The sequence below is a fragment of the Prosopis cineraria genome, unplaced genomic scaffold (genome assembly GCF_029017545.1).
Source record: "Prosopis cineraria cultivar Desert tree isolate PC_DT_omini unplaced genomic scaffold, ASM2901754v1 PC13, whole genome shotgun sequence".
Lineage (NCBI taxonomy): Eukaryota > Viridiplantae > Streptophyta > Magnoliopsida > Fabales > Fabaceae > Prosopis > Prosopis cineraria.
Genome location: NW_026555344.1, coordinates 36,380,915 through 36,525,093, shown reverse-complemented (window position 1 = coordinate 36,525,093; position 144,179 = coordinate 36,380,915). Strand labels below are relative to the sequence as shown.

Here is a 144,179-nt window from a genome sequence, read left to right as displayed (position 1 = left end):
CGATATTTTGGAATTTTGATTATCAAAGTCCCATCATCAACGGTTCCCTTGACTCTTGTGATAATTAAGTGATTATATAATTTATTCATTTACGAAAACTGTTCTTCTAAAATTATTATCGGTGACTCTCTGTTTAATTCTTGCAAGCCTTCCTTTGTGTATGATGTTAATCACACAAGCTTCCAGATGATTAATTTCAAAATGTTATTTTAAATATATTTTTCCAAATATTTTGATGTCAATGATATATATATATATATATATATATATATATGCGCGCGCGCGCGTAGCTTAAGTTAATTAAAATAGTAATAAACTATTGGTGATAATATAATTCTTTTTGTAGTGCCGTAAAAGGAATATAATACACCTTTCTCACTTCATAGACTACTATTAATTAATAATTATTAATAAGTGTGAAGAGAATATGAACTATGAAGCATTGCTTGAATATGCAGCCAACCATACCCATCAAGAGTGAGACACAAGCAGATATTTAATGAAATTCTCTATCTTATCTTATCAATATTGATTTAATATGTTGGCTTTCAAAAGCGACCATTATTAATAATATTGAATAATTAGATTAGCCATTGTATTTTTTATCACAAAAAATAGAAAAATTCGAACTTGAATAGCTAGTTGACAGTATACTAGATAGTGACTTGAAGGTGATCACGAAAGACATGAGACATTGGATATTTTATCTAAAAAAGATCATTTTCCACCATAAATTAATATAGTGTTTTTTTTTTACTGCAATCAAATTGATTATATTTATGAATTTGTAATAAAAAAGAAATAAATGGAAAACATACATGAAAATAGGGATTAAGGGCTTGTTTGGTTTTGTTTTCATCTTTTATTTCTAAAAATTATTTTGTAAATTAATTTTTAACAATTTTTTTCAAAACAAAATAAAATGAAAGTAAGTTTGATTATGCTAATTTGAAAACAATTTTAAAAATTTAAAAAAGGCCAATAATAGTGGTTACTGGCGAATGATAGTGATAAACTATGACAGTAATTGGTTATGACTAAAGATAATTTATAATAGTTAAATGTAGAGTGATTTAAAAATAAAAAAGAAAATAATTCTAAAATATTTTGAATTTTTATTTCTTAAAATAAAAATGAGAACATTAAAATATTTAAATTCAAGACACTAACGAAAACCAATTTTTTACTTTTCTATTTTAAAAGATAGAAAATAGTGTTTGAATACAGAAATCAAATATACCTTAAATTTCATAGTTTTAAATTCAATTCATATATATATATATATATATATTCTCCCTCCAGTCTCAAATATAGCTAATTAATGGAAGGTTCTTATTGTTCAAAATGTAAGTCAACTCCTAATATTTTAGATCATTAAAGGACATTTTTTCCCCCTATAATACCCTTCATTACCAAAGAAAAATTATAGTATGCATAATTAATAAATTCACCATTTATGAGAGGTTAATTAGAGAAAATTGTAGGTAATCTAGAACACATTTATTAAAATTAACCAACTTTAACAATTTTTTTTTAACATGGGCGAAATAAATACCATTGGTGAGATCTTCGAATTTGATCCAAGATGTAGCAATTTTGTTGGCCATAGCAATCACTTATTTTTGAAGTCTAATGATTGGTTGGCTACATTTGAAAGGATATACAAATACACGTGTTGAACAGCGATTTGCTATTCAAATTTGGTGAACAATCTTAGAATGACGTAAGCCCCGCACGCACGCACACATGTTTGAATAATTAATTAATGGATTAATTCTGAATTATTAATTAACAATGATAATTGAACGCGCCTAATGTTCACTTGGAGATTTGAGTGTGGAGGAACAAGCTAGCTTCTTTAACAAAATCTTTAATTTAATGTCTAGCGTTAAGTTATTCATAATTTTACTTTGTCATTCTTAAATATAAGTCCATTTTTATTGCATCACACATGCGAATAAAACTAATTAAAGATTTAAGCATTGAAGCTGTCATAAAATTTAAGAAATTTCCAGTATTGTCTTTATTAACAATATTAAACTCCAACATCATATTAATTTCAACTTCCCCTGCTATTTTTATTAATTATGGACATGCTTGGAAGACAAATGGTTAATGTTGTTTAAATATGCAAGCAAGTTACAATTAGAACCATAATCACGTTTGAGAACGCAACTTACATTTAGGATTGGAGGGAGCATTAAATTTTGATAATACTCCATCTATTACATAATATTCTTTCTCTTACCATCTTAATTTATAAAATATTTTTAAATAAAATTACACATATCAATAAAATTTATTAAATATATTTTATAATTTTTTTTAAAATAAATAAGGAAAATATATCTATCGATTCTTATATTGGTATATATTTCTATATTTTTTTTATTGTAGTTGCCTATAATTTTTTTTGCCTATAACTTTAGTATCTTTATTTTAAAATATACATAAAGAGATGATGATTTGACACTGACAGTGTTAAATGTATTGACTTATCAATAACAATGTTAATGAAATCTCTGATGAGAGAAAAATATTTTTAAAGATGATGTATTTAATATGAGTAAATTGAATTTTTTTTTAAGACAGCTTCAGTATTTTAACTAACCTTTATTGATTTTAATGTAGCTATAAATGACTTATAAAATATATTCCCTTCGTTCTTATATATAAAATATTTTTAATTAAATTATGTAAAATAATAAAAGTTAATTATCTAATTAAAAATATAGCAATATTTTAATTTTATTCTTAATTGTTGTAAATAAAAAATAATTTTTTTAAAATAAATTAATGAGACTATTTATTTTTTAATTTAATAAGAATATAATGATTCATTTATTATAAAATATACTAATAATCTTTTATATTTGTGAATAGAAACATATTTTAAAAGAGCTTTTATATATAAGGTCGGAGATATTAACGAAAAGAAAAAATAAATAATGGGTGCAGTTAGGCCCTGCTTGTGTCTGATTTTTTTAATATTTTTTATTTTATTCCTAATAAATATAATGTACTCCCTCCATCTCATTTAAAAGGCACATTATAGAAGGTTCATTTAATTTTATTTATAAATTATGGTGTAATTTTTTAAATAATATTTAAAAAATATTTTTAAAATTATCTTTTATGAGAAAAAATAACGTAATATTATTTTTTAAATTTATTATTCAGAGACATATTTAAAATTTTATACACTTTTGTTCTTGTTATTTTTTTATTAATATTGATAGAATTAATAAAAATAATTTATAAAAAAGATGATTAGAGTATACTGTATTTGGACAGTTGAGATAAGGAGAAAAAGGGATACTTGGAGGGAGAGCACACACGTTGTATTATAATTAAATTAAATATCCAGCGTCAAGACTGCAAAATTACACAAAGGACTTAATCCAGTTTTTATATATAAAATGTAATAATATAACGATGATTATGGTAAGGGTTTCAGACGAGATCATATCGTTGACCATTTCGCCGCATCCGCATCTACCAACCGCGATCGCGATTCATTTCTGCCAGCCAAGGCCACTCGCTGAGTTGGCGCGTTTCCTCTTTTGCGTCCTTTTTGGGATCTCTCTGAGTCTTTGTTGAACGTAAGTGGAAAGTGAAAGTACGGAAAAAATCAGATAAAATAAGTGGCCTTCGTTGAAATCTACCAACTTCTACTCTCTCTGTCTTTTGAATATTCAGACTCGATCAGCCCATCAACATGACGACGTTGCTTGCACAGAAAAATGGAACAAGAAAAGCCCGTCTTCAACATCATTGTAGTTATTATAATAGGAATAAAATAGTTTCGTCATGATGGAGAGAATGATTTAGCAAGCAAGTTCCTACCCACTCCATTGCCTGCATTGACTTTTGGACTTAAATTGCTAGGGTTTCATGCCCCCACTCGGTGATTTTTCTCATTTTACTCATCTCAATTCTCAAGTAAGACTTTTTGATTCAGTTTTGTACATTGGAACTATTTTTTCCACCATTCTTTGTTTCTTCGTTATGGCTCTCTGCAATTTCAAGTTTTTGATTTTCATTCCCCAGCAAGATAGAATGATTCAAACCAAAATCAACACAAGTTATTGTATAAGGCTTGTTTCAGCTTCTTTTCCATTTTGCATTCGTTAATGTCACGTAAGCAAATGACATTTCGGGTTTTTTAGTTATGTACTTTAATTTTGCTCTGATTGAAGAAATTTTAGGCCTGCGATATATCAACCTTATTGTTCTTTATGTTCAACCCTACAACATGATTGACACTGATCCTTCACATGCCTTGATATTTTATCCGTTCGATCCATGTGGTGATTCCTCTTTATTCATTTCTACCCTATTTCCAGGTTACTGGGATGCTGGGTCCGAGATTTTATGGATTTGGCCTGGCTGTTTCGTTTTGCTGTTTCATTCTCACAGCAGCAGCACAAATAACAGATCCTTCGGAAGGTGAATTTAAATATTTTATATGGATTGGCCTTCTCTGTTTCATCTTCTTATCCGTGTCTCTGGCGCTTCATTCGACTCTGTAGACAAGTACTTCAGATTGAACCATGATGCTACGTTGTGTCAAAACATCACTCAAAGTAGGAAAATGGCATGGCAGTTACCATTGAGAAAATGCTAAAATTTCAAAGTTCCTGCATTAAGTGTTCTTCATAAACTCCCTCTCTCTCCGTGAGTGTGAAGACTCTTAATGCTAATGTGAAAATAAAGAAAGTCTCCACATTTTGCCCGCCCTTCCTAGTTTACTCCAAAGAATACATAGCCCTCACTATCATATTTGGCCTTCATGGTAAGCTGAAAAAAATATTACCTTGAGGTTCCAAGCTCAAATGTTAGTACTAACAAGCGCAAGTAGAAGGATAATTAGTCCTTAGCATAATTTGATTTGGTGAGTGAGGCTTCTAAACCTGATATGTGGTCTATGTTTGTGCTGTCTGTGCCATTTGTAGTGAATGCACTGGTCCAAATCAAGAAAAGTTTGATTGATCCCAAGAACTATCTGAGGAACTGGAATAAGGGCAACCCATGTACATCAAACTGGACTGGTGTTTGGTGTTTTGATAGGGTTGGGACTGATGGATACCTCCATGTCCGTGAGCTGTATGGCCCTTTCTTCTTTCTTTTTCTCTCTCTGTTTTTTTTGGAAGTTTCAATCTGGCAATTTGTATTAGTCAGATATTAGAAAATTAGTGAGGAAAGCTATAGAACTGCAGATGTAATGACAGAGTTCTAATTATTATTCTGCAACTTTACTGAAGTTACTTAATGACTTTGAATCTCTCGGGAAGTCTAGCACCTCAGCTTGGTCAGCTATCTCAGCTTCATATAATGTGAGTTGTATCACTGGATAAACTTCTATCTAGAAATTAAACAGGAGATTGAAGTGACACTTTCAGCCATGCTAATGTCTTTATTGTTTTCCTTATGAAGGAATTTCATGTGGAATGATCTGACAGGCACCATACCAAAGGAGATAGGAAATATCAAATCATTGACACTCTTGTAAGATGGCTTAGACTTTTCTAGAGCTATTTCCTTTATACAATAATCTGAGATATTGGAATTGATCCTCAAGAGTTAAGACCTTTATATTTTTAGAAGAAATTTGCTGTCCTGCTAGATGATGATGAGATTTTAAGTAAATATGGTCTTACTTATTTATGCATCTTTTTGATCTTTGGTTCAACTCTGCTGACAGATATATTATAAATTAACGTTTAAGATTACTGAGTGACATAAATCTGAAGTCCGGATAAGGTTTCTTCTTGTCTTAGACTACAAAATAATGACTTGTAATAAATTAATTGGAGTTTTCTGTTGTTCTGCTGTCTGTATGTGAGTGTGCATGGTTGAAGAGAAGTGAACGTGCTAATGCTGCAGCACATGAAATTTTCTTATCAATCATGCAACAGAGTATTGATTTAATTCACTCTTATATGCAGTAACATAAAAATAACTATTCTTTGTGTGAACTGCCTCTGCAGGCTCCTGAATGGCAATAAGTTATCTGGTGCTTTGCCTGATGAACTTGGCAATCTCTCAAATTTGAATAGGTTCCAAGTTGACCAAAACCAATTGTCAGGTCCAATACCACGGTCATTTGCCAACTTGGTCAATGTTAGACACCTGTGAGTGAATATCCAAGCTAAATGCATCATTAACTTGGTTTGGAGCTGGATTTCTTATGTTTACTTTATCTGTTTTATTTTCATCTTTCCAGCCACTTGAACAACAACTCATTTACTGGTCAAATTCCACGTGAACTTTCAAACCTACCCATTCTACAGCACTTGTAAGTTTTCAAGGCAGAAGGCTTTTCTTCACCTACCTTGTGGTTTCAAACCTCTATTAGCGGCATGTTTCTCCATTTTCTAATTCGTGAACAAGTTCTTCAGTGTGTTTACTTGTTGAGATGACATTACAGGCTTGTAGACAATAACAACTTTTCTGGCTATCTTCCACCAGAATTTTCCGAGTTACCGGCGTTGCGCATACTGTATGCTTCTGTTCCCAGATTGTTTAGATTAAATAGCATTAATCAGTTGTGGTTGTTGACATATATCTTCTTGATTTCTCTGCTTATTCACTGTCTCTGAGGGTTTCTTTTTCACCTCTCCAATTTTTTGTGTGCTGGAGGATTAGTGAAGAGTGTAAATATTATGCTCTTATATCAAATGACAGTCTCGTCATGCTTAAAGTATGGGATTGTGATTTATTATAATTGTTTGGACAAGGCTTGTTGTTGTTGTTGTTGTTTGGATGCTCACACCTGCACTACAGAAGCATCAATAACAGGAAATATTGGCATGAGGGACATGACTAAATAGCTTAAAAGAGTTTATGTGTGGGCTCCTCTGGTTTCTGCTCAAGGATGGGCTTAGCTGATTCCAATATCTGGGAGCACAGCTTGCCCTGTTTGTTGTCACACATACATGGACTTGTAAATACATCTACCCATACAAATACAGTTACAGAGATACAGGCTACTTGTGTAACTTTCATCTCTTGGAAGGAATTTTAGCATTGACGGGAAATGATTTAAATAATTTGAGGGTATCGTAAAGAATAAAAAGGACCACTATTTCATGAGTTTATACAGGATATTTTGGAAGTATAATGTTCTATCTCTCCTTAAGAAGTTTAAGCAACTAATAATGTAACATTAACTCTCTAGAACCACCTTTCAATTCCCCAGTTGACTTGCCTTTTCATGAGCTAGCTACTTTTATTTCTACCTTCTAAATGTGAATGGTTCTGATAGAGTACTGCACTCACAAGGGATCATGGGATAGTGGATGAAGTCTTAGTGGATCAGTTTGTTAGCATATTTTTAGGAGGTGTTTACTTAGTTTCAGTTGAAGAGAGAGAGAGAGAGAGAGAGAGAGAGAGATTATCTATAAACATCTCAATTAGGATTTGTTTATTATTAAGTCAATGTTGGCTAGGATCTAGTTGATTATTTTATTATTTATTTAATTATTATTTATGTCTTTTTATATTATAAATAAGGGAAGCAGCTAGTAGGAATAGTTGTTTGATTTTAGGAGATTCTTCTTGCGCTTTATAAGTGTTCTGAGTTTAAGATTCTTGCTCATATTCTGGTAAAGATTTTCTTTCATCTTTGTCAAATTGTGAGGTTAGATTATAATTCCACATTTTAATAAAAAACTTTCCTTCCTTCTTCCTGTCTGCCTATCTTGGATCCTATGAAATTCATTGAATGGCATTGTCAATCTCGTGACTGAAGCATAGAAGCACAATGAAAATAGCATGGGTATATGTGGGACTGAGGAAAAATAACTCCCACTGGGCCACTGTGGTGGTATGCTTTGTAAATTCTTATAATTGTGGTTGACCACTGAGAAATTCTTTGATTCCTAAAATACTATAGTCAGCTGCAGGAATATTGTAGAGTGATTAACATTTTTGTGCTTTAGAAAATCAGATCTTACTCTTACTACCACTACCTGATAATTAAATAATTGTCTGGTAGCTTTAATGTTTGATGCTTTGAACATCTATGTGCATGGTCTTGTTTGTTTATACTTCTACTTTTAGGGCTGATAGATGCCGCCACATGCTAGCTTTCTGTTATGCGTGCTTATAAATCTTTATATTGGGAAGAAAAAGTAATGTAGCTATAGCCATGTCCTCATTTTTTTTTATTTTTTTTTTGTTACCTGTTGCAGGCAAGTTGATAACAACAATTTCAGTGTAGCAGAAATTCCTTCTACATTTGCAAACTTTTCCAAGCTAGTAAAACTGTAAGCATTCCTATTGATAACGCTTTTTCTTTATTTTTATTCTAGGATGTTAGAGATGTTAGATAATTTAATTTTAAGGCACCATCCTTTGACTCTCATATTATGGCCTTAACCATTAGCCAGATGATGTGAAAGAATAATTCTGGGCAATAGAGAAAATAAATAGAGATAGGAGAGATTGGAGAGAAGAACAGGGAGAGGTTGAAAGGAATTGAGAAACACAAGGATCCTGAATAATACAGTTCTTATCATTGGAGATAGGATTACAAGTTAGATGTCCCATTATTTATAGGTTTCAAACACTCACACTCCCCAACAGCTAAATCCCAATAACTGTCATTTAAATCTAAAGTACAACAAACTGATAGATAATTACAAAACTATAACACCAGAAGGTTCTTTGACATTTTTTCTAAACCTTGTTAATCATGAAGCCAGAGTTCTATCTATCCTTCTCTTTCACAAATTTAATTTTCCATTCAAGATAGAAGAGAGTTTATCTTTACATCCTTCAAGGATAAAAATCTTTTATATATGAGTGCATGTCGGACATGAAAGTATCCTTTGGGCAAGTGACTGCTCAAACTTCAAGATTGATGGGTTTTTTTGAGACAGGATATCCTTAATGAATGCGGCCAAGGAATTGGCATGCCCTTTGCCCAGCTGATACTGCATTTCCTTTAGAAACAATGACTAGAAGATTCTATTGCAACTAAAATTTAAGGGGGGTGGGGGAATACGAACAAAGGACAAGAAATTACGTGGGAGTTTTCAATTTTAACTTTGAGATTATAACCAAGACTGATTTGGTTTCCTGAGCTAACGTATCTTCTCTGACTTAACAGAAGTCTTAGAAACTGCAGCTTGCAGGAGCGGTTCCTGATCTGAGTTCAATAAAGGAGCTTACCTATTTGTATGTTCAAATAAATTCTATTTTTCTTTTACTTGTGACTGATGGCACCTCAAAGTTTTACTCCATTCTCTATAGACTACCTGTTAACCTGTGTCTGGTTCCTGTTTCAGGGATCTTAGCTGGAATCATCTTACTGGATCCATACCATCGAAGAAACTTTCAGATAATATGACAACTATGTATGTATATAGCCGATTTACTTCTTTGTATTTTGTAGCTTTAATGCCCCAAATTGCCTTATCTACTTGCAAAGCATATATTTATGTTAAGTATGACCATTTGATGATTGACATTGTAATTTTCTTTTTATGACAGTGACCTATCAAATAACAAGATCAACGGATCTATTGCTGAAAGCTTCAAATTACTTCCTTTACTTCAAAGATTGTGAGAACATACTCATAAATCTGTAATTTTCATGGTAGCCTATGATGGATTACAAAGTAATATTTTGAATATCTTAATATAAGTCTTCTAGAAAAAAGCGAGCTGCCATCAAGAATATACGTTAGCATGGGCAATACTTTCTTTTTTTTTTTTTCATATTTTCTTTTTGAATTTGTCAATGGCAGGTCACTAGCGAACAACTCTTTGTCTGGATCCATCCCTGATAGTATATGGCTGAACATGTCCTTCAGTGGGAGTGCTAAGCTCACAATGTAAATTCTGAATCCAAATCATGTTGTTTACAAATCTTGTAGGAATTCTCTGCATCCAGCTAACTCTTCTCTGAGCTAGAATACTTGGAGTATATCAAGTTTTCATCAGCCACTTAACGGTTTTAGTAGGTGGAATGGATTTTCAAATTAAATTTTAATGCTTTGTCCAATCTATGCAGTGATCTTCGCAATAATTCATTTTCAGACATTTTAGGCAATTCAAGTCTTCCAGCAAATGTCACCTTGAGGTATTCTTATTGTTCAATGTTCATATTTAGTAACAAATGGACTTCCATGCATCTGACATATTGCATGATATGCTTCTCTCTCTATTGCTCTGTTGTTTGATTCATGAACATAATGTGGCAATCATTCTTGGTTGTATTTATATGGATTTCTGATATGTATTTGAAATTGAAGAAAATGCATTCTCTTACAAGTAATTTAGGATCCTTATAAACAAGGTCCGCTGTAACAATCTACAATGGAATGCAGGAGACTAGATTATCACTAAACCTTAGGACAGTCTCAAGTAAGCTGCAATGCATGCAATGCAATGGAATCCATATGATTAATCTAATAATGATGACAAAAAAAGGTGTCCCATTCTCAAGCTTTTGGCAACTTGATAGGTTTCTGTATTGTTTGACCTCCTCATGGTATTTGCTCTTGCTTCCTTTTAAGTTACTTGCTGGACATGCAAAGTGATTTTGGGGTCTTTGGGCTAATACATATTTCTAATAGGTTTTTCTGTTGTTCAGCTAAAGCTGTGCTTGTCTCTTTTAATAATGAATTCTCCTGGGTGGGGCAAAAGAGGTGATATGAAAAGGCTTGTTGTGCATTTATGATACTATCTAACATGTTAAAAAAAGGTTCTCTAAAATTGATGGTTATTTCAAAATGATTGGCTCTTGGCGTTGCCATTTTCTTACCAATTTCTTTCTTTTTTTTCCTTGAAGGCTTGCTGGCAATCCTATCTGCAAGAATTCTAACATTCAAAATATTGGTCAGTATTGTGCCTCTGAAGGGGTTGAATCTGAGGAACCTATGAATTCAACAACTTCTTGTCTTGTTCAAGCTTGTCCAGTGGATGATTTCTATGAATATGTCCCAGCTTCTCCTGTTCCCTGCTATTGTGCAGCACCTCTGAGAATTGGATATCGTCTGAAAAGCCCAAGTTTCTCTTATTTTTCTCCTTATAAAGCTTATTTTGAGTTTTATCTGACTCAGTCTTTACATTTGGGCCAATACCAAGTATGGATAGATTCAATTGCTTGGGAAGCAGGACCTCGTCTCAGGATGTATTTGAAAATTTATCCTAATTATAATGACTCCCATGCTAATAAGTTCAATACAAGTGAGGTACGGCGTATTCAAGGCATATTTGGATCATGGAATTTTCCTCGCACTGATCTTTTTGGACCATATGAACTCCTGAACTTCACTCTCCTAGGACCTTATGAAGATTGTAAGTTTCTTAATCAGCATCATTCCTTACTTAAGTGATCATAGACAGCACATTATCAATTTATGCTAAATTCTTATTTATCTTCTTAACTTACCACCATATGTATGTAACATTTACCACAAATCTAATGATCTTTACTTCTTGCAAAAGTGATTGGCGGATTTTTATTCATGATACAAAGAAATTAACTGTTTTCTTTTGGTGTTTTGGACTATAATCATTGTCACTTTTGTCTCATGTACAAGGAGATCCCATAGCTACCTGTATATTTTTCGGTAAAAAGTTTTAATGCTCATTCATTCATTAATCCAAATCGATTCTTCTATTAAACTAGAAAAATATAGAAGACTATTTTGATCAACCAAAGATTTGAGTGTCAATGAAAAAGCAAGTACCTTTTTTGTCTACCTAGAATTAAAATTGATGTTTATGACTCAAATTGGATGCATCTAATACCTGACCTAATTTTTTTTCATATTGAATTGAATTATAGCATGTTTTCCTTATTGAGTTTCTCTAATTTACTTCGCCTGTTATTGTCGTAGTAATTGTTGAGACAAATAAGAGGAAGATCAGTACAACCGTGATAGTAGTTGCCATAATTGCAGCTATTGCTTGTGCAGCGACGATCTCTGCAATTGTCACTCTCGTGATAGCTAAAAGACATATTAAATACCGGTCCAAGCTATCCAGGAATCATATGTGTGAGTATTACTTGTATCTAAAGTGAGTGCGTGCATTTGCACTAAATCCATGATAAGTTACACTACTTATGGCTTGTAAACTGTTCAGCTCCTTACATTTTTAATATTTTATATTGCGGTGAACAATATCATTCAAAAGTTCTAAATCTTATTTCTTTTTGCAGCCTCTAATATTTCCATCAAAATTGATGGTGTGAAAGCATTCACTTTCAAAGAACTGGCTCATGCAACTGACAATTTCAGCAGTTCAACTATAGTTGGCCAAGGAGGTTATGGGAAGGTTTATAAAGGCATTCTGTCTGATAAAACAGTTGTGGCCATAAAACGAGTAGATGAAGGTTCTTTACAAGGACAAAGAGAATTTCTGACTGAGATTGAACTTTTATCAAGGTTACATCATCGAAATCTAGTTTCATTGGTCGGATTCTGTAATGAAGAAGGAGAGCAGGTAATTTTTCTAAGCTAGTTTTTCCTTATCTTGCTATTGTTTCTTTAAAAAAACATTTGAATTGTTTGTGGGTGCAGCATTTGTGTATTGTGTGTGCGACTGTATAATATTTTAACCCTCTAGCAAACTAGCCGTTGAGTAAAAACTTTTAACAAGGTAGAACCCAATTCCTATTTGTCCTTGAATTCCACATGCAGCCTATTTGTCTCCTTCAGGCTGTCAAAGTCCTTTGTTATGTCTGTTCTTTATGTTGATTTGGTTAAACATGTCTGTTCTGTGTTGAGGTTACATGTGAATTGGATTTATGACAAATAAGGCCTCTTGTTATTTAGTAAGTGAATTGCATGCTCTTACTGATTCTTCTCTTTAAAGCAGTCAATAGATATTGAAGTTACGACAATAAGGACTTTATTCTAGTTCTTCTATTTTAGTATCTAAAATATTTAATGTATTTTAGATGCCAGATCATATTAATGAGTCTCATCTACCATTCTGCTGGTTCAGATTCTGGTTTACGAATTCATGCCTAATGGTACCTTGCGGGAGTGGATTTCTGGTATGAAAATGTTGAACCTTCAAATTACATTTACAATGCTTTCAGTGTCTAATATAAAATAGGTGTCTCTTTCATTATTTGTTTAGTGCTTCTTTTAACTTCCTTTTTTATGTATGTCACTCATCTGTTCTACTCTTCATTTGCAAAAATATTGTTGATATGTTTGCAAGGAACTTTGACTTTTTTTGTAAATGACAATGTTAAAGTAATAAACCATAATAATTCCTCCATTTTTAAATATATACCTTTTTATGGGGAAATTTTTTGTTTAATTTTATGTCTTTTTAGCAGCATTTGTTATGATTTTTTCTATTATACCCTTATTTACTCCAATTATTAGGCTTTAGGGGAAATTTTGACAATGCACTCAGTATTGTTATGTATTAATTGCATTTCTTAATTGTGTGTAAATACTTTAGAAGACAAACATTTTGAAACAGAGGGAGTAGCTTTATAAATGTACACTGATGCATATGGATGTGGTGGCTACTGAGAAAAATATTTTTTTTTTTTTCCTGGGTAGGAAACAAAATTTGAATACGGTCATTTGCATTACAAATCTGGACATGGGAGAAAGAAACAATGGGGACTAATTAAATTATCTAGAAAAGGAATATGGAAACGGGAAGCAAAAAGTAACACTTATTGAAGTAGAAAGAAAAAAATACTTTTTAACATGAAGATTCAATCACGATTAATCCTTTATGCAGGTCCTCTCAAAGTCAGGCAATAACCTGGCACTCTATGATTTTGTGGTTACAATAATTCTGTTTTGACATGTAATGTAAAGTATTGTTCATGTAATATAGCTTCTAAAGGTCACCATTGTTACTTCATGTGGTTCTCAAATACCTTCACCATGAAATCTGCTAAGCCCTGGTGTTTCTCTGCTAAGTAGTATTTATGTGCATCGTTATATGATAGGTAAAAGAAAGGGAAACCTAAACTTTGGTATGAGGTTGAGGATTGCAATGGGTGCATCCAAAGGCATACTGTATCTCCATACCGAGGCTAACCCTCCGATATTCCACCGAGATATTAAAGCTAGCAACATACTTCTGGACCGATTGCTAGTTGCTAAAGTGGCTGACTTTGGACTCTCACGTCTTGCTCCAAATATGGATGATGAAGGAAACACACCTAAATACGTGTCAACAGTTGTGAGGGGAACACCGGTAAGTTTGCTGCAGAAAATTGGAGGAATGACTTAAGTTCCTATTATTGAGGACTGTACATTAGCACGCACACACGTCTCTCTCTCTCTCTCTATATATATATATACATGTATATTTGTATGTATGTCTAGGAGTTTTATGCAGTATTGGCAATTGGCAGTGTCATTGTAAGATTGTTCTGGCTGGTCATCTTCTTCCCCTATTAGTTTTTAAATGCTTCTACTCATACGTTTCCAGGGGTACGTAGATCCAGAGTACTTTTTGACTCATAAGTTAACAGACAAAAGTGATGTTTATAGCTTGGGGATTGTGTTTCTAGAGCTTTTGACAAGCATGCAACCAATATCACATGGGAAAAACATTGTTCGTGAGGTACCATGTTTAATATAAGTGTTCTCTCAATCACAGCAATGTTAGAAAAATGATGGTTATTTTAGATTTTTTTTTTCCTTTTGTAGTTTAGTTGGATTTTATGCTATTATATGGTAAGAAAATCAACTTCATGAACATATTGATTAAAATAAATATTAAGAACATCATATTACTGTTGGTCTAATTCATTCTTCAATCATCGCAAGAAAAAATTATCACTATTGGTTTGATCTGATTTAGGTAATGCTTGGATTGATGTATTTGAATTTGAGTTTTACATTTAAAATCTCATATTTAAAATTCTTTGTTTGGATAGTGTAAAAAATTTTAAAGGTAGAAGAGAGATGAGGTAAGATTTGAGGCAAAATGAAAGCTTGAGAGTGATGAGTTTGCCTCTGTTTTTCAATAAGTAAGAGACGAGGACAAGAGATGCGAGGAGAGGTAAGAGTAACAGAGGCATTAATAATGAAAATGTGAAGAAAATGAGAGAGTAGGAGTAGCTGACATTTGAAATAATTAAGGTTTAGAGAGAATTTGAAATTATAAAGAAGTTATAATAAAATATGAATTTGGATTTGAATCATATCCAAATTCATAGATTTTTATGCTTCCAAATGGGAGATTTGGTTCAAATCCAACTCTAAATCCTCATTCATCCAATGCAGTCTTAATTCTTTTCAGTTTTAGTGGATTTGATTTTTGGAAATCAGTTTGGTTTTGAACTAACGATGCTGAATGTTATGTCAGGTTAACGAGGCTCGTCAGTGCGGCGTGATATCTTCCATTATAGATAGCAAAATGGGTTCATATCCATCAGGTTGTGTGGACAAGTTTCTAAATCTTGCCCTCAGTTGTTGCCATGAGAATCCAGAGGAGAGACCGTGCATGGCAGATGTGGTGAGGGAGCTAGAGATTATCCTTTCGAAGTTGCCAGATTCTGAAACTTCTTACCCAGACATTGCATCTGATTTTTCTCTCAAAATGGCTTCACCTTCGTCATCATCAACATCCTACATGGCAAGGGAGGGCCAACACATGTCCTCTCCTATGTTGTCAGGAAGCAACCTTGTCAGCGACGTTATTCCCACCATTGTTCCTCGTTAATTAATGCCACACGCACAGTCTTAGACGAAAGATTGTAGGAGATCAAGTTGGAAGTAGACAGATTCTCTTTGTGCTAGTGTTCAAAATTTGGTTCGTGGACTTATTATAATGGTTGAGAGGAGAACACGATCCCGTAGCTATGGGTGCATTGCATATATCAATAATAAGAACAATGGACCAAATCTGAGACAGCAGAAGACAGTGAAGGTACATAGTATGTTGTGTTTTTCTGCATAAACAATAGGAAAAAGGTTGTTACTTGTTAGTTAAGGAAGCTGAGACTGGGATGGGGTTTGATTGTATTATAGAAGATGTAGTGAGGAAATTGGGTGATGTTACCACAAAGTTTGTAGATAGAAATTCTAATTGTGGCACTTAACCCATCCAGAATTTTGATGTATTTTTACATGTGTCAATTAGAAGGCGTGAAATCCCATGCTTTGAATATCGAAACACCCATATTGTTAGCGATGTTGGTCAGAGCATTGGTTGACTGCACTATGGTTGGACTGGTGGCAATTAAAGTAATATTTTTTAAATAATACATGTGAAATAATAATTATACAATATTTATCTATATGTTGTCTATGTCATGTAATACTTATTCAACCATCTAATATTTGCCAAACTAACATAATGTTATGGGTTAAATATTATTTTTTTCTCCTAAATATTTTTAGGAGGTTGGGAACCCTTCACTAAAAGGTGAGACAGTTTCTTTTTTAAATAATTTTTTAAGAGTAAAATTATTTTTTCATTAGAAACCTATCATTTTATCCATCATTTGTTAATGTGAAATAGTTGTAAGGCTCGCATAAAGTAACAAGGCATTTTAATCAATTTTTTTGTTATTTTGCCACTAAAATTAGGCTTGATTCGTGCCATTATCATTGTTACTTCCAATCTTTTAGCTCACATCAAATGTCAAAATGGGTTAGAATACCTTATTGTCAATATGCATGAGTCTCATAACTATTTCATATTAGCATATAATGCATAAAATGATGGATTTATGGCGAAAAGTTGATTTTGCTCCTCAAAAAATTATTTAAGGGGATATATCTTCATTTTTTTATTCAAGGTACCCAGTGCTTTTTAAAAAATATTTAGGGAGAAAAATATTCTTTAACCTTAATCTCATACATGGCCAACTTAAAATATGATTTATTGTCTATTACAAATCATCAAAATCAAGTATGCTTGATTAATTATCTAAGCAAACTAGTACAAGCTTCCATAAGTAATAAGAGCCACCCATAAAAACATCAAATATAATAAAAATGAAGACAAATAATCAAGACAAATAAAAATACAAAGTAACAAAGTGTTGGATTATTGAAATTAAAAAAATAAGAAAAATTGATTCTAATTAGTTTTTTACTTATTACAATCGATTTTATTGGGTTTTCACTAGTTCACTTTTTGGTGGGTTTTCAAAGGTTTTAAAATGGAGCTATGGCCCAATTTTCAATCTGGTCAGTTTGATTTGATTCAAACAACTTTGATTTTCAAGTCAATTTTACGTTAGATTTTCACCTTCTAAAACGTTAGATTTTCATCTTCTAAGCTTAATGTCATTTAACCTCCTATAAAATTTACATTTTACTTTTAATACATAAAAGTTTCATAAATTAATAAAATTAGATAATGGGAAGTCAAACCAAATAAGCCAACATGGCCAATACAATTTCCAGCTCGCTTTGACCAAGAGGAGCCAACAAAATTGGACACTCAGCCACACAGCTTGATCCTAGACAGCTAGACCCAATTTCATCAATTTATTAAATAGATTATTTATTTAAGAACATGGTGAGAGGTTCTTAACTTTATTTTTGTATTATCAATAATGCTATGCTAATTTTTTATGGTAGTTAATTTTAATAATTATCAAGTATTATATAGTATCAAATTAATTAATATCAACAAGTATCGGTGAAGTTGAAAAAGAATATCAGCCAGTGCCGTTGATTTCTGGGGGTGCCCACCAGAAGGAAGAAGGATTGTGCACAGTTCAGTTTGCCCGTTCCCTTTTTCTACATACGCTGTACCAGACGGTGGCCAATAGCTACGAAACCGCTTCTCAATTTCGTTATCTGTTTCAAACAAAACAATGGGCTCTCTTTCTCTCTTTCCTTCCCACTAATCAAACTACATTTCACATTAAAATATCTGTTTCACCTTCCGTCCCCCTTGGCGGGTTCTTTTCTTCTGTTTAGGAGCGTGCGTCTCTTCAGTCCCATCTAGGGTTCTCGCTCCTGCAATCTGCCCGATCTTTTTTGGGTGCTGATCCTTCTCTGCAATTACCCTTTTGGAACTGACTTTTTATTTCAGGGCATTTTCTTGCTATTCCTATTCATTTATAATTCTGATTTTGGGGATGCCCTCGACTTGGAATTTGATTGAGTTGAGAAAGTCGCTTCTTTTATGAATATCACATGAGGCGAGATTCTGAATATTATACGAAATTGAGTTTTTAATCTGCCCCGTTTCTTTTGCGGGGTGGTTGTTAGAGGAGGTTCATTTGTCACCCATTTTTCATTAGAAAAGGATATCTTTTTCTTGTGATCAACATACATGCTTCTATGTTTTTTGGAGTGTCAATGGGAAGGCATAGGTAACTATGTCTCGGTGCTAATCTCTCTCTCTCTCCCACAATTATTTATTTTGCAGGAAAGTTGACAAGAGGCCCAAACTTCGTTTGAATTCGGAAATCTCAACTCCTGGTTGCTTTGTCTAGACCGCCTCACGCATTTTTTCTCGTAGTTGATATCATTGACTTCCTAATTGCGATCGTAGCATCTTCTTTATGCTATGAGCTTCTGTCCTGCATCTTTGATTGATCATGGAGCAGTAGCTTCTGAACATTTTATTTGGGGCTGGTGACGTAAAGAAAGCCCTGTATCTGTTTACGTCTGAAAGAAGAATTTCATTCATATGGCTTGGAATCTAAAGCTGCCGTTATATGTCGCTGTCTTGTTTGTACTATCCCTTGTTCTCTTATCAGGTAATTCAGAAGCTGAAGTCGAACATGAAGTTGCACATAAACTTAGATCTGCTCCGGATAAGAATGTAGGAAGCAAGGTCATCGATGGCACTGGTCTAGAGAATTCCCTTGCTTTTGATGAAACCAATAGTGTGCTGAGTGATAGGAAGGGTGGAAGTAGTAAAGTTTCTGTTTCAACAGTTGCATTATTTACACTGGCAATGGCGGCTGCCACCGGTTTAGGTGCTGTACCCTTCTTCTTTGTGGAGCTTGATCCACAGTGGGCTGGATTATGCAACGGAATGGCAGCAGGTGTCATGTTGGCTGCAAGTTTTGATCTTGTACAGGAAGGGCAGGATCATGGAGCTGGAAACTGGGTTGTGATTGGGATTCTAGCTGGTGGAATTTTTATTTGGCTTTGTAAGAAGGTGATGAAGTTCTTGCCCGTTCTCAGTACCAAAATCATAATTTCTCTTGCTTTGAAAAAAGTAGTTGAATCAATATATATATATATATATATGGAAACAGTGGTTCTGTGCCGATACATGAACTTTTCTTCAGTGTTGCTGTGACTATGTGAACATTTTGAAATGCTTCTCGGCTTTCCATAAACCTTTGTATGATAATGCCATTAGGGGTGACTTTGGCTTCAAATATGTCATTTTAAGGTTCTTAACTTTGGTAGATCGTATCAGTAATGTCCTACATGTTCTTTTTAAGTGAATGTTGACTATCTAATATGTATTTTTCAAGACTTTTTAAAAAAAAGTATAACTGAAAAAACCAAGTTATTTGCTTTCAGCGTATCTTTTAAGGGCAAACCTACCTACTCCATGAATTTCGCAAATACGGTAATTTGATCATTTGATGAAAGAATTCAATTTTTGTCAATATCTTACGTGATTCTTTTCTCTTTCTTATCTCTTAAGATTCAGTTATGGATATAAATCTTGTATCCTGCCTTTATAGTTTCATTTTTTTTGTTCATTACATTCTTATTTTGTTCTACATTATCTCCTTGGTTTCAGTATCTTGAGCAATATGGGGAAGTAAGCATGTTGGATATAAAGGGTGCTGATGCAGCCAAAGTGGTCCTAGTTATTGGAATAATGACACTTCATTCTTTTGGAGAGGGTTCTGGGGTCGGGGTCTCCTTTGCTGGTTCAAAAGGTTTCTCTCAAGGTCTGTTGGTTACATTGGCTATTGCTGTACACAACATACCAGAGGGATTAGCTGTGAGCATGGTGCTAGCATCAAGGGGTGTCTCCCCACAGAATGCTATGTTATGGAGTGTAATAACATCTTTACCTCAGGTATTATTGTCGTTGTTGTTCTTGTTCTTGCTATATTAAAAGTTGAACCATCTTACCCCATAAAGGGAAAAATCTTAAGTCAGACCTATAGAGAAACTGTCATGCAGCAGAATCAAACTGTCTTATATACAGCTGTCATTTTGCATTGCCAAGATACATTGATGATCTATTAAGATAAAATAGCAACTGATAAAGATATAGATAAATGACTCTTTGGCACAACTCAAGAATCAGTATTGTTTGCACTTCAGAATTCAGATACTGTATGTTAACATTGTTGTGAGATTCTTAATGTTTGGGCATGTCTTCATTGTTATAATGATCTCGGCATGTGGTGTGCTTGAGTCCGCTGTGAGTAGTGTGCTTGAGTCTGCTGTGAGTGAGGTGTCAGTCGTTGCATGGTTTCTCCTCTCAATTCTAAGTTTTATTTTTCTTTTATTAACTTATATTTTTCCTTTCAATGGAAATCACTACAATGAAGCTGCTGAATTATTTCTAGTTGGGTTTTGCACTGAGGCAGTGCTGTCTAACTTGAAGGGATTAGTTTCTCTTCTCTACTGTTACATAGAACTATGAAAGATTTGGTAGCTTCTTCAATTTTATCATATCTAATGAAGTCATATCCTGTGTGAGTTTGCTTGTACCGTGCAGCTTAGTCCCATGGACTGTCAATTTCTGCTCAAGTTTATGAAATTATATTTAGTGTCTATCATTTGTACCATTAATATCATTAATTGTAGCAGTTAACATTGTTATCAAAATCTTACAATTTGAATCAAGGATTGAATTTGAAGTAGTCCTAAATTTGCCAATTAATTGTATGAATTAGGGCATTTTGAACCAATGTTGCAGAATCACGTGTTTCTTAAATATAGACGTGAGTGGAAACAATGAGTTGATGGCAGTATTGTGTTATTTTTTTTGTTGTGTTTTCACTGCTTGCAAGGAACGTCACTCAAGAATTAATTACTCACATATTAATGAGTGTGTTTTTTCATAGTTTCTTGACTCTTGTGTCGAATCTATTATATTGATTATTTTATGCATATTTTAAGAATATATATACATATATATTCATATTTTATAGGATAAATTGCACAAAACCCCTCCTTTTGAGAATGTTGGTTCATATACAGATAGCTCTCGAACTTACAAAAGTTGATAATGAATTTCCTTAAACTTTTAAACTTGTTCAGATATTCATTTACTGTCAGTTCAGATTTTAACTGCACATGATCTAAAGTTCTTAAGATTATTCGCACCTAAGTTTTAAGGGGATTATCTACACAAATTTGAAATTTTATGGTGACTTTTCAAGTTTGAAGTTTGAGGAGTATTTACACATTACTTCAAAGTTTGACATTATATGCAGTTTACTCTATTTTATATTTCAAGCATTTTCAATTTGTTTCTAAATTTTTTGACTTTATATTATTTATGATTGTGATTCGGGATTTGGAAATATGTTATGGATTCTTAATTTGTATGGCAATGTGACTGATGGTGATTAATAATTGTTGAATGGTTGAGTTCTGTGGAAACGTGATAATCATGGCTTCATTATAGGTTGCTTCAGTAGTGGCTTAAAGATTACCCTTAGGCATGAGCTACGCTGATAAACCACCAACAAGTGGTTGTTGAACTTGTAGTTTTTTGGCCATGGCCTCTTACCATGTTATGCATGATTTAATGCAGCCAATTGTAGCAGTTCCTTCATTTATGTGTGCTGATGCATTCAGTAAGTTCCTGCCTTTCTGTACGGGGTTTGCAGCTGGATGTATGATCTGGATGGTTGTTGCAGAAGTACTCCCTGATGCATTCAAGGTAACATACTTTACTATGCACCCTGCTTCCTCAGGGCTCTGTTCGCCTGGGATCCATACCGCATGCCTTGTGACATTTTTTGATGCTTGGATACCAGGAAGCCTCTGCCTCACAGGTTGCGTCAGCAGCAACCCTTTCTGTAGCATTTATGGAAGCTCTCAGCACATTCTTTCAAAATTTCAGCCATGACTACAAGTGAGTTTATGAGAGGGAATACATTGAATTTTTAGTTTTCCACATCACCTTTCTGCAGAAGTAACATTTTCCACTTTTTTGCACCCCCCTTTTTTTGTTCCTGAAAGTTTTATTTCTTTGTGCAGCTCTGAGGACGCTTCTGGCTTCTTTGTTTCATTACTTTTTGGCCTTGGCCCATTACTCGGTGGCATCATTCTGGTTGCATTTGCTCTTGCCTTTCATCTCCGGCATGCTCTCCTTATGGGCACGGCTTGTGGGATTGCTTTTGTTCTTGGTGCTTGGCGACCAGTGCAGCTTATTTTGTCTACAAAGCTGGGATTTTTTCCTGTTTTATTCCTCCTGGCAGTGGGGGCTGCTTTCGTCCATGTTTCTAGCTCGAGTATGTTAAAGGTTACAGCTCACAAAAAGACCTCTGCCAGTGACTTACCGACAGTCACCGGGTTCCCATTAAGCGTTCACACCCTTCAATCATTCATTTCATGTGGAACAGTTGCTTTTCATGCTTTGGCTGAAGGACTCGCATTGGGAGTGGCTGCACCAAAAGCATATGGACTTGGCCGTCACATGGTCCTCCCAGTCTCTCTACACGGACTTCCACGGGGAGCAGCGGTGGCTAGCTGCATCTTTGGTGCAACTGATAGTTGGCATGCCTCGCTTGCAGCAGCTGCCATAATTGGATTCATGGGCCCAATATCAGCAATTGGGGCTATTCTTGCCGGTATTGACTATAGCGGTCTTGACCATGTGATGGTCTTTGCCTGTGGGGGATTGATCCCAAGTTTTGTTAATATGGTTAAGAGAGCACTAAGTTTAGAAAAAAGTAAAAGCACTTGCGGCCTCATTATGGGTATGGGGTTTGCTATTTTATGTCTGACATTCACTAGGCTGGTTTGCTTGCATACACCTTACTGCAATTCTGCACCAGAAGCTGTCAGATAGGATGATTGTGGTGCATTATCATCTATTGTCGATGTTCTTATACAACAGACGTATTGATCTCTTTGGGTTGATCACCCATGTCCCTTGCTATGAAGTGTGAAGAGATCATGAATGAGGGAGAGGGTGATGCTAAGCTCAAATTGCTTCAATCCTTTGCAGATATTGTAGTTGTGTTTTAGTTTTATTGACCAACAGAGACTGCAGGGATTGGTGTGTCATTTATACTGGAGCTGGCTTTTTGGGGGCTTTAAAAGAAGCTAACGGGCTATATACACACACCTTATTGAGGCAGATTTATTGCAGGCGCTAAAGTTTGTATTCAAGAATCTGATGTTTGTCATAGTTAGCTTTTACGTTGTATATAGCTTTAGATTTTATTGATCTGAACCCAAATTTGCTACACTATGATTAACACAGTAAAATTCTTGAAAAGTCAGCAGTTTCTCGTTCTCTTTCGTCTCGCTGGTTCTGGGTGGTTTGGGTCGTGTATTGCAATACTTCGTCTAACACAGTAATCTTTGTCTTGTTTGGTTATTAGTGTTTTAATTAATTTTTTTTACCAGATGTTAATACAGGATAAAGAGCGGTTTAACTGGTTTGAATTAATATATTGTGGGTATAAATTATAACATATGACAGTATATAGTTGAGTGATATTTATAAAATATTGTAAAATTTTATCATAATATATTAAAATTATTATTAATTTAAAAAATCAAATTTCAGATTGATTATGACTAATTATTGATTATTGATTTATCGTTTTATTTGGGAAACAATTTGTTTTCCATGTTTGATACAAACTTGTATTAATTAATTGTTCTTTGGAGACAATTATTGACGTGACCATTAAAAAATTATATGATACAAATCTACTGGCAAAAGAAAATAACATTAGAATGTTTAATAGATACTCCTTTCATTTAAAAATATAAAATATTTTTAATTGAATCTTATTCCTAATAAAATAATTATCTACTTTTAAATTAATTTTATTTTTTCATATTTAGCCCCATTAAATACTTTATAATAAATATAAGGTCATTATCAATAGAGACACTTTTATAAAAAAATAATAATTACACCTTGAAAGATTAAAAATGTCTTATATTTTTGAACATTCAACTCTTCAAAAGTGCTTTATATTTTGTTAAGGGAGAAAGTAACATTTATTTATAACTGTTAGAATTAGACGGAACAGATAGGAGAAATAATCTACAATACATTAATGTATAATTTAAAACTATCGTAGATTACAAGATATTAATTTAGAATGAGCTAAACGAGGCCCCGTGTCTGGCCGAAAAACAACAAAGAAGCCCTACGGAAATGCACAAGATAAATTAATAAAATCATAACAATCGCAACCAATTCAAAAAAAAAAAATTAATTAATTTTTTAAATAATAAAAGTGGTAAAAAGTTGTTTTCGCTGCACAGACATATGTAAAATATTTTTTATTTTTACTACATGTGATGTGGTGTGAGCCCCTGTATGCTTCTTATCTTACCTGACAAATTTACATACTCTCATAAAATGATATTTAAACTTAAAATTATTTATTATCAAGAAAAATTTTTCATACCTAACTGGCCAACTACAAAATAAACTCATTCATCCATAGGTGAACTCCTCACTCTAGCAGTCTAGCTAGTTCCTCTACAAAAGATAAATGGCAAGCGCAATACTCAGAAGAAACTAAAGCCTCTCATAGCCTAACTCACTGACTAACCAAGTAATGGTCCTTGTCTTTGATTCCTTCCATTGGTTATCACTTCGCTATCGACTCATTGCTCTGCAACTTCTCTTCTCTGTTCTCCAAACGCACCTTCTCTGCAGCAACAGCAGCTAATGGCTTCTGTTGTTCTGACACACTCTGTGAACCAGTCAACCTCGCCAGTATCACAAAGGACATGCCTCCAACAACATTGTTCAAGCACCTCAGGACAAACACAGACGACTTGAATGCCAATGGAGGAAGACCCTTCTCCAACAAAAACTCAATCCCATTCAGAGTTTGGTACCTCAGATTACTGCTAACTCCCATGTGAGCTGCCCAAGTCACAGCATTCAACAGTGTAGGAGGAGGCTTGTTTGGAGTCTCAAAGTTTGGATCCATCTTCTTCCTGATCTTGATCAACCCATTTGAAATTGCAGTCCCTACAAGCCCAGCAGCGAACCCAACTGCTGCAAACACAGTTCCTTTGTACACTAGAGTTCCAAATCGATCCAGGATCCCATAAGCACCTGGTTCAAACATGTGGCTCTTAGGACAGCTTGCAAAGATTGAAGGTAAACTGGAGGAGGAAGAAGCCATGGTGGGTGCTAGTAGATACATGAGGGTGAAATTCAGAATAGAGCCAACAACAAGCGTGGAGAAAACGAAATCCAGCTCGTTCAATCCGAAATTTGGACGAGAAGCCATGTCTCCGATCACACAAGCGCTCACACCCACCAGTTCCTCCATCAGAACCTTGAAAGGAAATTGGGGATCAGCGGCGACTCGAGATCTCCATCCCGCCAAAAACATACCAAGAATCCCAAGTCCCTCACCCGACGTTGAAGATGGATCATCGGAATTCCCATCGTCGCCCCGATTGCCATTGTCACCGTCACCTCCTCCGCGCCCAACTCCGTCGCTACCATCACCGCCAGCGAATGAAATTTGCAGATTCTCCGGCAAATTGGGTTCGTAGACGTTTGGGTTGATGAGAGACAGAGATCGATTTCGAGAGTGCAAGGAAGAAGGGAAAGAAATAACGTGATGGGGATTGAATGCGCGAGCGTCCGAAACGGCATGGTAGGAGCCAGAGAGAGGAGAAAAACGAAGTTGAGCCATGGCTGCCATGGTGGTTCAGCTTAACCCTCGATCTGGAACAGAGATAACAAACAAATACCCACGAATAGCTTACATAAAGAAAAGCATACAGATTTTGAAAATTTAGCATAAGAACATCATTCCCAGATCATGAACAGAAAACAAAAACTAGACAACAATAACAGATTCATAACCAAACAAAAAAAGCGAGAAGATCGGGAAAAGCGAAAGCACCTGAATGAGAGTGAAAAGATGAAGAATGAAAGTGTGGAATACGAAGGAGAAGACGGAAGAGAGTGATGGGTTTGAGCGAATGCGAGTGGGAAATTCGGAAGCTGAAACCTCCAAACCTTTATAAAGTAACAGGTCTGATTTCTGCAACCCTACGCTGAAAGTGAAAAGGACCTTTCCTAACGAAAAAACAGAATAGTGATTCTTTTTATTCTATTCTATTCTATTTTTAAAACTAATACTACTTTATTTGAATAAAAATAGGAAAATACAATGCTCCCTCTTTTTCATTTCTTTTGTTGGTCGAAGGACATCCAATAAAATATCTTTTCTTGTCCAGGGTTGTGGCACGCGCCTTTTATTATATTAATGTTTTTTTAAACTCTAATTAGTCTAAAGTATAAGGGATTGGGTAAGGTTGTATATATTTTGTTTTAAGGGTTAATGTATAAATAGAATTTTAAATTCTTACTCAAAAATCACCCTAAATTTTAAATTCTTAAAATATATAAAATAAATTTTAAATTTTTAAATTTGTAAAAAAATAAATCCTGACCTTTAACTTTTTTAACATTATTATTGTCCACATGGGTACAGTAACAATTAAGGTTAAATTCATACAAAAATTAACTGTGAACAATACCTAGATGAATAGTAATAATATTAAAAAATTAACAGTTAATGTTTATTTTATTATAAATTTAAAAGCTTAGGGTTTATTTTATATATTTTAAAAGTTTAGAATTCAAGACAATTTTCGAGCAATAGTTCAGAGTCATATTTTCTCATTAATCCATTTTTTAATTATAATCTTATTTTATTATACTCTATTTAAGTAATTAATACAATTATTTTAAATAAATTAAATGTTATATTTATGTCACTTAATGATATAATTGCAAAGATGTTAAAAAGTTTTAAAAATTAAGATTTTAACCAATTTTTTTATAGGAACGTAAATTAGTTAAAATGAATTATATTGTAGTTTGTAAGAAGTACTATATTAAGTTTTAATTGTTTCTCCTTCCCATTTTATGTACTAAAACACTTTTAATAATCTCATTGAAATTAATAAAAAGTGATTAAGTCATTAACTTTGTTAAAAATAAAATAAATTTTTAATTTTACTCATAATCAAATGAAAATTTTTAAATCTACATTATATTTTCTATCATAGTTAATAACTTTAAAATGATAACATTAAATGGTGGGACCAATATACACATGCAAACAATTGATTAACCAATGTATTTTTTAATAAAAAAAGGAGAATTATCTGATATTATAGATAAATACACACACACACACAAAACAAGGGAGAATATTGACGAAAGACATCTGAAAGAATTTTAATAAGCATCCGATTTGTAACGCTTGTCAAATGTTAATTTCTTTCAAGGACACTTCATTGATAGACTCCAAGAAAACAATGTTGCTTATTAATTGATGGTCGGCCATCCCTTCCCAGTCCTTGTAAATGTCAAATTGTCAGCATGGAACCATGTTGACATCAGATAGATGGACATTGAGGTTTTCAACTTTTAAGGTTATGTTCACCTTATTATTATTAAAATATAACAGCTAGGACACCAGATCACACAAGAATTTTTTTTTAACAAAAAAAAAAAAAACTAGTTATGAGCATATAGGTCGTTGCATACATAATTGTTGATATCTCTAAACATGTAATTAACAGTAACTATCTAGTCCTGTAAGGTGAACTATCTTATTTTGTTAATCATATTAATCGCAAAAGCTATATGATGACGATTTTGCATCTTTAAGTCTAATAGATATTCAAATCCGTTCAAAATTCTCATAAGCTCAGCGAGGAATCTTCTAGCTTCTTTGTTTCATGATTTCATCAGTGACTCTTTGTGTTGATGAAAGCAATGTAGCTGTGTCGCTCACCATCTAGGATGTTATGACTTAATAATATTTTTCTTGTAACTTACTTCTTCCCTCCATTTAAAAATATAAGATATTTTTAATTGAATATCATCTTTCAATAAAGTAGTTACTTACTTTCAAACTAACACTATCTTTTTATATTTACTACTATTAAATACCCTACAATAAATATAAAGTCATTTATTAATAGGAGCACTTTAAAAAAAGCCAATGATTACACCTCGAAAGATTAAGAATATATTATATTTTTGAACATTCAATTTCTCAAAAAATACCTTATATTTTTGAACGTAAGGAATATCATTTTGTTTTCCATAATGACTATTAGACATATCTAAAGAGCCTTTATCATCATAGAACTTGAATTTCTTACCTCAGTTTTTACACTTCATAATATATTCCGTCCAAGAATCTTTTAATAATAATCTATATACTAGTAAAATTCTCATTTTTATAAAAATATATTTAATTTTCTCTTTTTACCTTTGGTTTTTATTTATAATCAGTGAAAAGAATGTTATAAAATATAAATTCACATATACGAGAAGCCAAGTTAATAAATACAAGAGGTGAGATAAAAATTTTTTTTATAAATATTAAGTTACTTATATTTTAAATCAAATAAAGTGCAGTATTATATAAGTAAGAAAAATAAAGTATTAAGTTTGGATACATTAAACGACTTTACCTAGACTTTCTAACTTTAGTACAATCCCAAACTGCGATGAAAAGGGTCAATGGAATTGTGGCCAAAAAGACATGTCCTCTGGCCTATAATATTATTTATTATATATTTATATCCAATATCTAATATTAATATATTAAATTTAAATATTATCAAATCTACTTGAGAGTGGCTCTTCTAATTGGAAAAAATATAATTACTAGTCTTTATAATTTTATCAAATTTTGCTTGTAGTTCTTGTAATTTATTTTCAGTATTTTCAATTTTTATAATCCTTGTAATTTAACATTATTAGGGATCTGAAGAACAATCATCATTTAATCTTGTTAAAATTATAAAGACCGAAACACTAAAACAAATTACAATGACTAAAAATAAAACTCGATGAAACTATAGAGATTAATGATTATATTTTTCCTTTGAATTATCTATATTGATTAAGAAAAATTGAATATCTATATTGTTAAGCTGCTTTAGTTTTAACAATATATGACTTGCAAACAATCACAAGCAACTTTCTAAAGAGATGTTTGTCTTTTCATAGGTAAGCCACCCCTAGATGATTGTCCAAACCGACGAGACATCATGATCATTGCCCTTGTTGAGATAACTTTGTAGGATGCTTTAATTGAATCCTCTTCTCTAATTGGGTCTACAGATTTAACTAGGATGATCACCCCAAGAGAATTATTCTTTTATTTTCTTTTCGTTTGTCATTTCTTTTAATTGACAAGTCCCCAATTAAAACTGTGTCGATACCCAAAAAAAAAAACAGAGAGAGAGAGAGAAAGAAACAAAAGAAAAGAAATCAGAAAACATCTGAACGTAAATCCACACCCCCACACTCACAATGCAAGAGGCCTCGTTGATGCTCGCATCATCACTTATGGAACTTATGGCTTGATGGTACAAGTGCTCTGCTTTCTACTCTCGAATTATCAGTCTCGCACACCCACCCAAATAAAATTCCTCCAATTTCGCATACAATATTCGGTCCCTACCTCCTCATTTACTGAAAAACGAAAAACACGTATTCATACATGTATGTATTTGTTTTCTTTTCTTTCTTTTTTTTTAATGTACTGACATCTACTTGTAAGGATAAATAATCATATCAGCTAATATCAATCTATCTATCATCTCATCCAATCCAACAGAGACACTGCTTCCATACTTAGTATAATAATTTCAATATTCTATTATCAACAAGAATGTCCGGCTCAGAGCAACATGATCAGCATAAAGCCTCGGACACACGGGGGTATAAATCAACCAAAAATCATGAGCTCATTTCTGAAAAGTTGACCATGGTGATGTTGACATTGGCACCAGTATCTGCAACATCAGCTTTGACTTCAATCATCCTCGCCAGTAAAACCACCCGCTTTTCTTTTTCAGGCAATACAAGAATCAACATTGTTCTACTTTCTAACTACTTTCTATGTCTAGCTAGTGCTCTTTTTCCTTAATTTCTCAATTTATGATGACGAGACAATGAAAATGTCAAGGGCATTATTTCTCCACACGAGAGGGGAGAAAACACAAATCACTATTCACTACCATCAGGCAACGCAATTTACTTCAAATCCTCCTGCTTCTAGAATTGGATGCTACATTGTACAGCAATTTCCATAGGGCTCTCAACGATAGTGCTTAAACTTGTTCAACCAACCTTGAGGAGCCCTCACAATAACCAAATCTAATAGGAATCATCAACGCCCATTGTAATTTGCAACCATGCCTCTAAACTTCGTCTCCACTAGGAAATACAATTGTTATTCAAAAAGAAAATTTACATGTTACACACTACTACTAATAATTTGGTTCATAGGGTTCAAAGGGGACAATACTTTTCTACAATTATTGTGCTTACATGCTAGATTCAAATATCAGGGCTATATAACAGTTAAAAAACAACCACACAACTTTTTTACATGCTGCTGGCTGCAGCAGACCATTATCTTGGCTGATTAAACGTGGTATCAGTGACCACAATGGTTATATTGCCATTTCTTCTATATAGCCAACGTTCTGCAGAACTATTTATCCTAAATACACTAACGGGCACAACCATACCTTAATCATTAACTTCCGTGCTTACCTTTTTACGATCTTTATTTTCCTCCTTGAATGACACCGAAATCCACAGTTGATTACTAGAGGTTGTTCCCTATTTATTTATTGCTCCTCTGGATTCAAAGATTACGCAATCTACTTGATTGTGATATAGCGATTTGTGCCATGCTTGGCCCAGTGGTCCTTCAGGTCAACTGCATTTGACAGATCATGGCCCTCTGCTGCAAGCCGGCTAAGCAACTTATTGAAAGCACCTCCACTCATCTTTCGACCACCAACCCGGGCATGTCTCTTGTTGGGTACTGCTGGAAGTGGATACATTGATAGAGTTGTTGTGCAACAAGCAGACTGCCAGCCCCCATTCCCCCATTTGTAACATTGTCTCAGAACACCAGTACAAGAGCATACAGGAGCTGGCATGGTTGATTCATCATATACCACTTGATTCAACCCCAAGTCCTGACCCTTCCAATCTGCCTTTGATGACCCTAACTGCTTGTTAAGATCATCACCTCCATTAACCATTTCCTGACCACTCTTCCATTCATGCGCCTTGCCAAACATCATCTTATTCAAGTCTTCACCCTCCCTCTTGATCTTTTTTGCAGCTCGCGGCGTCTTCTTACTAGGTGAAGTTGACTTACCATCCTTTGGTCGCTTGGCCCGCCGTGACTTCCCAGCTTCATTAGGCAATGATGCTGCTGGAAGGTCATCACTGGTGTGCATTTCCCGGGTGCTGTATGAAGTATCACCCATATGAGGTAAATGGTGCACCTGTTGCTGAGGATGATGCACATGCTTGACACCTCGGGCAATTTGGCATCCTGGAGGGCATGAAGACATGCTACCATTGGCTAAGGAGTTCTCTCGATATTGAAGGGTAGCAATTGCACTATCTCGTTCCATTATGGCATTGTTGCGTTCTGCAATGGCAGTATCTCGATGCAGGAATGCCATATCACGCTCTGCAAGAGCTGCCTTTTTTTCAGAAAGGGCCAGATTTCTCTCTTGGATGGCTGCATCTCTTTCAGCCATAATTGCCATGATTTGCTTCATGGAAGGTTGATGTTGCATCAACCACTGCAACAAGAATACTACGATCAATATAATTATACAACCTTTTTGGAAGGAAATAAATCCAGCCTAAGCAACTACTGCTTCGTTAAAACTTCAACAGTTGAGTGTCTCAATGAGCACGAAGTTATTTCAGCATACCTGCCCCTGAGCTGATTTATATTGATCAGCTTTGTGCCTTCCATTTTCACGATGCCCAGCATCATCCATCAGAAACCCACAAATGGATGCAAAAGATAACTACTTATTCTAGGCCTCCTCAGCCAGTATAGGACTTGGTCGATTAAGCAATAATTTGCTACAAGTCCTGCTTATACAAAATATGCCAATTACTAACATAATTTGAGCATCTTTTTCCTGCCCGTTTTCTTGGAATCATGGGGTTTGAGAAGGAAAGAATTTCTCTTTCAACGACTCTACATCTCTACCAAAAAATGACCTCTTCAAGGATTGAATTACTTACGATGATTATAAATAGAAATTGTAAATGCAGAAGATGAATGCACAACCAATTGAAATTTTCCCTGCATAAGAGAATACAACACACACAGGTAAAAAATAAAGCACAAGAAACCCAACTTGCATATGACACTAACTACAGGAATCCAACATGCATAGGAAGGCGGAGACATTACAGTAAAACAATATTTCCACAGCATGCAATAATATATTGTAATTTACAAAGAAATAAAGGGCATAGACATTTAAGGTCCCGTTTGGTTGCATTGAGGCAGACTGGCTTCATTTCAAAGGGGGTAAAAGATATGCAATGTCCATTATTATCATCATTAAACATATTTATTACCTTTTTCACCCAGGAGCGATAATTATTTTTTATCAAAACACACTTTTTTCAATACATATTTCTTTCTACTCAATAGCCAATACCATTCTATGCAGCAAACATCTCATTAAATATCTTCTATTCACAATACTTGACTCAGTTGACACTCAGCAGCAATCAAAAACACAAAATAAGAACTACTAAGAATGGATTTGAAAACAAAATAAAAATGGTTTCGAAAAGGAACAGAGGCAGACTAATACATCTTTCGATCCTCAGGTCATAAAATTAAGCAGTATAATCAACAAATCCGCAAATGTCCCCTTCGCGTTATTTACAACTGCCAAGCACAAAATGGTCAAATTCTGTTTCTAAACTCGACTTGTTGGCATGAAAGAGTTTCAAAAGATAAATTAAATTATCATTTGCGGGTAGTGATGGTTCGATTTTAAAGATTAGTTAATGGCAGGTGACCTTATATTCGTAGTCTAGAATGAAGATTAAGTTGCCAATCCATAATAAACAGTTGGAAGGGAGAGATAGAAGCAAGTCATGTAATACAATACAATGACTCTGTAAGGAAGATACTTCATTCGTTACCCAAGGCCATATGAACACTGAATAAACGGAGAATGCCAAATGCTGTGAACAATCGGAGAAAAAATAATGATTATGGTGTCGAGGTATTTAAGGAGATAAATAGGATAAAAGTCAATCAATATGTGAAAAAGAAGAGGGGAAGAAACAGGGGAAGAAAACAAAATTGAAGCTGTTGAAGGTTCTGGTAACGTTGCCTCACTCCATGATCCCCTTTAAATGGATATTTAATTATCAACTTAAACTTACTGTGAATAACCTGATGCGTGTGATTCAATGCAAAGTTGCTTGTTGAGTCAACGGGGAACCTATCAAAGTCAAATGCATTTCTATTTTCCAAATTTGATAAATAATAATGGAAAGTCAGTCTGGATCAGGTTCTCCCTCTTGTCCCAAAGCTAAAGAATGTCCAAATTGGATGAACACAAAATTCAAATTGCTCAGGACGTCGCATCTGAACAATCTGAAGTTAAGAATCATCAAATTGCGTGAAAGTCCGAATTCGATAGTCAAAATACGCGAATTCTTTTAAACCAACGAATCAGAACTACGACATGAAGCTAAGAACCAGTCAATCATGTTGAAATATAGCAATTTGCACACCGGAGGAGAATCTCGCAAACAATCCACAAAATAAGCTTTAATTAGCATAATTATACTCTAAAAACAAAACATATCTATAGTTTTAAGGTGTTCAGAGATCAGAAGTAAGAGGGAAAGCGAGTCCGAGTAAAGAACTACGGATTCAGAGCTCGAGTGTGGGAGGTATCGGGAGAGAAGGAGAAAAATCAAAAGACAAAAAGCAAACTATTATAGAAAGACAAGAAAAGAGAATAATAGAAACTTACGAGACGAGCAGGAAGATAGAGAGAAGAATGATTAAAGAAACAGACTAAAAACCCTAATCTCCGTGGAGGAAAGGCGACAAAATTTTTCACTTTTTTCTCTCTCCTGTCTCTGCAATTTTTCTCGCATCATTGCCTTTTGTTTTTTTTATTTTTATTTTTATTCTGTGGGCGTACAGTTTTTCACTCACTTTAAAGCAGAACTCAAGAGTTACTTGTAAGTAAGTAAGTAAATGGCGGGTACTTCACGCGCCGGGTCGGATTGAGACAAGCAGAGAGAAACCGCACCACAATACAAGAAACAGTGAGAATACGACCCCGATAAAGAAGAAGAAATCGGATTAAAGAGAAAAAAGACGAGAGAAAAAAAGGAAATTAGCGGATTCTGATTTTCTCTATTTCTCTGTACTTGTTGATCAAATACATCTAGCTGAAATTCGCGAGACAATCTTCTATTCAACAAGGGAGTGAATCCCGCATTTTGTTGAAGAGAAAATTGAGCATTCAGTTGAAGGATTGAGAGAGAGAGAGAGGGATGAATTGAGAGTGAGAGAGAAAGAGATAGAAAATCTCACCGAGGGAGATGAATCGAACACTTTGGCCAGAATATGGAGGACGGGAAAGGGGTGAGAAGACGACGACGAGCACGAGCCTGCGACTAGCCGACACCGACGAGGCAGTGGAAGGGGGAAGGGGTTGAGGCGACGTCTCTGACTGGTAGTGGCCTCTGGACTAGTGGACTTCGAAGACACAGAACTTCGACGGCGGCCGGCAGAGCGCGACGGTGCTCGGAGATGCGATGCTGTGCAGCTCGACGACGAAGAGGAAGGCGGGGGAATGGAAGGCCAATGTGCCTCTGCTTGGTGCGAAAAAGAGACTGTCGGATAGGTGATGCTGAGAAGAGATTTTTTCGTTTGACCTGAAACCGAGAAGAGATTGAGGAAAGGGGTTGGGGAGGCATGAAACGCAACGTATTGCTGTAATTGAAGTCCGACCGGGGCTTTTTTTTTTCCTTTTTTCTTTTTTTTTTTGTGGTCAACCGACCGGGGTTAACTAGCCTTGAAATTTGCGAGTGACGGTCAAAATGCATATGTCCGAACTGACCTGGCAGAGAAATTCTACAGATTGGACGTGAAGGATTGGGTGACTTGGAACATGAAAGCATAGGTGGAAAGCTTTTCAACAAAATCAGTCCTTTGGAATGTGTTGTTTGCTTACACATGCTGGAACATTTGAAAGAATAGGTGCTCGAAACTTTTCCAATCTTATTGATTCTAATGTTGAAGACTCTAGCAATTTTATTTTCAAAGTGTCAGGTGATGTTAGACTCGACCAACAAGTCCTTGGAACAGACTGCCAGAGGGGCAATGTCCCTCAAGCAAGAGGGAATACAAATGTCATTTTTATAAATACTGATATATCTACTCTCCATAACGGCCTTGGTGTATGTGGTGGGATTTTGAAGGATTCAAATGGTAACTGGTTTCTTGGTTTTAATCAAAGATTGGATCCTGTTCCTCCTACCATTGCTGAAATTCTTGGCATTTATAAGGGCTTAAAATAATGCTGGATCAAAGGTTTTCGGTTTGTAGAAATCTCTTAGTGATTGTGTATATACCATATTAATAATTACAAGGAACAACTATTATTACCCTCCTTTCAAAGAGATTATCGATTCAATCAAAAAGCTCTTAAACAAACAATTGCGTGTCAATTTTAATTTTTTATATAAGGATAGTAATAGAAAGGCTGATTTTCTAGCCAAGTTAAATTACTCCTTTCCTGATGATTTTAACCTTTTTATACACCCCCCATTAGGTATGCTGGGAATTCTTTCTTTCTTTCTTTCTTTTTGTTTTTTCTCTTTGGGTTATTTGTAGTTTTTGGATCTTTACCTTGTATCCTTGTTAGTTTCCCTAGTTTCTAATAGATTTCAGTTAACATTCAATATATATTTATATAGATAAACATTATACAAACTTAAAGTTTCAAACTCAACCGCTTCCACTAGAACTAATACTCGTTGGTTGAGTCTTCGAATTTTAAATTTCCACATGGAGGTGGGGTGTTTGAACTTTGAAGTTGTAAACTAAATAAGTTTAAATTAAGTTTTTAGGATATTTATTTAAGTTTTTAAAACTAATTAGAATAAACAACAATTTTTATTATTTACTTTAAATTTTTTTTGTAAAATAATCGAATGCATAAAATGAGGAAAGTGTCATAATAAAAGTTTTAAAATACACAAAGACATTAGATGACTTAATTTCTAATATGCCAACTTGATGGTAAAGCTATTAATTAAGACTGATCCTTAAAAGGTTGAAGCCTAACCGAGCTTGCTCTTTTAAGCTCAATTACACTTCAGGGTTTCATTATATATAGCTCAACCTTAGTCTTCAAGGCCTTTTTCTTTCCATTTTTCAATTTAAAAAGGTAAAAAACATATTTAAAATTCTAAAAAAAATATTACACATAACATTAAGTCTAAAAAATAAATTTAAGTCAATTCACTCAATAACATATTTAAGTTTAATAAAAAAATAACAACTTCATAAAATCAACCCTGATAGCAATTAGATTTTACTAGCATCATCAACTAAGTCTTGATGGATGAAAGACGAAAGAAAGGAGAGTGGCCAGCTATATGCTTGGTCAGTTGGTCAATTGATAGATGAAAGAGAAGAAATCAGCATGATTGAATGAAGTTAGGTTTTTCTTTTAGTGTATGATTGTATGTAGTATTTAATTTTTTTCATATTAAAATTTTTAAAAAAGTATAAAAAAGCTTAAAAGGGTCAGCCTGACCCTAAATGGCGAGTGGCCAATCTCGGGATATTCTCAAATTTAAAAGGGTTGACCTAATGGGTTTAACCCTAATTGACAGCTCTACTTATAGAGAATTTACCATTAGACGACCCTTCCACGTCAAGCAATCCCAAGCAATCATTTTTTTATGTAAAAATATTATTTCTTTTTTTGTCATCTCTAATTTTCTTCACATGTTTTTATGATAAACATAATCATTAGTCTCTATAATTTTATTTACTTTTAATCCCTTTAGTTTTTAGTTTTTCCAATATTTTCAGTCCTTATAGAGATTGAAAATATTGAAGACATTAAAACTATAGGAACATAAATAACATACATTATCCAATCTTGCTCAAACTATAGGTAGTGACAGACCCAAGAAATTTTGTTAGTGGGGGCAAATTTATATCAAATAAATAGTAATATAGTTGAAATGAAATTCTAAATATTCATTGAATTAATAAAAAATAATTTCATTAAAATTAAATGCATAAGAATAAATAATTACTATAAAATTATAATAACTCAAAAAATAAAATTATCTTAATATAAGAAAAATTTATATTGAAAATGATTCTCTTTGATACTCTTAAATATCAAAATAGAAAATTATCTTTATATTAATTTATATTAACATCATATTTTAATAATCTTCTTTTTTTATGAAAAAAATCATACTCTTTTAGAATAAATATTTTCAATATGAAAAATTAAAAAAAAAATTTCTATTTTATTATAAAGTGTTACCTTTGAATATAAATGAGTAAAATTTAAAAATCAAAGAATATGATCCTATTATCTTTTAGAAAATAAAGATAAGGGAAAACACAAGCCTTGGCACCTATAATTTTATATGTTTTGTTCTTGGCCCATACAATGTTAGTCCCTACTCCTTATACCACTAATGATATTAAATCTCGAGTTGAATGTTAAAATAAAGGTAAAAAGAATCATTGACTCATCCATCATCAATATATATATATATATATATATATATCTTGTAAAAAATTATTAATTGGTCAGAATCTCTTTGATGTTATTGATCAGTTCACTTTAATTAAATTTTAATTCTCCTTATTCATTGGTTCATTTTATTTGTCATGTATTTCATTATTAAATTTTAAATATAACATTCAAATTTTATGAGAGCAGTAACTCCATAAATATCAATTTTTTTATTTATCTTGTGTGTCTCAATATTCTCTAGTCTCTATATTTAATAATTTATGTATTTTATATGGGAGCAGTAAGGCCATCCTTCTTAACTTTTTCATTTATCTCGTGTCTCTCAATATTCTCCAATCTCTATCTTTAATAATTTACATATCTCGTTATTAAATTTTAAATATAAAATTCAAGTTTCACATGAGCAATAACTCCATCCGTCTCAGCTTTTTTATTTATCTTGTGTCTCTCAATATTCTCCAGTCTCTACCTTTAAGAATTCATGTATCTCATTATTAAATTTTAAATATAAAATTCAAGTTTTATGGGAACAATAACTCCATTCATCTTAGCTTTTTCATTTATCTCATGCCTCTTAATATTCTATAATCTCTATCTTTAACAATTTATGTATTTCATTATTAAATTTTAAATATAAAATTTAAGTTTTACGAAAGCAATAACTCCATCTATCTCAGCTTTTCCATGAAGTGACAATGGAATGGGCTTGAATATCTGAGAAAGTTTGTTATATCTCTTGACGAGCATCTTTATTGTCACTTGTACTGGATGATAGAAAATTATCTTGCACTCCACTATCACAAAATAAAATAAAAATGTATCAATTTATAGAACTTTTTCATATTGTTGATAGGTGTTTATCTATATTACTTATCTGTATCTATATTATTACTTACAGTTTTCTTATATCAAACTTAGCAAAGATTAATTCTCTCACTTTTAAGTTATTAGACATAAAATTATATACAATTTCAATGAAAAAAACATTCATGTTATAAATTTTTTGACGATACACTATAAACATGAAATCAAAATAAGAAATATAATTATGTTGTATATATTTCAAATATAAAAAAATACATAATTCACATTTTCTACATCATTTTTTTAAATGAAAGGATACCTATCTAGAAGTTTTCACGCCTTAATCACGTATGATGGAATCATCAAAAATTCAATCTTTTCAAACTCTATTTATAATTTACTACAGGTTTGAAAAATAAAGACAAGATGTGTATGAATGAAATATTCAAGAAGAAGAAAAATAATTAAATAAAGAAACTTTTAAAAATTTAGTAATTTTAGATATGTCAATATCAATAATATCCAAGGTATTTATTTTAAATTTTTTAAATTCAACCCGTGCAATGCATGAAAAATTATCTAGTTTTAATTTAAGCATGCAAGCATCTCCACTAACACTGTTAGTTACACATAAGATAATCTAACACAATTAATGCCATACAATTTCCTAAAAATATTTAAAAGCAAAGAGACTAATTAACATTGCATAAGATAAAAACTAGAGGATATGAAAAAAATACGAGGAATCAATAACAAAACACAATAAAATAATGGAAACCAATAGTTATTTTTTCCCTTAAAAATTAGTTTTTTATTCAAGAAGTTGAAAAAACATTAAATGATATTTTATTATATTCTTATATATATATATATATATATATTATAAATTAATATTATTTTCAGTCGTTCAAATTGATATCTCTATTCTCTATCTCCAATAAAATTAGAAATACAAATAACATTCAATTCCTGGATTGAATGAGTGAGAATACGTGCAAGACTGAAATTTTTTAAAAACCCAAGCGATGCAAGAGCAATATTTAGGTGGGGCAAATGATAATTTTTTGAAGGGGCAAGTGAAATTTTTCCTTATTAAATCTAAGATGGAATTAGTTTTAGTGGGGCCTCCCCCTAAATGTGGGTCCATCCTTAATTATAGAAACTGAAAATTTTTTTAAAAAATTATAAAAATTAAAAATAAAACTCAATAAAACTATAAAAGTTAATAATTGTGTTTTCTATTTTTTTAATTATGAATTAAAATGCAAGGTTATATCTATAAATGGATTGAAATCTTTTGACCAATCCAACTTTGGCAAACCTTAAAAGCCACTATACTAAAATGGCTCTAGAAACTTGTTATGTTTGAATCATAAAATCAATATAATAATATACAAGGTCTTTTATCGATCACTATATACACACATATATATATAATTTTAAATTTCAAATTTCAATGATAGGACTAATTCATTTTTCAAAAGCCACATGATTATTTCAATGATTTTACCTAAATAGCATCATTAGTTAAATCAAATATTTTTTGAATAAATAATTAAAGTAAATTAAATAGTAATTGCAACAAGCGTGGATTTGACTTTAACGTCCATTTAAATATTTAGTTTGTATGTTGTCATACTATGAATGGTCCAACAACATTGAAAATTTTAAAGCCATTGAAAATACTAAAAATAAAAAGTAATGTTAAATGAGTTGGGCAATACCGCCCCTGTTATCCCATCACATATCCAAAACCACCATAACAATAAAGAATAACCCATCAATTACTATACCATAGTTGAAATACTTTAACTGTAGTTATAAAGAAATTATCCATAATAAAAAAGAAAAGACCAGTTCAAAGGTCAATTATAGTTAAATTGTTCGAAACCAATGATTTATATCTTTAATACATATTGCTACGATAGAATAGAACAGTTTAAAACTAAGTAAATTATACATATTGAGAACCCAGAACATCAAATTCTAATTTAATGCAAATCAATAACAACTATGGGATTGCAAGTTTGATCATTGAAATATATCAAATCAAAAGTAACACAAGTTTGTATCAAAGGCATAACACATACGAAGGCATGAGATATCAATTGGATTTGAAAATATTAGCTTATAGGGTCAAAAATGTCATTTTACAATAAAACGATAAGTCTGCCTCAATTAAAAGGAGATGTATCATCAAATGACAATAGTTTGTTGTCAAATTAAGTTTCTAAGGCTAAATTTCTGACATGCCTCAACTCTTTGTCCGACATTCAATTGAGGTAATCTGTGTGTTCACAAAAAAGCTTATTTAGTAAACTAACTAATAGCACTGATTTCATTTTCAAATTATTACATACTAAAGAGTTGGATATCCAAACCCAAACTAATCACATTTTCATACTTTTTTATAACTAAGGTGTCCAAAACTTAATCTAAGTGTCAGAAGTTCAACCAAACTCACACTCAAAGAACTTAACTCTACCTCTGCAACACACCACATTAATCAAATATCACATATATCTCAATATCACCCCTAACCCTATGAATTTCAAAAACAATTGGGGATGGTACTCAACATTAAATATCAACCTTATCATTCACAATCAATCATATAACTATAACTATACTTGCACAAGTATTTTAGCCCTGTACAGATGCTTCGTCACATATAACACATAACCTAGTGCCCAAAATACAATCAATCAAAATAAATATACAAATAGTGCAAATATTCTGAAGCATAATCCTAGATGGCAATATCGATAAAGACATCACTGTATGAATAAAATTCATAGGCTTTAAATGCTTTTCCTTTGTCTTACATGGAGCTAGTGCTGTAAAATATCAGATGGAAGGGTGAGTATAATCATTAAGTAACTAACGTAGTCTAGTTTATACAAATAGAAGTCAATCAACTATATGAATGCAAAGTGGGCAATTATATAAATTATATTCACAAATATAGCACATGTTATCATAGTTACAATCTTATCAACCATTTGGTAATTTATCAATAAGATGCATAATCAATACCCTCTTTTATAATCTCATGATACTTTTAACTAAAACCTTAGGCTATTAAATCAAATTAGTTACATCAGTATAAATGGATTAACTCAAGCTCACTACTTATAAGGAGATACTCGGCTAAAGGTTCATACGCTTACTATTCAATCATGGTTTCTCACATTCACAAATTTTTATAATGTTGTTAACCCAAACTAGTTTCTTTAGGGAACAAGTAAGTCTAATCATCAATTACGAATGGCAACTGGCGATCGTACCACCTAAATTTATCACTATTCCTCTCCTAAGATAAACCCTTGCCAATCACGATCATGTAATAAATGCATGCTTAACACACTTAATGTGCCATTAATCATTGCATCATGCTTAAGGTATTTAAAATACACATACCTTTACAACATCATCAAAATCATGTCACATAATCGCATTCACAATCCTCGTATTGAAGAAACAGCTAACTTTCCCATATGAATGTCAAATTGCTATATATATTATAATGTCCATCTTGATATTACCAAAACACACCATAACACTATCATGGTAAGTGGTAACAAGGATTGAGTAAATCCTCATATGAAGTTGCCATAATATAAAAGGGTTAAATAAAACAAGAAAATTTAGTTTAAAATTGGGTTTCTAGAAAATCCTTTTTAAGATGTTTTTAAACTCAAACATAAGTTAAAACAACAATAAAGAAGACATGAAAGCATGACAAAAGGAAAAATAAATAAATAAGGGCAAATTAGGTATCCTTCCTAATTTTCTCCATTCATTTGCAATGGATGAAACAGAAAGAGAAATCATCTCACTGTACCATATGTCGTGGCGCACCCCTATTTTCATGATTGTAATAGTCCTTACACTACTTTACCAGAGATCTTTTGGATTAGGCCAACCCACCTCACGACAGCGAAAGCCAGCTTTTTTCAAGATAATACTTAAGTTATTCCTCACCCACCAAAAAGATCTTTTAGAACCTTTTCAGATTCAAACCTCCAACCTCTACGACCTTAAGAATGTTAAGGCTAAGTCTGGTACCATTAAGTCAAGTTCAGTGGTGCCAAGTTCAGCCTTAACTTTGTTAAGTAAGAGATGTTAGAGAATCAAACTTAGAAAGGCTTCCTTGCGGTATTTATTGCAGGAGAATAATCTCACATACTATTGTGAGGAAGCCTTGTCTCATGACGCTCTTTTAGGAAAGGTCGTCCCATGTGGGGCTTAGGGGAGGTGTGTCTAGCATTGTGAAAGTTCAAGGGGAGAAGCATTTGGTGAGCTGGGATTGTTACATAAAAAGCACATTTTATGTAACAGTCCTTACCCTACCTCATCGAGGGTTTTTGAACTTAGCCAACCCACATCACTACAGCGGAAGTTAGCTTTTTCCAAGGTGATATTTGGGTTATTCATTACCCTCACAAAAAAAGTCTTTTATAACCTTCCCAAACTCGAACCTCTAATCTCTATCACCTTAATAAAGTTAAGACTAAATCTGGCATCATTGAGTTAAAAACTCAATGGTACTTGGGTGAGGAATAACCTAAGTACCACCTTGAGAAAAGTTGGCTTCCGCTACAGTGATGTGAGTTGGCCTAGTTTAAAAGACCCCCAATAGGGTGGGGTAAGGACTATTACAATAATAATACTCTATGACCAACTTTCGAAGCGTGCCGTTTCACCATCCAATATTTGATTCGAGCAATTCATGTGTCCACATGTAGCTACTCAAGCTCTAACTATTAGAAATAGTTTCACAAGAAAAATACTTCACCAATTGCAAATTGGACATTCAGGTGTAAAAAGTTACTTTTTTACTTCAAAACATGCATAAAAGTGTCCAAAACTATAAATCGCTTGCCAGTAGCTTAAAGACCACTTAAACTAACCCACAAACCACAAAGCACCTAGTAGAATAGATAGATATACATACATTTATCTTGAATGTAATATAGCCATAAAAACCCTAAATCTCACTAATCAAGTAGATGAATCCATAATTCAACATATTCTCTCTGTGGCCAACCATAAATACATAATTACTACTATATATATATTTGCACTAGTATTTCAGTCTCTTACAACAATTCCCATGAAGTTACATCAATCAAGGTTGAAACATCAAAATAGCATAATAGTTTCATACAAGTGCAAACTAAAAGAATGTTCTAAGTTGGCAAATGTAAATCTCACTCTCACACACACACACACTCGTCGATCATAACTAAAAGATGAGAGTCAACAGACTACAAAACTTATAACTCTCCTAATCCCTTGCATTGTCTTCCTTTCCTTTACCCTTAATAAAACCTTCTCCTATAAAAATATAACTATGAGGGTGAGAACAATATCTCAGTAATTAAATGATCTAATTTATCTACAAGTATGCTAGAAAAGTACTTGAACATATGAAGTGGCAAGTAAAATAATTTTTCAAAAGACATATAGATCACAATTCATAACTAAACAATGCATAATCAAACACTTTACCTTATGTCCTCCTTATTTTCTCTGACTGAATTTATAAACTAAAACATTTAATAGGATTAAGTCTCTGTGACTGAACTAGCCAAACTCATCAATTATAGGAGATAGCCCAGCCAAAGATGCCTTTAACCATTCTCAAACCATAAATTTTTCCTTTTCCAAATATCCAAGGGTCGTATGCCCAATTTATCATAAGGATAGTACGGGGACTTCTAAATAATAAAAAACTGAGTATCAAGGCCTCTAGGATGCCAATAAGTACCTAATGGATTTCATACAACATAACTCTTTTAAGATGAATTCTAACCCTCCCACAATGATCATACTCATGCAATCCAAACAAACATAATCACATAACAACTAGTTCAAGCTACTGAAAGCAATTTCAATTTGTAACCAATTTCACCAATATATACATATCTATATAAATTTATAGGTTTCGGGCATAAAAATAATCTTTCATATATATTATCCTACTTCACATAAACTTTTCAAATCACAAATTAACATTTGTATTAATACATTGCTAATTTTAAACAATAGAATATATTTTTGCAAACTTACAATCATTCAAATCACACAAGTAAGAGGATTAGATTATCTAATTACTTCAACCCTTTTGTGACAAAAGGGTTGCGATGGCAAATATCAACCCCTATAGCCTCCACTAGCTTAAAGGGTCCAATCAATATTTAATCTATAAAATTAAACATCAAGTATCAAAGTACGACTCTAGTAAACACCCCCTTTAGGCTAAAATTCCTCTTTAATATAAATCTAACTAGCATCCCATAAATCTAGATAATACTAAATTATAGCCCGCATTGCTCCTAAACCTTTAATTTAAACTTAGAGTTCGCCTAAACAGTAGCTCAAAATTTCAAATCATCATAAAATCATCAAGCTTAAGTTTGGAAGCTTAAATTAACTCCCTATGGCTTCATCTAAGCCAATAGGTTCTTCCATAACCTCCCTATAATAGAAAACAACCTTCCCAACATCACTCAACATTGTTAGTGCATGGAGAAGGTAGATAAGATGTGGGAGAGGCTTACCCAACAAGAATCCAACTCAAAATATTTCTAAATAGCATTGATGTTATGCCCTAGTAGAGACAAGGTGAGCTCCTTCTAATTTTTCTTTCTTCGTTTCTCTCTTTTTTGTTTCTCACGTGCCAAATTTAACAAAAATCAAGTATGTCCATAGCAACACATCTACCTTCGCTGAGACAAAAGCTGGGCCTCACATTTTTTAGGTCTACTCTTGAGCCCAACAACCTAAACACCATTATAGTCTTCTTCTAAAGCTGTCCAAAAATCCAATAAACCAATTAGTCGTCCAGAAACACCATTAGTTCAATAAATGCTCTAATTTACCAATTTGCCCTTATTAACACTTTAAATTCCAAATTTTGAAATTTGAGGATATTACATATATCACTTTAAATAGCATAACTCTTTAGCACAAAATCTCATTTAATCACAATTTACTCAAAATCACATTCAACCATTAATTCCAACAGCTACATTTGCATTTAAACATACCAAAAATATAAATCATTTCATAGTACTATGAAGAATAATTTCACATTTTCAAAACAAATTCTCAAAGCTTTATTATCAACCAAACAAGCATATGCAAAAATTAAATTTTTCCTAATTACCTCAAATATTTGAGAGGTCAAAGGTTACCGATCAACCGAACTTGTTTAAACTCAAGCCTAAAGCCCTATAGGTCTTTAATAGGCCTTAAAATGAACTCCCCATTGTAAACCCTATAACTCAAAAATGGAGTAGAGAAAGAGAAATGATAGAAGATGCTTACTTTAGTGATTAAAAGCCCTTAACCCCCTCCAAAAAAATTGCCAACATACTCATGCCCTAGCAAAGAAAAATGCAAGCCTTCATTCTTCTTTAAAGTTCTCCTTCTGATTTTCTATAGCACGAATGTCACTTTTAACTCAAATTGGCGAATGGTGTGGAGAGGCTTGTCCAAATTTTTGTTCTCTAATTGGGCCAAGGTGGCTCAATTCCCTTCTAAGCTCGATCCCAAAGTTGTGAACAAACCTGATAGGTTCATTAACTAATTCTAACCATCCTTAAATTAATTAACATATAAATTCTCATAATTAGCCTGAATTTAGTCCTTTAATTCAGAATTTAAAATAAGGATGCTACAAGTTGTATGATAAATTATATTATTTACTCCATCATTAACAAATTTTATTTTACAATTTTTATGCCACGCATGAAAAATGTTTAATTCAATTAAAAAGACTTCACAAAACCAAATTAATGTCTAGAATTTTTTGGTATGCAAAGAGTAATTCCGAATCCCATGGTTTGACAATGGATGAAAGATTAAGAAAGAATCATCAACATTTAAAAATATATATTAAAAAATTTATAAAAAATTATTATTTATAAATCATGAATAAAAATACAAGTCTTTTCTTACCATAGAAGTCATATCTAAGTCATGAATAATAGTTTATTATTCAAATAGCTCATTGGAATGTTTTCACATCCAAATAGTGTAGTGGTGTAAGTTAGTGTAAAACCATAATTTAATGGGACAATATCACTTAAAAGACTCTAGATAAAATTTACATCTAAAACCTAATTTATTGTAAATTGATTTTAAAAGCTCAAAGACCTTATATGCAAATATGTTTTGCAATGAAAAATTCCATTTGCCCCTCATTTAAAATGTACAAATTTCTTACACGATATATGAACAATAAAATGTCCCTACATAACAACGAGGACGACAATCCCACATTTATACACAGGTTTTCTCTGGAAAAAAACTGTTTTTTTTTTGTTTCCCTTCATTTTTGGTACCTTCTAAGATATTCACATGCACCTGATATGCATGGATCCAATGGTGACAGAATACAAATGCTTGTGACAAACAATTAAAAAGAATCCAACCCTATGTTTCCTCATATATATATATATATATCATATAAATATTATAAATCATAAACATTTGACATGCCTCACAAAACTCCTCAGACCCTAAACACCTTCCCCATCATCACATGTATTTTCCCACACTTGTCGAAGGTAAAAATCTAACACAAGAATAAATCCAATGAATGCATCAAGTTTCTGGGGAGCAAAAACAAGGGGGAAAATAATAAAACAAAGGACTGATCTAAACAGACCTAGTTTCATCTCAATACCCAACTATATGACTTGTTTTAATCTTCTTTTTTCCAACTTTGTTTCATCAAAAAGGGGCCAAAACCCACCAGAATGCTAGCCAGCAAGAATTTGTGTTAGCCCTATTATTTTATGTAGCTGCTGCATTGGTCGAAATTGAAATGTACTGGACGTCAACGACAATGAGATAAGCGCTTCTCAGCGACCTGTTTTCGCGCGTTTCATTCCACTAGAATTGAATGGAGATACACTGCCACTTGGTCCAGGACTCTCCTCTCTGAAATTTGAATTCAGCAGTGCTAGTTCACGCAATTGCTGCCTCTTAATGTAGTCTTGTGACTCATCCTGCATTTGCAAGCTTCACATCTCAGAGAAAACAGATTGACACAGAAGCAATAGAGAAGAGAGAAAAGGAAAATGTAAGGCAATTGAATCTTGAGCATGTTGTACTTGCTCCCCTAATTTTATTTATAAGTTACTTTTAACATATTTCACCGGAATTAAAGAAGACATTAAAACTAATTCACTCCATCTAAAAATTTAACAAGTTTTCAATTTTGACCCTACTAAATATACATGTTTTAATAATATATTTTTCCTCTCCAACATTTAATCAAAATTAAAGGGGAAAATTTGTAATACAAATTTAATTATATGACTTATAAATAAAGCAAAAAAAAAAGAAAAAAGAAAAGAATCTTCTCTCCCTACTCTATAAATAGTACATTGACATATGTCTGAACATATACTCCCTCTAGTCCTATGCACTTGACAAATATAACTAACTTCACCGGCATTAAAAAATGATAGTTACATCTTTAAACTTGTTAAAAAATATTACCCTCATCCCAAATTATTAGACAATTTGAAACAAGATTATGCATACCAATAAAATTCAATAAAGACACTTTACTTTTTCGAAACAAAAATATAAAATTCCAAGAATACCGTTCATTTAATATAACTTTAAATCCACAGTCACTTCAATTCTCTTTCCATTTGAAGGATAATATTGAAAAAGTATCATTAATGAAATTGTATTTTTGTCAAATTGTTTTATATTTTGAGACAACAAAATGCCTTCAACGTTGTCTTGTAATTTGGGATGAAGGAAGCATGTAATTTTTCAATTTTGTCCTTCTTTGCAATTAATAACCACAATAAATTGTTGCCTCAGAATTCAAAGTACTTACAATTTGTTACACTTATCAATCATAAAAAAACCCCCAATTCCCATAAACAAAAAGAGACCCTCAATAAATAAATAAGGGGTAAATTTGGGGAAAAATTAATTACTCTAACATTTCCCTATATTAAGGACCAAGAAGAGCTCGGAAACTTTACCCTCTAATTAAGACCAAAGGAAGTATGCAAGCTCTGTACACTAATTGAACAAAGTTGAGTCCTAATCAACTTAACTAACAGAGAATAAGTTAACCAACTTCAGATAAGTTGACACAGGAACAATTTTCCATAAATGAGATCACTCAGCAAACTTCTATGATAGTAATTTAACCTACAAACTGATGTTTCAGACAGAAAAAAAAAATCATGACATCAATATCCAGAGAAAGCAAGAGGACAAAAGTTAGGTGCAATTTTTTTTTTTTGGGAGTATTTTTCCAAGTCCCACATCGGATCCAAAAGTCTGAAAGTAAAATTTGATTTTCAGACAAAGTAGAAATGTTTAGAACTTTAGATAAGGGAAATATTAGTTAGAATAACATTTCCCCTATTCTCACATCGATTGAGAATTTAGGCAATGATTTGATTAAGAGGTTTGGATATCACAACCAAGCATAGGATTAATGGGTGTAACCGGGGTCTCAGATACCTGTGATTTGTGAAGAGGATGTTACAATTTGTTTTATGTTCAGAATTACATGTGCAGAGAGGGTTTCATGATCCTTATGTTTTTATTGGAAAGCATAATAAACAACTACCTATGGAAGTTTACTAAGGTTTGGTCCAAATTAAAAGTCCAAATTACGATAACTAAAACTAACTAGTGTCTTAACATTTGCTTGAAAATTTAAAAGCTTTGATGTTTTAGTGTACACTTCTCTCCATGCTCGACAAAGAACAAAAGCACGATTATCCTTCATATCACACACGGCTGTAAGAGAGAGTGCTTACCACAGGTTTGAGCAATTCTTCTATAATTTCTTGCGCCTGTCTAAGCCTTAAGTCAACAACACTTGCAGGTAAATCAGCCTCAATCAAAATGTGTAGTGGTTCATTGAGATGTTCATAGCCTGGTCTTCCTCTTAACTTCTCTTCCTGAGGATAGACAGAGAATAAAATATGATTAAGCACACAACAAGAGTCATTTTGAAGGCACCATCTTTCTCAGCATTTTCGACTATTAGACTAGGAAAATCGATATCCAGCTGTTCATTACCTTGTCTGGATCCTTTATTGATCCTTTTCCTCTAATATACACACGGCATCCTGTACTAACTTCTACGCGTTTCAGTGAGTTGCCTCTAGGTCCCAGAAGTCTTCCGACAAAGTTGAACTAACAAGAAAAAGAGCTATATACTTTTAGCACATGTAGATGATTGAACCTCCAGTTTCAGAAGAGGTAGGTATAGTACAGTTAGTGTATGATCAAGCATTAAAAAGACAAGCTGTGTAATTGAAATGCGTAAAGGCTCACATTGGGGTATGTATCTACTGGAATTTCCAATCGCAAGATCCTCTTAACATTGTTCGAACTAGGACTTGCAGGTGCTCCACCTTGCCAGTCCATTGTCATTCCAGTCGGTCCACAAAATCTCTGATTAGCAAAGAAGGTAATGTCACTTCAGGTGTATGGGAGTTCGCACAGGGCATAAGATGAACATGTTGAAAAGTGATGAAAAAATGACAGCCTTTCGCTGTAAAAATCAATTCAGCATTGCTCTTGCAATCCACAAAATCTCTGCTTTGCAAAGCAGGTAAAGTGAACCATTTGAGAAACCAAAAAATTATAACAACCTTTTGCTACAAAAATGGATTCTGCAATGAACTAGTATTCCAAACCCTGAAGACCCTATAACAGAATTTTTTAAGGGTTTGCTATAAACAATAAGGCAAACAGCAATAAATCAAAATGCACAGTTTCACTGAAGGAGGCGGTGTCGGTGTCTTCTTCAGGTGATATGGCACAATTTTATGGCTAATAATATGATCAGGCGATAACTCATTCTTAAATTTGGCACTTTCTAACCTCATGAAGTTGTTAGCATTAGAAACAATCATGAGAAGAGAAGCATTAATCTGCCAGCATTCTCAAACCATATGCAAATACAATATTAAGTCAATGTATTAAGCATTTCTTTATTCACGTATATTTTTCAACCTCCGCAGCCTTTAGACTTCTTTTCTTGGGCAGAAATATCATTCAGAAATTTCAAACTCAGATGTCACTGGATTCTCAAATGACTAAGGCATAGAGGGAATTTAAAATTATAAAGGAATTGTAGTAAGAAATATATTTGGATTTGAATCAAATCCAAATTTATAATTTTTTATATATCCAAATGAAATCCAAACGCACCATTAATGTATTTTAGATGTTGAACATGAAAATAATGCAAAGGTCACCTATCATTTATCATTCCTTGAATTTCAAGAACTTTCATCAAATTATACCAACTAACCAAAAAGCCCTTCTTAATTATGTATTTTCATGCAACAGCTATTAACCATAAAGCAAGACTAGCAAGTAATGTCCCTAAAACTCTATCTCATGGACCATGGCAAATCATTAGTATTATAAAAGGTTGAGTACAAGAAAGAAGCGTAACATGTCATGAGTTGTATACTTCCATTATAAGAACCCATATTGTTGGGCTCCTGTAAAACATAAAGCTTTGGAAATGCATGATTGGAGGATTTAAGTTAACAATGAGAATTCCTGAATAATCACAGACCATGCAATAACAGAGCAATTAAAAGGGATGAAAAAAAAATAGACTTGCTCATTTGCATGTACAGATGATACTTACATGGTAGTGGCAAGCATATGTAGAGGATATTATAAAACACAAATGCAGAAGTTACAAGCTTAAAAAGTACCACCTCCTGGGAATTCCAGCCACCTAATCCAGTCCCAGGGACATTTGATATAAGATTTGAAGAAGCCATAGGACTCGGGCTTCTATTCCGTAGTCTGTCAAAATCACCAAAACTTTGGTTGGACATCATTCCAGAAACTCTCAATATTTCTGCACATAGAAAACCAGTCTCATGAGAAATTGTCAGGCGCTATATAAAATCATATTCAAAGAATGTAGAAGGACCTAACTTACAATAAAGAAAGAAGGGAGAAAAAGAAATGAATAGATATTGAGTTATCTCCGAAAAATGATCACGTATAAGCAGATACAATTCAAAATATATCAGATTGAAAGAAACCTAGGAGTCGTTTTCCAGCTCCTCCAATCTTAAAGAAGATTGCTAGTTGATCATTGATAAAACACAAAACGGTCAGGAGAAGTCACTTGCCCTAAATTTCTTTGAGCAAGAAGGTTTCTGGACAGTCAAGTATTCTAGTGTTGAAGGCCCCATCAACCTACATTGTATTGAATGAGATTCTTGACCTTTAAGCCCAAGCTAAAAGTCAAGAGAAAAACCATGCCAAGTCCAAAGCCTGTACAGAATCAATCAAGGAATGCCAAACACTTCACGGAAACTTCAAACTACTTGCATAAACTACAGCAACTCCCTTTAAGTTTCTTCTTCCAGCCACCAAAAGAAACTGCACGAAATTTCTCCAAAACCAACCCCAAAAATAAAAACTATTCATTCAGACTCAGAAATTGACATAAATTGCATCTTGGAAATTCCAGCCTCGCAATCAACAGTTCTACACACTACAAATAATTGGACGGTTCCAACATGTTGCTTGCTTTAACAGAAACAGCAGAGGTACATTTTGATCAAGGCAAGCTAACTGAAGTGATTCAGATGTTGAGACATTATAGAAATAGGGATTAACAGGGATTTCAATTTAAACTAAACTTGTAGCTATTCAAGTAAGTGGCGAAGAGAATTGAGGCAGCACAATGGATAGTGATAGACCACAAGCAAAGCAATCAATGTACGATTAAAGCGTCTGAAAGCAAGAAAACTGGAAATTAAGATTAACAAAGATAAAAACCGATCTGATGAAGAGGACATGAGAAAACGAAAGAAATGTAGAGATCCACGAAAGTGAGGATTAGGGAAGAAACCTTGATTTAACAACCGACTGCATATCGGAAGCACTTGAACGAAGGGTCCAAGCTTCTGATGCTCTGCTAGCAACTCCGACAAGTACTGACTGCAACAACAAAAACAACCCAAGAAAGTAAAAAACAAAAAAAGACATCACCTTTTGAATCAAATGCACAGAATTTTTTTGACGAACTGGACCAAGACTGTGCCTTTCGCACCCTACTCGATGTTTCATCAAACATTCGCAAGCAACCTACCTATCCACATCCGGAGTGCTTCTAATCTGAGGAGAAACCGCTCTAGCGTGAGAGAAGTTGGGATTATACAAACCAGACATGGGATTTTCAGTCTCGCTGGTTCAGCTCTTATCAGGGAATGAAGAAACAAGAAAATCGAAAGGAGAGGATTCAGGTTTCAGTCGATGTGGTTCTTGTTGCAGAGGGCAAATGAGAAACAGAGGAGCAGGAGGAAGAGAAGCAATAAAGGGGTCGACAGAAATCTGTGAATTTTACACGGAGGGAGGCAAATCATTAATTATTTTTCTAGCTTTTTTTTTTCTGTCTCTCTCTATTTTTTTTTTCTCCTTTTTTTATATCCCGCTTGTCCACAAGCTGTGTGGTGCAGGTTGTGAATGACAACAAAAGAAATACAAATATATTAAATAATTAAAATGGGGAAGCGATGGACTGCAAGAGGAAAGTAGTAGGGGTTGATTTTGCAGAGAGAAAAGGTTTTGACAGTGAGCGAAAGCCGAGGAGGAAATGAGGGAGAAAGAATTTACAACGTAGTACAGTGTTGAGACGATGAGGTCAGAGACACTGTAGAAAGTTAAAAAGGCACATTGGTCATGCAAGCAGAGCAGAGAATCTAGTGAGGTTCCATGCTAAATAGACGGCTTAACTATATAATAGGAAAACGTAATTTCACAAAATGATTTTTTGAATAATGGGGAAACTACCATTTTCTATTTTAAAAGTAAAAATAATGTAAGATCTGAATTCCTAACTGCAATAATCAAAAATCAACTCCTATCATCAATATCAATATGTATATCACATGTAAAATTTTTAAGAGTTTCAATTTCAATAACATCCTTTTATTTACATTTGTTATAAAATTTAAATATCACAAAACAAATATAAAAATTAAAAATCTGTTGAATTATCATCTCTTCCTTCTAATACACAAAAAGAAACACTAGTTATTCAAATAACTAAAATTTCGTAAAAAACTAACTTTATATATATATATATATTTTTTAAAACAATTATCTTCCTTTAAAAAATTTGTATTCAAGATATCACTTGAAAATAAAAAATAATGGTTTTTTTTCTAAACATAAGAGGTAAATTCTACGAGATATCTCCTTTAAATAAACTTTTTTGAACATTAACACTTTATAGATGTTAATATGTATCATTAATATGTTAATAATGTATCATTAACACTTTCTAAACATTAACATTATCATGTTAATAATGTTTAATTAATGTTTAATTAAAGATGCCCAGCACTGTTCCAAAAAAAATTAGGATTAAAATTGAACATTAACACTTTATAATATGTTTTGGAATTAAGTAACTTTTAACTAACTCACTCAATTTAAGAAAATTAATTAGTTTTAATAATTATGTTTGAAATTGCCCCTATAATTAATCTTTCATTCCCTCCAAATTTAATGGCATCATTTAATAGAAAGCAATTAAGGAAAGAAGTCATAAATGCTTCTTAAATTGTTTTGCTTATACAATGAGTACAAGAAAGCATATGGAAGTTTTGATTATACTCCCTAAGATATTTCTAACAACTTTGTCAAAAATATTGAGAGATAATTAAATCATCAAAGTTATAGTATATTTTTAGTTATTTAACTTTACACAACGTTTCATTTTAATTTTTTAATTTTATAAAGTGTCTTTTTAGTCCTTTAATCTTAACATTGTTAGTTTTATCCCAACAAATTTTTAACTTTGAACTTTCAAGTGTTGATAAAGTATTTTCAGCTATTGACATATTAAGTTTAAATTTTTTAAAATGACAATGATTGATATAAAAAATAATCATTTGAAACTAATGATATTAGGACTAACGAAGTAAAAAAATATTTTATAAAATTAAATGACCAAATTAAAATCTTATATAAAGTTAGAGGACTGAAATTATACTTTAGACGAACATTAATTATATTTAAAATAGAATAAATCTTTTATTTTGACCATGTTTAAATGAAAATTTCAGAATTTGTATTATTTGTTCTATTATAGTTATTACTTTAAATACATATAAGAAAATGACTTAGGTACTTCATCTTATATGTACTTAATATACTATAATGTAATTAAATCAAAATAAGTAAATTTAAAGTATTAATAATATTAATAACAAGAGCTTGTCATATAAAATTGATAATGTATAACATATCTATAAGTTTTGATTTAATTAAAAAAACACTTTAAAGATAAAAACTAAGTATATAAAATTTTTTTTAGTAATACTAGAAAATCTTAATTAATATCTACATCAAACAACTTTTAATAAAGATCACGCATTTCTTCTAAAAAAATGCTTTATAATAAGGATGGAAAAAGAACAAAGCATGAGTTGTAAAGTAGTGTTGAAGGTTTCTAAGACAACAGAAGGACCAAGGTTGGTGATTCGGGCCTTCTCTCCCATGTGTGTATATTCTTAGTGGTCTTTATTATAAGATACTTATAATAAAATTTAGTAAAATTATTGAAAAATTAATTTAATTTAATTTTTATTTTTATCCCTAATAAATACTGTAAATTTAAAAATAAACATTCTTTATTTGTTTACTGAAAATTAAGAAGAATGGCGCTGTAATTAGAATAAAGCAGTTAATGCTATAAAAACTCTTGCAAGATGAGTTATATTTAGGATCATAAAATTATTGTAAAATAGGACTGATACATAAGACTAGAAGAAATGTGTGCATGTGTGTGCATATTTATTTATTTATTTATTAAAGCGTGAATAACGCAGAAGAGAAAAATAATAGAGGGGTAGTATAATGAAGCTTGTAAAATGCTTAGCCTAGCCACGTGTTTGTAGTACTCAAAAAAGGTTTTCTGTCTCAACTTTTTTCTTTTTGGGGTCCCATTGCCACTGCCGGACTGCCCTTTAGAGAAGATTTGTTAACGACAACAACAATAATACATTAACGCATCTATATTGAGTCTAGTTATAGGATTGTTTTTTCATGGCAAGTTAAAATTGAATTTTAACTTAAAATATACTTATATTTAATATTTAATAAAATGACACCCGCATACAATCAAAAAATAATAACATTACATTTTTTTTGGCCGAATAATAATTAATGCATTGTGATGATATAGAAACTTCAGAACTTGTAAGGCTAGTTTGGTACTATTAAAAAGATTTTGATAAAAATAAAAAAAGGTAGATATGAAAATGGAGATAAATATGAGATTTAAAACATTCTTGGTATGTTCATGAAATTTAAGGAAAAAAAAAAAAGCAAACCCCTATCAACACCCACCTTCATCGTCTAACCAAGGACTAATTTTTTCACGGAAAATGTAATTTGAGTCCTTAAGAGTGGTCAGTGTATTTGGTGGTAATTTCTCCATTGGATTACCTTCATAAATGAGCTTTAGTAGTGTTTAAAATTTTAATTTTATGACGTTTATAAAACGCTATAAAATTCAATATTATCTTAGATTTTAGGTGGTGTTTTATTAATTAATGAAATGCTACAAGAAGCTAGCAACAACGATAGCATTCTCAAAAGGAAACGCCATCACTTTTAAAAAATAAAAGGAAAGAAATGTGACATTTCTTACAAGAAACGTCACCTCTCTACTTGACAAAGCCAAACCATTTATCATTGAAAGCATAAAATTAAATATCACCGTCTGTCCCCTAAATCTGAATAAAGATTTATACTTAGAGAATTATTTCACCAACAGATATGCTTGGTAGCAAATTAAAAGAACAAACCCTTCAATAAAAAATAAAAATTGTCAACTAAAAATAAATAACAACAAAACCATAAAGATTCGTGTGTGTGTGTGTGCGTGTTTGTGTGTGTAGGTAGATAAAAGGTAATAAAAATGAAAAAGGAACATGTTATTAGTATGCACATACAAGCAACCTTAGTTAAAAAAAATGATGAGAGCACCTTCAATGATTAGGAAATAGATAGCTCATGGATTATAAGAGAGAAGAGCAAACGGCTGGACGATGAGAATGACTTAGATAAAAAAAATTAAGGTTTCAAAATTTAGACAAGAGTTAAAAACTATCTCCAATTTTTAAAAATAATTAAAACTCGTAGCAGTAGCATTTCTGGAAGAAACGCCACCTCTTTATTTTTTAAAAAAATTTAAACTAATTAATAAAAAATAATTTTGAAGAGAGGGGTGACATTTCTCTCGTTTGAGTAATTTTTTAATATTTAAAATTAAATAAATAATATTCAATACTTATATATTTTAAAAATAAAATAATGAAAAAGGAAGAGATGTGGCATTTTCAAGTTTGAAAATGCCATCTCTCTTCAATTATTTTTTAAATATTATTATATATTAATTATAAATATCTAATAAGTAAATCATAATGAAATAATTATTTAATATGATAAAACAAATTTTTAAATTAGTAAGAGAGTATCGAGAATGACATTTTAAAACTCAACAAATGTCACCTCTCTTATTTTATTTATCAAATCATATGATATACTATTTAAAATTATTTATTTAACAAACTATAATAAATAATTATTTAATCTGATAGATTAAAATAATAAATCAATAACAGGATAGAGAGGTGGCATTTTTAAGTTGAAGAAACGCCACCTCTCTACTTTAAAATTATTAGATAATGATACATATTAATAATTAATATTAATTAAATAAATTATAATAAAGAAATATTTTATCTTATAATAAAATATTAAAAAAGGAAGAGAGGTGGCATTTTTAGGTTTGAAAATGCCACCTCTTTTTAATTATTTTTTAAATATTGTTATATATTAGTTACAAATACTTAATAGGTAAATTATAATGAAATAATTTTTTAATATATAAAATAAATTTTTAAATCACTAAGAGAGTATAAAAAATAGCATTTTTAAGCATAGCAAACGTGGCCTCTTTTATTTTATTTATTAAATGATATGACATACTATTTAAAATCATTTATTTAATAAAATAATTAAATACTTAATAGGTAAATTATAATGAAATAATTTTTTAATATGATAAAATAAATTTTTAAATCACTAAGAGAGTATAAAAAATAGCATTTTAAGCATAGCAAATATGACCTCTCTTATTTTATTTATTAAATGATATAACATACTATTTAAAATTATTTATTTAGTAAATTATAATAAATAATTATTTATTTTAAAAGAATAAAATTATAAATTAATAACAGGTAGAAAGGTGATGTTTCTAAACTGAAGAAATGCCAACTCTCTGCTTTCTAATCATTAGATAATAATATATATTAATAATTACTATTAATTAAATAAATTACAATAAAATAATATTTTATCTTGTAAAATTATAAAATAGTGAAAAAGAAGAGAAGTGGCATTTCCAAGTTTGGAACGCCACCTCTCTTCATTTTCTTATTTTATAATAAATATATTAATTAAAATTGTTAATTAAATAAATTATAATAAAATAATATTTATTATCATAAAATAAAAATGTTAAAATTAATAACAGAGTAGAAAGATGATATTTTTAATTAAAAATGTCACCTCTCTTTTTTTATTGTGAAAAAAATATTATTTTAATAAAAAGAGAGATAACATTTCACCACACTTGAAACGGTACTTCTTATCATTTACTAAAATTGTAAGTAAAAAAATAATTTATAAGTAGTGGCATTTGAAATAAAAAATACCACTTCTTTACTTCTACTTTAATGTTATTGGTGTTTTATTTTTTATTATTATAAAATGCATTATTTTTGTAGTAGTGTCATGGTTAAACTTGGATAAGATAGTTATGACAAGAAGAACTTGGGAAGAATCTTTTCTTTCGTGAAGAACAAAATCAACATCCCTTCCATGATTCCTCTGCAAATAATTCATGCTGCCATTAACTTGGTAGTCGTAGCTACAATTGTCATCATCAGGCTAGTGCTTGTCGTCAGGTGGCCTAGTGTTTGTTATCTGTTGGTGCTCGCCAAACTGAAGGGTCAAATGAAGGAACATAGTGAAAAAAATGAGACGTAAGGGCATATGAAATTAGAAAATTGAGGTTTTATCATGGATCCCAATTGAAAAATTTTCAAAGTCTATCATATCAAATAAATATTTTTTTCAATTCTATTTCCATATACATATCCACTCCTCTTATTTTCATCATCCTTAATGAACCCTTAGAGATACAAAATTGAAGAATCACCCGTATATGATAACTTAGATTATTAAAAACAAGGTTTTCGTTGTTATTGGTGGGTTGAATGTGGGTGTCAAGTGTTCGAATCCAAAAAAGAAAGTTAAAAAATTGTAAAATAACAAACATGGGGCAAAGTTGATAATAAATTAATTGTGTCATGTATATCTATTCATTCAACATATAAATTAAAGTATGAATATTATTGCAAGAGTTGAAGATTTCAATAAGTTTGCAAAATTAATAAATAATGATTTAATGATCAAGTAATCATTATGTGATGCAGCCAACATGAATATAACTAAAAACAAATCACTTTGAAGTTGCCATTAATATTGATTATTATAATTAAATTTTATTTAATTACATGAATAATAATAATTTCATTTGAAAGGGAGCATTTGTTAGAGTCAATTATTTTTAATTTCTCTTTTAAATAAGGAGAGGAACTGAAATTATCATCTAACTTTCTAGTCTATTGAGTTTTTAAGAAAAAACTTACACGTCCTTTGTTGACCTCATTTTTTAAAAAGAAAAAAATTACTTTAAGTCATACTTATCTGATTTCATGAAAACCATAAAAAATTTAGAATTACCAACTCAAAGTCAGCTTATAAAAATATATCCAAATTATTGATCAATAAGATTATCACATCCATATGTTATGAAACTCAAATCCTAAGATTGAGATTAATTCTTGTGAATAATTAAACCAACTTTCCTATAACCTATATTCCATCACCTTGAGCATGATTATTTTTAATAAAAAGACACATGTGTGAAATTAAAAAAGGGAAAATTTGAATGAGGACTCCTTAAATAAACTTAATTTCAACTAATGCCCCTATAATTTTGAAATTACATCACACATATAAGGGATTGAAATGAAATTAAAAAGTTAACTGAAATGATCTTATTATTTTCAATGAGGTTCGGCGCATAAACAACTTGTGTAAAAAAATTAACAATTGATGTATGAAAAATAAACAATTAATGTGTGTGAAATTGATAACTTTCATTAATAGCATAATATTACTATAAACATAAACAAGTAAAGTTAAGTACATGAACAACTCACACAGAAAAAATGAATAACTAATGTATAGAAAATGAATAATTCAAGTAGGTATAATGAGAATTGTGAATTTATAATTGTGTTATGTTGTCATTGAGAGTTGCAAATTCACTAAAATTTTCTCTCGAAAAAAAAAACTACTCCTCAGCTCCTTGTTATAAGACATTTCCAACTATTTTACTAAAATCAAGAATTTTGTTTGAAAATAGAATAAATAAACTTTCAATTTTACTCATATTTAAATATTTTTTTTTTACATTTGCATACATCTTCTCTCATAGATAATGATTTTAAATAAAACTAATATTAAAAAAACATAATTAATATTACCTCATAGTGTGCCTTATATTAATGACAAAAAATATTTCAAAAAGTGTCTTGCAACATGTAATTAACTTGCTCTTTCTTTCTTGCTCACGATTTTTTTTTTTAAAAAACAAACAAACAAACACACACACACACACAAAACAACTAACGGGCAACTAAGAAATGCAAAGGGACGAGCATGGTTCCATGTTTCCCTCCCTCATAGAAGCTTGGATCTCCACGTACCCTCAATTCTTTTCCTGTAATAATTGAAAGGACCATTAATTGGTTCCATAGACTTGTCAAATTCGATAATGTCATTAGTTATGTGAATAATCGTTATCGATCATGAAACCATTAAAAACTACCCCCTCTTAATCACAATATATATCTCATTATTAACTAATTTATGATTTATAAAAAATTAGTTAAAACCTTAATTTTTAAAAATATTTACATCTTTTCATTTATATTCATCTAAAAGTACTTAGTAATACGTATATGGTCTTTAAATATGAAGCATTTAAAGACAAAGAATAAAAAAAGAGGGTATGAATGAAAAAAGAAATAAAAAAATTTATCTAACACTCTATTTTAAACTAAGAGATGCTTTTAAAATATAATTTATATTGTGATTTGGAGAGAGTACTTATCTATAAAATAATATATCATGTGATAAGACTTAAGAGCGTGGTGGGATATGAATTAGAGCCATCAATTAGAGTCAAACTCGTCGGGCCAGTTTTTTTAAGCTTAAAAAAATTTAGAGTCAGATTGTTACTTTAGAATATAAAATGATAATTTAAACTTAAAAAAGCTAGTCGGTTTAAGCTCTAAAATAAAAAGGGTAGGCCCTTTATGATTAAGGCTAGCCCTTTTAAGTTCTTTTATAATTATTTTAAAAATTTTAATATTAAAAAAATTAATACTACACTAATTTTAAAACCCTTGTCTCATTTCACGGGATGAAGTATAAATATAAAAAAACTTAATATTTTTGCTGCTGTTGAGACTTTAGAAAGAAAAATATGAAATTATATTGAGATTAATGATAATAAAAATATCAAAATTTCACTAATAATGATAACAAAGTCTGATTGTTATTAGTGTTAATTTTGTGATGTTGTTTTTTTCACTAGACTTAAATTTGTTTTTATAAAATTAATGTTATGTGTAATAATTTTTTTAAATTTTGAATACATTTTTTAAATTTTAAATTAAAAATAAAAAAATATACATGGCTGAGGTCCTGAGGGCTAAAATGAATTGATAAAATGAAGTTTTGAAATATAATTAAGTTTTATAAGATCACCTCGTTTAGACCTGACCCTTTTACAGCTTTAATTGACACATGAACAAAGGAATAATGATTAAATTCTTATTATATAACCGACAAAAAAAAAGAAAAAAAAAGGAAAATCTATCTTCGATCGTACAAACAATTATGCTCTTCTCATGATGACATGAGGCACACGTAGACAAATGCCCATGAAGGAAGTCTAAGTCTTACTCTTCACATTATTCTTTCTTTTCGATCAATGACAACTGATTTTTTGAAGTCACGTCAAGCCATAACTAACATAGACTCAGTTAATTTTTTTTCACTGTGATCTTCTTCATATAAAAAAAAGGATAATTGAAACGAATTTAAGAAATTAAAAAATTCCTTATACCAAAATATCGAACTTTTATAAATATGTAGGGTCATTTGTTTTAAATTTAAAAATAAATAATTTTTAAATAATGTAGATATTTTATAAAAAATATTTATTTCATAAATATTTTATAAAAAGCATATATAATTATATATTTGGTTACAATAATAAAAAATATTATTAATTATCTATTTTTAAATTTTATAATATCTTTGTATATTCCACCTCTTTAAAATACTCTTTCTCATTTATCGTATTAAATTATTTTCAAAAATTCCTCAAAATATCTTCTTAAAATAATTAGAAATATTTTTGTTTGGATTCTGATTGTTTTTAAAAGTTAAACAAACATAATAGGAACTTATAAAACAATTTTTTTAAAAAAATAAGTAATTTTTTCATGAAACAAATTAAAACAAACGGGTCCATAGTTCTTATATTCAAGTATTAAAAAATAAAATTAGTAATTTTTTTCGTAAGAGTGTTGATTTTCCTCTCCCATAATTAAATTCCCATGCTAAGAGAATCTGTCCGGATCAGAGTGATCCTTTCTAGAGAGGTGTTTATTCATCTAATTATTTTATTTACTTTCGCACTGTAGTTCCTTATAAAAGAACAACGCAAGGTGACCAAGGATCACAATAAAACTAGTCAATATTATGCGTACAATTGTTAGGATCTCGTGTAGATCTTTTAAAATATATTTTTTAATTAATTGATTGATTGAGGACAACAGCCTAACACTAACAAAGCTCGCAGCTTGAAATTCATGCTAGGAGGGGCCAAAAGAGCTGAATGATTCCATCTACGATAAAAGAAAAAAAAGAGAATAACAAAATTGGTTATGAATGGCAAGGATAAATGACCAATGAGAAAAGACATAACATAACATTATTTGTGAGTTTTAATTAAAATTTACACACACACACACACATACACACACAAATTTAAGACGAGAACAAGAAAAAACAAGGGAGGGTGGGTAGGGGAAATGGCAACGAGGGGCCCATTCCTTTCTATTCTCTGTTTGTTTATTAACTGCCTCTGTCCCCCTTGTGAAGAATCCTAGGATGTTTTTTTTTTTTTTTCCATACATACATACATAGTAATACATCCCACTTCTTCTTCACACACACACACAAATGGGCATATTTATTAGTTTCAGAAGAATATCATCTATTATTTGGATATGATAATGCCTCACTAAGACTTCTTTATTGGAGTGTTCCTTCATGATTCATTTCAATTTTCAATTTAAACATTCTGATTGGTTTGAATAAGTTCAAAAAAGTTCAAACGAGGCTTGATTATTAAGGGTTTTTTGTAAGTTCGTCCAAATATGCTTGCCTCGATCGAATCACCAACTCTATTCAAAGATTATTGGTCAAAACACGGTTTAACTGTTTGTTGGCTCTCTGGTCAAGTAGACCTGAATTTCAATATAATATGTTTTCAGCCCTTTTTTTTTTCATTTAGTTTCAACTTTTTATTTGATATAACAAGTTAGTCTCCAACTTTTTTTTTTTTGGGTACAAACTTAGTGTCAACTTTTGAACCCTTGCCTTGATACAACGGTGTTTTGGGTTCAATCCCCATGTGGCCCAAAAAGTGGGGATTGTGGAGGGTGGGGGCCCGATATTGTGTGCTGAGCGGATAATTTATGCTTACGTGTAGGATTCCTTTTGTTGCGAGGAAGGGTTAAATAAGTTACGGGGGCCCAAAACACTTTTGATTTCATTGTCACACACATGGATTCTTTTTTTTTTGTGTGCTGATTTGCTCATGGATTCATTTGAGCCCACTGATTGTCCACAGCTTTGGTGTACGGCCCAATAAAAAGCCCATCGGAGGAGGCCTGTTACGAGATTGATCAGAAGCTGGAGGTATCTGTTCCCTTCGAAACGAATCGCTGGCGTCGCTGGATACGAATAGATCAGGGATCGAAGAAGATGGCTTGGATATGGTTGGAAGCTGCCCTTCCCCTAGGAATTATAGCTGGAATGCTTTGTGTTATGGGCAACGCTCAGTATTACATTCACAGAGCCGCTCATGGCCGAGTATTTCTTCTTCTTGTTTTGTTTTTCGCTTTTTATTATCAGGTATATAAATTCATTCTTACCCATTTAACATGATCGGATCTTGCAGCCGAAGCACATTGGGAACGATATGTGGGATGTTGCGATGGAAAGAAGGGACAAGAAGCTCATGGAGCAATCCTCTTCTGCTTCTGCCAATTAACCTGGTACTGGTATCTACCTTCTTTGTTCATCCCTCTTATTCTGTTTTCTGCTTTTGAATGATCTTCCTGTTCTCAGGCGACGATCTTTGTTCTATTCGTATTTTGAAGCTGTTTTGTGGCAGCATATGGCTGATTCTTGATTTTGGTCCCTAGGGTTTTGAATAGGATTCTAGTAATTTATTTCCATTGGCTGGTTTGTACAAATCGAGCTTCGTTTACAATAGAAAGAATAGGAGCGGGGTGGGAAGATGCATCAATTTGTTTTTTAGCACATGAAATCCAAACTTACAGTGACACTTATAAGCAAAAGGAAGGGGAAAAAATCTGAAGTAACACAAAACTTCATACATGTAGATTGAAAATGAACTATGGATTTTGTTGCGAGAGTTGTTTTTGAGAGACATAAGGAGATTTCATGAATATAATTGGTTCTTTTCCTACAAGGCTCCTCAATGCTAATGAGCAACAGAAAGAGAATGAAAATAGTGATTTTGTGATGAAAAATGATCAACATATCCTTATTTTGAGTCGAGTAATTATAACGAAGATTCAATAGGCATTACCCCCCCCCCCAAAAAAAAAGGGGCTCAGCCATGAACTCTCTTTTGTAATATCAAACGAGGCCCAAAAATCTTAATTCTTTGGAGATGTCTATCCACTATTATGAATCATTGGTGGTGGTGCAGTGTTGTTCTTGTTACTGCCAGTAATAAACTATTTTTTTTTTTTTGGGTATTTTGCCCAAGATTGGCTTGTGTGGCATTGCTGTCCAATTGAGAAATTCTGTATGCTGATAACACGTCTATGTGTACTGCTAAGCTTTAGGAGGCACTGTGTCTTGGATAAATGTCACATGCTATGATGAAAGAACCAAGACTAGTAGAATTGGAGGGCTATGCATTTAAGCAATAACTTTGCTGCTAACCTAATGAAATGGTGATTTGAGACTAGTTTCCTGTAAACTCCGCTAGTTATTTGCTTCTAAAAGTTGGATATTTGGAACGACAGGCTTCAGAATAAAAATTACATTATTTAATGTCTCTTTGGCAAATATAACAACCTGTATGTGATGGCATTGTTGAATTGATTTGTATTTCCCCTTTTTCCACCCTCATGAAGGAAAACAAAAGAAGTATGTGTTTCCATAATCATCTTTTCATTTGTATTTGGAGAGATCTATTTTGAAGTGTGCCATTATATACTTAGACTTAGAAATTTGATTTGGTTTATGTGTAAAACTTAAGGGCCCAATGATCGAGTACAAATTATAATGCTGATGCTGCAAAATGCAGGTTGTTCCGTCAATGTGCTTGCGAAAGAAATAAATTACTCATCTGAAGTTCCAGCTGTCCTGAGTTCTGACAAAGCAGGATGGGTGACAAAAGTTACATTTATCATCTCATTTCTTGTAATATACCTATTCTGTGAATCACTTTTCCAAATTTGAATGTATTAACACAGGCTTATTCGGGCTTTTGTTCGGCTTTGAGATATTTGTTGCCTGTTACTGTTTGATCATCTTGTGCTCGAATATCCTTATATAAATGTAGAGATCAGCAATTGATTAAATAACGAGGCGAGCAACCCTCCTGAGTCATTTTCAATCCATTTCTCCATAAAACATGAAGGAAATGTTGGAAATTGAGAAGGGCTGTTTGCTGCATATAGCAGCAACGTATGGTTTGAACTTTGAAGCTTACATACAATTGTGTGAAAATGAGTACTAAATAATGAGATGATGAGATATCGACCTTAAACCTTCTGGGCTTTGACAACAATTAGACAGCATTTTATTTTACATTGAGGGAGAGATACTTCGGCTATGTTTCGGTAACTATCAAACTGAGGTTTGGAACCCAAAAGTAAGGTTGGAGGTAAAATTTTGTGTTTGGATAAAAATTGGGCTGAAATGGCTTTTGGGTTCAAAATGAAGGTTGTTGTGGAAACAACTTTTTGTTGCTTTTACTCCAACTTCAGTCTGCAACCTTCAGTTTTGCAGATTTAACCCAAATACAATTTATAGATAGTTAAGCCTTGCATTGTTCTGGCTTATAATTATCAGACGTGTCTTGTCCTAGGTTTTAGTAAACCAAGAAGTGGATATGTCTCCTCTTTGAGCCTGTTGGCCGTCGTATTTTTGTTTATTTTTTCTGAAATCAGCTGCTGGGCGATCTAATATCTGATATATAGGTTCCCATTCCGAAGCTTGTGTTTGAGATGGTGGTAACTCATTCTTTTTGACCCACCTGAGAGACCTTGGTCACAGTTGTAGGGAAAAAGAACGCTACGACCTGCAGGTTTGGCTTGTAATGTCAAATAGATCTCTCACGTCAATATTTGGTAACCTAGACCCTCCATTCTAGTCCTCTGCCTGCAGCCAGTTTCATAGGTTCGATTGGTTATTGAATTGATCTAAATTAGTGCTTCTATTCTACAATTGCATTTCAGTCTCTTCCTACCTAATGAGATTTATGCTTCCATGGCTTTACCCATGCCTTCAACCTTACATCACACAATCATAGCCCGCCTGTATCCGTTGACTGGTTTGTTCCTTTGTTTGAGTTATACTTTCTTGGTGTTTTGTTTCAAAATCTTATGTGGATCTTGTTTGTTGCACGCTGGGTCGCACTGTTTATATCTCATGATTATTGAGACACGGGTATTCAGATTCAGTAACTCTGCCCTGTGTTAATTCAATGTTACTTTTTCCTTTTTTTTTTTTACTGCTTGACCAGTATCAATAGCTGAAGCTGATTACCTGCTTATGCAAGTTTAGTTATTTTCTACGTGGTGCTACCTAGGCTAGGATCAATGGTTAGCCGTGTCAGCACCATGCATGCAAACATAGTTTTCACACGTGGCACTTTTATTGATTTGGGTAACCTATGAGGATTAAACTATTTATTGAGGCAAACTGTTGGGCCTTTGTGCTTTTCCCCTTTATGGATTGAGCTCGAAAGTGACCCCCTCCCCCTCTTTTGAAGATAGATCATGCGTTGTGATCCTGAAAATATACCTCCTTTAGACTGGTTCTTGAGAAATAGTCTCAATTATGTCCAAATTATGATTAATGTCATTCATAACTTATTAACTTGTGAATAACCAGTGCGACATATTCTTCAAACTTTATATGGTTTATAAAAAGTGTATTTAATCATATAAAACTATTAAGTCAACTTTGGAAAATACGGGGATGACATATTTTGCTTAAGTCATATTTTTACTTTGTTTAGCCAATCAATTTGTTGACTTTTACACGCGCGGGCACATATATATTTATGTTGAATATAAACAGGAGGCAAACAATTTGATATGAATTTTATATCTTTTTTTTTTTTTAAGCCAGACGTATGAATATGTTGACGTTGGCCATTTGATGGTCGCTGTCCACTTACGACACAGTTAAACATCACAATTTTTAAATTTCAATTAAGTGTGGGCTGAAACAAATTCATATATCTCATAAATTCCCTCAAAACAAGAATTCTTTATCATTAATGCCCTTCAAAAGCATCCAGATATGGTAATACTAGTAGAGGAATTTGAATTTAATTTTTTTGAGAACTGACAGATATGGTAATACTAGTAGAGGAATTTGAATTTAAAGTTTTTGAGTACTGACAGAATGTAATGTAACGAATAGGACATTTTTTGAAAAATTTAAAAAAAAATCAAAAGAACAGGTGTAGGTGACATTGACTTGCGATCTTGCAAAAATAAATATATGGCATCAAATGTTAGTGACAGCTCAACTGTTATAATGGTCCTTCGTTGCAAGCCAGTCACACCAAAACTTGCACTCCACTAACTTTGAAATATTGCCTATTATTGGCAACTTTTTTGTTGAAAAAATAATAATAAAATTTCTTCAAAATATGTAAATGATAATTTGATCTCTTGTTAAAAATTATCAAATTGTTGTTGTTAAAAATAAATGATTCATAAGTTTTGTTTAAATATTCATAATTTTTTTTTATATTGGCAACAATACAATAACAAATGAAGAATTTAACATGCGAAGTGATTTGCTGTTATATTATTGCGAATATAAGAAAAAAGTTACGAATATTTAAATAAAACTTGTGAATCATTTATATTTAATAAGGGTAATTTATATAAATTCATTAATGAGAAAAATTTCTTTAAGGACTTCAAGGAAATTATAATATTTTGAGGGATCAAATTAATTTATATATTTTAAAGGGATTTTATTGTCATTTTTCCTTCTTTGTTTCAGCAAAAGTAACTTTAATCTTCTAACTTGAACAACAATTTCATTTCAGTAGTTTTCATTTGGGTGTGAGGTTAAATCTGATTGTGCTAAATAGCTGCTCTGTCAAAAGAAAGTTAGTGACAACTTATTTGTTTAAAATTAGGGAAAAATAGTAGAGAAAATTAGAGGAGAAACAAGAAAGATATAGAATTTTTCTCGTCTAGATGACAAGAAAAGAAATGAGAAAGAATGATAAAAGTGATGGGGGAAAAGGCCCATATGGCTATATGTTACTTTCAAAGTTTTTCCCTTAAAAGTAAAGATTTGATTTTCAAGAAAAAAAACACCCTTTTTAAAATTATCCCATAAAAACTGATAAATATTAGGTGTAGCAGAAGAGACTAATTTTTTTCACAACAAAGTGAATAAAATTTCGAATCCTCATTAAGAGATATGCTTATATTTAATTTTTGATATTGTCTGCAATAGGATAGCCTCTAATAAAAAGATATCTATCCCTAATCAAAAGATAAAATTGTCCCTAAGGAAAAATGAAATATGATGCCTGTATCCTTTTCATAAGGGTATTATTGTCATCATGAAATTAGTCATTTTTCTTTTTTTTTTTGTATTTTCTTCTCTATTCATTTATTCCAAATATAAGGGAAAAAACATTTTTCTCCCTATTTCTCTCTCATCTCATTTTCTTCCCCCCCCCCCCCCCCAAAAAAATTCTAAATAAAGGGTAAGCCCTCTTTGAATTACAATATCTGTCCTCATCCTGTGGATCTCTCAAGGCTCAACTTATTTTAAATTTCATTTTTCACAAGAGAAAAATCAGAGCTCAAAACTTGAAGAATAATATCATTTTAGTAATTTTCAATTATCAAACCCACTTCGTTTTCCGTCTGTTTGGTTGTGGATTTCTTGGGATGCCCATTGGCAGAAGAAGAAGGCCCTTGTCTTCTGCAACACTTTCGGCTTTGACAGTACAACAGCCTCACAAGACATGCAAGAGAAGAAGAAAGTTGACCCCATCCCATAAAAAGTATGAAAAGCCCTGCCTGAGAATCAACAAGAAACAGAATGTCCTCTTGTTTGTAAACTCTACTTTTGCTGAACAAGAACTATAAATTTGACCCTGGTGGAAATGCAAATATAACATTACATTTCAAATTACAATATTAAGCTTTAATATGAATATCGTAGCAACATATACAATCCATCTTATGGTTTTGTAAATGAAGGCTAGTTTAATTAGCAAAGACACAACCAGGGACGAATCTTGAAGAGGGCAAGGCTTGACACTTCATTAGTTCTTTGGAAAAAATTAGAATGTTTACTTCTAAAAAACATTGGATTTTGGCTTCCTCACTTCATGTTTTATTTTCAATCCCCCCCCCCAAACCAATTCAGTAACTCTTGGACTTGTTACTGGATACAACTCATTCTCCACAAGAGCATTGGTTTGAATACTGATGCCAATATGAAGACTTCATCAGTGGACAATCTATAAGTGGTTTTTTGTAAATATTATCTGAGTTGTGTGTTAGGAATCTTATATAAGGAGAGTCTCATAAGAAAAATGGATTTTATAAGTTCAAGGGATTCTTCCTCTCAACAAACTAATCTTTTGGGATATGAATTTCTCTTTGGACTTATGCTCACTACATTGTGAAGCTTGCATTCACGCTAGTAAGCTCTCAGAGCCTAGCCAATCCAAATATACATGTATAATCTTGTAGCTGTTATATGGGCATGTGATTGAGCCAAAAATGTGTTTGCTCTTGTGTGTAATTCCACTACCCTTCAACATATGATTATCCAGAGGGTATAAGCAAAACAGGATAAAAAATTGCTAGTTTTGGGGTGGTTGTATAAGGTTGTTTGGTGGGGCTGAGTTGTAATCCCTTCTTCATTTATGCATTTCATTTTGGAGAAATGTTCTGCTTTCTTGTAGTATTAAATTAAGATACTAAGCACTCACTTTAAGCCTCACTAATAAAGACAAAGAAGGGAGCTTTATAGATCGGAATTGACAAGAAATTGAAGATGTGTGTTTGTAGTTTGTAAGTGGCAAGCAAGAAGGAAAGACAAAACAAGTATTTAATGTTCACATGTGACAGAGTTACAGAGGAACAAGAATTGGATTCTTCTTATTTGCCTTGCCTTTCATGTGCTGTCATCTCATGTCTTCACTCTAAATTCATTTCATTGAGCCAATTGGCCATTCCTTTCTCTTTATTGCAAGTCTTGATATTCATATGCTTATGTTTTAGTCTCTCACTGCATCATATTTTCTTTGTGATTATGTGATCATGCATTTAGACAAAAGTGAGAAGATGTGGACGGAAATCGTGTGTAGACAGTCCACTTCTTCTCTTTATATCATTTTGTGATGTATAATAGGAAGTTTAAAGAATAATTCACACTGTTTATTACTTATAAAAAGTACAAATTGCTAAGATTTTATGTTATTACGATTGCTTCAACTTACATTTTTCTATAATCATGAAATCATACAATCAAAGAAGAGATGGCCACTCTAGGAAAACTTTAACCTATTCCTAACTTGACAATATACTCAGATTTGCATTGGTTGATAATATCAAATATGGAATAATTATTAAAAAAAAGATACATAAAAGTTACTAAATACCATAGTATAGAAATCAGGATCAATTTGTCTGGTTGAACCAATAAACCATTAACCAATGTCTTAACTAGTTTAATAAAATATTTTGTTTATGATTGATTTGATTACATTTCAATTGTAATTTTAACCATTAACTCTTTTACTAATGCCTTAAATAATTTAATGAATGATCCAATTTTCAATACATTGTTGTTATGTACCAAGTATGTTGTTTCCTTACATGTCTCCATTTCATTAAAAAAAATTTCTTTCCAACCAAGCAGGGCCTAATCCCCCCTTTTTTCCCACTTTATTTCAACCAAGTAAGGCAAATTAATTAATTTCATTGTTATTAATAAATTAATAAATAATAGTTAATTAATTTCCTCACATTTTTTAAAAATGTGTGACTTTACAATTTTATTTTATCTTTTATTGAAATTAATTACCACAATAAAGTGTGTTTAGAAATTAAAAAAATTAGTCTGAAATATAAGCAGATTTTAACAATAATCTGCATATCAATAAAATCTTTATTCTCATGAAAATATAAATTGTTTTTTCTTTCTTTACCCTTAGTCCCAAATTATAATGAGTGAAAAAAGGTCATAAATTCATACTAAACACAATAATCCAAGTTAATAAATATCATGAGTAAAATGAATTTTTTTTTACAAATATTAACTTTTTATATTTTAAATCAAGATTAGCTAAAAAAATTGCTTATATTTTGGATAAAAAGAAATACTCTTTATCCTGTATCTAGAACCAAATAAAGCTTTAAAATTTTATTTCATAATTAAAATAAGAGGGAGCGCTGTCAAGTTACAGCTCTATATAAAGAATTTGGATTAGTGGTGCGACGTGGGATCTGTGAAAGCTACTCCACATAAAAAAATTCAAACATACACACCTTACAGAATATGAAAAAATAAAATAAAATAAAGAACAGCCTTTTTTGTCTTCTTGGGTAAATACTTGAAAAGCACCAACGCTGAGTAAGATGTAAGACATACAACACAATATAATGGACGAATTATGCAGTATTTTGATACATTTTAAAGTATTGTTTTTGTTAGACTGTCCAAACATGAGTGAATCTAAATTAATTTGAGAAATTTTATATCAAATAAAATTGGGTTTGATAATTATTTGAGTTTAAAGGTTTTAAATTAAGATATGATATCTTTATGTTAATCATGCTCATTTGTCATCTTTCTTTTATTGGATGATCGCTCTCTATTTTTTAATAAATGGCAACTCACATTTAGACATGTTAATAATATCATATATAATATGAGAATTAGTCAACAGAGGTGTGAAAAGAAAAAATTGGATTCCTTTGGCTTGGTTGGTTTCATGAATCTTGAAAATTTTGCTTCAATGTGAAAATTCAGTGTAGAGGGTATGAACAGTGGTTACCCTTTTCTTTCTCTTGTTTAAAGCCTTGATATTGACGTCTTTTGACATAGGATTCTTGAAAACAACCTCATTTAACAAGTCAAACAATGTGCCAGAGGATAAAAAAAAAAAAAAAAAAGTAAACTACTTTCTTTTGTTACATACTAAGAAGCAGTATGCACACTTTTCTTTTATACATATGCATAAAAGCTAAAGTGATGAGTTAGATAATTACTAAAATCAAAACAAGTCTCATACTTCAAACAACGTTTATAAAATTTTTTACAATAAATTATTCACATTGCAACAGTTTTTTTGGATTATGAGATTAAACCCTTATCAATTAAATTAATCCTTATGCATTCAAAGTTTTGCATTGCATCTAAGATGAACGATAGAAATTTATTATGTGCCATACGACTCTATAAATTGGAAACTTTGTCGGTATACTCCCTTTGTTCTTATATATAAGATTTTTTAACTAAATTATGTAAACCAATAAAAATTAGTTATTTAATTAAAAGCACAACAATATTTCAATTTTGCCTCTAATTATTGTAAATAAAAAATAAATTTTTTTAAAAAGTAAATTAATAAGTATACTTATCTCTTTCTCCTTTTAATTTAATTAGGATATAATGATCCATTCATTAAAAAATATGCTAATACCATTTTATATTTAGGGATAAAACAAATTTTAAAAGACTTTTTATATATAAGAACAGAGGAAGTATATTAGAAAAAAAGAGAAAATAAAAAAAATTAAGTATGAATAATATTTTTTTTTCTAACAAACCATGTGGCATGTAAAGTCATATTAGGCTTTTTTTGTTTTACATTCGAGTCAAGTCAAACCCCAAAATGACGGATAATTCTCCCAAAAATATTTTGTAGATTCATAGAGATTCGAACTCCAAATCTTTTATTTAAGTGACCATAATTTCATTCATTTAGACCAATGCTCATTGCTTTGCTTTAAAGAATACTCAATATGTTTTAAATTATAAAATACTTTTTAAAAAAATTATATTCATTGATAAAGCTCATTAAATATAATTTACAATTTTATTTTTTAAAAATAAAAATATAAACTTTTAAAAAATCTTATATTTAATATTTCATTTATGAAAGAATATTAAAAAGTGAATATAATATGAAAGGTAATATTAGAAAAGTATAATCATTAATAAAACTTTATTTTTATTAAAATATTTTATATTTTAATATATCAAATCTCTTTTAAAAGTGTTTTGTTATTTGGGATAGAAGGAGTACTACCCTCTTTTTATAAACAACAGTAATAACAAATATTATTCTACTAGCTAAAATCAATTATATGATGTTATTATATTTTATTAACAACCAAATATCGAAAAATATTGTTAATCATAAGATTCTTTTAGCAATTTCATTTACTATTCTCTTTTTTATCTTCCCCTACTCTTTCCTTTTTATAGGACTAGGAATTGTTCCTTCCACCTTTCCCATCTCAATCTTCAACATTCTCCCACTGGGCTTCCTCTTTTTATACTATTTATTTATTTATTTATTTCTTTTATTTATTTATTTCTCTTTTGCTCTTCAGGTGCATTAATACAATTGAACTGTGAAAGTTCTGGATTGAAATAGATGCTCTTGAAATTATGAGGATTTACACCCTGTCCTCCAGACTAGACTTAGGTTCCAATATCCCTTTCAGGAGAAGATGGTCCCACATAAACGCCAGCAGAAGGACTTGGTATATATCTGTCATCTCTGTACTTTCCTGTGCCCACTTGTGTGCTTAAAAACAAATCACAAAAAGACTAAGGATTAATCAGCAATTATTGCTCAAATTATTACAACACTTCAATTTATTCTCAATTCCCCTTCCTTCCCCGCTTTCAATTATCCTAAATGCAGCATCCTTCTTTTTTTCATAAGCAAAAATTTAAGTGAGTTGGTGAATCCAGACTCAGTGAACTTACAAAATACCCACCAACAAAATCTTCAGATTGACAATGGAATTTGAACTTACAATCTTATGAATTATGGACTAAATCCTCACCACTGGGACTAACATTTGATGGTAAATGCAGCATCTTCCACACAAAACTCATTCAATAGCCGGAAATATTATATATCATTACCAATGCAGAGAACTTGAAAGATTTCTCAGAGACGAAGTTATGGCCCTCAGAGCTTTGGTCCCCCCTTAAATCATAAATGAGTGAACAGAAAGCAGAAGACAACTAAAATATATGATCAAAATGTAGAAGCTACATTTTTTTTTTATTCTGTCAATGGAACAACTGAATCATCACATATAGAATCACTTTGAGTTGCTTGCCGCTACATTCACACCACAATGAATCAACAAAGAGATAGCAGATATACATAAAAATCCTATATTACCAACAATTTATAAACCCAGGAGCCTAAGCAAACGATGAGAGGGGGAAAATAAAAAGAAACACAACACCACCAAAAAAAGGTGTGAGTGAGATCAGAAGAATTCCTGAATACAGAGGAAGAACATCCCAAGATTCTGCAAAAGTAGTATTCTCATGGCGCATATTCATGTTCGAGTGTTGGCTGTGTTCGAGTACCCAATGCGGTGGGAGCTTTCGTATCCCCAACCGGGGCCATTTGAAGAGCTTCTCCAACCTCTGCTTCTTTTTCCATCTGCTGCCTTCTCTTCTTTTGCTTGAACTTCTGCACCCACAAAACCAGTAATGACAACAACACCAGAAAGGCTAGTCCACCCACAACAGACCCAACAATAATCCACAATTTTTTGTTACTCTTCTTCCCTGCTCGCTCACTAGGAGCCGGGGGTGCTATTGGAGCACCAGGACTGGGTGGAGGCGATGGAGAAGGAGCAATGGACTCAGTCACAATAGAGAAATGTCCCTGTTGGGAAGTTGAACATGTGTTGGCTTCTGTGACACTGCTGAAATTGAATGATCCCTGTAGGTCAAACAAGACACATCTTGCAACAGCGCCATCAGGAGCCGGACTTACACCATCAAACTTAATTGAAATGGGGTCACCAGACGCAGTTATATTCAGTTCTTGGAGGTTTGTAGCAGACAAATCAGTTCCATCATAAGCAAGAAGCCCCAGCACTGGAGCCAAGAAAGTATAATTTGGCAACTGAGTCTGATAGTACCTTCTTGACCAATTGCCCAAATTTTGGTACACCAAAACAAGTCTTATTACATATGGAGTCTCTATAAGTCCCTTGGGGATTTCAAACTCTTTGTACTTTGCAACACCCTTTCTCCTTAAACTGCCACTCCTCAGCCTCAATGCTGCAATATTAATTCCAGTCAAATTGGAAGGTACAGTCCCATCATAAATTTTACCTGTCATTGGTCTGACCAAAGCCCTGTAAGCATAGTCTTGAAGGAGTGAATCTAGGGCTCTTGCTTCGCTTCTTGAAGATCCATTTGTAACAGTAGACTGAGTTTTCACATAAGGAAATTTTTCAAAGTACAGCATCAGAACAAGCACATGCATCGCGAGACTTCGATGAAGTCCCATCGATGCTTTGATTATTTTGGCAATTCAGCTCAATTTGTAGCTAGCTATCACTTTGGAGGTACCCAGCTATGTCAAACCCAATATTATATTTGAGAGCCTCAAATCTCAGAGAATTATAACGGAACAGCCAAGTGATGATATGCAATAAATTTGTTCCAGGACGCTTCAAACTCTGTAATTGGCAGGCACGTTTTCCTCTAATAAATGAAAAAATAACAAAAAACGGACAGTGGGTAAAGAGAAATATTCTACCCAGAGACTATTAAAGCAGCTTTGAAGGTTTCAACCGTTACAGCTCTTGTTTCCTTTCACAACTAGCTTTTGCTTTCAGAAATAGAATCCTTTTAAAAGAAGCTCTCAAAGGCAATGCCAAAGACTAAAAAACTTGGGAATCTTCTGGGCATTTCATTCCTCAACAAAATCAAAACCCTCCCTTATTCTTCGCCATTATGCAATAATTGGGTCAAAAACAGGCTTAATGCGAGATAATAAACCCTTTATCTTCCTCCTCAAGTCCAAACGGTCCAAAAGAAACCAGTGAATATCGAGATTCTGAATTTAAAATCAAGCAAAATAACACAGATGTAGAAGCAAGATCCTCCACACACTCGCTAAATACCTGATAATTGCAGGACTGGGTTTCAGATGAAAGCCCTAAAGTATTTTGCTGAAGCCCAACACACAAGCACCTCAAAACCGACAGCAATGATACCCAGAAATAGTAGAAACTCCAAATTTCAACATCGTTTGGAAGCCAATAATCTTCAAGAAAATCATAACTGCTTATCAGTGGAGTGTAATGGAAGCACCAAAGGGTAGGCGCTGAATGAAGAATCAGAGGCCAAACAGTCCCCAAACAGCCTGCATTTCAGGTAAATCTGGAGGATGATGGTTCAGGAAGACGACGAGAACGATGGATGGGCGTGAAAAGAAAAAAGGAAGGTGCTTTCTGGTGATTTCAATATTTGGAGCGAAGAACTGAGGAGGGTAAGGATGCAAACGAATAAACGATTGAAGAATAGGCTGTGTTGGGGTAAACACCAAAGGCTTAGAAACAATCCTATGAGAGAAAATGAACAATCTGAGTTCTGAGACTCAGAGAGAGAGAGAGAGAGAGGAGATAAGTCTCTAGAGTTGTAGATGCCTAGATGGCCACTGGAGTCTGGAGATGGACCTGTGTGGGAAAGAGGAAAAAAGACAGGAAGGCAGTGAAGGGGTGTATGTTTGTGTGTGTGAGAGAGAGAGAGAGAGGACGAAAGTGAAACGGAAAATTGTTTGGTTGCTGTATAAACGCTTTTTAGTTTTGATGAATGACAATGGTAATGGTGAACAAAAGAAGTGAAGTATTAAAATATTTAGATCAATCAATCAAAGTAAAATATAGTATTTGATTTACAACAGGCATGTATCAACTATAATCTTGATCTCTTACCAATAAATTGAATCAGAAATGTTTGTAGATAGACTCAATTCACATGATTCATAATTCATTCAATAAATTTATGCTAATTTAATTAAATAAAATTTTGTGTATCATTTGTTTTACGATAACTTTATTTTTATAATAAAATATATATTTAATTTTTTTATTTTTTTATTATCATTAATATTAAAATTAATTTATATTTAATATTATTTAAATATTATATTTTTATTAGATGGATCTACGTTGAATATATCTAAGAATTTCTCATTCGTTTAAATGTTAATCATCTTTATATAATTTGAATTTGAATGGTTTAAATTTGTTTCATTTTAAAGTAGATTAACTAAAATTTTGTAAATTAAAATTTTAATAGTCTAAATATGAATTCTTGGTTAAATTTACATCAATTTTATCCCAAAAGAAAATTACATCCATTAAATTGAAGGTATTCAAATATTTAAAAATTAAAAGAATGTATTAGGCTGATTTTTCAAAATACTTTATCAAGGAGATATTTTCATGTGTATTGATTATCAAAAAAAAATATTTTACCCATTTATTTTTATTGAAAAATATGTTTGTGTATAAAATAAATTTTATTTTTTAATAAAAAAATAAAGACAATTGCATTTTAATATTGCGAATTGGATAGTTACTTCCTGAAACAACAAAATTATGAAAATACTCTTTTCATTTAAAAATATAAAGTATTTTTAATCGAATCTCACCCCTCAATAAAGCAATTACTTACTTTTTAAGTAATCCTATATTTTTATATTTATTTTTATAAAATACTCTATAATAAATATAAAGTCATTATTAATTGGGGTACTTTTGAAAAAAAAAGTAATAATTGTATTTCAAAATACTAAAACTGCCTTACATTTTTTAACATTCAATTTCTCAAAAATATCTTACATTTTTTAATAAAGAGAGCATCAATTTCAAGTTATCAGAAAAAGGCATTAACAAAAAATAATAATAATACCAATTAAAATGATAAATTTGGGAGTGTATTAAGAATTGAAGATTAACAAACTAGATGTTATCAAAGAAGAAGAAGAAGAAGACCAAACTAGAGAGTCATGGGCAAGTTTTTTTTTTTTTTTTTTTGAGTGAAAGCGCAATTTAGTGATCACTGACCGAGGAATTAATGATTTAGTATATGTATAAAGCTCACATTTCTCTTTTGTTGAACCTAAATAAGTTGGTGCATTCCTAAAGCCAAAAAGCCCCTTCTTCTTACCGCACCAATCAAAATATAATATTTTGAATAACATTTAAACTTTTTAAAAAATTAGTTTTATGATTGTCGACTGTGCAGATATCTTGAATAATTAAAAAAAAAAGTTACAAGAAAAGGAATTGTTCAAATTTGATTTGGTCCTGTTGATAGGTGTTTGTTTTGTATTTTAAAAGAAAACTCTCACATCCTATATTGCTTCTTAGAGAGAGTCAAAATTTTTACTAGCTTGTTATGTTGGTGCTATTTTAGTTTATAATTTTGATTAACCTAATATCTCGTTTAATAAAAGAATATAAAAGAAAGTGACAAGTAAATTAAGTAAATAACATCATTTTATACGCATTTTTTTGCCATTTCAGTTTCAAGCAGTAAATTTCAAATGATCTTAGAATCTAGCTTTCATCCTTTGGGAAGGACCTTGGTACCTGGATTGATGCAAAAAAGGATGAATCCAAAATTCATGAACACATCATGGATTCTATTGATAAAAGAATCTCCTCTTGGAAGGCTGAATTACTTTGCCTCTAGACGCACCCTAATAAATCTATGCTTTTTGGTTCTAATATCTTTATTCTTTATTGTGTCGATTTACCACAGCACTTTTGCAATACTATTGATGCTAAACAAGTGGATTCTTTTTAGGGCTCAGGTGAAGGAAAGAAATACATACATCTTGCTAAAAATATCTACTATTGAGCTTAGTCAAAGATGGTGGATTGGGTTTGAGAAACATTAAAAATATGAATTTGGTGCTTTTGGCTAAACAAATTTGGAGGGTAATCTCAGCTAAAGGATATTCACTCTAATGAAACATTGTCAAACTCAAATATCCGAATCAAAGAGATGGCTACTCCATTAAACTTTATCTGAATGCTTCTTAATTTTGAAAAGTAATATTAAAATCTATCAATCTCATCAAGAATAACTTACATTAGCAAGTTACAAATAGAGAATCTATCTCTATCTCACACGAGTTGTAGTGGAAAATATCAAATTCAAATGCTCAACAAAAATGGGTGATTTTTATAATTTCTGATCTCATCATTCCAAGTCCAAACCCTTGGAAAATTGCTAAATGGAACATGACCCTAACTAAGTCTTTATATGATGTTAATTCCACTAAAATAATCTTAGAGACTCTATTTTTTTTTTTCTCTGAGACCTCTGATAGAATCAAGTGGAGTAAAGTCTTTTGTTATTACTTTGACTTATTGACTTTGTCTCATTTTTCTTTTTTTCTTTTTTTGTTAATATAAGTTGATCTTTTTCTCAAAATCAAAAAGAGAAGAAGACAAAATGACTTTTACCTCCATTCTATAAGCGTATCAATCAAGGAGTGCGTAGTTATTACTTGTTATATTTTATTTTAATTTTATACATAACATATGATGTTTTGGCTTTTATAATTAACCATGTCTTCATCCAAAAAAAAAATTAACAATGTCAATCAATAGAAAACGGTATTACTCATAAATTTTTGATGAATATGATTTATTTCAAATTTCATTCCAAGCATATGAACCATAGTCTAATTTAAAAAGGTTAACTTAAAAATCTTCATTGTGAGTTTAATTTAATAATATATAATTTATATGAAATCAAACTAGAATAAAAGATGGGGTGTAATTTACCTCAAGGTCCATGTAAATCATGGATCCACAGGATATTTTATTAATTCATTCTATCTTTATTATAAGTCACTTTTAACCACTTTATAAGAATAAATAGATTGTTAACTCATTAAATATGTTTTAAAATTTTAAAATATTTAACCCTTATTCCTAGTTAAAAACATAAATTTTAAAAAATAAAATAATTTTTTAAATCAACTAATAGTAGAGCCCAATATATAAATTATACGTTGCAGAATTATTAGGTGTTCTTCTTAAAGTCATTACTAAATGATCTTGATATTGCTCAATTGCCTGACAACTTTCGAAAACGTTGAAGGAATTTTGAAATTTCAAAATTTTAAAAATAACAAGGAAAAAAATTTTTATTTCCTAAATTTTTTTAAATGATTGATTTAATTCTTAAATTTTAATTGAAAACAATTATATTCTTATGATTTATTGAATTAAAAAATTATAAAAATAAATTTTTTTGAGTTAAAAAATATAAAGACTGATTTATCTTGATTAAAAAATTAACAACAATTAAATTATTAATAAAGGTTTAAAGATTGAATAGAAAAATGACTAAAAGTTTCGCAATCATATGATGAGGGAGATGCATGAAATAGCAATAAAAGAAGGAAAAGGCAAATGGGTGGTTGGGTGGAGTATTTTAAATTTTTAACTGATCACTCATCACAATCCATATCAATTCCATCCAATATAACCCACATTTAATGTCAACTTATTCATTTCTGCGCTATAATGAATTATGCCTTTTATTCTTCTAATAAAATAACCAACTCACCTAATTTTAAAAGTTAATTAGTATAATAATTATATTTAATAATTTTAAAACTATAATAAATTATTTCTGTAATTAATAAAATAAATTTATATAGTGAAAATAAATATTAATTTCATGAGGGACAATATAGAAAACACGTGATAAATGATTCTTAAAATTTATAATTTTACTTATAAATAAAAACATAAAAAAAATAATAGTTTCTTTATATAAAAAAACAGAGTAGTATTCTTTGATAGAGGGTAGAAAATGCTACTCTTTGGTTCAATAAAATACATAAATATATATTCTCTCTATTTAAAAATATAAATATTTTTTGAAGAGTTTGATATTAAAAATATAAGGTATTTTTAATTTTTTAAGATGTAATTATTGCCTTTTTTAAAAGTGCCCATATTAATAATAATTTTATATTTATTGTAGGGTATTTTAATAAAAATAAATATAAAAATTAATTATAAAGTAGGTAATTATTTTATTAAGAATAAAATTTAATTAAAAATATTTTATATTTTTAAATAAAAAAATAATAAAAAATTTAGATCTAATAGGAGTGACTCATTCATGTAACCCTTTGTTAGGAGAGGGGTAAACAGTAAAAAAAATAAATATAAATATACAAAAAATCATATAATATGTGTATGTAAAAGAAATTGACAGCTGTCAGCGTGGGGGAGTCCTCCGTTTTTACCTGTCCGTTCGTAATGGAAAGCGCTACCTTCCAAAACATTCCAACCGCAGCGCACAAAAATTTATGCATCCCTTTTTTTTTTTTTTTGACCTGAATGCGTCCCTTTCATTGCCTCACTAATACGTAAAGATTAAAGAAGTTACTCCGATGTACGTCCCCTTGTGCTATTTATGAGATATAAAAAAATATTTGTTTAAATTTTATTTATAATATTTCTTTTATTAAAAATATAAAATATTTTTAGTTTCTCGAAATATAATCATTATTTTTTTTTAAATATTCCTATTAATAATAATTTTATATTTATTATAGAGTGTTTAATAGGGATAAATATGAAAAGCTAATGTTAGTTGAAAAATAAATAATTACTTTATTGAGGGTAAGATTTAATTAAAATATTTTACATTTTTAAACGGATTGAGTATATCCTAGCAAATATTGTTTTCATTTTTACTCCTTTGCTCTATTAGAAATTGAGAAAGTTATTAAATATGAAATTATTTTATTTTTAAAATATGTATATTTAATGTAGGTATAGTTGGGAATTTGTTGAATTTTTAGATATAGTTAATAATTTTTAAATTTTCTTTAATTTTGATTAAAATATTAAAAGTAATTTATATATAAGACTATAAAGAGTGTTATCTTCGGTTATAATTATAAGATAAAGTTAACCAATTTTATAATTATTAAATAGTGATAGTTGATACATTAAATCTATAAAAAATATGAGTTTCTAATTTTGTTATTACTAAATGAATGATCATAATAAAATGTCATACAGAAATTTAAAACATATTAACAACTTGTTGCATTTAACAAGGGGTAAGGTTAAAAAATATATTTACTATCACATCTTTCTTTTATATTTAAAATTTTTCCCTATAATTAAAATTGGAGAGAACATATATAAAATGATATCAGCAAGGTGTACTAATATTAGTGGGAGGGATATAATTGCTTAAATACAAAATTTTAGATTCCGGAGCTCATATGAATGTTAAAAAATATACTCCATTTAGAAGAGTTGACCAAAATTTATAATTAATATATATTACATAAATAAAAAAGAAATCATTTCATATTGCAAGAACAAATTGGGTCAAAGATATTATTAAATTTAACCTCAAATTTCATGGAGGTTGAAAAAGAGAGCAATTATGATTCTGAAAAATGCCCCTTAATTCCTGAAAAATATTATTCTATAATTATTTATTCAAGCATCGTACCTATTTTCTATTTGTTTCTTTAATTTTTTTTGTTCAAACACCCTATATCTTTTGTTCTTGTGCATGTGAGAAAATTGAATCAAACATTTGGGTCTTTTAATATAATTTTCAGTAGGTGAAGTAAAAGACAAAATTACAAAGTGGCGCTTAGTGGATAGTGATGAATTAGAATGAATAAAGAACGTGAAAAAAAGAGACGACAGCTAATGAAATCTGAGTGCGATGATATTTGTATGAGAAGGCCCACAACTACAACTCAACATGCCACTGCACCTGCACGTGCTCCCCCATTCGTTTCATCCGCATGTGAACCTCCTTCCACTCTTTTCTGACCCTCGATGTTAATCACGGGGAAATCACACTTGGAGTCTCAAAAAAATAAAAAAATTATTATTACTGAAATATCTCATAAAATTTATAAAATATATTTAAATCTCAAATTGTGTATATTTATAATTTAACAAATGATATTTATAATTTAACAATAAATATTTAGAATTTACTATTATAAGTTATTATTTTTTTATATGTTATAAATATACGTTGTTCAATTATAAATATATAAGATTTGAGACTTTAAAGTATTTTATAAATTTTATGAAATTTTTTTAATAATAAATTCTCTTCTCTAAAGCTTAAATGTAATTTTTTTCATTAAATATTACTACAATCCTTTTATATTTATAAGATATAAAATATTTATAAATTTTTAAATAATAGAGTATAAATTAATATACAAGATTGGAAAAATAATATAAATTTTTTTAATTCATCTATCATGAAAAAATTCAGGTATTATCACCTACTATCCAAACTGATTTGAACACCGTTCATGTAAGATCTTTATTTTCAATATCGGTCAGAAATATTTGGGACATATATATATATAAAGCATTTCTTAGGCACTGTATCATGATAAAAAGTTTATCTAATTATTTATATTTTGAAAAGACGATATTAAAGCACTTAAACTTTAAACTTATATATTTATGGTGTTTTATTCTAATAAAAGCAAAACAAATGAAATTCTATATTTTATTTATTCTAATTTTAATTTTAAATTAGGGTGTTATCAGTTATGGTCTAAATTTATTCTTTTTATCCCATGATTTAATGAATACATTGTTTAACAATTAAAAACCATTATAGTTGATAATATCTGAATTTGATTCAGTTTTATATCTTTATTTCCAGATTTTATTGAATAAATATATGTTTTTTAGTTGAATTATATATATATTTTACCATACGGTGGAAAACATAAACTTATCATATTTTATGTGCAGAACTTAATATTAAGATATAAAAAGACTTTATCTAATTCTTATGAACGTCAGACAATACATAAACCGTTTGTTAATTATCACTTGTCATGTAGTAAAATAACAATGAACTTATTGCATAAATTAAAACCTTAGCACGTATATCATTAAATTTTATATATAACTTATTATAAGTTCATAATAACAGTTTTTACATTGTTTATAAAATTTACTTCAAGCTAGTTAATGTTTTGAAAATTTTAAAATTATTTCCTAATAACATTTATTAATTAGGGGATATTTCAGAAAAAATATTTTTTTTCAAAAATAAATAACGTTTTGTTAAGGATTAGAAAAGGGGAGCACTGCATTATAAATACACACTTTTAATGAAGAAGAAAAAATTTTGTTAATGCACATTAGTTGTGGGCAGTGACAGATCTAGAAATTTTAAAACCGTGAAGACATCATATAGTTACGCATGAAAGCATACACTTGTAATGCACAAAATGCATCACGGTATTAAAAAAAAAAATTAAATATGCATCATAAGTTTTTCTTTGTAACGTTGAATAATTTTTTTTTAAATTTTCAACAGAGATAATAAAAATTTTAGCCTCTTAAGTTTAGCTTTTATCAATTTGTTTCTTGCATTTTTAAATTATCGTTAGTCCTTTAAATTTTTAAAAACAAATTTACTTTTAAATTAATCTAATGCATAAAATATTTTTATAACTTGGCATGGCATATTTAACTAAATGAGAATAAATTAACCCTCATATCGGTTTAATTTTAATTAATCCTATTTCCTTACACGCTGCATTTTGTTTTGTTTTAAAAATTTGAGTCTGTTTTTTCTCTACTCAAATAATTCACTTTTTTTTACTAATTTACATGATTGCCACTAATGTTCCATTAATTGTCAATCAATTTTAACAGTGTTACTTTCTATATAAACAATATTAAGACAAACTTAAAGGATTAAAAATTTTATTATCTCTTTTCAACACGTCAAAAATTTATTTTTCTATATAAGCAATCCAACAATCATTAATAATTTATCCCATGCAAGTTTGCTTATACTTCTTGTGATGTTTGAGTTTTAGTTTTCTAAAATGAAGTGAGAAGAAATGAAAATAGAAATAGGAGGGGAAAAGTTAGTTTCAATGAGAAAATAAATGGCCATACATAAAATAAGAGTATAAAATGTGTGATTATTTTTCAAGTGAGCCATAAAAATGATGAATATAAAATATAATAAAAAATGAATGAGAAAAGAAAGTAATTTTATTAATTAACAGGAGCAATGAATATTTATAAGATGAGAATATATGATACATATATTTAGTAAAGAATTAGTAAAGAAATTGTAAAAGATTTGGGGGGGACAGCAACCCTTCCATGCCTCAAGTAGGTCCTTCCCTGGCGGTCGGTCATTATGAAAGTGTTGATCGAATCTTAAAATATCAACTTCAAATTACTTTTTTAAAATAATATTAGCTTTTAATTTCTCATTTCTTTGATTAATACCCACACATACATGTTAACTTGTTTTAATTATTTTTGGTCCAAACTCAATATATTGGTGTTGTGTTTAAATTTGCTCACACAAAGCCAGATTCAGAGCGTTGACCATGGCCTTCCATGTGGAAAAGTCGCTTCCACGGTTCTCGCGCCATAACCCCGTAATTGTCACAGAGAACTTTATAATTTTAATCAAAATAGTAAAAAAATTAATTATTTAATCCTTATAGTTTTGATCTAATTGCAATTCAATTCTTAAATTTTAAACTTATCATAACTCAGTCCTTGAAGTTTTGATTTAATTATAAATCAGCTCCTGAACTTTACCTCTTACAATTTAATCATTGAAGTTTCAACTTCTTAAATAATGATTCTTATATTTAAAAAAATAAAATTATAAAAATTAAAATATTTTAAAATTTATTACTAATATCTTAATAATTTTATTTTTTAAAATATATAAATCATATTTAAGAGATTGGAAACTTTAAGAACTAAATTACAGAGGTAAAGTTTAGAGATGGATTTACAATTGAGTCAAAATTTACAAGATGAGTTATAAAGAGTCAAAGTTCAAGAAAGGGATTATAATTGAGTCAAAATTATAGAGACTAAATGATTAATTTTTTTAAATAATAATATATAATTTTATTTATGTTTTATATTATTGTTAAATATATGAAAATTATTTTATTATATGATATTAAAATTTAATCTATCGTTTTTTTCATAATAAAATATAAAATATGTTTAATTATATAATTTGACATTGTTGTAATAAAATTATTTTTTTATAATATCTATTGGAAAATATAAGTATAGTGGTCCTTCCAAGATATCTAATTATCTATACTTTTGACCTACCAGTTTGTTTTGAAGTTTGTTCAGTATGCTTTATACATACATACATATATAAACAGCTCGATTAGATAGTCAATATTAACATTTATAATGAATATGAAGTTTGTGAACCATATCACAATATCCTTAATCTATAAAAGTTACGGACGATGTGACTTTTTTATATACTCGCTACTCTCCTTTATAAAATAATTTTGGCAGTAATTCAATAATGTATTAAAATACAAGAACTTTTATAGATATAGTCCATATTATAAAATTAACCCAAGCAAATAGCCCAATGTTTATTATATTTTATATCATGGTTGATTTATTATATTTATCATGATATACTTTTATATATTAATGATAAATTTTTTATAAATTGTTAATAATAAACATCTTCTATATTACTATGAACAAGCCATACTTTTAAATTTTGAAAAATTTGATTCATATATTTTAGGAACAAAATTTTTTCGACAAGTGGGCCAATTTATCCAAAAAATTATAAGATAATTTAAAAAATAAGGTTGCAATAAATATTTTTTTAATATTATCCTTCTCTCCTTATTAAATCTGATGTTGTATTAAATGAATGATGTTTTTAAAATTTATAATTTTATTTTTAAAAAAATAAAATTGTGAAATATATTTAATTAATTTTATTGATATATGTAATTTTATCTAAATTATTTTATAAACCGGGATGGATAGAGGAAGTATTATATTTTGTGCACGAGACATTTCAATTTTGTGTACATATGTGGAGAGAACAAGTACATTTAAAATTTCGTCGACTTTGAAGTTTCTACCAAAAAGTGTGATATGCATTTAAATGAGCCATATAAATAGCTCAAATGAGTATGACTATAGTTAATAAGCCCAAAAATTGAAGTTTCATTTCAACTTTGAATTTAATGCTTAATTGTGGTTGGGAAAAAAGAGAGAGAAAGTGTAACAATATAATAGTGGGGAGAGAGGCCCTCTCCTTTTATGCTTTCTTTTTCTCTCCCACTTTCCCCTCATCATCCATCCATATCATTTTATTAAATAATTTTTTAATTAAAAAATTAAGGAATGTGATTATGTGAAGATTGAAGAAGTGGATAAAAAAGGAGGGGAAAATAAAATAATAGTGGGGTGGTCTTTCACAAAGATAGACCCACAGAGGACCTAAATGATTCTAACTCCTAAACACGGCAAAGCAAAAAACTACAAGCAAAATTATATAGAGGTCCACATTAAAAAAAATATTATTAATAGATTTATATAAAATTTACAAAATAACTTCAAATCCTAAATCCTAAATATTTACAATTTGACTAAGGCATTAACAACTGTGCAATGACCATTTATAATATTTTTATTTACAAGTTGTAAATAACTGTTGCCTAATTGTTAATATCATTAATCAATTTATACATGCATAAAATTTAAGACTTAAAAATATTTAATAAATTTTTATGAGATCTCTTAATAATAAATTTCTTTATGTGGGACTTGAATGTAATTTTTTCAAACTATAATGTTTAGATACAGAGCCCTTCAATCATTTTTGGATAAAAAATATAATTGATCTTTAAATCATAACTATAAAAGTGTCTAGAACTTTAAATTTATTTATAGTTCAAGGTTTTCTTTTAATTTTTGAAAATGGTACAATTTAATTAGTACCATTAATAAATTAATTTTAATTATTAATTGATTAAAAAATTTAAAAAATCCCTCAAGAATTAAAAATAAATAAATTTTTTAGTCTTTTTTTGTAATTTTTAGATCCTTTTTTTGTAATTTTTATCCCTTTTTATAATTTTTAAAGTCTTTTTTTAACTAATGGGCAAAGTTAAATTCTATTAACTAAGGGTTATATTACACCCATTTTTAAAGTTAAAGAGAAATATTATATCAAAATGAGTTTAAGATCACATACACAATTTTAGACTATAGTTTACGGGCTAATATGCTCTTTTATCCATTTTTCCCCATTCAGTGAACTTTCAATATGCTTTACTACAAATGATATTAAAACTTTTATACCTCAAATATTTTAGTTATCAATTCTCCTTTAAATTTAATTTTTGTTAATTTGATCCTTTAAATTTGACTTAATAATTTATTTGATTATTATTGTTTGACTAAGAAGTAATACTATTAAAACTGTTATCATGAATAACAAAATATTTATAGCAGTTATGTATATTAATGAAACAAAATCTAATGAAGAAAAAATAAACCAAAGTTTTAAAAAACAAAGAACAAAATGAAAAATAAAGAACAAGATTAATAAAAATTAAATTAATTGAGAGTTAATTTTATTTTACTTAACTATATATATGTGGCAAGTCATCAAAATATTTTTATACGTTAGATTAACTTGAGAGTAAATTTTTTAAATATTTAAAAAAACTAACATGATAATTTAAAAAACAAGGGACCAAATTAATAAAATTAAATTAATAATTGAGGTGAATTAAAAATTTTATCATCCCTTATTACTATTGTTATTACTACTGGCTTAAGTTTAGGCCAACAGGTTTATATTAAGCAACATGGCCTTGTATATGTTCTTACATACACCAAAAAATGTAAGGTCGTCATAGATTAAATAAATAGTAAATTTTTTTAGAGTTGCCTTGTATATTTATATTAAACAAATTAAAGGGTTGAAGTGCATTTTGTTTTAATGGAGGAAAATTTTTGCTCCTCTAAAAATAATGTAGGGGAGGAAATGCCTTCTTATTAGTGTAGGATGCCCAATGCTCCTCAAGAAAGTAAATGGTTGTATTCAAAAAAAAAAAAACAAAGAGAGAAGCAAATGGATAAAATACACTTTAACATAAAAGAAAGTATTAGTGATTATTTTAGTTTAAGTAATAATTTCTTTTCTTTCATAATAATCAGAACAAACAAGCAGCTACAAGTTAAACTAAAGTAATTGCTTGTTTCATTCCAGTCGTAACAGAAAAAATTCGTCATTACTTAAACTAAAATAATCATGAATATTTCAATACTTGGACTTAAGTAAATAGAAAAAATTATACAAGAAAAGTTGTAACTAGTTATTTCATTATAGTAATTGCTAAAAGAACAATAGTTATTGCTTAAATTAAAGTAAGAATGTAACATTTACTTTTTGGTGGTAACTAGTTATTTCATTGTAGTAATTGCTAAAAGAAAATAATTATTGCTTAAATTAAAGTAATCACTAACAGTTACTTTTATATTTAAATTGGGGATATTTTAGTTATTTCACAAAAAATCATTACTATCTGAAAGGTCTTTATGGACTTAAGAAAAATTATGATATTTTATTAAGTCTCATTATCATTTACACATTTTAGGTGATTAAAGTGCATTTTTCTACTTTCCTTCAAGAAATAACTGGGCACCCTGTACTAATATGTGAGGCACTTTCCCTTTAAAAACCACTTTCCAAAAGAGAAAATCACCAATAGAGGGAGATTTTTACTCACCTAGAAAATAATTTTAAAAAACAATATCCTACTTATTAATACAAGGTGTTCAACACTTGTCAAAGAAAAATATAAAAGCAAAAACACAATTGAAACCAAAATTTAAATACAACATGTTGAATGGTGCTTGTTTTTCTATTTCCTCCGTCCCTATTTACTTGTTTTGGTTTTTGTTTTTGTGCTTAAATACTTGTCATGTTTCAAATTTCTAGGAATGATAATAATTACTTTCTATATGTCTATATATAAAATATTTTTAATTAAATTTTGTATATTATAAGTTTTGTTATTTACTCCGTTTGTCCCTATATATAATGGATTTTCTAAAATATTTTTTTGTTCATAAATAAAAAAGGTTGTCCAGCATATTTTTTTATAAATAGACTATTTATATTTATTACATTGAAAATAACAAGATAATACTCATTGATTTACTTTAGAAAAATAGATTTATTTTTTCATTTACAATAATTAGGGGCATTGATGTTTAAAATAGATGACCAACTTTTATTAATTTGTGTGATTCGGTTAAAACCATCTTATATATAAGGACGAAAAGAATAGTTGAAATCACATAAATTTAATAGTAATTTTTCATATTTGACTTTAGTGGGATGTCACATTTAATATCATGGTGGTGATGAGAAAAGTGTGTAATTATATTTCTTTCATTTTTCAAAACAATGATACAATTGGTGGTGATGAGAAAAGTGTGTAATTAATATTTCTTTCATTTTTCAAAACAATTACAATTATCTAACTACTCAAAATATTATAACATCTTTTATATTTAAAAATAAAATAAATTTTTAAAAAATATTTTATACAGAGAGTAGTTTCCAACAATACCTGTTAAAGAAAATAAAAATTTTTACCTTTCCTTTTAAATGCCTCCTATATAGGTATTCAATGTGATGGCATTGAATAGAGGACAAAAGTGAAAAATAAAAATAACTCTTACATTATGCATTGATTTTCTAGTTTTTTTTTTGTCTATGTGTCATTATAAACAGAAAGTATTATGATAGAAAAATTATCATTTTTTACTAGAATATGATATTTATTTTTCACTAATAGCAGGAATTAATCTCTATTTTAAGGGACCATGGACGGAGGATTTAAAGTATTTAACTGATGTTGTATCCATATGTGAAAGCTAAGAATTGAAAACCCCATTGTTTAGGTTTTATTAAAGATTGACAGCCTAGTCTTTTAAGCTAATTGAATTCGTTTAATCAAACTCTTAGTACTTAATTAGGTACGCTTTTGCTTTCTTTGGACCACAACATTATCTCTTAAGCTAATCTATATTGGTTTTATAAAGAGTAACTTTCTTCAATTTCAATTATAAGACATCTCTAACTATTTTACTGGAATCAATGAAAGATGATTAGGTCATTAATTTTATCTAAAAATAGAATAAACTTTTAATTTTACCTCTATTTAAATGAAATTTTTTTAAATTTATATTTATATTATCTCTCGTAATTAAGAAGTTTAAATATCGGTAATATAAAAAAAACATAATTAATAATCTATTCAATGTTTCATGTCAAAGACATGAGAAATCCTTCTACAAGATATTCAATAATATTCCATTGGGACCATAGCATAAGGTATCTTCTAAAAATCTTATTGTTAAGCCTTATTTTGATGATTTAAAAAAAATAGACCAGGTTGTTTTTGCATATAAGAGTCATTGGCTAATTTAAAGAAAATTAAGTAGCTTGTGTAAAATTCTCTGGCTTTTTTGGTCCTCTATTTTTTGCTATCTTTTAAAATAATGTTTTGAATTATTTATTATCCATAAGTTAGTTTAGCTTGAATTAATATTGTTTAAAATTTATTACTAACTTGTTTTTGAACATACCAGTATATGTAACTCCTATCAATATATCGTCATCTACCCCGAATGTCTTTAAGCCTGAGAGTACTTGTCATTTGTATCAGTATATATGGATTCCTATTGGTGTGATTGCTTCCTACCTAAGGTATCACCTTTATCAGCATGTCAAGGCCTCTCTTCACTCCATGAGTTCTTTTGATATATCTCTGCTCCTACTGGTATGTCTTTATTCTATCCTAAAATCCATCATTTACCCAAATGTCTCACCTGATTTGTAAACTTAGTATTTCTATGGTATGTTTGTGACTTACCCAAAATGCTTATTTCCTACCCAAATATATTAAGAGTTATCAGTATATGTCTTTTAGATTTAACGCCTTTTTACATAAATCATTTTGATATAACTCTTCTTCTATCTGTATGTTTCTTTTCTCTCTTTCAGACATTCATACACAAATCGATTATATACTCATTCCTACGGGTATGTCTTGAAGATTTCTTCTTTGTTTTTGTTTCCAAAACAGAGTATTTCAAAACTCATTCAATCTCCATTCTTTTATGCTTCTATATGTTGTATTTACTTCTTTTTCTACCCAACTCCTTTTAAACACAATTAAGGGTTACATTAAATGCTTTTTCAACCTTTCATTAATTCTTTCTATTAGTATGACTTTGTTCTACTGGTATTACTCTTTTTTACCTTTTATCAAGACATTTAATGTGTATAGTCATTACTTTCTTTAAAACTTCAACAACACTCAAAGCCATCAAAAAAAGCATTGTTTTATTTATTGCCTCAAGCTATGAAAATCTCAAAGGAAATAAAGATGGAGTATTCAATGGCAAACATGAGTTTAACAAATCTATTTCAAGAATTAACTACAAATAGGATTCATTTATGAAGTGAAGGAGAATAAGTTAATTAAGTTAACTACTTGCACTTATTCTCTAACAATTTATTGATATTACATTCAATATTCTAAGAATTTCATTGATTGTAAAGACATTTTTAATTAAATTTTACCCTTCAATAAAAGTAGTTACCTGCTTGTCAACTAACCCTAGTTTTCTATATTTACCTCTATTAAATACCCTACAATAAATATAAAATCATTACTAATAGCAGTATTTAAAAAAAAGATAATAATTATATTTTAAAAATTAAAAATATTTTATATTTTTATATATTTAACTTTTAAAAAAAAATATCTTAGGAGGGAGTATACTATAATTTGGAGAGCGAGAGCGGAATATGACCAAGTAAACGGCTGACTTTGTCGAACAAATTAAAGCAAGAAGAGCGGCAGATGTAGCTGCGCCATAAAATAAAGGAGATGAGGGATACTGGGATAGGCTGATTCCACTGTTGCATTTAATGAGTCAACTTTCCAGCCCATTCACACACATTGTTTTTTTATTAATCAGATATTTTTTTTCTACAATATTGTTTTAATTGCATTCAAGCGCGTTTTTTTTTTTTTTGAAAACAATGATCATATTTATGTCTGATGTTAGACGTGAGTATATATCTTAATGTATTAATTATTAATCCTTTCTCTCAATTTTACACGACAGTTTTTTAAAAAATTATGAATATTAATAAATAAAAATTAAAAGAAATTTAGAATTTTAATTTCTTCAAAAAGAAATACTTCTTTGATCCTATTTATAAATCATTTACAATATATTTTATCAGAATAAAAATATTAAATTTTATTAATTCTTTTTAAAATTTCAATTTTTCACTTTTTTTTCTTAATAAGAACATAATAAATTATTTTTAATAATTTCTTAACATTTAATAATGGCACAAAAGATAAAGAGATGAATATATAAAATAGTGAAGCATCTTATAAATAAAATCAAAATGAATTTCTCTTTTACTCATAAATTGGATCAGAGTATTATAAATTTTTAAAAGTACTCTTCACTATAATGAATGAAGATAGAGAAATTAAAGGAGTAAAATAGTTACAAATAACTTTGGAGAAAAATATGTTCATTAATGAATCATTATTTTCTTCAAAATATTTTATATTGTGAAATGTATATCAAATCACTTGAAAACTATTTTAAAAATGGAAGGAATGGAGCATAATGCATCGTTATCATTCTTCCATTCATTTGTTTACTTTTCAAACAATATTCAATTCGGACTCAAACACAGCACATCACGAGTGCCACTTTTCATTGAAATTGTCTAAATTATCAGCTTCACCTGTTGTCGCCTCATAGCTTCCTTGTTTACATTGCACACTTAACATTGAGACTTCACACTCAACAATCCAAATCATTATCAAACGGGTTGATGCTTCCTACATATTAGTTTCTTTGTAATGAATATAACGGCTCCTCTATTTTTGGGAAATTTTGACATCTTTGCATCCGTTAGCGCTCACTTTTTATAGTTACAACATGGTTGCTAGAAATATGATTTTTTTTCAAAGAAATAGAAATGATCGATTATGAAATAATTAGTATTGTAGAATTATCATTTCATCGACATTATGTTTTCGTTTAATACAAGTAAATGTATATGTTTGCCTTTGAAGTATTTCTCTAGAAACATTCAGCATTTTAATATCTTTGTTGGAGTAATTTTATTTTTGAAATTACTAAAAAGGAACATTTATGCCTTTTTCGTTAAATTTAAAATTTCAACGTTAATTTCAAACGTTAACTGTTAGAAATTTGATTAAAAAAGATAAGAATGCTCCGTTTTAATAACTTTAAGAAAAAATTACTTCAAAAAAATTTAAGATGCTGGGTGCTCCTCGAAAAAATTTTTGAGAGGCGCAAAAAATATTACATAAATAATTAAATTTATAATTGTAATTTTACTCATGAGATATTAGCATAAAAATTATTTTTTTGTCATATCAATTTGATAAGTTGATAATTAAAGTCAGTTTAATTAAGTAGAAGGGGTTCAATATTTCTCAAACAATATCTAAATTCAATGCTTATCATGTTAGGAGATATTCTTTTTATTTAAGTCTCATTATTGAATTATTTTAGGGGTGTTTATTTAAAAGGAACCATTCTAGTAACCTAAAAATTATTATCATTTTAATTTAAAATATAGTTTTCAGTTATGAAATTAATGTGGATTTAATTTATATTAAAGACAACTACCTCATGGTAATATCTTAGTGATGAGATGGAAAGAAACAACCTAACTAATCCTCTTATTTTCTCTTCTTTAATTCTTCCATGGGTTACAAAATTCTCTCACATGTAGTTCTTATCCTTGATTTATTTAGGAAGAGCTTGTAGAATAAGTCTTTAAAAAAGATAGCATCAATTTGGCACGACTCATACTGTCAACACTCTATTCTATAATAGTGACTTGAATATGAATTAAACAATGGATAGTTTAAGAGTGGTGCTAATGAGAAAAATCATTTTCCTAGGTGTTCTCAAACAAAAATTATGTTGAGTTTGCCCTTATTCGGTCCCAATATGATTCAAATTCAAATTAATGGATAGTTTTAGACACTTAGATGATTGCAAAGAGAAAAGGAAATCCATGACAAATCAATTTTTTAATTGAAAAGATTAGATTAAATATAGTGATTGAAGAATATCCACCCCCAAGTCAATGTTAAAATGTCTTCTGATCTTATTTATAAATTATTTTAATATGTTTTACTAGTATTTAGAAAAATCTTAAAACTCATTAATTCTATTTTAAATTTTAATAAGTTTTTGATTTTGCCTATATTAAATATATATATTTTAATAACATATTTTTTTCTCCAATATTTAATGAAAGGTAAAAGAGAAAATTTATGATAAAAATTTAATAACATAACTTATAAATAAAATTAATTTTTTTATAAATAGATCAGAGTAAATACCAATTATAACAAAACCGTTTTTGAGAGATTACTTGCTGCATTACTCCGTATCTTTCTTTAGATATTTTGGGCAAAAATACATCTCATTTTTTATGTTGTCAACCCTCTCATAGTGAACGCCTGTAATTAATTACAGGAATGAAAGAAAATGGCGTTTATGAAGCCCAAAGGGGTCAAGAAGCTCAGTTGGCTCGCTCTTGCGTCGTGCCAATGTCAGTCCTTTTTCTGTGAATAGTGAATACCCATTTCTCTCCGGTCTCTTCCTAGTCGACCCACATGTTCCTTCTTCATCAGGCGCGCTCAATCCTTTACCCTCACACTTGTGCTTTCCTCAATGATACGTATCCTTGGATTCCACTCGAGGCCAACCTCATTTTCATCGTCTTCCTTCTCCAATCTTTGTTTGTTCTTCCAACGATTTTACTTCATTACTCCTTCCATATATACATGTGAAGTGTGTATCTCTGATCTAATGTCATCCTTGCTTGGAATTCCTCCGTTTCATGATTAGGGTTAGGGCAATCACGCGTATGGAAGCGTCCCCGACCCCGTCACGCCTCCGGTGACTTCAGCTCCAATCGATACGGTATCCCATCTGCTTCTAGCATTCTTCAGGCGCCCTTGTCTCTCTTGTTGGAGCATTTAGGGATTCTACGAAGCAGGTCTAATCAGCAAGAGACTGAGCCTTTAATCAACAAATCGACGTCTTCTGGATTCCATGATGCTCCCGGAGACGCCTTGACGAGTCTTCCGTTATCCTAATGATGGGGAGGTGTCAAATTAGTATATAGGGGCTGGGGAGCAACGCCTTGATAGGGATGGCCAAGTGAGGGAAGTTCTGTCTCAGAATGAAGTATCGATATCGGCGCAACCCTTGGCTGGGATGCCCTCTACGACGCTTCATCTTGTTTCGGGCAGTCAGGAACATTCAAGGACTGAGCATGTTGCAGGAGAGGGCGTTTCCCAATCCCGTACATGCAAATTCTGATGCCGAGGCTGGTGATGGAGTTGGTGCTAACTCTAGAGATTCTTCCTCCCAGAGGTATGATATTCAGCAGGCTGGCTGCTCGCTGGATTGAACAGGTCCTGCCCTTTTCTTTACTTTTGCTGGTTGTCTTCATTCGGCAGCACTGCAAGGTACATTTTTAAATCCCAGCTTCATTTTACTACCATGGGCCCTTGCCTTGCGCTGGAAGTGCTGCTAACTTTTATTTCTATATACCTTGCCATGTTAAAATTCCAATGAATGACAACGGAAAAGGACTCTTTGTGTAATTAACGCTATCCGTTCTAGGTGCAGTTTTAGCTGGCTTATCTCAATCCTATGGGGCATACTGTTCTTTTTGATGGACTGACCACTTTAATATTTTTCATGCGTTGAAGTTGATGGAAGTGATGACCTTTAAGTATCAAATAGTTCATTGACACTGTTATCATATGAACAAAGAATTTCAGATGGTGAGAGAAATGAGTAAGATGATTTTGGTTATGGGAGGTTATTGTTATTGCTTTTACGTTTACATGCTAGGGGCTATATACTTTTCGCAAATTGAGGATGGGTAATTTGGAGGAGGTCCTAATTGATTTGCACTGCCACTTTCTATGAAAAATAGAAGAAAAGAAAACCATTAGGGATTTCAAGTGTAGTAGGCAAGTTCAATCATCTAGCCGAAGCTTGTTTCTTGTCTGAGGCATTGGTCTTGCCGCTTACTGTGCTAAAATTTTCTTGTAATGTACCTTATGGTTCCCCTCCTTTTATATGCTTCTGTCAAATCAAACTGTTGGAAAGAGATTGAGAATATTTATTGATTTTGCTTTATGAGTGATCATAGCCTGCCGAATCAAAAAAACTGTATGCAATTTATATTTTTTTTTTGTGTTTCAACTGTATGATAGTTCATTCTGTCCACTCTTTTGTGTTCCAATGTTGCAGGTTTTTTTGTTACAATTTGGGTTACTGCTGTTTTTTCAAGTCAAATGACATTTTGCGGAAGCAGACAGCTCTGAAGGTTTGGAAATTATGCATTTGCATTTTTTTCTGCAGTGGCCTTTGGAACAATCTTTTGTTGTCAATTGAAATTTGGTCTTGTTTATTAAGTATGCCTGCTTGATAAATGATTAGAGCACAATGGCGTTTTGCAATCCATATAGCTGACCTCACCTCGTGGGATAAAGGCTTGTTGGAAATTATGCATTTGCAATTTTTTCTGCAGTGGCCTTTGGAACAATCTTTTGTTGTCAATTGAAATTTGGTCTTGTTTATTAAGTATGCCTGCTTGATAAATGATAGAGCACAATGGCGTTTTGCAATCCATATAGCTGACCTCACCTCGTGGGATAAAGGCTTGTTGTTGTTGTTGTTGTGTTGTTGTATTAAGCATGTCTGTTCTTGGCTACTGCAGGGGGAGAGGAAAGTCCCTGTGTTGATTGCCATTTCTATTGCATTTACATTGCACGTGGTTGGTGTATATTGGTGGTGTCAAAATAATGACATGCTGTACCCATTGGCTATGCTTCCTCCCAAAGTCATACCTCCATTTTGGCATGTTATTTTCATCATCATGGTGAATGGTGCGCTTCTCTCTAAAATTTTCTGGCAAAGTTTCCCATGGTGTAGCATTGTGCTTTCACGCTTCTTCTGGCCAAATGCTTGTGATATGCTGTTTTTGTCTTTGAATTTCAATGGACTTTCTGCAGATTTATGTAAGAAAGGATTTTTTTACTATATTTTTTCTGCAACTTGCTTTTGGTGACTTTTACTCACAATTACTTAATTGGAGGTTGGTTTTTAACTTGTGCTCAATGTATTTTTCTCTTGAAAGAATAGCTTCTCTGTTAATAACAGCAAAGATATTTTAACAGTCAGAATAGCTTATACTTCATGTCCCTGCATAACTAGTCATGACCAGTGCTCCTTTCCTTTACACTTATATTTAATTCTGCCAAACATTCATTATTCAACATGCAATTATTATTGATAAAAGAAAAATACAGTGAGCAATTATCCTGTAATCACTTCTGCAATGGCATGGAACTGTTCATGGTGGTGTGGATTCTAGCTAGTTGCTTGTCATACAATTCTTTTCCTTTAAATTTATTTTGGAGGTTTGTTTCTTCTAATTGTCTTGCTGCTTGTCTTACAAACTTCAGATGCTTTGGTCCGCCAAGCAGGAATGGTATTCAAGTGTTTTTTGTTGATGTATTACAAGAATGGGAGAGGCCGAAATTACCGTAAGCAGGTGAGGTAATAAAATATGAAGTACTGGAGCTAATTGAATTTAGCATTGTCTAATTCTCTGGAATTAAGGTTTGGGGGCTTGAACTTCTAAAAATGGATTCCTTGAGTCTTTAACCTTTACAACCAACATGCCCAATATCTATTGTATATTTCTGGACTTCTGATTTAGAAGTCAGAACTGCAGTGCATTTTACCTGTTATCAAATTCTGACTACTATTGACGATTCAACAGGGCAAATGCTGACTCTAGTTGAATACCTACTCCTTCTTTACCGTGCCTTGTTGCCAACTCCAGTATGGTATCGGTTCTTCTTGAACAAAGAATATGGAAGTTTCTTTTCTTCATTGATGACAGGATTATATCTAACATTCAAGCTGACATCAGTCATCGAAAAGGTACTTGAGTCCTCTAAAATCTGTCACGGATCAATTTTTTTTTTTTTGGTGCTTGTGAAAAGTAACTTCTTGGATTCATACAGCTTACTTAATTTTTCGAGTTTTCAAAGTTGGCTTCTTTGGACCCCTTCAATAATTCCCCTCCCTTTTGTCCTTTATAAAGTTGTTTTCCTTTAAAACTGAGAATGAAGTAATTTTATTCTTGGTAGATGGCTCTTCCTAACAAACAAAAAGTATGGAGTGCTTTTGGTTATTTTCTGTTACATTAGTGGTTTTATGTGAGAAAGTCTCAAACCATCATGAAATAATCTGGGTTTGCAGTTAGCTCTTATTGATTGCCTCTTCCTTCTTTCCTTGTAATGCAATTTTATCCAAGAAATGAACTTAAATGAAGTGCTTTTTTTTTTTAGCTTTTAATTTTCTGTGGATTGCTTTTTTCTTTGTATTTATGTTCTGCCCTAATACTGCCACCTTGTTCTTTTTCTTACGTATGTGTGGTTGTCAGGTGCAGTCCTTCTTTGCTGCAGTGAAGGCATTGTCACGTAAAGAAGTGCACTATGGGGCTCATGCAACGTCAGAACAGGTAGTTTGACTGAATTGCAAAATTTCTCCAAAATATGTTCTGTTTTTTTTTTTTTGGGTGGGGTATTATGCTATCTCTCTCATCAGGGTTCCCAATCCGATGAATGATCACAGGGTTCACCAAATTTTACTTCTATTTAAAGTCTTCTATCTGGTTCATGCAGGTGAATGCCGTCGGTGATCTATGCGCTATTTGCCAGGAAAAGATACATATGCCAATCTTGCTTTCATGCAATCACATCTTCTGCGAAGAGTGTGTATCGGAATGGTAATGCTTTATTTTCTGTTTTCCCTCTTCTCCTTGTCTGGCATCACCATTTGCTTGAATTGAACTTGCTACTCTAGCCTATTAGTAGATGATATCGCTGGCATGGTTGCTGCTCTTGTGGTACATCTGCATTGTTTTCATTTTCATTTGATCCTCCAGCTGGTTTTTGGAATATAAAATTCATTTACATGCATAATTTATTTGTCATAATTGAGTAGTCTTGGATTTGAGAAAATTTTCTGATTTTGGACTATTTGGTGAATGGTTTATCTAAATAGTCGGTTATTGATAGATTACACATGCAGCCGACTCTACTTAGTGGGATATGGTTTGTTAATGATGTACCTCATGTTTTGAAGGAAAGATCAGTGCACAGCGTTAATCAAGTGAAAATGTTCTTTTTTAACTTCCTATTCTCTGCTTGCTGCTACGCATTTGTGTTGACTCGTGATTATCTGGCCAGGTTTGAGAGGGAAAGGACTTGCCCATTGTGCAGGGCTTTGGTGAAACCTGCAGATCTTAAATCATTTGGGGACGGCTCTACTAATTTGTTTTTCCAGTTATTCTAAATTCATATAAATGCAAGGTTGCAAGTTTTCCATATCTGATAGTAGTCCCGATCCATCATACATTAGCTCAGGTAATACTCGCAGGACAGGCCTTGCGTGTGTGCTCCATGAATGAAGTATCGTTACCCCAAACAGAATCAAAATGGTCATCTGTTGATATGATTTATTAGTAATAGGTTTAAGTGTATCTAAATCTAAACAGGCCGTGTTAGCTAGAGGAAACTAATTGAACAGTTGATCGAATGTACATTCGTGGGGGGATGAAAGTCTGTCTTTTCCTCTCCTAATTGTATCGTGTGGTACTGTGGTTAATATTTCTTGACAGAAATTCAGGCCCCCGCAAAAGAAAAGATATCTTGACGGCAATCGCTACTTCTGAAATATGTTGTACTTTTGTTTTGTTGTGTTAGCAACTAGTATTTTGGGCCTACCCCATGTTAAGTGAGGGTACTTTAATGGGGCCCAGACTAATCTGGATTAGGACACTTCTGGGTGGAAGCTATACCAGTTGCCACCAATGTTTGCTGTATTCTGAACTCAAACTCATGACTATTGGCTAAGGTTGTACTTTTGTTCTTTTATGCTTTGTCTTGTGAAACTCACAAAAAAGAGTTTAGCGTGTGTTTGGATTAGGGTTTGCAGAACCATAATTTTCATGAAGTTGAGTGAGTTGCAAGTTAAAGTGGGTTGGTTAAAAGTAAGTTTTTGTAATGTGATTCATGTTTGGATTTTTAAAAACAATTAATTAGATTGACTGAAACTTTTTAGATGTATAATGAAGGTAAAAGATGAGCTAAATGATATACATTTGGGATCTTGTTGCATGGATCAGGGATATAAAAGAAAACCATGATAAACTTGGGTTCGAGGCATTCAAACGCCAAACAAACATGTGTTAATGGTGTGACCCAGACTAATCTGGATTAGGACACTTCTGGGTGGAAGCTATACCAGTTGCCACCGATGTTGGCTGGTATTCTCAGAACTCAAACTCATGACTATGGGTTAAGGTTATACTTTTGTTCTTTTATGCTTTGTCTTGTGAAACTCACCAAAAAAGAGGTAGCGTGTGTTGGATTAGGGTTTGCAGAACTAATTTTCATGAAGTAGAGTTTGCAAGTTAAAGTTGGGGTAAAAGTAAGTTTTTGTAATGTGATTTATGTTTGAATATTTAAAAAATTAATTAAATAAACTGAAACTTTTTAGATGTATTATGAAGGTAAAAGATGAGCTAAATGATATACATTTGAGATCTTGTTGCATGGATCAGAGATAAAAGAAAACCATGATAAACTTGGGTTTGAGGCATTCAAACGCCAAACCAAACGTGTGTTAATGGTGTGACCGATGATACCCAGAAGATTTTGGTTCCTTTTCATATAATGAGTAGCCAAAAATGGCTCATCACTGTGTACCACTTGTTTAATGAAAGCAAACACATGCATGTGGCCTATGTGGTATGTATTAAAAAAAAAAAGGAGTTAAATGGCATTTGGAAGCTTAAATTATAAGCCCAGTGGTGATATATTTTTAAATTTGAACAATTACACCTGTGGCAATTTAGTTCTTACAGTTAATTTCAAATAAACATCTATTAATTGTGGACAATTGAATTTTTTTTTTCTTTTTTTACCGTTTGCTTTATCCTCTCCTTCCTATCTCTCTATCCCCACGTCTCTCTCCCTCTCCCCCTTGCTCTAAAAAACCACACTTAGCTTGCCGTGGCTGTGTGGCACACTAGGAGGAAGACCAAAATGCTTCACAGCCTCACGAGAATTCTTGGGGCCTCTAAGAAGGATTGTGTGTTCAATTCCTGAGATCCCATTGAAGTGCTGATTTGTTGGTCGGAGAGAAGCCCACATCTACACAGAATATACGTGTCTTTGCCATCGATAATGTTAATATATTAGTATTATGTAATTTGTGTTTTTTGTTGAGGAAGCTAGGGTGAGTGCGGGGCAAGAAAAGTGAAATCTCGAATTATGATTGAAGCAGCCAACTTTGTCTCATGACCAATGAAGGTGACACGAGGAGATAGCACAACAAAGGCATCATGAAATGGTCAAGAACTAGGAGGTCAAACAACCACCAAGGCAATGGAACTGTAGCGTTCAAGTTACAAAGAGTGACGAGTGACAAGAATGGAGCTTGATGGCAACAAGCTCGAAAAGATGGCAAGAGGAATGCAACAGAATAATGGGAGAGGTCGACGGCCATGGTGGATGTAAGTTGGGAAAAGGATGGTCATCGGAGCAATGGAGAGAAGGAGGAGGAATGACAGTGGTGGAGAAGCTTGTGTGGTTGTTGGCGAGATTTACAGAAGTAGTTGGAGCTTGAGGGGCAGTGGATGATGGTGTGAACGAAGATGCACACTAGGGGAGATCAACGCGAACAATCAATGAGTGAGCAATGGAGATAGAGCAAGAGATGGGGGGAGAGAAAAATTAAATGCCCACGATTAATGGACGTTTATTTCAAATTAAGGAGCTAATTTGTACCAAGCTTGATTTTTCAGAATTTAAAATAGGATTAAGGGTTATTTTTACTCCTGAATTGTATGTGAAAATTCACAAATGATCCTAAATTCAAATATGAGTCATTTATATCTCTCAAACTCAAAGAAGATTTTTTTTAATGTAATTACCCTATTTGTTTTATCCTTCTATTTTTTTTACTTTTAAATTTTTTAATATTTTTATTATGAAATATTATTTGTGGGCCCATTTTTATTTTTTTTTTATATTTTTGTTAATTCTCCCTCCTCCCCTCTCTTTCTCTCCCCTCTTCCTCTCAGATTTTCTCAATCTCATCATCTTCCCGGCCACACTCTCTTCTCGTCTCCTTTGCTTCATCTCCTTCATCTCCCATCTCCTGTCTCCCTCTGATTCTTCTCTTAGTCTTTCAAACTTCTATCACTGCCCCTTTGTCTCTTTCTCTCCCCTCTCTCTCTCTTTTTTCTACTTTCTCTATTAGTCTCCCATCTCTTGTCTCCCTCTTTGCTTTGCTTCTCAAGGATAACGTTGGGCTTTAACTCCAACATCTATGGGATCCCAATGCTGCTCAAAGATAGCTCAACAAGACAACGATAGTGAACCTCAGAGTGTTCATTGTGCCTGGTGGAAGATGAAGACCAGAGAGAGGAGTGTTGCGAGCTATGCATGCATGTATGCATGAAGGTGCTATGCTATGATTGAAGCTATTTTAGCTTTTGACCGATGGCCATCTCTTCTACTTTCTCTCTCTCCCCCCTCCTCTCTCTTTCTCGCGTCAAAGCTTGCATGAAAGAATCTATGAACACACACTCGAGCCCTCCATCAATGACCTCTGGAGGACCTACACCCTACTCCGGCAAGCTCCTACACTCGGGCTTCCCTATTTTTCCTAATAAAAAACAAGATATCAACCTGTCTGAGTTTGCCAGTTTTTGCTAGGTCCAATGATCGAGCTTGTTGGAAATTTGGAAAGTTTGATAAAGAAGAAGTCTAAACTTGCCATCTTTGGTCTTTGATTTTGGAACAGAGGCCACTACTGAGGTTGTTGGGGAACTTGCTATGTTCTGGCTTAATGGCTTACAGCAAACCCACTCACATTAGGTGAGTTTGGACTGAAACAGGTTTGGAGAGAGACCAGGAGGAGAGAGGGAGATAAAATATTAAAAAAATAAATGATGGGACTCACTTAAATATTTTATAAATAAAAATATTTAAAAATTTAAATATGAGCCACACTAACATTTATGATGAAGTTAACGACAGGGTGATACAGACCAAATTCTTAATAGTTTAAGGGCAAAAATTATCCCAAGTCAAGTTTAAGAGCATTTGTGCGCTTTCCCGGATAATTCAAAAATATTTTTGACCCTTAAGCCTCTAAAATTTATCAAATATAATTTTAAGATTCAAATTGTTCTTAAACTTATAGCTTCAAATTCAAATTGCAATTTAACCCAAAAAAAGGGAAGCCAATGTTTTTTTGTTAAATACAAAGGCCACATATGCAACATCCTAATTTAATTTTTTTTTTAAGTTAATTAGAGTTAGCAAAAATTAGGGAGAATGTTTGAAGGTAAATAAATTAATTAGGAGATTTTTTTTTGTTTAACTTAGGATATAATTTTATGCTAAGTTTTGCTTTTAGAAATTGAAATAATAATAATAACACTAACAAGTGATAATATATATATATATATATATATATATATATATATGTATATATATATATGTATGTATGTATGTATGTATGTATATAAATAAAAAGAAGACTTAATCTGGAAGTATATTGAAGTGTAAAAAAGAAAAGAGAGGGAAGAAGAAGAGGCAGTGGAGGTAAGGGCCAATATATATCCTATTGGCTTTGTTTTCTTTATTTCATTTTATGCACGTAAGAGATAGGGAGAAGGGGAAGGAGAGGATAAGGAATTTGAGAAAATTTTGAGATAAGATTTCATACTCAAAACTATTCTTATTCTTAAAACTCCTTCTATAAATATTTTCTCACTCGTCTAGAGTTTTTTAATGATAGTAAAATTTTAATGAGTAGAATAAATTTTAAGGTTAGAATTTAGAGTAAGTATTAACTTTACTTATGAAAACTATAAATTAATACTTAAATTTTATTGATTTAGATTTATTCTATTAATTGATTTGAAAGTTTAAAATTAAGATTCTAGATATAAAAGTTGTGATTTCTGATGTATAGGATATTTATATTGATTAAATTGTGTTTTTGAGATTTAGGTAAGTTAACTTAACTTGGCTTTGGACTTTTATTAGAGGGATTTAGATTTGAAGGATATGGTTGTAAATTTGAGAAGTTTAGTTAAATTTTACATTTAATTGATAATTACAATATATATATATATATATATATCTCTAATGGCATTCATATCATTTGATGTTGTAGATTAATTTGTTATTGTGGTTAAGAAATTCCCTACATGTCTTAGTTAGTTATATCTTGAAAAAGAGGTAACATTGAAATATTCTTTCATATACTGAGATACTGATTTTTATTATTGTATATATACACATATATTAATGCATGTGTAATTTTATTGTGAAATGTAACATATGTTTTATGTGATGTAAAAGAGGTAATAATGATGGCTAGTAATGTGATTGTTTGTATAGGATTGATAGTTGACTATCTATACCATGTGGTTTGCCTCCATTATGGGCATAGTAGTTGGCCTTTTACTTGTAGTTCCCAATATTTTTGACATTTTGGGACGATGGGCACTTCCTTTTTAAAGTGGAGAGTCCTATTCTGATGGCAATGTATCTTTAGTCAGGTATAATCTTAGTTCAGACTCTAACTAGCAATAATAAGGGAGTTGGGAGTTATAAAGGTGAGTTTGAGTAATATATCATTATTGTTTTAATTTGATATTGATTTAGAAATGATTATATAGTTGTGAATCATGCATTCCCTATTTTATGTATTGTTTGTAATAGGATTGCGAAATACATTAGTATATTTATGGATATGTTAACTGATGTAATTTAAAAAATATATTAGTATATGTTAGAATATCCAATTGTTATTGAGATTTTTGATTTCACATGTTACCTCTTATCAATTTTCAAGTGAGCAGTTAGGTAGAGATATAGGAAGGGCACCGAAGAAGTGAGCTTAAGCTTTCTTCTTTCAGCTTGGCACGTGATTTTAGTTTATTTTGTAATTATAGTAGCCATGACCTAAGAATTTTATATAATTTTATTTTGGATGATGATGTAGGCTATTTGATTAGAATTGCTTAATCCTTTTATTTAAGCCGGATAACTTTTGAGCATGCCAATCTAGATTGTAGTTTTCTATTAGGCCAAGCTCATTTATTTTAGATTGTATATATTAATGGTAAAAGAAAAGTATGTTTAGCAGGATTGATGATATCTATAAATTGTTGTTGAACCCTATATTTGTTATAAATTGTTTATTGGTCTTCATTTACCTTAAACCTAATGGTGATTGTTAACCTCGTTAACTTTTTGTTTGGGCAGATATATTTTTTGAGAAACATATTTATCATAAAGAAAAGGGGGGAAAGGCTTCTTTTTGTGAAAAATTTGTGATAAAAAATCAAGTCTGTTACAACATAAACAATGTAAAATAAAATAAATGTTGCTTTTGGATTAACAATAATTTAAATTTAGACCAAATCTCTTATTTGGATTTAAAAAAAAATTATGGATTTGGATTCCATTCAAACCCAAATATATTTCTTATTAGAGGTTCTTTTATAATTTCAAATTTTATTTACACCTTAATTACTTGATATTTGAAACATCCTATTTTAAGAAATATTATTTGGCAACGGAAGCTATGTTAGTTTTCATGGAGACAAGAAGGACTTAAAAATTGAATTTTTGCCATAACTTAATATTTGCAAAATATTAGACTAATTTTTAAAAATTCATAACTTATTATAAAAAACTTGGATTGAGCTCATTTTTATCTCCTTTTAAAGATAAATGATCCATATATATATATAAAAGAAAAATACTGAACTTGACTTTTACTAATCCAATTAACACAGTTTATTTATTTAGTTAAATAGTTCTGTTTTTCCTTGTCCAACTTTTTGAATTTCTTGCCTTAGGTTAGAAAATTCATATCTTGGACTATACTTACCCAAACTAGGTCATCTAGGACTTATTATGTGTCCTTTATAAGATAAAAATATTTCACATGACTTTTGCTTTTCCATCTAATACAGTTTAATGAATCTTCAACACTATCTATTCTTAATCATACTTAATCCAGATTTTCATGTCCTATATTGCAAAATTCATAACTAGAGTTATAGAACTCCAATAGCCATGATCTTACATTCTTTGTAAATCTTATGACCTTAACTATATAAAAAAAAGCATGAAAGATAACTTAATATTTCTCAATTGATATAGTTTATTTAATTTTTAGGACCATCTTATTTGGACTATGTATTGGATCTAGATTTTATGCTTCAAATTGAAAAATTCTAACTTGAGTTATAGGGATTCAATGAACATTGTATAAGGTTTCATAGAATGCTTAGGAAGTTATCCATAATTTAAAATTGTAAAATAGGAGGTTGATTGGCTTAATTGATACCATTTCATAGATTAATAACTCATGTCATTTTTTTCTAGTAAATTGGTTTGGATTATGTTTCTTGTCTTGAAAAATTCATAACTTGATATATGGAACACAAAACTGCATGATTCAAAAGTGATATCAAACTTTGACATGTCTTATTTGATTATAAAAAGTTCTCTAGCCATTGGATTTGTTAGATCAGCTTTATGGTCCAAAATAACAATATACTTCTAGATTAAAGTCTAACTCCAACATTACCAACTTCCTCTTTTGTGATCATTTATAACATAATCTATACATATATACAACATGCTACTACAACATTAGACAATTAAAGTCCATAAAAACATAGCTTAACTCCCTATTTAATTCTTTTATAGCTTTATACCATTTATATACAATTTGTACTAATTTGCCACTTCCATGCATGAGTTTCTTCCCTTTGGTTGGGCTAGATTCCATACATCTTTAGCTATAATAGGGTCATAGATACAGAACATAATATTATGCTTACACCTTATACACATTCATAATAAATTTACATCCATCAAATAGCTACAAGCAATCTTTCTAACTTCAAAACTTCATTTTGTCTTCATTAAATGAGTTCATTTCCTTTGCTTGCATTTGGTCATAGCATGGTTAATAAATTTTTGGAGGGTGAGATTATAATAATCTCAATAGCAAAACTAATATTTACTCAAGATATGTGAGGATGTAAGAGATTAATCATATTTCAGATTTGATCTTCAATTATCATAACTCAATCATTTATCAAGGAATAGCATAAATTCATGGATAGCATTCATACACATTCAATACCGTCAAATTATCCTACTCAAGCAAACAAATATATACCAAAGTGAAATATAAGCTTTGCTATCTTAGAAGTAATCTAACTTTGCTTTCTTCTTCTTAGCTTGTTCTTCGGTCCCCTCTTTTCTTCTTGTAATTCTCTAACTCTTCCTCACCCTCAGTTTTGGTTTGTAGAGGAAAAGGAAGAGTGAAGAAGTAGAAGGGTAATGGGTATATAAAGTTGCATTAGAAGAAAATGGAAATAGTGGTGTTAATAAATTTTTCACCGAAAATGAGTTCTCAAAATCCCATTTGTTGCCACCTAAACCCATTTTATACCTATGAAGCTTTGGTTTGATGCCACCTAATATAATTTGAAACATTGATAGCTTAAAGCCACACCTTAACTAATGTTATCATTTATTTGTCCTTTTGTTTGATAGTGAGATGACAACAACGCATGAATTGTTCTCTTACCTCTTCCTCTTTTATTTTAACAACAAACTTGATGGGAACTAATAATCAATAATAGATGAGTAAATAAATAAATAAATAAAGAAGAAAGCATCAGGTAGGCGGTTGAATTCTTCTAATTGTGAAACGTGCTGCCACCTTAAAAAATTGGCAACAACAAGAAGGTTTGGCTACTTATTATCCTTTATCAAAAAATAATGTAAATTGGTGACATGTATCCTACTAAAAATTACTTAATAATTGAATTAGCACCTTTTTCTCGTGAGTGATAAGGGGCAAATTGATGTCAATACTACAAAAAAAATTTATTTACCCATATATACTTTTAAAAATATTTTTTCATATACTATAAATCTAAAACTTGGCTTGTATCATATCAAGATCTGAGCAATTTTTTAATTTTTTAAATATAAAAGCACAAAATTCAGTCTCTGTTAGACCGAGTTTGTGCTCATGAAAGAAAAAAAATAAACTTTGTCTCTGTCAGATCGAATTTTACTCATGAAAGAGAAAAAAATCAACATGCATGCATTCCCACCCTCACTTACGTCTCTCCACCCTGCGCTAGTGCTTTATTATTAGACCCAGCTCATAAAATGGATCAAGAATCATTAGAACAGAAGCTTTCACGCATCAAAACCTCACACACAAGGTCACTAAGTGATCAACTGAGCCCTATTACAAGTTTCAAGCATGGTTTTTTCTCCCCAGACTCTGTTCTTCTTCAAGCAGATGTCTAGATCATCCTATCAGGAAAACAAGTCATATACCCACAAGTTAAAGAGAGAGCACGAGAAAATCTTGAAGTGTTGCCTTTTGATCATAAGAATATTGCAAGCAGGAGAAGGAAGAAACGGGAAAACAAGAGCTTGTCGATCCTGGAATTTGAAGAGCTAAAAGGTTTCATGGATCTTGGCTTTGTTTTCTCAGAAGAAGATAAGGACTCTAGCTTGGCTTCCATTATTCTTGGGCTGCAAAGGTTAGGGAAGAAAGATGAGAAAGAAGATGACTTTGATAATTACTCTGCAATCTAAAGACCTTGCCTTTCTAAAGCTTGGCAAGTTCTGGAAGAGCAAAAGAAGATCAACTCACTGATGAATTGGACAATCCCACCCTTGAACAATGAAATTGACACGAAAGATAGCCTCAGATGGTAGGCTCACACTATTGCTTCCATTGTCAAATAAAAAACTAAGCCCTTAATAGAGGGAGCACTGGCGTAGGGTGGGGAAAAAAGTGGGGGTGGAGATGTGTGCATGTTGATTTTTTTGCTTTCATGAGCACAAACTCGGTCTGACTGAGACTAAGTTTTGTACTTATATATTAAAAAAAATCTTTAGATCTTAGTATGATATGAGCCAAGTTTTAGATTTATAGTATGTGAGGAAATATTTTAAAAAATGTAGTATATGGGTAAATAATTTTTTTTTTGTAGTATTGAAATCAATTTGCTTTGATAAGGAGAAGAGGTGGAGTAGGAAAGACATGTGGTACTATTCCCTTGAATTTTATCTTCATATCTCTTTCTTTTTTAGGTTCACTTATTATTTTCTAGGTCCATGATTTTATAGTGATTTTTCACTTATTCTTCACCTAATAATTTTTATTTCTCTTTTGAGCTACAAGTGGAAAGTATGTCTCTTTAACTTTATCTCATATTGGGTTATTTCTTTTTTTTTTCTATTTAAAAACATGGTAAATCTTTATTATCTTGAAATAATTAAACCATTAAACTTGAATAAATATTTATCATCTTTAATTTCTTACTTCTCATTTTTAAAATATTATTTTAATGTGCTAAGAATATAACTTGTGAATTTATTATGTTGAGGACTTTTCCTAATTTACCCAATAGTTTAGGGTACTACTTGCTTAAAATAAATAATCTTCACAAGGTAGTCCTTACTATCTTTGACTTTGTTTCCTTTACATTCTTAAGCATTTTTAAAATTTTGTGGAGCATTTCATGTGTCCTTATCTATAATAATTTATAATTTAATAAATTATATATAATAACTAGACATAAGTAAATTTCTAAAAAATTCTTTAATTGTTGAAATTTCTCTTTTTTCTTTCACTTATCTCAAGTACATTTTTGATTCATCTTTTAACTCTCAAATACATTTTTATTCATCTTTAACTCCTTTCTAATTAAAAAAAATATCATACAAATCAAAACTTTTTACCTATACTTACAAGTATTCAGCCTCAATCTAAAATTTGAAATGTTACAATGTTTTAATTATTTCAAAAATCTCGTTCTTTTTAAAATTTTCATTGTTGATTACTCTCACTTTTACATATTATCGCACATCTCGGTTTTGTCGCTTCTCTAATGAAAAAATAAATATAAACTAATTAATTTTATATTTTTTTTGTCTTTCTTTTGAATCTTAACTTGTCTTTCTTTTTTCTTTAACATTTTTTAAATTATTTAGATAAAAGATTTTAAATTTTTGAATTTTAAATATAAATATAAATGTGATATTTTGAATCTCAAATTCAAATCTACCAATATAAATGTTATCTAAATGATATTGAAATTTTTGGCACCGATGCTTTTTTTCTTTTTCTTTTGATATAACCATTTGACATCTGAAGCTGACAAATATGATTAATTTGAATTCAAACACCATAAGACCTCAAAGGAACAAACAATTCAACTTTCTTTGACTCGGATCAGCTGAACGGAGCCTGGGCTAAAAAGCGAAAAAAAAAAAAATATTGACAAAATGTCAAATGAAGCCAACCCTGATGGAATAGAAACGTAGAAAAACGCAGAATGACTAAAATATATTATTCTCAGGCACTCACCATTCACCAAAACGCCCTCCATCCCCAGTCTCTTGGTTCAAATTCTTATTAATGTCATTCTTGCTCGGAATTCCTTCGTTTGATGATTAGGGTTAGGGCAATCACGCGCATGGAAGCTTCCTCCGACCCCGTCACTCCTCCGGTGACTTCCATCTCCAATCGCTACGGTATCCCATCCGCTTCTAACATTCTTCAGGCTCCGTTATCGCTCTTGTTGGAGCATTTAGGGATTCTGCGAAGCAGGTCTAATCAGCAAGAGACTGAACCTTTAATCAACAACAATCGACTGTCTTCTGGACTCCGTGATGCTCTCCGGAGTCGCCTTGACGAGTCCTCCGTCATTACTAATGATGGTGAGGTGTCGATTAGTATTATAGGGGCTGGGGATCAGCGCCTTGACAGGGAAGGCGAAGTGAGGGAAGTTCTGTCTCGGAATGATGTATCGATATCGGCGCAACCCTTGGCTGGGATGCCCTCTACGACGCTTACCCCTGCTTCGGGCAATCAGGAACATTCTAGGACTGATCATGATGCTGGAGAGGGCGTTTCCCAATCCGTGAATGCGAATTCTGATGCAGAGGCTGGTGATGGAGTTGGTGCTAACGATAGGGATTCTTCCTCACAGAGGTATGATATTCAGCAGGCTGCTCGCTGGATTGAACAGATCCTGCCCTTTTCCTTACTGTTGCTGGTTGTCTTCATTCGGCAGCACCTTCAAGGTACATTTTCAATTCTTAGCTTCATTTTGCTACTATGGGCCCTTCGTTTTGCTTGGTGCTGGAAGTGTTGCTAGCTTCTATTTCTATAGACCCTGCCATATTAAAATTCCAGTGAATGACGACGGAAAAGGTTTATATTTAGTATTTGGATCACTGTCTCCCAACCTTAGGTGGCGTACTGTTCTTTTCGATGGGCTAACTACTTTAATATTTTCATACGAAAAAGTTTGATGGAAGTGAGGGCTGTTACTTGTCAAGTAGTTCATTGATCCTGTTATCATATGAACTAATAATTTCAGATGGTGAGAGAAATGAAGTAAGATGATTTCGTTGGGCTGGTTCATTGAATTGAAATTTCAGAGTATTTGTCCCTGATAATTGTATTGTATAATAACGAAGTATAAAATCAGCGGCTATATCCTCTTGCAAGGTGAGGATGGCTAATTTGAAGGAAGTTCTAATTAGGTAATTAGGCTTGCAGTGCCCCTTTCCTTGAAAAATAGAAGAAAAGAAAACCATGATGGCCTGTTTGGTACAATGGAATTGGAGGGAGAGAAATGGGAGTGTAACTGAAATTTTGATGTGTTTAGTAGCGTAGAAGTGGTTTCTCTACTCTCTATGGAGGTGACTTCCATCAAAATTGATGGAAGTGCGTGGGGGAGGGTGGAACCGGCTTAACTCATGGAATTGAGGGTAAAATGAATATTGTGCCATTATTTATGAAATTTCAGACACTTTTGTCCCTTTATTCCTTCGACCCACTGACAAGCTTCAACCATCGACCTCCCTTCCTTTTTCTTGACCAACATCATCTCCGACCTCCTTCCACTCCTGCCAATGACCAACTTTTCATGCTTCATCTTCTTCCCCTTCTTCTCATGCCGTCATCTCCTTCCTTCCTTCCTCTCCCTATCTTCCTCCTTTTCCTTCACTTCCACTTTCAACTTGCTTGGAGCTTTCCTTACTCCCATTGAAGCCAAGCATGATGAAGAGGACAACAGTGACCTTGGGATGGCATGAAAACCAGATCTGTCTCCTCTTCATTTTATGGGTCTGATGCTGTGATGGCTATGGGTTAGAAGTGTTTATATTTTAAATCAGATCTATTTCAAAAATGGCTTGCAGCCATGCCTCCACTTATTCCACAGTAATCCAAACCCCAAAATCCCCCGCCCCAAACAATGGATACTTTCTCAAGCCCTGTTTCAAAACCACTCCTTGTTCATTACCTAATCTCTCTCCACAATCCCCACACCCATGTCTCCTCCTCTTCGAAAACCGACTCAACCCCACAACCAAGCCTTTCTCTCACAAAGGTTTTCCTTCCCTGGTCTTTTCAGATTGGCGGTGGGAAAAAGGTTCAATGAGATGAAGAAGATGGACCTTTTAAAACAAATAAAACAACTAGGGGTATTTTGGTCTTTGCAATATATAAATATATTTATTAAATAAAATTTTTATCCCATTTCCATCTACATGCCAAACATATTTTTAAAGCCTACTTCCATTTTCACTTTTATTTTCTCTTCCACTTTCATTAAAACCACTTCTCTATACCAAACGGGGCATTAGGTTTCCAAGTGTGGTAGTCAATTTCAATCAACTCACTGAATCTTATGTTTCCTTTGACTCTCAGACACTTGGTCTTACCACTTATTAAGTTATTATGCTAAATTTTTCTTTGTAACTGTACCTTATAGTTCCCTCTCCGTATATTGCTTCTGTCAAATCAAACTATTGGAAAGGTATTGAGAATACTTAATTCATTTTTCTTTATGAGCTATCATACTCTGCCAAAATAATAAAATATACGCAATATATGTTTTGTGTTTAATGGCATAACAGTTCATTCTGTCACATATTATGTTCAAATGTTGCAGGGTTTTTTGTTACAATTTGGGTTACTGCTGTCCTTTTCAAATCAAATGATATTTTGAGGAAGCAGACAGCTCTTAAGGTTTGGAAGTTCATGCATTTGCAGTTTTTCCCCAGTGGCCTGTGGAACGATCCTTTGTTGTCAATTGAAGTTTTTCTTGTTTATTAAGTGTGCCTGTTATTGGCTACTGCAGGGAGAGAGGAAAGTCCCTGTATTGACTGCTATTTCTATTGCATTTACATTGCACGTGGTTGGTGTATATTGGTGGTGTCAGAATAATGATATGCTATATCCGTTGGCTATGCTTCCTCCTAAAGTCATACCTCCATTCTGGCATGTTATTTTCATCATCACAGTGAATGGTGCGTCTCTTCCTAAATTTTTCTGGCAAAGTTTCTGACAGTTTAGCATTGTGGTTTTACCTTCTGTTGTGGGAAATGCTTGTCATAAGCTGTTTTCGTCTCTGAATTACAATTGAGTTTCTGCAGTTATATGTAAAAAATGATTTTTCTACATATTTATTTCTTAGTTTAAAGTCTGCCTTGTTGGTGATTTTGTTATAGTTTTATAAAATGTTAGTTTAGATTTGAATAATGGCTAACAGTTGCTGTGATTAGCCGTTGGGAGAGTTTGAGAGTGTGAAGCCTATAACATTTTATAAAACTATAACAGATTTTAGTATTCCTTTTTGGTGATTTTTAATTTCAATTATTTAAATTTTTTTTTTAGCATTCAAAATGCTTTTTCTCTTGAAGAATAGCGTCCTACATTAACGGCAAGAATATTTTAACAGTCAGAATAGCCTGTACTCCACTTTCATGTATAATTACTAATGACCACTGACCAATGCTTCTTTTTCATGCATTTTTATTTAGTTTGTCAAACATTCAACATACAATTTACTTGATAAAAAAAGATACAGTGCATATTTACCCTGTAATTGTTTATTTACTGTTGCAAATGGTATGGAGCTATTCATGGTGGTGTAAATTCTAACTAGTTGCTGACGACGCAGCTCTTTTTTCTTGAATTTTTTTTTTTGGGAGATCTTTTTCCTTCTAATTGCCTTCCTACTCTGTCTTACAAACGTCAGATGCTTTGGTACGCCAGGCAGGAATGGTATTCAAGTGTATCTTGTTGATGTATTACAAGAATGGCAGAGGCAGAAATTATCGTAAGCAGGTGAGGTAATAAAATATGAAGTACTAGAACCAATTCAATTCAGCTTTTTATAATTCGCTTCAAGGTCTAGGTGACTGGAACTTCTAAAAATGGATTCTTTAGTCTTTAACTTTGCAACCAGCATTCCCAATATCTGTTGTAACATTTCAGGAGTCTTGATTCAGAAATCAGAATCTTCTTTACATTTTTTCATGTTATCAAATTCTGACTAATATTGCAACAGGGTCAAATGCTGACTTTGGTTGAGTACCTACTACTTCTTTACCGTGCCTTGTTGCCAACTCCAGTATGGTATCGGTTCTTCTTGAACAAAGAATATGGAAGTTTCTTTTCTTCATTGATGACAGGATTATATCTAACATTCAAGCTGACATCAGTCATCGAAAAGGTGCTTTAGTCCTTTAAAATGTGTTGTAGATTCACTTTTCTTTTTCTTTTTTGGTGGTTCTTGTGAAAAGTAACTTCTTTGCTTCATTTCTCCCTGAGCGTTAAAGTTGGCTTCTTTGACCTATTGAATTATTCTCCCTTTTATCTTTGTTAAAATTGTTTTCCTTTTTAATTCATTCTTAATAGATGCTTCTTTCAAATAAACAAGAATCTTGAGAGTGCTTTTGATTCCCTTTGTATTCTGCTTTCCTTCTGATTCATTCTCCTTTCATCCTAGAAATGAAATAAAATGAAGGGCCTTTTTTTGGTAGTTTATTGCTATCTGTGGGTTGCATTTCTCTTAGTTATTATATTCTGCCCCAATACTCTTTTCTTGTGTATTTGCTGGTTGTCAGGTGCAATCCTTCTTTGCTGCAGTGAAGGCATTGTCGTGTAAAGAAGTGCACTATGGGGCTCATGCAACATCTGAACAGGTGATCATCTGAATTTGCCAATATCTCAAGGATATGTTGATCTGTTTTGTCTACACTGAATGATCTAAACTTTAGAAATATTTTATTTTGCATTATGCTATCTCTGTCATCAGGATTCCCAATCTGACGAATGATTACTGGCTTCATCAAATTGTACGTACATGTATTTTAAGTTGTCCATCTGATGCATGCAGGTGAATGTTGTTGGTGATCTTTGTGCTATTTGCCAGGAAAAGATGCATACCCCAATCTTACTTTCTTGCAATCACATCTTCTGCGAAGAATGTGTATCAGAATGGTGATGCTTTATCTTCTGTTTTCCTTGTCTACGATTCTTCCCCGTTTTATGTGGAATTACTATTTGCTTGACCTGAATTTGCTACTCGAGTCCACTAATAGATGATATTGCTGCTTGAGATGTTGTTCACATTTGCTTGACCATCCAGCTGGTTTTCGTAATATAAAACTGATATACATGAGAGGATAAATTATTTTTGATAATTGAATAGTCTTTGTATTTGAGAAAATTTTCCCTAATCTGATACCTCGTGTTAATCAAGTTCAAGTGTGCTTATTTGCTTCCTATTCGTTGTCTGCTGGTGCATGTTTCATGGTGACTCCTGATGATCTTATTTTGGCAGGTTTGAGAGGGAAAGGACCTGCCCCTTGTGCAGGGCATTGGTAAAACCTGCAGATCTGAAATCATTTGGGGATGGCTCTACTAGTTTGTTTTTCCAGTTATTCTGAAATTCAAGTAATGCAAGGTTGCAAGTTTTCCAAAGCTGATAGCAGACATGATCCATACATCAGCAGAGGCAACACTCGCTGGAGGCTCCATGAAAATATCATTTCACCAAGCAGAATCAAACTGGTCATCTGTTCATATAGTGTATCAGTAAAAGGTTCAAGTGTATCTAAACAGGCACCGTAAGTGTAAGCTAGAAGAGGAAGCTAATTGGACAATTAATCAAATGTACATTCGTGGGGATTGAGAGTATACCTTTCAGTCACCTATATTGTATCGTGTGGTTAATATAACATATTTCTTTACAGAAATTTAGGCCAAAAGAAAATCTTGATAGAAATTGCTGCTTTTGACAACCGTTGCACTCTCGTTTTTTATTTTTATTTTTATTTTCATATGACTATTTGATTGTGTTAAATTTTAACATTGTCGGGTTTACTTAGAAGTAGTTCTTTCAAAAACATTTTTTACATTTACAATCTCAAATTTAAGATCTTGTGTTTTAAGTGGTCCTAGTCTTTTCTTTTTAAAAGACAAACACGTGTTGGTAATTGTGGAACCTTTGTTCTTCCTTCTCTTGTGATGTCAAGCAGCAAAAAATGGCCTTGTATAGCTTAATGAATTTGCATAGCTGTAAAACACACGTGTGTGTTTGTGTGTATCCCAGTGTGGAGGCCAAAACTAAACCAAAATACAACGAGGAATTCGAGAGATGAAATACAAGCTTCAACTTCACTCTCTTAATGGAAGTTTATCTTACATGAGTGATTCAAATTCCAAAAACTTTCTGTGACACGCATCAGCTGAGCAGACAAGCTTTGGGCAAAAAATAAAAAATACAAAACAAAGATATCGACAAAATCGACCCAACCCTCATGGAGGGAAAAGATACATACAAAAAAGAATAACAAATATGTAATCTCAAGCACTCTCCCAAAACACCCTCCATCACATATCTTCCACAACCAACCACGTCTAAGTTATAAAGGGAATCAATTAGGTGGGCCATGTCAAATTCAGATACTGAGATGCCTAGGAGGAGCCTCAGTGTCAGCCCCTGACGTGTTCATTTTCTCTGGATGCACAGGTACTATTTCCTTCGTGGCTGGTGCACTTGCCTCTGCCATTGAGGAGAGTGATGAGAGGGACAACACTCGATGGATTCCATCGCTGTTGATTGGGAAAACTTCAGTCACTTCTTCCATGCCTTCATCTACGTACACCACATCCTGCATTGTCAGCTGGTGGTATTCCACTATTTCCCTAAGGAATCGGTTTTCTCGGGCATATGTCTCGTTCTCATTGGCCAAACGAGCCTTCTCAGCCAGAAGTGTCTCAAGTTGTTCCCGTATCTGTCATCAATCATCTAATTACTTTAAGCTTGTTTCACTCTGTCTCATCCAATGAACAACGCAAGGTTCATATACTTGCAGGTAGCTAACAGTTTCAAGGTTCATATAACGCGAACAGCACAGAAATAAGGTAAATGAAACACAACAGCCAGGGGGAAAAAAAATCGAAGCAAATACCAGCTCATCATCTGCGCGGTCGTGTCCCTTTTCACGACCCTCCCTGTCCCGGAGTAACTTATTTTCTTCTTCAAGTTGAGCACAACGTGCTTTGGCAAATGCTAAATCTGCTTTAACAGTTTTTAGCTCACGAAGAAGTAATTTTGCCTTGGCCGCTGTTGCCATCGCCACCTGCGCCCGAAGAAAAGGGAAATTATGCCGGTCAACTCATATGAATCTAAGTAACTGATTCTGACATAGTAAAAAAGCATCGGAACACCAGAAAAGTTAATAATTCATTAAGTAAAAAAATAATTTTGCCACATGTGAATCAATAATGAGAATGTTTCCTCACAATGAATATGGGATCATATAAGCAAGACGGTCTTGCTCAAGACGCAATATAAACACCTTTCCGCTAAACTTAAGTAAATTAAAGCCTCATGCCAATGTGTGGTGAAGTAAGGACTAATTAAAAGATTAAGGTGATTAAACGACATTAAACTAACAACTTTGCCGTTAACTTAAATTTTATATTAGGAACTGCAGCCATATGACCCCCCATGGATTCAATGCATGAACCGCAATTACTTAGTTGCCACCTTACGTCGCGGGATGCCTTGAGTTGTGTTTCATGGTCTGTTAGATTCTCTGTTGGGGGTGGTTGCTTCAATGCGCTGCTGATCACATCCGAAGCTTGATTTGGGTCCCCAGGGTTGCCCCCTTTTCGCCTTATTTGAGTCCTCAGGTCTGCAGTCTTGGTTTCCACAATCGTCCGACCTTCCTGAGAAACATAGGAGAAACCGATATACATATATATAAAGCATAACTCTCATTTGAGTAAGCAATTAAGTGATAACTGATAAAAAGAAAATCACAGATTCTAATGACGATGATGCAGTCATCTCTCGAGCTGATAATAAATAAAATTTTGACATCGTAGAACCTTAAATTCAATGGAATAAGAACAGATACCTCAAAAGCTTTCTCAAAGGTGTCTCCTAGGTGATTGAGGGAAGTGGTAATAGCATCCAAGCCCTTCCGTAGTCTAGGATTATCCATTTTCAGAAGACCCTCGGGTGAATGATATGATTGTTTGAGGTTGAACTGTTGACGAAGGGGAATCCATGTCAAAGAAACTAAAAAATTGAATCTAACAATTGAGTAAACAAGGTTCAAAATCAAAATACAAGAAAACCAAGTTTTGTGATACGTGCCCTGAGTAAAACAAGTAACCCGATTTCTCTGCTCCATTTTCAAAAACATATATTTTGAGGGATCAACATTATGATACATACATATATAATTTGTAAATGTATAAAAGAATGCACGTGAAAGAAGAGGAAGCAGCTGAGAAAAAGAGAATCCGCATTATCGTAGAAAACGTACAAGGCATAATCAATCACCTGGCCACCATTAGAGGTATGAAATGACTGCGATCTAAGTCTGTCGCGCATTTCATTTTGTGAGGTTAAATTATCTTCATCAAGAATAGATTTGGCTTTCTGCGCAAGCGTTCCCCAGAATCCTGACTTGGAGTCGCCCCTGCCTGAGGCATCATCATTTGCATCATAGCCCTGCATTTCCGCAGAGGAATCGAAAATAGCAAAAAAAAAAAAAAACAACACACACACACACAGAAGAATTAGGAATAACCTAATCCGATCATTTACAAAGAAGAAGGGCGAAAATGAAACAAAACGAACCTTGGATCTGATATGATCGGAGGCAAAAGCGGAGTCGGAGTACGCGAAGGAAAGAGCGGGATCGCGGCGAGAGGCGGAGGCTTTGATGGCCTGAGCTGCAAGAGAGGAAGGGGAAGAGGAAGAGGGAGAAAAAGAATAAGAAGGAGTCAAGAGAGGAGAAGAATTGGCAACGGGATCGTTAGGGGAAGGATGAAATTCTTCTTTGAAGGTGGAATTTCTGGAGATTCCCTGCCTCCTCCGGTAAGCCATTGTATTATTGAAAGTTGTATGGCGGAACAGCCACCGCCGGCGGCGACGACGTCGACGAAGAAGACGACGGGAGAAGGAAGGAGAAGAGAAAGGAGAGAGAGATTCAACTGCTAACGAACTCTATTTTCCGTTGTTACGAGTAAGAAAAATCCAAATCCAAAGCGTAAAATATAATAATATAACAGAAGAAAAACACGCAAGAGCCAGACATAGAGGGAGAGAGGCATGTGGGCCCCAAAAAAAGAATAAATGAGAGGAAAAGAAAAATAATAATAATAAAGAACTGCCTTGAGTTCCAATATTGTCAAAATCGTGACTCCAAATAAACTCGTTAAGTTAGGGTGAATTCGTATCATAAACGTAAAATCATAAGAATTTATCTATTACTAATAAATTATGAAGACGTGTGTTTATATACATTAAAATTTCTGGTAAGAAATAATGATCATTTGTTTACCTTGATAATGAATAAAGGCTAACATATTAATAAACAATTAAAATATTCTTATAAAAATATTTTTAAAATGTTGTTATTATTTAATAATTAATCAGAAAGCCTCGTTGTTTGTTTGAGCTAAAATAATCATAATATGTTAAGAAAAGCAATTATACAAATAATAGAAACTAATTTACAAATTTCTTTGAAAAAATAGTAAATAATTAGTGATAGCTTTTTTAATTATATTATTGCACTGATTGTGCTTTTGCTTGAATTATTAACCGTTCACAACATGGAAAAAATAATATAATTTATACATAAATAACATTAATATCATTTTCAAAAAAAGATGTGTTTTTTATTTCATGTCATGTTAAAATTTTAATTTATTGACGAAATATATTTTTTAACATATTTTTTGGCTGCACATTATGTATTAAAGGAGTATATATGTTAAACTTACTGCCGTTAAAATAAGAAGCATTCGTGTTTTGGGGTTTTTGGGGGGGGGGGGGGGGGGGGGTTGGGTTTAGAAACCTTTTAAGTGTTTATTTGGTTTGTTTGCATTTCACTCAGAAAGCACAATTTTATTTTTATGATGTTGAAAGTTATTTAAATAAAATATTTTATAAAAAATCACATATTAAAAGTACATTTAAATAATGGTTGAGAGTGAATTTGAGAAATATAACTATTTAAAATTTTTTAAAAGTGAATTTAAAAAGTAGGATATTATTTTATCATATTATTTAAATTTTAATTTCTTATTCTTTTATTTAAAAAATAATTAATTTATTAAAATATAATTATTATTTCAATAATAATAATTAGGTATCAAGTTTTTATCATTATAAATTGAATAATTAATTATGTTAATTTTTAGCATTAATGTATAATAAAAATTATAAATCTTTATTATATTTTTTAAAATTACAAATTAAAAAAGTATAAATAACTAGAGATCAAGTTTTTAGTATTATAGATCAAATTTTATGTTATTTAAAATTTTTATTACATTTTTAAATATATTATATTTGTATAATAAAAATTATAAATCATCATAAATTAATGTTTATTTTGGTAATTGTATATTTAAAAGCAAAAATTTTAGTGTACCAAACTGACTTTTAAAAAAATTATTTAAATGCATATTTTATTACAACAATTGATTTTCATTAAATTAATTTTTATTAAATAAATTTTCACTAAATAAATTTTTAATAAATTTAAAATAAAGAAGTGGGGTCTGACTTCTGGAGACTGGTGCTTCCAAAATCCAACTCGTCTTGAAACATCGAGTAACTACGATTAAACCAATTTCAGTGAACTGACCCGCAATTTTGAGCGAGTGGAGAAGAGTAGCGTGTCTACACACGAGTTAAGTAGATAGAGTCATCTGAAAATGTAAAGTCAGTGATTCCAACAATTCAAATTGCGATTTTAACAACCATGTTGGGTCCTCACAATTCAATTAAACCTCATAAAATGTTTTGACAATTTAGCAGTCAGCAGAACAAGATTCATAATTGTTTTGATGGAAGGGACCATGATGGTTTAAGTATGAGATTCTGAAATCTATTGAAAGAATTATTCTTAATTAAACACTATAATACTTGAATCTAATTCATATTTATATAAAAAAATAAAATTTAATTATCATCATGTTTAATTAAATTTAGGACTTACTAAATATAAGTTTTATATAGAAAGAAAGAAACAAGTAATAAAAGGTGGGTCAGGTTGGTGTGAGTGGGTTACAGGGTTGACGTCGTACTACTATGAGTCTCTGACACATACAAAAGTTGATGTAAAAATTATGAATTGGACATGACTTTGGATAAAGTTCATGTGAGTTGTTGTTTCGAATAAATTTTCATGATGTGTTTGATTGCACCTAGGGTTCTCAAGAGAAAAAAAAATTACACTAATGACCCAATGTAATCTGAAATGTTTTTGAAAGTTTGAGGGTCCTAAATGAAAATATATTTTAGTGATAAAAAATATTCATTTGCCCCTTCCAAAACCAATCAATCTTTCATGATATGATATTTTTTTTCCTCCTTTCTTCTTCCTCTCTCTTTCTTCTCTCTCTTCCTCTTCATCTTCTTCCTCCTCACAGTATTGCATTGCAATTCCCTAATTCTTCCCTTCTGTCTTCCATCTTTTCGATCCATCATCCCTTTTTACGGTGAGCCAATATAAAAGAATTAGATTTTTCACATCTTGACCTCATTGCCTCCACTGTCATCCCCGAATAACTTCTGTAGATCATTCTTCCTATATTAATAGCCATTGTGTTTAGATGAGCACCGGTGAGCTCTTTAACATCGAACTTCTAGAACTCAAGTATTCATGTAAGTTTTCTCTTAGATCTATTTGTTGTCTTCTAGGGTTTTCTAGGATTTTTAGGAACTACAACGAGATTTTTAAGGACTGCTATAAAAGCTATAAAATTCAAAATTACTATAATTGATTTGTGAATATATAAAGTCAGAAATCTTGCACTTCGAATTGTGAATAGATTGATCTATACCTATGACTATTTAGAAGTTTAGCTGTAAATTTGTGAACTTTGAAAACATGTCAACCTTGAATCTTTGTTTATTAAGATATGGACTTTTACTTGTAAATATTTGAATTTATACTTGTGAATATTAGGACTTTTACTTGTACATAATTTAACTTTGCTCACCTGTGTAAGAGTATAAAATGGTTCAGGTGTGACATTTTATATTAGCTAGTAAAGCATCCTAATAATGTCAAAGATCAAAGTGCCCTTGTACTCACAACAGGAACCAAACGAAAATAAAAATAATAGGGATGATGGCTTCTTCATCTCACTATACAGCAGCATTCATGGGAACCTTAGCTTATGATCTTCTAATAGTCAAAGATTGGATTATGTATTGTGGAAACATGAACATTATCTTATTAATATTGGATATTCAGTTAAAAATTATCTAGATATGATATATATACTCTTGAAAAATCAATGAAAACATATTGTTAATATAAAAGGATGTTACGTATATGTTCAAGTGTACCATATAGTAGGATCTTGTATTGTTAACATATAGAACTTGTCATATTTTTTTTGTAATGTTCAACTTAACCATATGGTCCGTGTATAACATGATAAGGTCAATTTATTAACAATATAATATATATTTATTTTACATGATTTGTGTGGTCAAGTTGAACATTTATAAATAACATGACAAATTTTATATATTAATAATACAAGATCCTACTAAATGGCATACTTGAACATCTGCACAATGTCCTTTTATATTAACAATATGTTTTCATTAAATTTTCAAGAACATATACATCATATCTAGATAATTTACAATTGAATTTACAACTAAATATCCAATATTAACAAGATAATGTTCATGTTTTCATGACAAATAATCCAATCTTTGACTATCAGAAGATCAGAAGTTGAGATTCCAGTGAATACTACTATACAGTGAGATGTAAAAGCCATCCTCCCTATTATTTTTATTTTCCTTTGGTTCCTATTGTGAGTGCAAAGACACTTTAAACTTTGACATTTTTGGGATGTTTCACTAGCCAGCATAAAATGTCACACTTGAAGAATCATTTTATATCCTTGTACAAATAAGCAAAGTTCATAAATGTACAAGTGAAATAATATTCACAAGTATAAGTTTAAACATTTACAAATAAAAGTCCATATTTTGATAAGAAAAAGTTTAGAGTTGACATGTTTCAAAAGTTCAAAAATTTACAACTAAATGTTCAAATATTCAGAAGTATAGATCTATCTATTCACAATTTGAAGTTTATAATTTTCAACTTTAGATATTCACAAATCAGTGATAGCAAGTTCTGATTTTTACATCTTTTGTATTAGTTCCTAAAAATCCTAAAAATCCAAGAAAACATATTTTCTCTGCTATTAAAATAGATCGTGGAAGATTCATTGATTTTGGGAGGGGTAAATGAATCATTTCCTGTTAAAGCATATTTTCACATAGGGCCCTTAGGCTTTCAAAAACATTCAGATTATCTTGTGCCCTAGGTGCAATTTTTCTCTCTTGAGGGCCCTAGGTGCGATTCTTCCTAAGTTAAATTTTACATGTAGAGGTTTATAAAATAAAAACACACAGATTTTGTATGTTGTTTAAATATTTTTATATATATTTGGGTTAAAAAAGAAAATTAAACTGTAGATCTAAGAGTATTTAGAATCCTACAATCTTTGTTAGTGTAATATTCTCCTTCAACTTTTAAAAATTGTGCAATCAAACCCATACTATTAGCAAAAGTTAAATTTGATTGTTAGTTGATCAAAAAAATGATAGAAAAAGACCTTAAAAATTATAAAAAGGAAAAAAAATAAATTAAGGGACCTAATCTAAAAATTACATACAAGGATCTAGAAATTACGTAAAATGACCAAGAAAAATGTATTCCAAGTTATTTTGTGTATTAACAAAAAAGTTGTAGTATATGTAAGTTTTGCATATAACAACCCTTATTATGTATATGGACAAATATTATAGTAAAATATCGAATTTGGCAATGATTTTTTTCCTATGAGTGAAGCTTTGACCAGAGATGAGCATGGCTTCTTGGAAAAGAGAAGGCTTGAGAGATTTCATACAAACTTGTGATTATGAATGTGAAACTTGTTCAAATTGATCACCTTGTATATATGGTTTGAATAATGTATTAGCCTGCACAATCTAAGTCCCTAAGTTTGCAAAAAGAGCTTTGGGAGTAATTAGTCTCTTGCACAATTCATTTAGCCATCGTTCCCGTGTAAGAGTCTGATCATTTCATAATAATAGAAATTCATAGAGTTAAAAGTAAAATCTTCAAGTTAATTTTAGTTGAAGTTTAGAACATACAAGTCAGCATGATCTGTATGTATTATTTATTGACATGTGAATGTGTTTGTTCTGATTTTCTCGTACAAATTAAGTGTGTTCGCCAACAACTCAAACGCTGGAAATTCTTCCTGCGAAGCAAAGCAAAGATTCTTTCATTATTGACAGCTAATCTCTTCAATGTATTAATTCATTCTTTTAACCGATGTAAAGCAGAGATTCTTGCGCGCGCGCATTCATAATTTTAATTTCACCACAGCAGGCACACCTGTCTTGTACTAATTATTCATTATCATTTTCCACCTAGATCTCAATTAAGACTGTGCAAAAGCCCTTCAATCCAGTTCAATCTAATTCAACTTAAGACAAACCTAGTCCTATTTAGTCCAGATAAAATTTGGTCTTTCAAGACCAAAAAACTGAAAAGACAAGACTCTTTCTTCAGGTTGGATTGGACAAGAGATCGAGCATTTGGACCACTTGGTCTGGTCCAATCCTATAAATTTATTTAATAAAATTATAATTAATTTATTAATTATTATTATAGTAAGTTAATTTATTATAATAATTAGTAATTTTTTGTGCTTTACACTTGTGAAGTCATGAATATAGAGCAAAATTTCAACATTGACCAACCTCATTCTTTTCCTTTTATTGATGAAATTTGTTGTTAACTTAGTGTAATGAACTTTAGACATATTAGAGGTTGTTTAACATTGTTGAAAGTTGTTTCATAATTATTTGTATTGTAACTAAGATACTATTCCTTATTATTAGAGATTGTTTATAATTGCTGTTGTTGTGATAAATTTTATATGACTATAAATAATTTTATTATGCTAATTTAGTTTATTATGTTAAAATAAATTGCTACCTTTTGTAGATAAAAAAAAAGTAAAATACTGGATAAAACCAGAACTAGTCTTTTAATCCCACTAGACTAGTTCGGTCCTGTTTGACTTCAGGTTATACTAGGACCAGATCAGATCACGGGTTGCTTAACTCAGACCTCAGATTAGGCCAAAGTCTTATCCGATCAATCCTTTCTGTAGTCCTAATCTCAATGTCAACAATTAAAAGTTGAAGAATCTCTAGGCTCACTTTCATATGTTTTTTTTTTTTTTATCAATAATGAATTGGCAAATAATTCAGTAGAATATTACTTGTCAAAATGTTGGTTTATTAGATTTTTCTTACATGCCATCAATTAAAAAACCAGCGAAAGAGAGCTAGATCCTCTTCACACACACACGCAAAATAATATGAATTGAATAATGTTAATGTCAATATCAATATCCTAATTAAGAAGTCATAAAATAGTCATAAAATACTTTTCAAGTTGTGCATACACTGGACTCAAGGGGATTGTTGGGGGTTCAAACTTTGTGAGTGTGAGAAATCCTTCATTAATTAAGATGACTTGATTGTTATTTCTATCATCACTTATTACAGTTCCATTGCTCAATATTTTCTATAGAGAAAATCACTCTTAAATCTCACACGATAAATCTAAACGTAAAAAAATCTCATGAAATTAGAAAATTATTCTGAAATCCCTTTCTTCAACTTTTCTTGGAAGGGGGCGTTAAATAATATTTTGCTGGCTCTCCTGAAGAACATGCTTAAGACTCAAATTCACATTAATTAGGAGTAGCCAGTGATCGTGAATCCCCACTAACCTACATATACACCAAAACAATTTTGAAACCAAGTTCACTACTGCCGCCTTAGAAAAGAATGCTTAGATACAAAATAATCCATCCAGCCATCGAGAAGACAGCAAAAACATGAACCCAGAAGAGTATAGCAGCTGCTTCCCTCCCACAACCTCTTAAATTAGCAACAGCACCTGGAAACAAGTAAAGGATTCGGGCATGAAAAACCAATATTCTTTTTTGGCCAAAATGAAAAACCAATATTCATTATATGCATCGGAAGCAACTAGCAACCAAGAGGTCATAGCAGAAACAATCTCCAACCCAAGCACAAGTTATGAGTCTGATATAATATAGGGAAAATGTAACTTTTTATCCTTAAACTTTGCTTCAATTATCAACTCAGACCCTAAACTTTGATTTGGAACAATTTAGTTCTTGAAGTGTCTTGACTTAGAACAATTCAATTCTTATGTACAACTCAGTTCTATAATTCCTTAACTCAATAAACTATGAAGATTGATTTGTGTTGAGTCAAAATTCAGAGACTACATTGATAATTGAGAGAAAGTTCAGGAACTATGTTATATTATCCCTATAATACAATAACACACTTGGAAATTTTAACGCCAAAATTGTGTTCAGAAATGTCTTAACAGTGAGAGCTAAGAATTACCAGCAAGAACAGATGTGGGCATGGAATGCTGCAGGAGAAGAACAAATCGAAACATCTTATCACCAGGGGGCAGGAAACCAAGCTTGTCTGCCAACATGACAATGCCAATACCGGCAGGAGGTACCAACACTAACCGCCCCACAATAATAGCAACAGTTGTCCGATAACCAAGTTTTGAACTTCCAGGTCCTACAGATATACAATCAACAATCATTAAGAGTTTCAGTCAAAAAGAGTTGACTTGAGAAACAATATCAGCGAAAATATATTATAAAGAACGAGACTGCCAAGACATGAGTTTACCATCAACAAGGTTGCCTCCTAATGCCAACAGAATGCAAGGAATCATGGCCTCCCTGATAATAAACGGCGTTATTAAACAATATCAACAATAATAGTTCTAATAGAATACCTATAGTTACAAACATATACTTGTAGTTGAAAAAAATATCCTTTTTGATCAGTAGCATAGATTATAGACCCATACTAGCTTGACCAGGCTCCATATATAACGCATACATATTAAATTTATTAATTGCTTTATAACTGAGATTGGAATTTTCATAAGAAAATTAGACGATCAATCCTTTATACAATTTATATTCCAAGTAGTGGAAGTTATTGTATGGTCGTGAATTGAATTTCGATGTTACAAGTCAAAAGATGAACAACTACATAAAACGATGGGCCACGGCACGTATTTTTGTTTTAGGTCTCACCATGTAGCTCAAACTTTCCAAATAAGCATTCCTGATTGTCATCAAGACTTTTATTATTAAAGACTTTAACTGCTGGGGTATTAAAAAAATGTCAATGTGAATGTAATAACATTTTTTATGTGAACAAGTTGTTCTTATTGCAATATGATAGTCTAAATTTTCATAGCTCCGCCAATGGAATGTTCAGATTTCACTTCATAGCAAATTAAATAAGCATACCCTAGAATCATGCAACTGTCAGTGAAGAAGAACAGAGGAGCATCAGATGTAAAGATCAATCGTTTGAAGAGTGGGACTGCACCAAGTCCCATAGCTAGAATCTGCAACATATATCATTCCAGTAAATTAGTTCTAGAACACAACAAACTTGAGTTTACAACCTCATGTGTCGGAAGATGAAGCAATACTACTGCCGATATAGTGATGCAGAATGCAGAAAAGAAGCTGAGCATATGTAGGTCTGTTAAACTTTCTACATGACCAGGTTGTATCAGTTTTAAAATGGGATAGCAGCAGCATACCTATTTCCCACAGGTTACCCTATTCGTCACTGCACAAAGTTCTGTTACTAAAGTGTCTAGCAAATATTTAAAGAATGACAATCTAGGTAAATCGAATTAGCCAATCAAGACAAGCACAGATTATTCTTCCAGCCACACACGTAAACAGAAAAAGAATAGGGGGTGAAGGCAGTTCAGTGTGTGAAGCTTACTGATGCAATAATAGGAGGCTGAAGAATTTGCTTAAGCTTCAACCTCTCACACACGAATGCAAAGAAATGTTTGACCTGCATCAACAATAAGGTGTTACTGAAAACATCCTATCCTGGGAACATATTAAATAAATTGATACCATGTTTATGCATTTAAAAATAAAATTGAAAGACGAAGTCAAATTCAGAAGGCATAAGAAGAAATGACTTCAATAACTGGGCTCATTGACTTCAGTTAATGAACTCATCTCAGATGGTTTGTGTCCAGATAAATTAGAGATGATAATTATGAAAATCGCATGAAACAGTATTAATTACTTTCGTTAAAAGAAAAACATTCATCAGAAGGCACTAAACATTCAGGTAACTAGTTGACTAATATAGTATTCAGAACAAGAAACAGAAAAACAGTGGGCAAGCACACAATATGACAATAGTAAAGAAGGATAGAGAAACATCCTAATAACCTACAACTCTATCCAAAGGCCACCACCAATAGTAACAGAACAGTGGATGTAAAAATGATTAAAAGGAAGAAAGGGTCCCTTAACCCCGCATTATATGATCCCTTGCAATGAAAATACGAAAGACATGCAGTGGGATCACTAGGTCGGACTTAGTGTAGCATGGAATTGAATTGGTGGAAGAGGACAGAGAATTTTTTGACATCACAGAATTTTCTCACACTGCCATAGTCTTCTGTCCTTCACCATGTGTTCTGCAAGCAGAAAGTTCAAATTATGAGATTGAATTGGCATATTGTTTATTGTTATAGAGGCCTCTAATGAGTACTGTTATGGTTCAACCTTATGATATTAAATTGGCCTATAGTTGAGATCAACTCCGTTATTTTGATGGCTTTCATTGGTGAAACGGCCTCTTTAGCCAGCAGCTCAATCTCCTACAACAATGACACCAATTTCCTCTACCTTCATTTCAACTACGTCAACATTATTATTACTTTTTTGTGGCAGAAAATTTACTTCTATTTATTTTCTTTCTTAAGAACGGCTTGCATAACCACAGGCTGTGCAAACATCTGTGTAAGTTTCAACTCTATCACAGGATGGAATTTGCAGCCAAGTGACTTTATATTATTGGTCCAACCTGGACAATCGACTAAAACAACTAACTTTTCACATTACTGTTTCCATAGAAACATCAAAATATTCTTCCCTTTCCCTTCCTCTTTTCCAGAAAACAAAGTATCTAATTTTCACCAATTACTTTCATCAATCATGTAAAAGCAGAATAGATTAAATGCACAAGACAAAAATGAATGCCTGCGTATCAAGCCATTCTCACCTTCTGACTTTTAGAAACATTTGGATATATTGAAACGGCCTCTTTCTCAGTGAGCAAGGGATCTTGTTCAGGTGAGCCATCACTTTTAGGAGCACTCTTTAGGGGAAGACTTTCATTATCAATGTCGAAGGTGCCTTCAGGAGGAGGCGCCAACATATTAAATACATATGTGTATAGGATGATAGCACCAACCTAAGACAAATCAAAATGAGTAATTCCTGTTGACTAGTATAATTTTGTTTTATTGGAAGCATGGTTTAGGAACTAGTATAAACATATAAACTTGCTTGCACTATTGAGAGAGCCAATTTTTTTAAAATCACTTTTCAATTAAAAAATTTGCAAGTAAAAGCCTTAAGGCGAGAAATTAGTCATGTAGAGAAATTTGAAACCTACCCACTGGCCAAATGATATATAGGCTGTCCCATCTGTGCTACATTTTTCTGGATCTCCAAAAGGATTGTTTTGGTCTCTACATAAAGCAGAAAGTAGGACGAGTGGCACATTCCCAATGTTCCCTGTTTCAGAATTTTGAAATGACATGACTAGTGAAAAATCAACACAAAGTTCACAAAACCAGCGTAACCGAGCAGGAGTTTGGGTGTGACATTCTGATATCTCATGCTTGAAAAATACAGTCAGAACGCTATGTCAAGTGCCTAAATTACGTGTTTAGCAGCAATTGCTGATCCCAGATAATGGAGAATAAAGTTTGAAAAATAAAGACGATATACCATGTATGATTAAATATGAACCTCAGACTAATTCATGATAATTTACTCCTTTCCTGAACTTTTTTTCCTTTTCATAAGATGGAGGTTTCCAAAAGGTTCAGTTACACCGCAGGGGGCAATGGGTACTAGTGAAATATAAATGCAAGGAACGGGAAAAAGGACTTGTAGGTTTTGGATTTGAGATCCATATGTTCTTGACTCTAATATGCACACCATCAGAGGACGGCAATTTAAAATTTCAACAAAATTGCAGATGGAGAGCAGAGAGATGGCCTATTGAGGACTAGCTAGTACAAGCGTCACTGTAAATGAAGGTCGCTTCTAAGAGGGCTTACCAATTCCGATTTGTATGATCGTGAATTTGAAGAAAGGATACGGAGGACGGATAATTGAGGCCACAACTAGACCAATCAGCGAGCCTGATATGGAACCCAGAATAACGTTCGCAGGAATAAACCACCTGCAAAAATGACAGAAGCATTCTGAACAACCAAAGTCTGTAAATTTCACAAATCGGTATAGATACTAATCAAGGAAAAGAGGAAAGACTCAAGAGTAAAGTAATTACCATTCAAGCATTTTCTGTAACGTAACAGCTTGCCCAAGTTGAGAAAATATTAAGCAGGGCAGCAATAGTGAAAAAACCAACTGCATGAGACGGTCCCAGAAACGGTCAGCAAACACAGAAAAGAAAGGGAGTTACCCCATGATTAAAGGGAAAAAAGTGCTTACCCCATTCAGAAGCTTTCTTCCATTAGCAGGCAAAATATTAACAAACTTGGAAGCCATGAGGAAACCCAGAAAACACATAGTAAATACTTTAGCTATGGGCAACACAGCGATTTTGATGGAACCCAAAAGGGACTCTCCTCCTGCAGCCTGACTCTCAACGGCAGCAGAGAAAAGGCTTTGCGTCGTATCCATGTTAGTCGGCAGAGAGTGGAAGCTAAGTCAAGACGATTCCAGAAAGAGCCTAATAAAGAACAAGGACGAAGTTTTGGAGAAAATTCAGCCCATAGTGGGAAGCAAAGAAAAAAAGGAGAAACCAAAAAGTGCGTAGTTAACAAGCGTCCCGCGCCCAGAACAAGCTTTAGAAGGTGAAACAACGCTACGGAAGATGTCGCAGCAAGAAAGTTAGATTCAGATGAGAATGACCGATGCAGGAGTTAATTGCAACAATAAAATATAATTAAACTCTGAACCGAAAAAAAGAATAAAGAAAACAAAAATGGAATCGCAAATCAGACTGACAGTTCTGGGCGAAAGAACAGCAGTTAGAAAGTACCGTAGCGTTTCACGTGAACCAGAGGCATATACTCGAAATTTCCAGCAAACAAATAAAGTAAATAGACCACTATGTTATGGTAGATTCAAGGGAAGTTGAAGATGAAGCTCATAATCTTAATATCGGGTTTGGACGGAATAGATCCGATTCAATCCTATCAAACATCAAACGAAAAATCAACTGCTATTATTAACTGTATCTTTTTTGATAAACTATTAACTATATCTGATAAAAGGGAAAATTGCATTCTCAAGTGATTATTTCTATATCTATTTCTAATTCAATTATAACTTGTAGATTTATATATATATATATATATATATTATTAATTCTATAACAAATTCTACTTATATTTTACTCGTTTTGATTTGATTATTATTAAATATTTAAGATTAAGTATCTAAAATTTTTTATAGAATATATAGTTTTTATTTGAAAAAATGGCAATTAAAGACTTCGTAAAAATGTAGTATCAAATCATGATTTTTTTTAAACATTTTCAATACATGTTTAAGAAGTGGATCAAACTAAATAGTCGGATTAGTTAGATTGTTGATCGAAACCGTTAACGACTTAGTTTGGATAAAAAATCATTTTCATGGTTAAACTAAGTTGGACCAAAGTTAAGCTACCATTGAATCAAAAATCAAAGCTAAGCTAAAAATCAAAAATGATTTTCAAAAACTTGGACATAATTAAACCTAATATAAAAGAAAGCTAGAAAATTAAAAAGAAAAAGAAAAAGAATAGAGTCTATTAAAAACCAACTTCATTTTGGACCTGTTCGCTTGTATATAATATGATCTAGGATCATTTTCTAAAATGATATTAACAACTATACATGCAATTATAGATACTTTTATGTTTACTTATAGTGAATTTAATTAAGATTTATCTATAAAATTATAATTTATAATATTATTGATTTATGGTCATATTGTGTTATTTTATTAACATTAACATGCAATATTTTATTTCTTATACATATAATTTATATATGTATTTAATATTAGTTTTATTTAATAATTATGTTAGCAGCTTGACAACTAGTCTAACTGGTTATACTAGTATCAAACTTGAGACTCATCATCTTTCTAGTTTAACATCTTATTTAATTTTAAAACATTCATTTTCAATGCTAAAATATAAGATAACAAGTGCTAAAGAAATTTTGATTTGGTATTAACTTGCTATGAGGTTTTTAACTGTCATTTGTTTTTCTTTCTATTTTTTTGTATGTTCATTATTTTAAACTTTGTTCTTCTTTGGAGTTACCACAAATGATTTAGTTTTTTAATAGAAAAAATAGTATTTAAGGATCACTAAACAAAGTTTACATTACCGTTAGAGCAGGGTCGCTAGCAGTTGGTCACTAGAGCTTTGACGCCAATGACACTTATTCAAGAATAGTTGATAAAGGTGACCAAGGGAGAGTTTGATCACATAATCCTTCAGCCACCTAAAAAGCTTAGTCACCAAACTTTTTAATTGTATATGGCAAGGAAAAAAATATTAGTAAATTAAATTTCTAACCACTTTCATATTATAACATAACAATGTGTTGTTCATTCATGAATGACACTTGTTATTTTATTAATATTATTAATCTGACATGAACAATTACAAATAGAGAGCTTTAAAATTTCTTGCATTTTATTTATTAAAAGTCCAATTATATTGTTGTTGATCATGAATATGTTGTTATCAAAACTTAAATAAATACTTATTAATGAAAGACTAATACATGCAATTAAGCCTGTATTATCAGTTTTTTTAACTTGTTAATACCCAAATAGATTGTTATTAATTTCTAATGAATTATTGTGAAAACCTAAATGCATACTTGTTAGCAAAGGACTAACACTTGTACAATTAAACACATCTTATTCGTTTTCATAACTTGTTAAAGCTTGTCCTTAACTAATATTAATTTTTTAAGTTAATTTTTAATTTAGTCCTTGACAAGAACTAAATTAACAATAGTCCACTCATGATTTAATAAGTAATCATTGAAATTTTTACAACAACTCATTTTAAATTAACAATAATTCATTCAGGTGTTAACAAGTTAGAAAAATGAATAAGATGTGTTTTAATTGTATAAGTATTAGTCCTTCATCAACAAGTATATATTTACATTTTCACAACAATTCATTCAAAATTAATAACAATCTCTTTGGGTGTCAACAAGTTAGAAAAATTGATAAGACGAGCTTAATTATATGTGTTAATATTTCATCAGCAAATATCCATTCGAATTTTGACAATAACTCATTCATGATTATAACAATAGATTCGGATTTTTAATAAGTAAATGCATAAAGTTTTAAAGCTTTTAATTTGTAATTAATTTAAAGCTTTTAATTTGTAATTAATTGTGTTAGATTAACAAGTAACATTAGTAAAATATCAGTGTCATTTATGAATTAACAACATCATTATGTTATAATATGAAAGTAATTAAAAGCTTGATTTCCTACTTATATTTTTTTTCTTGCCATAAAAAATTAAAGGTTTGGTAGCCACTAACTTTTTTAAGTGGCTAGGGGTCATAAGATCAAATTTTTAACCACATTTATCAAATTCTTGAATAAGTGCACCTAGCATGGGAGCTCTTAAGTGCCATGTAATGTGGGTGACTCTTTTTTTAGCTTATTTTAATTTTAGAGGTAATTTTGTCTTTTAAACTTAAAAAATTAATATTGTACTGCTCTGTAATTTTAAAATTATTAATTGTTAATTGATATAAATTTTATTCAGTTATCCTTATTGTTACTTTTTTATATATGTAAACTCAATTTGAACAAATAAGAAAGAGAATCAAGAAAGAAGCAACGATTGAGAGTGCGCGTAGCACTAGTAGGGTCGTAACAAGAAGGAAAAAACCAAAAAGATCAAAGTGCAATTATGACTTTTAGTCGTTTGACTGTAGAAGATGCTTTTAGCTTCCAAGATAACTTCCGTTGATTCCTTTTTCATAACGTCATTTGGATGGTAATTAATTTAATTAATTAATATTGATTAGCCACCACTAAGTTAATAATCGCATCGGATCGTTCCCTTAAGAAGGTTAAAAAATAGCATTATTTCAATAAAGTCATTATTTTGCCATAATAAAAGTCAATAAATACTACTTCTTTTATCTCAAATTATAATACATTTTAGAGGTTTAATATTTTAATACAAACATTTTGATAAAAATAATATTTTATTAATAATATTTTTTTAATATTATTCTTTTCCATATTTTTTCTTTTTAATGTTCTTTTATTGATTGAGTTGTATTAAATGAAGGATATTTTTAAAAGTTTATATTTTTATCTTGAAAAAATAAAATTATAAACTATTTTATAAGTTTTTTAATATATAAAAATTTTTTAAAAATATTTTATAAGTTCCTATTAAAAGAATAAAATATTAATTTATCAATACCTACAAAATGGGGTAGTCTTCTTGTCCCTCTATCAGATAGAATATAGAGAGGCGGCACCTGGACATATGACGCACTGGCTTTTCCATCCACTTTTTTTTTTTTTCCCAACGGGTTTTCCATCCCCTGCTTCATATCTATTGGTCTACTTGTTATTATTAAAGACGGAGAATGATGGAAAAGTAAAAAGAACTAATTAATTTAAATTGAATAACAAGTGTGAAATTTAAAAAATTTAGAATTTAATTTCTCAATTTATAATTTATTATATTTTATATTTAAATAAAAAATTTTTATTTTTCAATCATGTTAAGTTTAAAAAATCAATTATAAATTTATCATAATATAATTATAAAATTAAAATATTAAATTATAAATTTTTAAAATTTACTATTCAAAACTAACTTAAATTAAAAAGAATCTCTTTATCATTTTTTTATTAAAGAATATAAAAAACTAAAAATCATTTATTAATCCTACCACAAACCGCATTAGAGTGATGGTGCGAGACTGCGAATGCACCCCTTCCATTTTTTAAAAAATTAAAAGTCAAGTCTTACATCATACTTTACACCTTTTAAATTAAATAAAAATATTTAAATTCAAAAATTAATTAAATATGTACTGTTTTAATAATAAAAAACATAAAAAAGTATTTATATAAAAAATCTCAACATGTTTAAATATAATTTTTAAAAAATAATGATTAATATACTTATACATTTCAGTCCGTAACATGATTTTTTTGTTAATTATTGTATTATTATTTTAAAAATATTAATTTTTAAATTAAATTATCTTGTACTTTAAACTCCGAGTCCTAGCTTTGATAGTTTGTTTGATCCCACTCATTCCAAAATTATTGTCATTTTGTTTTGCTCAAAAAAAAAAAATCATTGTTATTTTGGACTTTTCTTATTTTTTTTTCAAAATTTTACCTTTTGAGAAATTTAAGATCTGCTCCATTTTTTCAAGCTATATGGCTCAAATAATGATAAATTTTTAATTATATCATTTAACTATAATTTTATATCTATTCGGGGAATAATTTTTTTTGGCTATACTTTGAAAAAGATAGATACTTAAATTTTAAATTTAATATATTTTTATCTAACAACATAGAAAATCATCTATTTTAAAGTGTTAATACCATTAATAACTAAAATTTAGTATAGAATAAATAATATAAAATTATTATAAAATAAATAATATATAAAAGATACACCATTTATGATTTATCATCTATTGTTTTTATATATTATCTCTCTTTTTTATTAATCTTATTGTTCTTTCTATATAATTTTTTTATCACTGCACAACAATATTTTATTTTAATTAAAGATTCCTTAATTTCAATGTTATAACCGTAAGCCCTAAGAATGGAGGGAACATATCAACATATGATACTACTTATAATATAAAGCTGTCCAAACCTTCTTCTCTAATTTCAAGATATATGGGTTGGAGATCTAATCTACACACACGCAGAGATATATGGATCTATATTAAATTATATGCCCATATCTATATTTAATTATTTATATACCTATACATTTTATAAGAAGATGTACACTTACATCATAAGCTCCTATGCAGATTAAGTCAAATAGTCAAATATCAACATTAATTCCTTTAAACCACCCAACTCAAATTGGGAAGATGATTTTTCTCCACAGTAAATATTATTCGCAGCAATTCAACGGATATTTAATTTTTGACGTGACATAATGGAAATATGACTTTGTCAATAAAAAAATCTCAGTTGACTTTCCCCTCTGAAGCATTAGGCAAGAACAAGTAATAGGTTTGAACACACACACACACACAAATGATTTTACTATCATGGTTCATGGCATATTTATCGGCTAAAAAGCAATTTGATCCATAAATTATCGGTTTGAGAGTATTTTGAGTTCTAAACTCATTTTATATTTTATCCAACTTTTAAAAATATTACAATGTAACCTCTACCATTAATAAAAATTAATTTTAATTGTTACTTAATCAAAAAATTATAGTAAATAACCAAGAAAAATTATAAAAAATGACACAAAAATAAAAAAAGGAAGAATGACAGAGAGGTCTTAAAATAATCAATTGATTCAAGTTAAGCCCCAAGTATCAAATTTTAAAAATTTACAACTTAATCCCTCAATTTCACAACTTCATTGTGATAAATTTGCAACTTGTATTTCAAATTTGAATAGAAAAATTATTTTTTTATTCTTTAACCATATTAAAATTTAAAAAATAAGTTACAAATTTATTTCAACGCAGTTGCAAAATTGAGAGATTAAATTATAAATTTTTAAAATTTAACAATTGGGACCGAACTTAAATTAATTGATCCTTTTAGACCCTCTTTGTCATTCTTAAAAAAAAAAGATGACCCAAAAATTACAAAAAAAAGGACCAAGATTCTTCTAAGTGATTTTTGTGTCCTTTTCTTGCATTTTTTAATTAACTAACAATTAAAATTGATCTTAATTAACTATAGGGGGCTACATTACATTGTTTTCAAAAGTTAATAGAGAATATTATACAAAAAATAAATTTAGGATCATAGACACTCCTAGACTTATAATTTAGGGGTCAAATAGCTTTTGAACCCTATATTTATATACACATAAATTATCTCACCTGGTAACTTATTAATCAAATTATTAATGTTATATTATTGTCGAAGTATTTAAATTTAAATTAGTAAAATATAAAATATCTTTATTTTTATCTTGATTTAAACTATTTCAAATTTAATAATACTAATGGAAAAATCGTTTGAATTAAAATAATATAACTTCCATTTTTTCGGGAAAAATATGTTACTTGTGATAAAAAAAGTTAAAAATATTTTCATGTTTTGATTGTTGTCGATAATTTTAAATTTTTTTAGTAATACATTATAGATTTTTTTCAAAATTTGCATTGTACCTCAAATATAATTTTCCTACTTTTGACTTAATATTATATATATATATATATATATATAATTTTCCTGTAATTTCCTCGGTATTATTCCTTCCAAGCTTTACGGTGCCTGTTAGCTTAGGTTTAATGATTTTAATTAAACTTGTGAATTAAATCCTTGAATATTTTTTTATGATGTACGGTTGCAAGTCTTGTTTAATTATCTTCCAACTTTTAATTAGCTGATCTACCCCATGGCCTGATGGAAAATTCGCTGCATAAATATTCTGTTCATTCAGAAGTAAAACATATTATTGTATACAAAATAATAAAATGTATTAATTTTTTCCATAAAATTAAAAATTGATCTAATGAATAAATATTATAGAATGAGTTAATGATATGGAATGGAAGAGTGAAAATTTTTAACAGGGGACTAGCATCTAGGTTCCTCAAGGAGAAAAAAAAATTGCACTAAAAGCCCAATGTATTCTGAATTTACTTTGTAGGTTTTAAGGCTCTTATTGCAAACATGTTAGACAGAAGAAAGACTGAATTTACTCTCTCATTTTCTTCCCTCTCTCTTCTTTCAACACCAACTCATTTTCTTCTCTCTCATCTTGTTCTTATTTGCTCTCCCTTTTTTGTGCTTTTGGTATTGTGAAATCAAAATCACACAGCCTCGTTCCTTGGACAACATGCAAGCATGGATCTCTACGAGTTGGGAATTTTCAAGAAGGACCTGCAAGAGTTGGAAATCAGTGCTTTGATTATGAATTATGGGATTTTGGAGAATGGAAAAGTAGACTTTAGAAGTTGGAAAGCAAAACCAAAAGGTGAGATGAACTTCCAAAAGTTGGGAAACCATTGCACATCTCAATTGCTTTTTTAACAAACTGAGAATGTGTCCGAAGATGACAAAATGTTGGTGCTTCTTCATCTATTACACAAAAAGAAGCAACAAACGGGTTCATCCAATACACTAAAAATCACAAAAGGAGTGTTTCTCTAGAAAATATGTTTATCTAGCATAAATAATTATTTATTAATATGTGAACCTTAATTCTTGCATATTTGAACCTTAATTTGTGAATATCTACGGCTAGAAATTATGAATCTTGGCTTGTCAATATCTGAATTTGTACTTGCCAATAGATATAAATATATAGCTCAATAACTATCAGACATCATGTGTGAATCAATGCAATTATACTTGTGAATATTAAAACTTTAAGTTGTAAATTTATCAACTTTTTCAACATGGATTTGTTAACTCTGAACAAGAATTTCACTCTTAATGAACAATCACTTGTTAATACATGACTTTAAAGTTATGCAATTGTGAATATGTAATTGTACAAATAAATTAGAACCTTGCTGTCGCTAAACCTTGCTCATGAAAAAATGAAATTGAAAATTTTGGACTTTGATTGTGAATCAATGAATTTGTACTTGTGAATATTAGAACTTTAAATTGTACATTTGTGAACTTGTTGTCCAACATGGACTTATCAACTCTGAACAAAAATTTTACTACCAATAGATAATCACTTGTTAATATGTGAACTTAAAGTTGTACAATTGTGAATATGTAATTGTACAAATAAGAACTTTTACTTGCTGTCATCGAACCTTATTTCTAAATAAATGAAGATATAAATTTTGGGCTCAATGAACCTATACTTGTGAATATTAAAACTTCAAGTTGTACATTTGTGAACTTGTCCAACACCGACTTATCAACTCTAAACAATAATTTCACTACTAATGGACAATTCTATGTTAATATGTGAACTTAAATTTGTACAATTGTGAATATGTAATTGTACAAATAAGAACTTTTACTTGCTATAACTTAACCTTATTTATGAATAAATGAAGTTAGAAATTATGGACTTTGATTTGTGAATTGATAAACATCTATTTGTGAATATCTAAACTTTATGTTGTAAATTTATAAACTTTTGTGTTGCTAATTTGTGTAGGTGCATCTGGTGTGACACTTTGTACTGGCTAATGAGGCATCCCAAGAATGTCAAAGCTTAAAGTGTCATTGCACTAATAGTAGGAATCAAAAGAAAACCAAAATGATGGAATGAAGCATCAAAATGTAATTAGTATTACTCTAGGATTATGCTTGTGCTATCTTAAGTTGGTTTTATTATATATGGAATTGGTTTTTTGTAAATGAATGTGTGGCAAATATTGTGATGTATGTTTATAGAATACTTGATGTGGTGTAAATTTTATTTATTTTCAATGAAAAGTATAGGTTTCCTAGCTTTATTTAGAATAGAAAGTCTATATATAATATGACAACGTTCATTTATTAGTAATATAATGTCTATTTATTTTGCATGATCTTTGTGATTAAGTTGAATATTTATACAAGTTTCTCAGGTTTATTCATAACATAACATCTATATATAATATGACAAGATTTACTTATTAACAACACAATCTCCATCTATATGGCACACATGAACATATACATAACATGCTTTCATCGAAATAATAAGAATTGAGCAACTATATCCAAATCAATATTCCAGTGTTATGAAGATAGAGAACTTTCATGTGTAAATGCCAATAAATGGTCTATCCTACATTATTAAATTATTGCCACCTAATCATTGCTTTATATTATACAACTAAACATTCAATATAAATAAGTCAATGTTCATGTTTTCACATTATATAATCTAGTGTTTTTTAATATGGCATTTTCATTACATTGGACAAGTCATGAATTCATCAATTTAATGTGAAAATTCAATATGAATAAGCAAACAATTATGATTTTATAATAAATATTCTAATCCAAAGCTTTCAAGACCAACTTGCTGTTTGACAACTAGGTTAGACTATTCGCAATCAAATCACAACAAAATATCCAATTTCAACACCATTACATTGTACTTTGTACAACAAATAATCCATCCCTTATATACTCTACTAGCCCTTGTAAAACTTCCATGTAAAATCTTGGTGGAATTCACAATAGGACATATGTAAATAACATTAAAATGTTTATATATTAACAACACAAGGTCCACACCTTATACATTGTTCATTTGATTTAATAGAATTGAAATGTACTAGTTACTATAGTGAAAGTTACAACATAACATTTATAAATAATATGACAAGGTCCATATTTTAACAATACGAGATTCATCTAATAAGCTTATTGTCCAAGGCTAAGTCCAAACCATGATCTTGTGTTTTAACACAACATTGAGCATCTTCAGGCTATAATTCAGTTGCAAGTCTAAGAAATAAAAAGAGAGATCAAGGTTTTCTAGCTTCTCATTCATAACCTCTTTATCAACTTCAAGCATATCTAAATGGCCATTCATCTCATTTCCAACTTCTAAAGTTTACTTTTTCATTCTCCGACATCCTATCATTCCTGGTCAAAGCAATGAGTTCCAACTCTCAGAAATCCTTCTTAAAAATGCCCCAACTCATAGAGACCCATGCTTGCATGTTGTTTAAGGAGCAAGGCCGTGTGATTTTTATTTTTGGTCATTTCAAATCCAAACCCATTATTTACACCATTGGACAAAACCAAAAACATGGATAAAGGATAGCAAAGAAGAAGAAAAAGAAAGGAAAGAAAATAAGTTAGTATTGGAAGGAGAGAGAAAAGGAAGACCCATGGAGAAGAAGAGAGATGGAAGAAAATGAGAGTGGCAATTGGGTCTTTTCTCTCTCAAACATATTTGCAATAAGGGCCCTTAGACCAAGAGAATATGATTCTCCCCTTTTATATTTCAGCAATGTTTGTTGACTTTGGTATAATAGATTATATATCTTAAACAAGACATTGAATTTGAGTTTTATTGATGAAAAAAAAATTAAGCGCTCTCATTTTTCATTTAAGACATGACAATATTACTTGAATTAAGATTTGTCAATAATAATAAATATCATATATATAGTTATCACAAAATAAAAAGAAAATTAATGTATTTTATATTTTTGTTAACTCTCAAATATTATATATTGGAAAAATATTATAATGTTTTAACAAGATTAGCTTAATAGAATATAATTAACGTTTACTGGCTTGAATAACACAAGTTTACATGGTTTTACAACTCGTCACATGCAATGACACATGACTTCCACAATTTTTTTTTTGTTTTCATTGTTCATATGATGCTTTGTTTTGTTTTTTATGCACATGAATCGGAAGAATTTTTTAAAATAACATATTCATTTTTATTTATTAAACCGAAGGTATCCACATGCATGTATATATTAAAAAAAAAACAAGCGTCGAAAAAGAAGCAGTATGATATAATTAATGTATAATCTAATATGACAACTTTGCCCATTTAAATATATAAGGCATTTTTTAAATGAGTTAAATATTAAAAAATATAAGATATTTTTAATATTATTAGAGATATAATTAATTTTTTTTTCAAAATGCCCTTAATAAATATATCATTTTATATTTATTTTTAAGTGAAACATTCCAATACTAAATAAGGGTAACAATGAGAAGATGATATTAGTTTGAAAACAATGAACTATTTTATTAGGAATAAAATTAGATTAAAAAGTCTTACATTTTTTAATGGATAGAGTACTAAATAAAGGTAAATATAAAAATATGATATTAATTTGAATACAGTTAACTAATTTATTGATGTTGGAATTCGATTAATTTAATAAGGATAAATATAAAAATATGTTGTTAGTTTGAATATAATTAA

General features: G+C 31.2%; 10 protein-coding genes and 2 pseudogenes across 19 annotated transcripts; 6 read left to right on the top strand and 6 right to left on the bottom strand.

Annotated features, from left to right (window-relative positions):
* Nucleotides 1-3,649: 3,649 nt before the first annotated feature.
* LOC129290717 (probable LRR receptor-like serine/threonine-protein kinase At1g06840) lies at nucleotides 3,650-16,122 on the top strand. The gene is given in 22 exon segments (XM_054927611.1): nucleotides 3,650-3,942; nucleotides 4,347-4,449; nucleotides 4,956-5,106; nucleotides 5,265-5,336; nucleotides 5,437-5,508; nucleotides 5,991-6,134; nucleotides 6,227-6,298; nucleotides 6,431-6,502; nucleotides 8,196-8,270; nucleotides 9,116-9,135; nucleotides 9,138-9,183; nucleotides 9,294-9,362; nucleotides 9,499-9,570; nucleotides 9,756-9,842; nucleotides 10,022-10,090; nucleotides 10,802-11,310; nucleotides 11,856-12,014; nucleotides 12,179-12,462; nucleotides 12,967-13,018; nucleotides 13,943-14,193; nucleotides 14,431-14,565; nucleotides 15,313-16,122. Coding segments are annotated over 22 exon segments (2,919 nt in total). The 5' UTR covers nucleotides 3,650-3,894; the 3' UTR covers nucleotides 15,670-16,122.
* Nucleotides 16,123-17,687: 1,565 nt separating this feature from the next.
* LOC129291070 (putative zinc transporter At3g08650) lies at nucleotides 17,688-23,365 on the top strand. Of its 2 annotated transcripts, XM_054928190.1 has the most exons (6): nucleotides 17,688-17,949; nucleotides 18,340-19,080; nucleotides 19,681-19,965; nucleotides 21,661-21,789; nucleotides 21,887-21,984; nucleotides 22,110-23,365. In XM_054928190.1, exons 2-6 carry the CDS (start codon nucleotides 18,604-18,606, stop codon nucleotides 22,921-22,923), a joined length of 1,803 nt encoding a protein of 600 aa, XP_054784165.1. In that variant the 5' UTR covers nucleotides 17,688-17,949; nucleotides 18,340-18,603; the 3' UTR covers nucleotides 22,924-23,365. The 2 variants fall into 2 exon arrangements, with proteins under 2 accessions (XP_054784165.1, XP_054784164.1); XM_054928189.1 differs by having other exon boundaries at nucleotides 17,688-19,080.
* Nucleotides 23,366-24,460: 1,095 nt separating this feature from the next.
* LOC129291185 (protein RETICULATA-RELATED 3, chloroplastic-like) lies at nucleotides 24,461-26,141 on the bottom strand. Its single transcript, XM_054928421.1, has 2 exons — nucleotides 25,976-26,141; nucleotides 24,461-25,794 (listed from the first exon to the last, which is right to left on the bottom strand). The coding sequence occupies exon 2, from the start codon at nucleotides 25,769-25,771 to the stop codon at nucleotides 24,695-24,697; it is 1,077 nt and encodes a 358-aa protein (XP_054784396.1). The 5' UTR covers nucleotides 25,772-25,794; nucleotides 25,976-26,141; the 3' UTR covers nucleotides 24,461-24,694.
* Nucleotides 26,142-30,290: 4,149 nt separating this feature from the next.
* On the bottom strand, nucleotides 30,291-34,860 carry LOC129290753 (protein BASIC PENTACYSTEINE6). Of its 7 annotated transcripts, none has more exons than XM_054927703.1 (4): nucleotides 34,520-34,859; nucleotides 32,182-32,242; nucleotides 31,860-32,025; nucleotides 30,291-31,724 (listed from the first exon to the last, which is right to left on the bottom strand). In XM_054927703.1, exons 3-4 carry the CDS (start codon nucleotides 31,926-31,928, stop codon nucleotides 30,780-30,782), a joined length of 1,014 nt encoding a protein of 337 aa, XP_054783678.1. In that variant the 5' UTR covers nucleotides 31,929-32,025; nucleotides 32,182-32,242; nucleotides 34,520-34,859; the 3' UTR covers nucleotides 30,291-30,779. The 7 variants fall into 7 exon arrangements, with proteins under 7 accessions (XP_054783678.1, XP_054783677.1, XP_054783680.1 ...); XM_054927702.1 differs by lacking the exon at nucleotides 34,520-34,859 and adding an exon at nucleotides 33,948-34,462; XM_054927705.1 differs by lacking the exon at nucleotides 34,520-34,859 and adding an exon at nucleotides 33,349-33,928.
* A 12,127-nt stretch (nucleotides 34,861-46,987) lies between these two features.
* On the bottom strand, nucleotides 46,988-52,930 carry LOC129290468 (KH domain-containing protein At2g38610-like). The gene is made up of 7 exons (XM_054927243.1): nucleotides 52,663-52,930; nucleotides 52,423-52,511; nucleotides 51,269-51,414; nucleotides 49,863-49,982; nucleotides 49,605-49,721; nucleotides 49,340-49,483; nucleotides 46,988-47,548 (listed from the first exon to the last, which is right to left on the bottom strand). The coding sequence occupies exons 1-7, from the start codon at nucleotides 52,740-52,742 to the stop codon at nucleotides 47,402-47,404; spliced, it is 843 nt and encodes a 280-aa protein (XP_054783218.1). The 5' UTR covers nucleotides 52,743-52,930; the 3' UTR covers nucleotides 46,988-47,401.
* A 10,797-nt stretch (nucleotides 52,931-63,727) lies between these two features.
* Nucleotides 63,728-65,596, top strand: LOC129291365 (NADH dehydrogenase [ubiquinone] 1 alpha subcomplex subunit 1). 2 transcript variants are annotated; one of them, XM_054928666.1, is made up of 3 exons: nucleotides 63,728-63,896; nucleotides 63,985-64,087; nucleotides 65,371-65,596. In XM_054928666.1, exons 1-2 carry the CDS (start codon nucleotides 63,789-63,791, stop codon nucleotides 64,075-64,077), a joined length of 201 nt encoding a protein of 66 aa, XP_054784641.1. In that variant the 5' UTR covers nucleotides 63,728-63,788; the 3' UTR covers nucleotides 64,078-64,087; nucleotides 65,371-65,596. The 2 variants fall into 2 exon arrangements, with proteins under 2 accessions (XP_054784641.1, XP_054784640.1); XM_054928665.1 differs by having other exon boundaries at nucleotides 63,732-63,896; nucleotides 63,985-64,081.
* Nucleotides 65,597-74,566: 8,970 nt separating this feature from the next.
* Nucleotides 74,567-77,101, bottom strand: LOC129290289 (uncharacterized). Its single transcript, XM_054927021.1, has one exon. The coding sequence runs from the start codon at nucleotides 75,850-75,852 to the stop codon at nucleotides 74,872-74,874; it is 981 nt and encodes a 326-aa protein (XP_054782996.1). The 5' UTR covers nucleotides 75,853-77,101; the 3' UTR covers nucleotides 74,567-74,871.
* A 19,304-nt stretch (nucleotides 77,102-96,405) lies between these two features.
* Nucleotides 96,406-100,762, top strand: LOC129291804 (uncharacterized; annotated as a pseudogene).
* A 2,219-nt stretch (nucleotides 100,763-102,981) lies between these two features.
* LOC129290076 (uncharacterized) lies at nucleotides 102,982-110,259 on the top strand (annotated as a pseudogene).
* Nucleotides 110,260-111,839: 1,580 nt separating this feature from the next.
* On the top strand, nucleotides 111,840-117,624 carry LOC129291802 (uncharacterized). Its single transcript, XM_054929329.1, has 8 exons — nucleotides 111,840-112,605; nucleotides 114,486-114,562; nucleotides 114,675-114,843; nucleotides 115,575-115,663; nucleotides 115,887-116,051; nucleotides 116,446-116,523; nucleotides 116,718-116,821; nucleotides 117,165-117,624. Exons 1-8 carry the CDS (start codon nucleotides 111,969-111,971, stop codon nucleotides 117,268-117,270), a joined length of 1,425 nt encoding a protein of 474 aa, XP_054785304.1. The 5' UTR covers nucleotides 111,840-111,968; the 3' UTR covers nucleotides 117,271-117,624.
* A 348-nt stretch (nucleotides 117,625-117,972) lies between these two features.
* On the bottom strand, nucleotides 117,973-120,876 carry LOC129291803 (uncharacterized). Its single transcript, XM_054929330.1, has 6 exons — nucleotides 120,483-120,876; nucleotides 120,183-120,353; nucleotides 119,752-119,883; nucleotides 119,384-119,560; nucleotides 118,798-118,968; nucleotides 117,973-118,620 (listed from the first exon to the last, which is right to left on the bottom strand). The coding sequence occupies exons 1-6, from the start codon at nucleotides 120,729-120,731 to the stop codon at nucleotides 118,285-118,287; spliced, it is 1,236 nt and encodes a 411-aa protein (XP_054785305.1). The 5' UTR covers nucleotides 120,732-120,876; the 3' UTR covers nucleotides 117,973-118,284.
* A 6,663-nt stretch (nucleotides 120,877-127,539) lies between these two features.
* Nucleotides 127,540-133,271, bottom strand: LOC129291358 (protein PIN-LIKES 6). Of its 2 annotated transcripts, XM_054928652.1 has the most exons (11): nucleotides 133,116-133,271; nucleotides 132,563-132,803; nucleotides 132,399-132,478; nucleotides 132,166-132,290; nucleotides 131,493-131,614; nucleotides 131,097-131,288; nucleotides 129,792-129,866; nucleotides 129,299-129,399; nucleotides 128,664-128,716; nucleotides 128,361-128,549; nucleotides 127,540-127,878 (listed from the first exon to the last, which is right to left on the bottom strand). In XM_054928652.1, the coding sequence occupies exons 2-11, from the start codon at nucleotides 132,752-132,754 to the stop codon at nucleotides 127,757-127,759; spliced, it is 1,251 nt and encodes a 416-aa protein (XP_054784627.1). In that variant the 5' UTR covers nucleotides 132,755-132,803; nucleotides 133,116-133,271; the 3' UTR covers nucleotides 127,540-127,756. The 2 variants fall into 2 exon arrangements, with proteins under 2 accessions (XP_054784627.1, XP_054784628.1); XM_054928653.1 differs by lacking the exon at nucleotides 133,116-133,271 and having other exon boundaries at nucleotides 132,563-133,063.
* Between the last annotated feature and the right edge of the window lie 10,908 nt (nucleotides 133,272-144,179).

Coding starts and splice junctions, on each gene's coding strand:
- LOC129290753 (XM_054927701.1), bottom strand. CDS start 31,928: ATGGATGATGCTGGGCATCGTGAAAATGGAAGGCACAAAGCTGATCAA. Junction 31,725..31,859: donor ATAAATCAGCTCAGGGGCAG/GTATGCTGAAAT, acceptor TTCTTGTTGCAG/TGGTTGATGCAACATCAACC.
- LOC129291803 (XM_054929330.1), bottom strand. CDS start 120,731: ATGGCTTACCGGAGGAGGCAGGGAATCTCCAGAAATTCCACCTTCAAA. Junction 119,561..119,751: donor CCTTTGAGAAAGCTTTTGAG/GTATCTGTTCTT, acceptor TATGTTTCTCAG/GAAGGTCGGACGATTGTGGA. Junction 118,621..118,797: donor ACCGCGCAGATGATGAGCTG/GTATTTGCTTCG, acceptor GATTGATGACAG/ATACGGGAACAACTTGAGAC.
- LOC129291185 (XM_054928421.1), bottom strand. CDS start 25,771: ATGGCAGCCATGGCTCAACTTCGTTTTTCTCCTCTCTCTGGCTCCTAC.
- LOC129290468 (XM_054927243.1), bottom strand. CDS start 52,742: ATGTCTGGTTTGTATAATCCCAACTTCTCTCACGCTAGAGCGGTTTCT. Junction 51,415..52,422: donor CAGTCGGTTGTTAAATCAAG/GTTTCTTCCCTA, acceptor TTCTATGTGCAG/AAATATTGAGAGTTTCTGGA. Junction 47,549..49,339: donor AAGAATTGCTCAAACCTGTG/GTAAGCACTCTC, acceptor TTGCAAATGCAG/GATGAGTCACAAGACTACAT.
- LOC129291365 (XM_054928666.1), top strand. CDS start 63,789: ATGGCTTGGATATGGTTGGAAGCTGCCCTTCCCCTAGGAATTATAGCT. Junction 63,897..63,984: donor ACAGAGCCGCTCATGGCCGA/GTATTTCTTCTT, acceptor CGGATCTTGCAG/CCGAAGCACATTGGGAACGA.
- LOC129291802 (XM_054929329.1), top strand. CDS start 111,969: ATGATTAGGGTTAGGGCAATCACGCGCATGGAAGCTTCCTCCGACCCC. Junction 112,606..114,485: donor CATTCGGCAGCACCTTCAAG/GTACATTTTCAA, acceptor CAAATGTTGCAG/GGTTTTTTGTTACAATTTGG. Junction 114,844..115,574: donor TTTCATCATCACAGTGAATG/GTGCGTCTCTTC, acceptor TACAAACGTCAG/ATGCTTTGGTACGCCAGGCA.
- LOC129290289 (XM_054927021.1), bottom strand. CDS start 75,852: ATGGGACTTCATCGAAGTCTCGCGATGCATGTGCTTGTTCTGATGCTG.
- LOC129291358 (XM_054928652.1), bottom strand. CDS start 132,754: ATGGATACGACGCAAAGCCTTTTCTCTGCTGCCGTTGAGAGTCAGGCT. Junction 131,615..132,165: donor GATCATACAAATCGGAATTG/GTAAGCCCTCTT, acceptor ATTCTGAAACAG/GGAACATTGGGAATGTGCCA. Junction 127,879..128,360: donor GCCCACATCTGTTCTTGCTG/GTAATTCTTAGC, acceptor ACTTGTTTCCAG/GTGCTGTTGCTAATTTAAGA.
- LOC129291070 (XM_054928190.1), top strand. CDS start 18,604: ATGGCTTGGAATCTAAAGCTGCCGTTATATGTCGCTGTCTTGTTTGTA. Junction 19,966..21,660: donor TAATAACATCTTTACCTCAG/GTATTATTGTCG, acceptor GATTTAATGCAG/CCAATTGTAGCAGTTCCTTC. Junction 21,790..21,886: donor TACTCCCTGATGCATTCAAG/GTAACATACTTT, acceptor CTTGGATACCAG/GAAGCCTCTGCCTCACAGGT.